This window comes from Sceloporus occidentalis, unplaced genomic scaffold (assembly GCF_023333645.1).
Source record: "Sceloporus occidentalis isolate IW3139 unplaced genomic scaffold, rSceOcc1.0.p SCAF_4, whole genome shotgun sequence".
Lineage (NCBI taxonomy): Eukaryota > Metazoa > Chordata > Lepidosauria > Squamata > Phrynosomatidae > Sceloporus > Sceloporus occidentalis.
The window spans coordinates 146930358-147052253 of NW_028316984.1; the positions used below are offsets into that span (position 1 = coordinate 146930358).

At 42.2% G+C, this 121896-nt stretch overlaps 2 protein-coding genes and 2 pseudogenes across 7 annotated transcripts; 2 read left to right on the forward strand and 2 right to left on the reverse strand.

Moving 5' to 3' along the window:
• Nucleotides 1-16897: 16897 nt before the first annotated feature.
• Nucleotides 16898-101803, reverse strand: IVD (isovaleryl-CoA dehydrogenase). 3 transcript variants are annotated; one of them, XR_016280974.1, is made up of 13 exons: nt 101653-101803; nt 92571-92660; nt 85994-86045; nt 82865-83034; nt 80120-80213; nt 78356-78492; nt 75911-76007; nt 73122-73215; nt 69172-69253; nt 67042-67146; nt 66380-66452; nt 56566-56799; nt 49443-49527 (listed from the first exon to the last, which is right to left on the reverse strand). XR_016280974.1 is itself a non-coding variant. In XM_089521952.1 (12 exons), exons 1-12 carry the CDS (start codon nt 101794-101796, stop codon nt 16969-16971), a joined length of 1200 nt encoding a protein of 399 aa, XP_089378078.1. In that variant the 5' UTR covers nt 101797-101803; the 3' UTR covers nt 16898-16968. The 3 variants fall into 3 exon arrangements, 2 of the variants coding, with proteins under 2 accessions (XP_089378078.1, XP_089378076.1); XM_089521952.1 differs by lacking the exons at nt 49443-49527; nt 56566-56799 and adding an exon at nt 16898-17030; XM_089521950.1 differs by lacking the exon at nt 56566-56799 and having other exon boundaries at nt 48473-49527.
• On the forward strand, nt 28629-29428 carry LOC149314824 (GTP-binding nuclear protein Ran pseudogene; annotated as a pseudogene).
• Nucleotides 42045-44785, forward strand: LOC149314825 (uncharacterized; annotated as a pseudogene).
• Nucleotides 101804-105723: 3920 nt separating the features above from the next.
• KNSTRN (kinetochore localized astrin (SPAG5) binding protein) lies at nt 105724-118773 on the reverse strand. 4 transcript variants are annotated; one of them, XM_089523531.1, is made up of 9 exons: nt 118638-118773; nt 117390-117471; nt 114779-114911; nt 113585-113653; nt 112315-112414; nt 108972-109086; nt 107815-107870; nt 107307-107381; nt 105724-106541 (listed from the first exon to the last, which is right to left on the reverse strand). In XM_089523531.1, the coding sequence occupies exons 2-9, from the start codon at nt 117457-117459 to the stop codon at nt 106407-106409; spliced, it is 753 nt and encodes a 250-aa protein (XP_089379657.1). In that variant the 5' UTR covers nt 117460-117471; nt 118638-118773; the 3' UTR covers nt 105724-106406. The 4 variants fall into 4 exon arrangements, with proteins under 4 accessions (XP_089379657.1, XP_089379658.1, XP_089379656.1 ...); XM_089523532.1 differs by lacking the exon at nt 118638-118773 and adding an exon at nt 117740-117799 and having other exon boundaries at nt 117402-117471; XM_089523530.1 differs by lacking the exon at nt 118638-118773 and adding an exon at nt 117740-117799.
• Nucleotides 118774-121896: the final 3123 nt, after the last annotated feature.

A 121896-nucleotide genomic window follows, 5' to 3' on the forward strand; every position in this document is an offset into this window, starting at 1 on the left:
TTCTTACAATACCATTGGGCTTACACAAGGAACACAGGAAGCAAATAATAGAGCCATAGTTATTGCTACTTATTTCCTCTCCCAAGGAAAACAGACTTATTATCTTCTGGTGAATGACCTCAAAGGCAAATGACTGGCTGCAGCAGGGCTGGGTCTGATCCAGCAAATGATAGGTTTAATCCAGTAAAGTACTTCTTTAATTCTTTTCATCACTTATCTTTATGTTTTGGCTCTTTGTGAATATCTTGCATGTTATTTGTCACCTGGGCTCTCTGACTTTATGTCAGCTTTCTAAGCTTCTAGCAAGTTATACCATTTAAAAACAAGGAGAGTTGGTAGGAGCAAATAATGAATTTTGCATGAAGTGTTCTTACTAAAATAAAATAAACAAAGTATGGGTTGATGTAAAACACTTGAATTTTAATGGTGAGAATTTGTTTAGTGGTTCACATTTGCCCTGCTCAGTTTTAATAGGCTGAAGTAAGAAAAGGCACCAACTGTTAATATTCTTCTTTGTTTTTTATTTTTTACCTAAAACGTTATGCTGGGGGCAGGCGTGTATAGCTTTCTCTCCCTCCCTGGAGCCCTAGTGGCACAGTGGTTAAATGCCTGTAGTGCTGCCATTCACTCACAAACCACAAGGTTGTGAGTTCAATACCAGCCAGGGGCTCAGCCTTACAGCCTTCTGAGGTTACTAAAATGAGTATCCAGCTTACACATTGTAAACTGCTTAGGGAGTGCTTCAGTGCACTGATAAGCGGTATAGAAATGTACTTGCTATTGCTATTCCCCATCTTGAAGCCCCTTCACACTGCACACTTATAGCACTTTGATTCCTCTCTAGCTATCATGTCTGCATCCTGGAACTGGTAGCTTGCCTTTTAGTGAAGCACCAGAGCTCTGACTGAAGATTCTGAATACAGCTCCCTAAACGTCATATCCCAGGATGGAACCATGGCAGTTAAAGTGGGATTCTAGCATTATAACTCTGTGGTGTGAAAGAGACCTTAGCTATATACATCCATGCACACACATGCCCCATTAAGCCAGAGATGGGCCATTACAAAGGACACAAAGGGTCTATGCAATCCATAGGTTCCATGTCTGTTCCTGCAGCAATCAGAAGTGACTTGATATCACTCCAGTTCTGGGAATCAACAAAAATATAATGATTTCTCTAGCATTAGGGAAGAAGATTAGTCAACCTGAAAAGTAAAGCTGGTACATTTTGTGGTGGATTCAGTGTGTTTGTATTGTTTTCAGTGCTTTTAAAAATTTCTAATAAATTGGTGTTTGGGTCACATGTGGCTGTACTTTCCCAATGTCCACACTAACCACTACCTGCCCTACAATAAAGGAGCATTATAACAAATGGGGAAGGAAGAAGAACTATGCACCTCCCTCACAAAAAAAATTGAACCAGTTGTACTCTCTTCTTACTCCCACCTATTAAAAGTAAACAGATAAAAAATGGGAGCCTTTAAACAAAAGCATAGCATTAACATTTGGACATTTTTATACACGCACGCACGCAGGGCTACAATCCTGCATGGATCAGCATAGCAAACTAGTTTTGCATGCTGAATTACATTTATCACGCCCCCAGATCTACAACAGATCTGCCGAAACTCTCCACCTGTAGAGCTTGGAGAAGAACAGGAGGGCAGATAGCACTATGTGGACCTTTATGATGTTGGTTCTGTAGGGTGAAAACAGCTTAATGCTTGCAGTGGTACAGCAAAACAAAATAAACAAAGCAGGTTCGAACAAAAAGGGAACATAGGTGGGTCTGAAGACAGAGGTAGACAGACAGGAACCAAAGTGAGGAGATCACAGACGATTTTATTTACAAGAATAGGGAGTGAAAGAGCTAGAGCTGTCAACTTTTAAAAATCAGATTGTGATCCTATGCCTTGAAAAGTGGCTTGTTCTGCTGGCAATGTTAGTATTGTTGCTACTAAATGTTGGTCACTAAAGGAACAGGAGCAACCCATGTTGTTTCCACCTTAATTTTTGGCAGGCTTATCATAATCAAATGGGTTGTTGTTAATTGCCTTCAAGTCAACTTCAATGTATGTGAATGAAGGACCTTCACATGTCCCTGTTCTCAACAGTCCTGCTAACGAGACCTTGAAAACTCATGTTTACAAAGCAGAGAACTAGAAAATCAAGTGTATCAGAAAGAAAGAAAGAAAGAGAGGGAGGGAGGGAGGGAGGGAGGGAGGGGAAGTAGTAGGAGAAGAGGGAAGCCAAAGTGGGTTGCTTCTACTGTTACTGCTAGGTGCCAACATGGCTCTAACCTTACTTTCTGGAAAGATTCTTATTTAAGGGAAGGTGCTCCCAGATGAAGATGATCCTTTCATGTGCCAGTAAGGAAGAAGCAGCAGAAACCTGAATAGGAGAGACTATGAGACTTTTCTGGTGAGCATTTATAGGGTGCGACCCAGAGCAGCTTCCAGAGCTTGAATCTCTGATTCCGCCATCATTAGAAGGTGCCATTTGCAAGGACTGTACTGATTCAAGGGATACTGCACATTTTCCTACATTTCCAAAGATCAAAACATTGATATTGTTTCTCCTCTTGAGACAAACCTGTTTCAGGGAGTGAATATATTAGATAAAAATAATTGGTTTGAAATTTTATTTTTAAAAATCCAATATGCTGTTCACCACCTATAAACAGATGGCAACAATGCTTATAATAATAGCACATTCTAAACATTATTGTTATTCTGCAAGAACTGGTGGGTGTAGCAAGAAATTGGAAGAACTATGTTCCCTTATTTTAAGAGAAAGTAATTATCTGTGCATTGTGTCATGCCTGTTCCCTCTACAGTTAGTCAGGGATTTTCAAAGCCAACAATTTACATGTTTGCAGAGCAACATGCCCCCATTGGTGTGGCCTGTGTCTTTAGTATGCAGGAATCTTGACAGCCAGCTGGTAGATTTGTGCCTGGTGAAAAATTGTACAAATTGCCGAGAGCTTTCAGGTCTCCTGAGTACAGAGCAAACTGTAATTAATTGATTTATTAAATGCTGATAAGGTGTACACAGTAGAAACTGACATCCCTGACCCAACATTTTTTTTAAAGAAGGCTTCAGGAGCTCTCCAACCTGTCATCTGGAGATTCCAGCAGACAGAAACAAAAGGATGGGATTTTAACTAGAAGCCCAGAGAAAAAAATTAAAAGAATCTTAATATTAGTCCTGTCATCCTGCCAGTCTGTTAATCTCAATCTGAAAACCACTTCCAGTCAAGTTACAAGTTTGACATCATGGCAGATAGTAAATTGAGTAAACTATGACTCTTAGGAATGGGACAATGACCGTGGAGTATTTGTTTACTTATTATCACAACTATTCATATTTTGCTTCCCTGCCTTTGCTGTCAGTTCAGAGACTGGTGCAGTTAGTTCAAAATCTGAAGTCAATGGAGTTAGTTCAAAGACTGGTGATATATACTGTCAGCCTACACCAAACAACATTGCAGCTGCTGTATTTTATTTTAGTTTCAAGGATCGACTTAGGGGAGATGCTCCCAAATTCTTTATAAAGAAAAGCCTTGGCACGTTTGTATTGAGAACTGGGCCCAGATGGGGAGGCAACATTGTAAAACTCAGTCCAAGAGTACTAGCCAGGAGGAGATACAAACAGCTGATTCTTCAGGAAAGCAAGGGCTACATCCTGCTAGTAACATATGTAAACATAAATCCAACATATAACTGGATATGTCTTGTGGTGGTGGTAGACTTCTCTTCCTCCTTGTGCAATTCCCCAAACCTACTTTTGTGTGCTGCATGCCCCCTCCCCAACATGGCCATTTACTGGCTGTTGGAGAGGTGGAAGGGGGCAGTCACAATGAAGCATCAAATTCTGTGCATGTACCTGGAGGCAGAGCAATGAGGGATCCTAGAGGATGACATTGTTGCAGTGTGCAGAAACATAGCTGGATATTTCTCCTTCACTGCTGCTACCCTCAGTAAATGGCCAGGTTGGGGATTGTAGCATGTAAAAAGTAGACTTTTGCTGCAGTGGACTATTGCAGTATCTCAGCCAAGGAGTGTTAATGGAAAGGTAAAAGCTGAAAGACAGCACAAGGATTGTAACAATTGAATCATAGAATCATAGAGTTAGAAGAGACAATAAGCACCATCCAATCCAACCCCTTGCCATACATGAACTCACAATCAAAGCCCCCTGAATGCTGGCCAGCTTCTGTTTAAAAGCCTCCAAAGAAGGAGACTCCACCACACTCCAAGGCAGCATATTCCATACTCGAACAGCTCTTACTGTCAGGAAGTTCCTCCTAATGTTGAGGTGGAATCTCTTTTCCTGGAGCTTGCATCCATTGTTCTGAGTCCTATTCTCTAAAGCAGCAGAAAGCAAGCTTGCTCCCTCCTCAATATGATACGCTTCAAATACTTTAACAGAGCTATCATACCACCTCTTAACCGTCTCTTCTCTAGGGTAAACATCCCCAGATCCTTGTGTTTCTCCTCATAAGGCATGATTTCCAGACCCTTCACCATTTTGGTCACTCTCCTTTGGACATGTTCCAGCTTGTCAACATCCTTTTTGAATTGTGGTGCTCTTAGACAAACTCTTCAACTGTCAACAAACAGCTTCTTCCTTTCAGCTTCATATAGGAGTTGCTGGAGGATGAGGCCAGTGAAGCCAGCCAACTCAACTTAATTGTTGGAATAATTCATTCCCACTGGTGTGCAGGGGCTGGGGGGAAGTTGGAGTAGGAGCCCTGAAAGTGATATTCCTGAAGCTCGCACATATTGTTACAATCCTTTTATTCCACATAAATCCCTAGCATTCAAGGGGCCCATCTCTAACGCACCATAGTCTCTCCAAATGAGCATAAGCAACCCTTCCCACTCGGGCCCTCCACTCTGGTAGTCAAGGTCTGCTGTCCCAGCCCAGGATTTCCTCTGCCCCATCTCGGATTCGCCCCTTTTCACTCGCTGCCCCTCACTCCTGGAACCTTCTTCCCCTGCGAGCAAGAGCCATCACTTCTTTAACTAGCTTCAAAACAGAGTTGAAGACCATCCTGTTCAGAGAAGCGTTCTCAGGCACTGCATAATTGTTACTTGCTATTTGATGCTCTTTTGTCGTCTGTTTTATTGAATCATTTCCTGTATTGCTATGTATTTTATATGTATTATCCTACTAGAGAGGCCCCTTCCCCACCACCATTCCCTTTGTGTCGTGTCTTTTTAGATTGTAACCGTCCAATTAAAATGATTGTATGTACAGTGCTGTGTAAATTTACAGCGCTTTATAAATAAAGGTTAATAATAATAATAATAATAATAATAATAATAATAATAATAGAACTAAGAAACATTACTTTTTGAATTGTTGTTATGTGCCATCAAGTCTATTTTGACTTCTGGGGACATTATTAATAACAGACTTTCTCAGGTCTTGCAAACTCAGAAACATGGCTTGCTTCATTTTGGATTGTCTCTTCATAAGGTTTTTAAGCAGCGAAGTGGGTTTTTCAGAAAAAGTAGAACTGGAACAATTTTTCAGTGCTCTAAGTAATGTTACCTGTTTTAGGATATTTGGTTGAAATACTCTATTAGAAATACATTTCAAAGTATGGAAATTATGTTATTGGAATAGTTGTAATAATGTAAAGAGAATAGCGCATGTTTTCATTACATTTAATAACAAAAATAATAAAACTGAAAGAACATAATTATTTTTAAGGTCACATACCTGGAGAAACTATACCTGATATATTTTATACTAACAGTTTGCCTTTCTTTTGCTAAGGTGAAACTGTATTACCTTCAGGTTCTCTCACTCACCCTCTGTACTACTTATCAGTTCCACTTCAAACTGAGAAAAAAAACTAAATCAGTACAAATAGTTGAACATTTATTTCACAGATGGATGTATATGGTGGGTCTTGACTACTTGTGAATGATTATGAAGCTAGAGATGATGCAAAACAGATACAAGTTTAGCACTAGGTTTATCAGTGTTTGACCCCTTAGAACAATAAGTAGAACTTCATATTCTACATTTAATATATCTAGTATGATTGATGACAGTACAACAGCCCAGACAGCTATAGATGAATGGGGTGTGGGGGATTCTATAGATAATTATAGTATTAGAAAATTTACACCCTGTATCTCAGGGTATAAAACATTCAGAAATGGTTAGCAGCACCTTCTGCTGCTCATTACTAGCAAGTGTTAGCTAAAGTATCACTGATGTTATTTATAAAAGGATGCTTCACAAGTGTCAACTCTGTCTACTGCTGGTCCCCAATTGCTTCCCTTCAAGACTTTCTTCGGTCAGCATAGTGGCTATGCTGGCTGGTGGTTCTGGAAGTTCTAGTCCAAATAGTTTTGAAGCTCCTAGGTCCCAGCTACTCCACTTGTCTTCTCTTGGACATTATACCTCTCTGAGATAAGCTGTTCTGATGTGCAGACTCACTTCCTTAGTCTGCAGCTGGGGAGCCACAACAAAACAAATCCAAACCTGCAGTGCCCATCCCAAAACCAAAAACGCTTCAGGGTAAGGAAAAATATTATAATACGAACTCCACTTCTGTTGTGTCTGTTCCAGTGCTTTGAGATGACATAGGCATAGGGAGATTGTGGTTATATCCCTTTCTTTTCATATGTATTCATTTGGGGAAAGATGTATGGGATTCAAAGAGAGAGAGAGAGAGAGAGAGAGAGAGAGAGTACTTGTAGGGTATTTCCTGACTTACTAGGGCTACTTTGTGCAAAAAGGAAATATTTTACACTGCCCTTTTGAAAAGAATAACCTGTTCATCTTATTTAGTGTTGCCACTGTTAAATATTATCACTTGCTTATACTGTATAATATAGCCTGTTGTATTCCTTCAAGTCCTTTTCAACTTATGGTGACCCATAAACAAATCTATAATGAAGTTTAATTGGCAAGATTTATTCAGAGGATTGTCATTGTCTTGCAGAGAGAGTGTGATTTGCTCAATGTCACCCAGTGAGTTTCCATGGTTCAGTGAGGATGTAAACCCTTGTTATTTGGAATCCTAGCCCAACACTCAAATCACTGCACCACACGGCTCCTACATGTGCCTTGTCAAGGGCAGGTGTTCTTGTTGTTATGTGGCTTCAAGTCCATTCCAACTTGTGGTGAACCTATCATGGGGGTTTCTTGGCAGGATTTATTCAGAGGAGGGTTGCCATTGTTTTCCTTAATGAAAGAGAGTGTTAAATGGCCAAAGTCCTTATACAAAGAAATTACTCACATTCCAAGGCCTGTTCCGCACGGGCGTAAAGTACGTCCTCAGGACGTACTAGGGTTTGGAAAAGGTGTCCTTTACGCATGCCCCTAACCCTAGTATGACCTGGGGACGTACAAAATGGCAGCGCCCATTGTACATGGGTGCCACCATTTTGACGACGCGGACGCATAGCGTCTGCATATCCCGCAACAGAAGTGACGTTGCGAGTGCGCCATTGGCCACTTGCAGCGCCACTTCCAGAGTGCAAAAAGAAGCCACTTTTTGCAGCTTCTTTTTGTTGCATCCGGGAACTGTGCGGTTTGACCACTGTGGTTCCTTGATGCAGCAACCGGCAGCACCAGCAGAGCGCCGTTTTCAGGCAGTCTGTAACACGCCCAAGTTAGGCATACGGTTTTCATTTTGATACTGAGACCAAGACAAGATGTTCTGTCTGAATAAGTGCATGTCAGGAACTATTCACACTGCAGAAATTATTCAGTTTAAGACTGCTTTAATGGCCGTGGTTCAGTGCTAGGCAATCCTGGGAATTGTAGTTTATTGTGGCACCAGAGCTCACTGACAAAGGCTAAATACCTTACAAAACTACAGTTCCCAGAATTCCCTATCATTGAGCCCAGGCTGTCAAACTGGATTATTTCTGCAGTGTGTTTTGGACCTTCATCATGATAATCATGTTTCCAGAAAGAAAAAGGCTCACATATACAAGGCCCTGAAAATCAGCCATTTTAAGAAACCATTTGAAAAACCTAGTTTTCTATTTATATCCTGTCTGGAAAATTATTAAAGAATTATTTATCATTCAGTTGTCTTGCTTGTAATGATAATTGATTAATAAAGGTGAATGAATTAACCCCAATTAACTGTATTCATTAGTGGACTGGTGCTTTTGGACCCATTTTGTGCCACAGTTAATCTACTATTGGCAGACTGAAGGTACCTAAGGGAAAGGAACTTGTTCTCCATCTGTTCTTGTTGCGATAGGTTAACCTTCTTACAAGAGTGTGGGGAAAATTATTCGGCTAGGCTGGGCTTTGACAGTGTGTTGATGATGCAATATTTATTTAGATTGGTAGTTCAAGAAGAGGACTATAGTAGAGACATTTAACATTAGGTATGGTCTGGAGAAAACAGGAGGAGGAGGAGGAGGAGGAGGAGGAAGGGGGGGCAATATGACTCTTAATATTAGAGAGAGCTACTGTGGCATAAGTGGTTTGAGTGTTGGACTAGGAGACCAAGATTTGAATATGCAGTCAGCCATGGAAACCCTTTGAGGTGACTTTGGGCAAGCCACAGTCTCAGAAGAAGGCAATGGCAAATCCTCTCCGAATGAGTCTTATCAAGAAAACTCTGCAATAGGTTCACTTTAGTGTCACCATAAGTCAGAAATGACTTGAAGGCACAGAGCAACAACAAGAGCAAAATAATATTAGAATCCAGAGTCATTTAATGAAGCTGTGCAGTGAGAGATTCAGGAGAGATGATGGGAAATATTTTAGCACATAGTTAAACTACAGAATTTGCTACCACAAGATGCAATGATGTCCACCAACTTAGAGAACTTTATAAGAGGGTGTGACAGATCCATGGAGTATAAGGTTATAAATGGCTGCTTGTCACAATGTCTATATATTACGTTTAGTATCAGAGCCATTGTGCCTCCCAACATCAGTTGCTGAGGGAGACATGCAGAAAGATGTTATTGTATTTATGTCCTGCTTATGGGCTTCTTGACATTGTCTCTGAGCCAGCAGGAACTCTCCCATGTTCCACAACTACTTTGGGAGAGTTGCAGAAGTATAAATTTTGTTTTTAAAAAGTAATTTTCCAGGCGGGTTCATTCTAAGATGATGCACCTAGACATCATGCTTTGATTTTTTAGAATGCTGTGCCTTTCTCTCCCCCTGGTAGAACTTATAACTGGTAGAAGACAGGCATTTATATTCAAACCTATCTTCCCTTCCATCTGTGAAGCAATAAGGAGAAATAACACAGCCCAGGAAGAATCTAATTTATACCACCGCCACACAAACAAAATCCAAAGCCACAGAAGTTTAAAGGGATGGGCCTAGCAACAGCGACCGCTCCTCTCCATCTCAGCACAGATCTTGAGCCTAGGCAAACATTGACCTGATGCTGAAAACCACAGTGTTCTCTTTGTATAGAGAAAGGGAAGAAACAGTAGCAATTGATTAGTGGAAAGAAAGAAGAAGCATTATAAAATGAGAGGTCTGGGTGCTTATATCCCTGAGAAAGAAAATATGGTAAAGACATTGTTTGCAAAAATATAACACAGTTCTTAGAAAGTCAAGCCATTTAAGAGCTGAAACAGGCATAAGATAACCATGGTATCATTTATTGTGCGCTTTATTTTAAAAATGTATGTTGCAGATGCCAGGAATGGAATTGGGGTGGAACCTGTATTGAAACCATGACAAAGAGGAAGAATGTTGGTTTTTAAACTATATTTATGTATTTATTTATTTTTGTTCTATCCCTGATCTGAATTGAGCCCTCCTGTGGCAGCAATTTGTATTGGGAAGGATCACTTAAGGCCATTTGGACATTGGACACCAAATATCCAGTATAAAAAAGACTTATTATGAAATGATATTGTGGAAAGAGAGGTCATAAACCTTACGCTGTGCAAGCAAAGATTTAGCAGGAAGTTTCCCGTTGTGGCGGATGAAGTAGCAAGAGATATTTCTTTTGTCAACTCTATTTCTGCTAGTCAAATACCTGCTAAAGGGTCTGATCAAATATTAACCCTGTAGCCATGCCATTTTACAGACAAAGGGCTCTATAGGTTGGTCTAAATATTTGTCAGTACTTGCAATATAGCTCCATGGTTTTTGCTGATTGTTATCATTTCCATGTGCACTAATTCTATTCTTTTTGTGGGCTGACTGGTAGCTGTTTCTTAAGTCTGTGCTAGGGCTCTTCCAAAGAGATTTTTTTTTAAAAAAATAAACACAGAATTATCTGTTCTACTGTGGGTTGAAATGCAGATTTTCTTCTTTTTGAATTTATTTATTTTGGGATTAAAGAGTTATAGTCAAAAGTATCATTTCACTGATGCAAATGGTTGCCAGTTTGAAAACTGGAGATGGTTCCTGTACCTTTAATACTGTACATTTGTAGAAGTCAGGTTTTCAGCTGGTGTTGCTTGTTATGCAACCAGGTAACAAGCAATAATTTCTGAAGTTCCCTCTTCTAAACAACCTTTAAAGGTACAGCTTTAACTCTGGCAATTCTATTATAACTAAAAAAAAATGAAGGGAAGGAAAGGAGAAGAAAACATATTGTTCTGATAGATCTCAGGAATTAAAAAGAAACAAACCCACTTGGAAGGTGGGAATAAAAGGTTGTAGCTGTGCCAAAAAATAGCCCAGAACAGGAGAAATGTTGTTCAGATTAAAAACCTCTGAGAACTACAGCAATAAGTACCACAGCATCCCAACAGATTTGTTCCATCTGGTGAAGCTCAGAACTACCTTACACTACCCAACCATTCTGTTGTTGCTTAGATGCCTGTTATGTGGTTCTCTAATGACTCAGATCCTGCTCATTTTGCAGCTCCCATCATCCTCTTTGATGATATGTTGATACACAGAGAAAAAAGACTACCAGGACCTGGAGGATACAGGGTCAGTCAGTATTGGCACCTTTTGGGTACCTGCAGCCACTTGCAAGGAGTTAAGCCCATTTCATGCCGCTGCATTTACTCTCCATTCTTGCTTGGAATGTCTCACCTAGGAGTTAGGATATATGCCATTTATTTATACTACAGACTTGCTTTCAGAGGGCAGGCACAAAAGGAGTGTCTGTCTGTAGCTTATGATGGTCAATAAATCTTTTACAGTCTGATATTTTGGCCAGCCCTGATTTAGGGCTCTACCAGACACTGCTTTTAAACCACCATAAAAGCTCAATAGAACCTTTGGCCACACCTGTCACACAATGCCATCTCCTTCTTGTTGCTGCCTTGTCTTTGAAGCATGGCTAGCCTGCACCTTTTCATTGACAGAGAAACCTGTCAGTAGATTCCCAATAGCACTTATAGCATTAGTCCACAGGTGTAGTAAGTTACTCCTTTGGACAATCATGTGGTATCAGTGTCTCCTCCTCTCCCTCATCCCCCCCAATCCAATACGTATGTATTTGCCTTCATTAACACTGACATGATGGACCTTATCACATGGGGGGGAGGTTGCAGCTCAGTTCCGCAGTCACTCCTGTTCTAGAAATGCAAAGCGTGATGTTTTTTCACACCAGATCCAGAGTCACTCCTGTCTAGCAATGCGAATTAAGGTTAAAACGTGATGTTTTACCACACCTGGTTGTCTTTCTGCTGGCCTTCTGAACTGAGGGGGAAGCGGAGTCAGTTCTATTCCAAGCAAGTCACGTGATGCGGATTCAAGCAAAGCAGAGTGAGTGCACATTGTATTACCACACCGGAGGGTTCAACGATTCGAATCGGCACCCTTGCACATGCTCAGTTGGGCTCTGGATGCTGTCCTCCTTCCCTGCCCCCTCCTTAGCTGTCATTGTTCATCGGGGTGAAGAAGCAGTCAGGGGATGATGGGATAGATGGCAGTTTGGCAGAGAGGGTGAGATGGGGATGCAGGAGCAATCGGGGGATGATGGGATGGATGGCAGGGGGTCACTGGGGCCAGGATTGGGATGCAGGAGAAGGCAGGGGACGATGGGATAAGTTGCTGGGGGTCACTGGAGCCAGGATTGGGATGCAGGAGAAGACAGAGGATGATAGGATAGCTCGCTGGGGGTCCCTGGGGCCAGGATCAGGATGCAGGAGAAGGCAGGGGATGATGGGAATGATGGGATGGGTTGCAGGGTGGCAGGGGGGCGAGATGGCATGAAGGAGGAGGAGGGGGATGACGGACCAGGACGCAGGGGGCCAAGAGGGGTGACATCGGAGTGGTTTTCCACACCAGATCAATACGAAGTATAATCGAAGTGAGCCTGGAAGTGAATTCTGTGAACTCACTTTTTTTCGGTTTTACCAAAATGAGGGGTCACTTTGGAATCACTGCGGAAGCACCTTGCAAGGAGCTCCCATAGAAAGGAATGGCGTCTGATAACACATTCACATTCTGACGTGAATGTGCATCGTTGGAAGCACAGTCACATCGGAACAGACTTGCAAAAGCTCTAAAAAATCTCCGTGTGATAAACCTCGATAGGAAAGGAGGTGATGTGATGTCCTTAGCCTATTTTGTCTGCTTTGACCAACAGTGACTCCTAGCCCCCCCTCCTCCCCATTTGCACACAAGTTTTTGAAATGAATTGAATCTGGGACTTGCTGGATGCTCTGTCACTGACCTTATCAGCCTCATAAAGTTGCCCTTAATACAAGATCATTGTGAATCTTTTGTCTACACATCACATTTATGATCAATATACAAAGACAGGCCGCTGGGCAAACTATTGGCAAGTAGGTCCTATTAAAACTGCTGAGATTTCCTTCCAAACATATTTAGGATCAGGGCATCTGTTTCACTGATTCAGATAGAATTTAATCAGGTTAAATCCTAGCACAGCCATTTTTCAGTACTTTAGAGCAGTCTGTGTCTAAAGACAATGAGGACTCAGATGCAGGAAAATCTTATCATGAGATACTTATAATGATATAGTTTGATGGGGAAAGAAGAGTGGCAAAGGGCCATTTTGCAAAGAAATTGGTATTGTTCACCAACCCCATGTATACACAGATGGCCCATGGTCTGAGCAGAGTGTATGCATGGCTGAATCTGAGTTGCCCTCTTCTTGTTGGGACCTCGAGCCACTTGTGCATGAATGATAGTCTCTAAATGAATGAGCAGCAAGTCACACTAGTTCTTTAGGTTATAAAGTTGCTTGAATGCCTAGAATCAAATTCTAGACACCCATATCCTACTCTACACTTTTCAAAGTATTTTAATACTAGGACTAGGAGAAGTATGTTGCCACTAGCATGTTCTTCGTTTTGGTCTTGGAAGCTACCTGTTGAGTTCAAAATCTGAAAATCATGTAAAGTGCAACATCAGTGAGACAGGCAGAAAAACATGCAGACTCAAAGTGGTGTTTGTGAAGTGGTATATATGTATAGACAGGCAGGTAGGTAGACAGATACATATAGATGGATGGATGGATGGATGGATGGATGGATGGATGGGTGGAGACAGACAGACAGACAGACAGACAGAGACATGGCATGATTTCTTATGTTTATAGCATATTACAGACACACAGAGAAGTGCAGTGTTTAATAGGAAGATGTATCCTCAGCTGAAATAAATGTGGATGCATTAGCCTAGTCCTACTCTCTCTGCTATCTTTCCCAAAGGGCAACTTGTTATTTAAGATGGCAGCAAATGCAATGAGGGAATAGCATTGTAGAGGCAGCATTAATTGTGTAGTGTCAGCTTGGCCTTTTCTTTCCTAAATATGTGGGTTACAGAGTGAGCAACAGAGGTGTGGCATAAGAAAAACTCTGCTGCCTTATGATTGCCAGTAAAACGTTTTAAAAAAATACAATCCATATATTAGAATCTTTGCCTAGTTTCCTTCCTGCAGCATTGAAAATACAGGTTTGAAAGATGAAGTGGTGTTTCCAGAGTTTACATTTTAAGAGTTGATTTCAAAACTGGAAGAGCAAGGATCTGTAATGAAGAAAACTAAACAGAGAGCAGGAGACACTGCTTTTAGGACCTGAGGCAACTGTGCCCCCTCCCAATTTTTTTCCTTATTTCTGCTTCCTCACTGCTTCTGTCCCTCCCTTCCCTTCCCTTCTCTTTTTTCTTTCCTCCTTCTCTTTATTTATATCTCCCTTTCCCCCCAAAATTGGGACTCAAAGCAGCTTACACTTTAAAAGAACAATACAATTTAAAACAGAAAGTGAATAAAAACATACAGAAGCATACAAAGTTGAATATTGAAATAGAATTAAACCATTACAGTATTTAAACACATTACTCATTAAATGAATATAATGCAGTTTTTTAAAAAAAGATGTAAGTGCTTAAAAACAGTACAGTTAATACAGTACAGCACCCCCAGCCAGTTCATTAAAGACTTTCTGTTTTAAAAGCCAGTCTGGATAAAAATGCCTTAGCTTTTTAGCTAAGGAGACCTCCCTGAGTTCCAGAGTCTGGGGAGCAGTCACCTCGAAGTCCCTCTCTTGTGAGCTCACACAACCATGCTTGCAATGAGACTGAGAGAAGGGCCTCTCCTGGTGATCTCAGAGCCAGGGTCGGCTTATAAAGGGAGACACAGTGTGCCAGTTAGCCTGGATCTTATCCCCACCTCTGACTCAGGTTTTATTTGTGCTGCAGAAATAATGCTGTTTGACAGTGAAATTGCCATGGCTCAATGTGATAGAATTTTGGGATTTGCAGTTTTGTGAGATATTTAGGCTTATCTGTCAGAGAGCTCTGGTGCCACAACAAACTACAAATCCCAGAATTCCATAGCATTGAGCCATGGCAGTTGAAGCAGTGTCAAACTGTATTGCGCAGATTAGACCTCAGTGGCTCCTTCAAAAGTGATGCATTTTAGAATCCATGCAGGAGAAATTTGTTTCCAACACATAGAGTCAATAGCACAATGAGTGCCATGACACCAGAGCACGGAGAAGTGCATAGACAGATCTTGTAACACTTTTGAGACTAAGGCCTGGGACAGACGGTCCCAAAGCACCGTGCCACCGCCGATTCTAGGGTTAGGAACCACACACCAACCGCACAGTCCCTAACCCTAGCAAGTGATGGTGGTGGCCTAATGGCAGCATCCCATCTACATGGCACCGCCATCTTGGCGCAAGCGACGCACAGCATATACACGTTGCTGGCGCAGTTGTGACGTCCGCCCAGCAACCCAAAAAGAACCCAGTTTTTCCGGGTTCTTCTTGGGGCGGAGAGACGCTGGGCAGTTTGGTTGCTGCAGTATCCCTCTGCGGGAAAACAGGCTGCCACCAGCTCGGACATTCCCAGAGGGCCCAACTGAAAGAAAGAAATTGGCAGCATAAGCTTTTGTAGACTTCAGTCTACTTCCTCAGATGCATTTGTAGAAGTTACTTTTGTGGACAACAACAGCCATTGACCATGCAAGCTGGGGGAGTGGTTCTAGGGAGTTACAGTCCAGAAAAAAAAACATATCCAAACTCTGGAGAACAAACAACTTTAAAGTGCATATTAAGCCAGCCTGCTTCACAAATTCATGACAAATCTCTCAGAAGATTGCAGCTGGCAGGGCAAATGCACATCTGCAAATGGGACACAGAGCCTTGCTATGTGAGATGAAAACCTTGAGCTGCAGCTCTGTATCTCTGAACACAGACATGACATTTTCTTTGTTGCCAGAGAAGAAAGCTAACTCATTCATTAGAATATTTGTGCATCAGGGGAAGCAGACAGAGGAGGAGCTGACAGAGAGAAGATATCTTCATCAAAGATTTAACTAGCAGAAATGGACAGAGGCCACCAGTGTGGTGCATTTACAGCAGCAGAAAAAAAGTCAGCAAAATAGCCCAGATTTGCTAACATCAGGGCTTTATTATATTAGAGGCAACAAATCAAGGGGATGCCAAGAGAAGCTGAGGATAAGGAAGCAGCCTTTTACTTCCATCAGCTAGTCTACTATTTGGCATTTCCTTAGCATGGGCCCAGTTGGCAGCACCCAACAGGGGCAGAGCACTGCATTTATCAGGTGACATCCACTGGAGCAAAGATTTATATTAGCTCCACCACTACACAGCCACAGAGGAAATGCTTTGTTGAATGAGCAATGAGATATGACAGGCAGCAAATTTCCCAGAGAGCATGGCAGGCCTCGGGCAGTTTAATTGCATTCACAATGAAGCTCTAGGCTAGATGACCTTAACCACCTGGGAAGGGCTCTATGGTTAAAGAGCTTTCTTTCTGTTTTGTATACCCTACAGGCATCAGCTCCTGTCTGATCTTGGAAGTTAAGCAGGGTCAGCCCTGGTCAGTACTGGGATGGGAGACTGCCACCAATTTCCAGGTGCTGTAGGCTATATTTCGGAGGGAGGAACTGGCAAAACCATCTCTAAGGATTCCTTGCCTATGAAAACACTATGAAATTCATGGGGTCACCATAAATCAACAGGAGACAACACACTGGAATTTATAGCATACAGGGCAGGGCATGTTCTGGGCATCAGCAATGGGATTGTCATGTCAGTACTTGCCAGCTTCCATCCTGAGCCAAATTTTATCTTGTATCTAATAAAATAGAGAAGCTCTTCCTAGGCAAATCTGCTCAAAATTCCAGTTTTGTACTGAAGTTCAAAATGCAGTCACTTTTAAGGGGGGGAAAGTACAGACTTAGAAAATATTCCCAACCTACTGCTAGCTCCAGAGTCAAATAAATTCCTGCTTAAAACTATCTTGTAGATACATTATTTGTATGCATTCTTTATATTGTACAATAACATCCCTAATCCACAAAACACTTATACCTTTATTCAGCCTGCCAAAATGCACAAAATACATTATGCCAGCTTTTGAAGATCCACTGGCTTCTGCATCATGCAAAGGTGTTTAAACTCATACAAGAAAATAAATAAATAAATAAATAAATAAACAAACAAACAAATAAATAAATAAAATATGACAATGTTAGTCATAAGCCTGTATTTTGTCAAAATGTTGCTGTGCTGTTGTTCTTGTTGATATGGTGTGGAGGGATATCTATGCAGGCAGACCCATCTTCCTTCTGGCCATGTGACACTGGGAACAATGCATTCCAGAGTCTAGGAGAAAAAATTTGAATTCTGTTAGCAATACTAAAATGTACTTCCTCTGTGATCCAGGATGTCTCCATTTATATTGCAGTTTTCTTTTTGTGGCTCATTCACTCCCCAAAAAATATTGTAAAGACAAGTCCCTTTAATGTTCTTTTTAAAGCAGGCCCGTCAGAAATTTATCAGGGAATAACATAGTGGTTTAGCCACCATTGCACAGGGTGAGGGCAGTGCCGTTGCGTGCCACCAGCCTTTTCCCATCTTGCCCCTATCTTCCCATGCCTTCTCAAATCATTGCTCACTGTGTGTTTTCAAGTCATTTGTGACTTATGGAAACCCTAAAGTGAACCTATCAAAGGGATTCCTTGGCAAGATTTGTTCAGGGTGGTGGTGGTGGTTGCCATTGTCTTCCTCTAGGGGTGAGAGAGTGCGACTTGCCCAAGGCCACCCAATGGGTTTCCATGGCTGAGTGGGGATTCAAAACCTGGTCTCCCAGTGTCCTAGTCAAACATTCAAACCACTACACCATACTGGCACTCAGTCATGCCAACTCACAAAGTGGGTGGATATCTCCTCCTTTGTTTTCAACAAGATCTGAGAAATCAAAGGGAAATTTAAACCAAGAGTGGAGATGATCTATGACCAGCAAGGGAACATACCACATGACTAAGAAGAAATAAAAATGCGATGGAACCAATACCACATTGAGTACCCATATTTGGAGAAAGGTGAGATACAAGTAATATAATAATAATAATAATAATAATAATAATACACAGATGATATAGGGTTGCCATAGGTCAAAGCTGACTTTAAGCAGTTGACATCAGTAACAATAATAACAACAAACCTCCTTTTCATCCACTGGCTCTTGTGGAGATGGCCACCTCTGCCCACTGCAGCTTCATGATCAGCCTACATCTAGACACAAACACAGAGAGGTGCCAGCACTTCCATGCTCTGTGAGATGGCAGCAGGCTAAAAGGTATGTTTTTCTGGAGACAGAAAAACTGTGGGGGGTCTGAGCAAAGCTTGAAATAAATGAGGTTTGGAGCGGGAGAGATGGAAGGAAAGAAAGCCAGCAGGGCAGAAAACAAAAGGTATGGTGGTGAAGGGGAAATAGTTGACAGGTTGGAAGGAAAGCAAGGAGAAGAGAGATTAGTTTGATGATGGAGGCAAAGGGATGTGATAAAAACAGCAAAAGGAGAAAAGCAGAACCAAGCAAAGAGAAGAAGCCCTGCAAGCCAATGGGGGCTACCTGGCGCCACCTACTGCTGGTACAACTCTGGAATAGCATCAATAGAAATCAGTGAAACCCCCATAAAATGTAATAAAATGTTCAGGCTGCAATCCTGTTTCTGCTATAGAATTAGACACTAACCATACTGAGACAGTCTCGGTAAACAACAGTACAAAACAAACCAGTTCCCTTTAAAATCATATCAGTTTGTTCATAAGTTTATTTGATTATTTACTTGCAATGCAAAACTATGTGACACACAGAAGGCTCAACCAGGAAGACTATATAACTGGAGCGTAAAGGTGAGGTCAATAGGCTCTACCAAGAAGACTATATAACTGGAGCGTAAAGGTGAGGTTCAGAAAGTTGTTCAGGTTCTGGTAAGAAACTTTTAATTGTTGTTTGAAGCTGTTGTTGTTGCCTTCAAGTCATTTCTAATTTACTGCAATCCTAAGGTGAACCTATCATGGGGGTTTCCTGGAAAGATTTATTTGGAGGGGGTTTGCTTCTAAGGCTGAGAGAGTGTGATTTGCTCAAAGTAATTCAGTGGGTTTCCAAGGCTGAGCAGAGATTTGAACTGTGGTCTCCAGAGTGCTAATCCAAAGCTAAAAGCACTACACCATGCTGGCTTTCCTTTTTTTTAAAATTGAACTGCAGTAAATCAGCAGGGATTTTTTCTCTCTCTGTCTCATAATAAAATGACTTTTTTCATAAACATTCAAGTGCTGAAATCACTGAGGAAATCAGCCTTGGAATTTGGATCAGTTTCTGGAGACCCTGACAAGCAGAATCTTGGATTGATGAGAACATTCATAGTTCAGAACTTATTCTGCATAAAATTCAGAAGTGGTATTTTTGTGCAGAAAACAGAATTTTCTGAGCAGAAAATATTTATGAGCAGAAAATGTTGTTTCCTGTGGGGGGAAAATGTTTTTTTCCCCTTTGTAAACAAACTCCCACATGCAATTTTGTGCCATTTCCCCACACTACAGCATTTTCTGTACAGGAAACAGAATTTTTCTGCAAATAAAATACTGTATTTTTTGCAAAAATACATTGTGTGAATTTTACACAGAGCATATCCCAAACAGTGAATAGTTAGTAAGAAGATGGTGCTGCCAGGAATGGCTCCTTGGATCATAGTGTGCAGTTTTGTGAAAATAGACATCTGGCAGGGGATGGGTTGCACCTCGCAGCAGTTGGCAGGGCCTCCCTCCCCCCCTTTTTTTGCCAAGAGTCTGAAAAACTTGATCAGAAGGGATGACAGTACCATATTTTCCAGCGTATAAGATGACTATTTAACCCTTTTAAATCTTGTCAAAAGTCGGGGGTCATTTTATATGCCGGGTTAAGCCCTGCTTGCTCAGGCTGCAACAGAGCCCCACAGCCCGGCATGTGCGGCCTGTTCTGCGGCCTGGCGCGTTCACCACCGGCCTCCTCCTGCCTTCCAGGCCTCCTGAGGCCCACTGAAGCTGGTGTGTGCCCGGCCTGCTGCCGCCTTCCCAGGCCTCCAAGGAGACCCAGGCTTCCACAGAGGCCGCAAGGGAGCCCCGCGGCCCAGTGTGTTTGCCGCCAGCCTCCTCCCACCTTCCAGGCCTTCACAGAGGCCCCCTGAAGCTGGCGTGCGCCTGGCCTGCTCCCAGATTCCCAGGCCTCCATATTGGAAGAGGGGTAGTCTTATATGGCGAGTATATCCCAAACTCTATATTTTAAATGGAAAAGTTGGGGGTCGTCTTATACGCTCAGTTGTCTTATACGCCGGAAAATACGATATTCTTGAAAGCAGGAGTTCATCAAGTGCTAGAGATAATAGCCTGATTATTATGCAGAGAACAAGGCAAATAGTACAAGAACCCAACAGCAGGAGGAGAAAAACCTTAAATAGGCAGCTAGAGGGAATGGCACATGGTCATAGATATCTCTATACTATGGCACAAAGTATGGGAAATAAACATGATGAACCCAAACTCTTTACACAGCCAAGCAAATATGATACAATAGGCATCACTGAAACCTTGTGGGATAAGCCTCATGATTGGAATGTAGTAACAGAGGGGTATAACCTATTTCAGAGAAATAGACCAAACAGGAAGGGAGGAAGAGTAGCATTATATGTCAGGGATATTTATACCTGTGAAGAGATCCAGGTTGAAAACTTTGGGGTAAAAATTAAGGTGAAGAGAAACAACAATGATGCCATTGTGGGGTCTATTATAGACTCCCAAGGCAGACTAGGGACTTGGATGATGCCTTCCTGAAACAGATGATCGCTCATTCAGAAAGGAGAGCTGCAGTAGTAAGGAAAGATTTCAACTATCCTGATATTTGTATCCTGATACACTGCCAGAAACTGAAGGTCTAAAAAATTGGCTTGCAGACATTTTCATTGTCCAGAAGGCAGAAGAGGCTACAAAGGGAACAGCTATTTTAGATCTGATCTTAACCAACAGTGATGACCTGGTTAATGCGGTGGGTGTGGCAGGAACCTTAGGTATATGTTCTCCTGGAATTTGTTATACAGAAGAAAGGGGAAACCAAGGTTAGTCAAACACACATGCTAGACTTTAAGAAAGCTGATTTCAGTAAATGTAGGAAAATAATGGGGGTGATTTCATGGTCAGGAATACTAAAAGAGAAGAGAGTATGGATGTGAATTTCCTAAAAGTGCTCTGATGGTTGAACTAGAATACTGGAGCCAGGGTTCGATTCCATCCCAGCTCAGCCATGAAACCCACTGGCTGCCCTTGGGGGTGTCACACTCTCTCACTAGTTTATCACATGGGAAGCAAAGTGCCCAAATCCTCTGGATAAATGGAGTTTAAATCCTGGGAATATTCTGCAAGAGCAGGATTGTTTTCAGACATGCCGGGCAATTTTGATATTAACCTGTGCAGAAAGCGGCAAAATTGTCCCACTTTTTAGTTTCGAGGTTTTCCCGAAGTGAAAAAGCAGCGTGATTTTGCAGCTTTATGCACGGGTTAATGTCGCATTAATGCTCAAATCACACGACATCATCTGAAAACAATCCTGCTCTTGCGGGATATTCCCGGGTTTAAACCCTGTTTAGCAATGGGATTTGGGCACTTCCCTCCTGTGTTATAAACTCCTTAGCCTCAGGGGAAGGCCATGGCAAACCTCCTCTGAACAAATCTTACCAAGAAAACTTCATTAAAGGTTCCCCTTACAGTTGACATAGGTTGGAAAAGACCTGAAGGAACATGACAAGAACAAGAAGATGAACCCCAAGAAATCTGTCCTCTGTAGAATCATAGAATCATGGAAAGAGAGACTTCAAGAGCCATCTAGATCAAACATTCTGCCATGCAGGAACTCACAATCAAAGCACTTCTAGCAGATGGCCATCCAGGCTCTGTTTAAACACCTTCAAAGAAAGAATCTCCACCATACTCTCCTCCTTCGGAGGTTTGTAGAAAGAGAAAAAAGAGCTTCTCCTCTTTTAAGTGTTAATTAGTTAGAATTATTTTTTTTTAAATCCCGTGAAATACTTGTATTTGCTGTGAAAAAATTAAGAACCTGCTTTTTGATTAATTGGGGGGCAAACGGCAGTCAATTAGAAGTCCTTTCAATCGATTAACCTTACTAATCACTCTGTTAAACACGGCAGTCCTGGGATCAATATATCATGTTGACAGGAGCACTCTATCAGTGCTTGTGACTAACACTCATGGGCCTGTTGAATATGTTTCTAGAAAAAGGCTTTATTCCCCACGTACATATATAATTTTGTTGTGTTGTTTCTGTTGTTGTCGTTGTGTGCCTTCAAGTCTTTTCTGACTTATGGCGACCCTAAGATGACCCTATCATGGGGTTTTCTTGACCAGATTTGTTCAGAGGATGTTTGCTCTTGCCTCTCCTGAGGCTGAGAGAGTGTGACTTGCCCATGGTCACCCAGGGATTCAAACGTTGGTCTCCAGAGCAATAGCCCCCCCCCCCCCCCGGCATGCTGGCTTTGAACCTAGAATTATGCACAATAACAGGGTGACCAGACTAAAAGCTGAAAAACACCCAGACAAATATAAATCCATGCTGCTTAGTCCTGCTCAAAATGGAGGGCCTTCTGAAATTCCTTCTGGACAGAAGGCTGAAATGGAAGACGTAACCAAAGAAATACCAGAAACACTCAAAGAATTATTAAATTCATGCTTTAGTCCTGCTCAGAATGGAGGTCATTTAGGAATTCCTCCTGGAAAGAAGGCTGAAATGTAAGACATTACAAAATAAAAGCCCAAAACACTCATAGAAATATTAAATTTATGCTTTAGTACTGCTCAAAATGGAGGTCATTTGGGAATTCCTCCTGGACAGAAGGCTGAAATGGGGGACATGCCCAAAGAAAAACCAGAAACACTCGTAGAAATATTAAATTCATGCTTTAGCCCAGCTCAAAGTGGAGGACACTTTGGAATTCCTCCTGGACAGAAGGCTGAAATGGAGGACATGACTACAGAAAAACGAGAAACATTCACAGAAATACTAAAATTTATGCTTTAGTCCTGCTCAAAATGGAAGACATTTGGTAATTCCTCCTGGACAGAAGGCTAAAATGGAGGACACAACCAAACCTCCCCCAGAAACACTCATAGAAATGTACATTCATGCTTCTTAGTCATGCTCAAAATGGAGGACATTTTGGAATTCCTCCTGGACAGAAGGCTGAAATGGAGGACGTGAACAAAGAAAAACCAGAAACACTTACAGAAATATTAAATTCATGCTTCTTAGTCTTGCTCAAAATGGAGGACATTTTGGAAATCCTCCTGGGCAGAAGGTTGAAATGGAGGACATTACAAAATTAAAACTCAAAATACTCATGGAGATATTAAATTCATGCTTTAGTCCAACTCAAAATGGAGGTCATTTGGGAATTCCTCCTGGACAGAAGGATGAAATGTGGGGGGGCGGGTGGCATGACAAATAAAAGCTAAAAACACTCATAGAAATACAAATTCATGCTTTAGTCCTGCTCAAAATGGAGGTCATTTGGGAATTCTTCCTGGACAGAAGGATGAAATGTGGGGGGGGGGGGGGGCATGACAAATAAAAGCTAAAAACACTCAGAAATACAAATTCATGCTTTAGTCCTGCTCCAAATGGAGGTCATTTGGGAACTCCTCCTGGACAGAAGACTTTAAATGGAAAAACGTCCAGGGAAAAGGAGGACCGAGGCTGCCCAAATATACGGGGAAGGAGGAAAGACAGCGAGCCCTCTGCCTTCATTACAAGGCTTGAGTCGGCCAACCTGAAGGAGATGCCCCCTTCCTGGTTTGGTGGCAGCAAATTATGGCAACCCTATTCAGAAGGGGGTTTGCTATTGCCTTCCCCTGAGATTGAGAGAAGGTGACGCCCAGTGGGATTACATGGCTGAGCTGGGATTTGAACTCTGGTCTCCAGAGTCGTAGTCCAACACACAAACTATTTCACCAGGGCAGGTTATTTATATGGTTTAGCTCTTCAGCCTTAGAGGTGAAATTGAGAACTTCCTATGTAGGTGACATTTTATCCAGTAATTCTCAATTCCTAGTGTGTGTGTGTGTGTTAGAGCTTGGAAGGACCAGAGGAACACTTCCCATGACAGCCAGCGAGGCATTGGGGTTTGAGCATTGGATTACATCTCTGGAGACCAGGATTCTATTCCCAGCACAGCCATGGAAACCCACTGGGTGACGTGGACAAGTCATACACTCTCAGCCTCAGGGGAGGGCAATGGCAAACCTCCTCTGAACAAATCTTGCCAAAAAAACCCCAGGATAGGGTCACCATAAATCAGAGACAAGTCAAAGGCACACAACAACAAACAACTGCTTCCCAACCATCCTAGCCTGAGAGACTCCAGTTCACTGGCAAGGCACATGGTTAGGGTTTTTTTTGTTTTTTTTTGGATACCAAAGTTCCTAGGTTCAGCCCGTTATGTCCAGGCAGGGCTGGGAAGGACTCCTACCTGAAAGCCCGAAGAACCTCTCCCAGCTGGTGGTATCACCAGGGTTGGCGTCACCTGGTGCGGTAACTCATGGTGTCATACATAACCCACTGATCTCCTTCTGTGTACCTTCAATTCGTTTCTGACATAGGGTGACCCAAATGTAAACCTGTCACGGGGTGTTCTATACAACACCATACAGAACCCTTAGTAATGGTTTTCATACATTTTTGTTACTCATAAACTGGAATTCCTGTATATCATACTGAACGTAGTGGCAGTAGCTGTGACATGCAGCTAGCAAAATTATAAATAAACTTTAAATTACAATATCATACACACAACCTAAATGTATTTATGAAAAGCCAGCATAGTGTGGTGGTTTGAGCATTGGACTGTGACATTGGAGACCGGGATTCAATTCCCTGCTCTGTCCTGAAACCCACTGGGTGCCCTTGGGCACGTCACACTGTCTAAGCCTCAGGGAAGGCAATGGCAAATCCCCTCTGAAGAAACCTGCCAAGAAAACCCTACTTGAAGACTTGAAGGCACACAACAACAAACAAATCTATTTTTATGCACATAGTTTCATGTGGTTAAAGTGAAAATGTGTTAAGAGGTGATATTTTTAAAGAAAATTTTAAATTATTTTTTAAAAATTAAATTTTAAATTAAAAAAAAACCACCTGGGGCCTCTTTTCTCCCACTGAGTCTCTATCCATTCGCACCATCTCTTTCACTGAGCTACAGTGTTTTAATAGGACACAGGCGAACACCAAAGCCCATTTCTGCCAAAAGACAGTGGCGTCACTCTCCTTAGGGTGTCATCTAGGGTGGCCTGCACATCCCCTGCAACCTCCTATTGATGCTGCTGCTCCCAGCTACTGTAGCCCAGTTTTACCTAGCTTGGTGCTTTCCAGAGGCATTGCACTGCAAGCCCTAGCACTCCATGTATGTGAATATGCTAATCATGGATGATAGGAGCTATAGTAAAGGGCTGCTCCAATGCTTGATGAAGACAATGTCAAGCTGGACTGGGAACATTTGAGGCTGCAAACAGAAACAGACTTACCGAAGAGTAAATCTCACTGAACCAGTGGGACATGCTCCGGAGGCAGCATATGTCAGGATTGCTCAGCATGGTGCGCCAATCACATTTGAGGAAAAGAAGCTGCCAAATCATCTGCCTCAGAGGAGGGGTGTGATCACATTGTTGTTGTCTTCAACTTTATGACCTCAGGCAATCCAATCACAAGATTTTTTGGGCAAGTTTTGTTCAGGGAGGGGTTGCATGTGCCTTCCTCTGAGGCTGAGAGTATGTGACTTGCCCAAGGTCACCCAGTGGGTTTCCATGGCTGAGCGTGGATTCAAACAACTATATCATGCTAGCATTCTGATTTTGTCACTGCTTCCCAGCTGCCTGTGTCTTGCTGAAACACAGATACAATGGATTCCTCAAAGGATGGGTCTTACCCTCATGCAGTGTAAGGAAGCAAACAATTGGGGCTATAAAAATGAATACTGCATTCATTATTAATTAAAGGGAAATATGTGGCTCTGCTATAAGACTTGTTAACAAGCATATAATTATAATGTTATGTGAGAGAATATATATATACATCCCCACATAACATTGTGTGTGTGTGTGTGTGTTTTCATGGCCAGAAAGTATTGCCTTCTGTCTAAATGGTACAGAAGTTTAAATATGTGACATACCTTCCAAAACAAATAAGTTAAAAATGCATATTTATAGTAGGGGTAGGAAATGTCCCAGGTGATTGTGTCAATTGCCTTTTTATTCCACTTGTAAGACAGATGACCTTACTTGGTAAACAGTTGCCTATATGCATACTATATATACTATATGTATTTCCCTACCTCTAAACATTTAGGTTCAGGAAAATCATGCAATCATAGAGTTGGAAGAGACCACAAGGGCTATCCAGTCCAAACCCCTGCCATGCAGGAACTCACAATCAAAGCATCTCTGACAGATGGCCATTCACCCTCTGTTTAAAGACCTGCAAAGAAGGAGACTCCACCACATTCCGAGGGAATGCGTTCCACTGTTGAACAGCTCTTACTGTAAAGAAGTTCCTCCTAATATTGAGTGGAATCTCTTTTCCTGTAGCTTGGATCCATTATTCCGTGTTCTAGTCTTCCGAGCAGCAGAAAACAAGCTGGCTCCGTCCTCAATGTGACACCCCTTCAAATACTTAAATAGGGCTATGATATCACCCCTTAGTCTTCTCTTCTTCATGCTACACATACCCAGCTCCCTAAGTCTCTCCTCATAGGGCATGGTTTCCAGACCCTTCATCATTTTGGTTGCCCTCCTTTGAACACGCTCCAGTTTCTCAACATCCTTTTTCAATTGTGGTGCCCAGAACTGGACACAGTATTCTAGGAGAGGCCTGACCAAGGCAGAATAGAGTGGCACTATTACTTTCCTTGATCTAGACCAGGCCTGCACAACATATAGCCCACCAAAGGATTTTGGGTGGCCCACTGGGATATGGAATGACTTCAAGGCTCCTCCGCCTCTTGGCCTCCTCCTGAGGAGATGGCCATAAGAGGAGGAGGGAGAAGGGTGAATGCTCACTCTGCAAGGCTCCAACACCACCAGGCTTTCTCCTGAGGAGGAGGCCAGGTGGTGGAGGAAGAGGAGGACAGGGAAACACTCACCCTGTAAGGTTTCTCCACTGCCTGGCTTTCTCCCAAGGAGAATGCCAGGTGGCAGCGGAGGAGGACTGGCAAATGGTTGCCGTGAAAGCCTCCTTGACTGCCTTGCTTTGTCCCGAGGAGAAGGCCAGGTGGTGGCAGTGGAGGAGGAGGGGTGAATACCTGAACAACAAGGCTCCTCTGCTGCTCAGCTTTCTCCTAAGAAGGACAGGTGGAAGAAGACGAGCAGACACTCACCGTGCAAGGCTCCTCCTTTGCCCAGCTTTTTCCTGAGTGGAGGAGGAGCCTTGCAGGGCAAGCATTTGCCTATCCTCCTCCTTCGCCACCTGGCCTTCTCCTTGGGAGAGAGCTAGGCAGTGAAGACCTCTGCCTCCTCCTCCACTGGCTTTCTCCTCGGGAGAAAACCAAGCAGTGGAGGAGCCTGAGGAAGAGGAGAATGACAGGAAAGGCTCTCCTGCTGCTCAGCTTTCTCCTGAGGAGAGAGCCAGGCAGAGGAGGAAGAGAAGGCAATTCATATGAATTAATTGTACTTAATATTATTAATAAATATTAATTAGTATTAATTAATCTCTCCTAATATTATTCATTATTCATGTTTTATTAAAACCTATCTGCGGCCTGAAGACGTGTAATCTATTTTAATTTTGGTCCCTACCTACTGCCAAGTTATGCAGGCCTGATCTAGACATTATACTTCTATTGATGCAGCCTAAAATCGCATTGGCCTTTTTAGCTTCTGTATCACACTGTTGAGGCATGTTCAACTTGTGGTCTACTAGGACTCTTAGATCCCTTTCACACATACTTGTTAAGCCAGGTGTCCCCCATCATATATCTATGCATTTCATTTTTCCACCATAAGCGGAAAATTTCTCCCTGTTGAAATTCATTTTGTTAGCTTTGGCCCAGCTTTCTAATCTATTAAGGTCTTCTTGGATTTTGATCCTGTCCTCGGAGGTATTAGCTACTCCTCCTAATTTGGTGTCATCTGCAGATAAGCATGCCTTCTGTTGCTTCATTCAAGTCACTGATAAAGATGTTGAATAGCACTGGCCCCAGGACAGAACCCCGTGAGACCCCACTGGTCACCTCTCTCCTGAATGAAGAGGAACCATTGCTGAACACCCTTTGGGCTCAGCCAGTCAACCAATTGCAAATCCATGTAACATTTGCCTTGTCTAGCCCACATTTTACAAGCTTTTTGCAAGGATATCATGGGGGACCTTGTCAAAGGCCTTACTGAAATTGAGATTTGCTATATTCACTGCATTCCCTTTGTCTACCAAGCTGGTAATTTTATCAAAAAAAGGCGATCAGATTAGTCTGGCATGACTTGTTTCTCAGATACCTATGTTGATTTTTTTTTTGTGATGATGGCTTTGCTTTCTATATGTTAATAGACTCTCTGTTTAATGATCTGCTGTAGAATCTTTCCTGGTATTGATGTCATTGTCTAATCTGTGCGCCGCTTTGATCATTGGAAAAGCGGGATAAAAATAAATTATTATTATTATTATTATTATCTGGATGATAATGGTTGGGATCCTTCCCCCACCACACTTTTTGAAGAAAAGTTCTGTGAAACGCACATACTTGCCATTTTAAAACTGGTAGTCCTTTTCCCTCCCTCCCTCTCTCCTCTCCTTCCCCTTCTTTTTGGGCTATTTGAACTGTTGCGCTTCTGTCATCTTCTTCAGCCACCCACCCAGTTCGCCAGAGAGAGAGAGAGGAAAAACGAGGAGGTGGGAGGAAAATAATAAAGAAAAGGACCGGGAAGACGCAGCATGGCCACCCCACAAGGAGAACCCCAAGTGCAGTTTAAGCTTGTTTTGGTTGGTGATGGTGGTACCAGTAAAACAACATTTGTTAAGCGCCACTTGACGGGTGAATTTGAGAAGAAATATGTAGCTACTCTGGGTGTTGAAGTCCATCCTCTGGTGTTCCACACTAACAGAGATCCAATTAAATTTAATGTATGGGACACAGCTGAGCAAGAAAAGTTTGGAGGTCTGAGAGATGGCTATTACATCCAAGCTCAGTGTGCCATCATAATGTTTGATGTAACATCCAGAGTTGCATACAAGAATGTACCCAACTGGCATAGAGATCTGGTCCGGGTGTGTGAGAACATCCCCATAGTTTTGTGTGGCAACAAAGTGGATATCAAGGACAGGAAAGTCAAGGCAAAATCTATTGTTTTTTTCACCGGAAGAAGAAGCTGCAGTATTATGATATTTCAGCCAAGAGTAACTACAACTTTGAGAAGCCTTTTCTGTGGCTGGCAAGAAAGCTAACTGGAGATCCCAACTTGGAATTTGTTGCCATGCCTGCTCTTGCACCACCAGAAGTTGTTATGGATCCAGCACTGGCAGCACAATATGAGCAAGATTTACAGATTGCTCAGACCACTGCACTGCCTGATGAAGATGATGACTTGTGAGAGAGTAAAGCTGGAGCCCAGCGTCAGAGGTCTAGTTTTATAGGCAACTGTCCTGTCATCTCAGTGGTGCAGTGTGTTTGCCACTTTATTATTATAGCTGAGCAGAACATGTGGTAAATTTTGTTTGTTACTGCCATTCCCATTCCTTTTTGTTTAGATCATAATAAAGTTGTATTTCAAATAAAATAAAATAAAACAAAACCTGGTGGTCCAAGTAACATATCTTCTCATTGCCTGAATATATTTTTGGTTGCAGCAAACACAGTTTTACAAAACTCTATTTTTGAGCCCACAGCACTGTGATTCATATGCTGTTTTCTCTGTCTGCATTTAGATGGGAACATGTGGCATTTTTAGTAGCGTGCCAAGTGTAGTCATGCTGGATGGAGACCAAATTTAGAAATTTCCCAACAACTAGGAACAAGGAAATAGCCTCTGACCTCAGATGCCCACTATTCCTAACCAAACCTCTCTAATAACCCTCTTTCTACAGCATATTAGATGCAGAACAGGTGATGAAGTTGCTGTAATTTCATTGCCCTGCATGGAAAAAACAAAGCACCAGCTACTAAGGCACAGAAGCCTTATCATAAAAAGTTGTCTATCCTGTTTAGTAAAGAAATTAAATCTAATCAATTATTTCCTAGTTTCTTACAAATTAATTTATAATTATATTATTCAACATTGATTTTTAACAGGTATCGATCTTATTTGCAAAGCTGGGATGTGCATCACTGGGGTGTATCATTACCATCCAATCAAATTAGACAAAATCAATTATTGAGATTTGTTATTTACTGTAGTTACTTTTCTGCTTTAGATTTATCTGAATATCTTTTATTATGATCCTGTTATAATCACTGTTACAGTTTTACATATTTGAAACTCTTAATGGTAAATTCTGTTTACGGTTGATGTATCTGATTAAACCCATTGATTAATTGATATGCTGGCAGGGTGGGGATAAGAATTCTGGGAGTTCGAATGTTTAAAAAGTAATAGTTGGCCTAAATACTCTAAAGACATCTGATCCTATCTGATATTGGAAGTTAAGGATGGTCAGTTCTGGGTTAGAACATGGATGGAAGACCGCCAACAAATGCCAGGTGCTGTAGGCTATATTTCAGAGGAAGGAACTGGCAAAACTACCTCTGAGTCTTCGTTGCCTAAGAAAACCCTATGAAATTCATGGAGTCTCCATAGCTCAGTTGGTGAAGGCACACACGTTCCCAAGCACTGTGTGGGGCACAACAGATGCTTAATGATGCTAACTCTTTAATGCTAGCTGGCTACTCCAGCCCTGGTCATCAGTACCATTTTACTGCAATACTTTGGATTATATATGGATCTTCTGTGTGATGTAAAAAGATTCTGGAGCAAAATGAGTGAGACACTAAGTGACTTCATGCTTTGGAAAAACCATTTTGTTTGCTGCACTTCTATTAGCATTACACAGTTGTGTTTCCTGTAGTTAACACAAACAGGGGAGGACAACTGACTTTTGGTTGCAGTCTGCACCGGATGACACATCAGAAGTGGGGTGACACCCAGTCAGCTCTCTTCCCACTGTGCCCTTCCTGGCTTTCCCATGGTGGCAGAGGCCTCTTCACAAGGAGACCTCTGCCTCAACAGCAAGTGAGAGGACCAAGCACACTCTTTTGGTTGCTGCTGCTGCTGCTGCACCCCCATGGGATGACACCAGGAGTGGGGATGCCACTGGGTAGCCTCAGGGAGTTGTGGTCCAAAAAGTAACTTTTCTAAGCTCTGCAAAGACACACTTGAAGATAGAAATGAGCTGTGTCATCAGTTTCACAAGCAACTAAAGACTAAGAAATATTACTGGCTTAGCTGGCCAGACAACTTTTATTTTAAAAAGCCAAACCCTCATTCGGGTCTTCACAAGCCTTGTGAGCACAATATGTTTTGTCAGCTGCTTGCAACAAATCAGGGTGTAACTCCACTATAATCAGTGGGTCATCTTGGCTATGTGTGGGCTTTCAGGAATATCTTCTTTATTGATCTGCCAAAGAGACTATGTTCCCCTAAGATTGTTTTTGGAGATACTGCATGGTGCACAATACCTATTCCAATTTTCAGTGGGATGGGTAGCCAGCTTGGACTGCAGCAGCAAAGGCATTAAAGACTCTTGTGGCACCTTAAAGACTAACAAGATTCTTTGGGGATAAGCTCTTGTGTTGACGCTAGCACACAACATTTAATGAAGTATGCTGGAGTCCACAAATCTTTATGCAAAATCTTAAGTTCCACAAGGCTCTGAATGGATGGTGCACTTACTGCGTTCAAGATAGCATTTAGAATGGGTCCATTATTTTAGCAACATTGATGTATCTAAGGTCCTTTTAGGAAGAGTCCACCTTGTAAACAAAACAAAAACAAAAAACCTCCCATTATTGCTTCTGACACTGCAGTTAATGCAAACCCCTTCTGAAGAAACTTGCTAAGAAAACCCTATGATAGGGTTGCCTGAGGGTTACCATAAGGTCAAAATGAACATGCCACTGAAAATGGCATATGTTCCTCTCTAAATGTCGACAGAGAAAACAGCATATGAATCACAGTAAATAGTGTTTATAATATGCATCCCACATTGGTTGACACTACATGTCCTACAAGTCCTGCTGAAGGAAAGGTCACCAAGAACTGTAACCAGGCAGGATGTGGCACTTGGCACACAACAACAAATAGCCATTAGATGTATCAGCATTTCCATGGGAGGCACAAAGAAATATCACTTTTTACATATAATAAGGACAATTGGAAGGACGGGTTGGAATAGAATATGCTGGGGGAGGGCATTGCTGGACATGAGCTTGGAAAAGTTAATTTCTGGATTACAAAAAGAGGTTCAGCAAGTTGTAGTCCCAAAAAGTAATTTGTCCAATCTTTGCCATGAACACGATGATGCCTCCTGGGAGGTGAGGATATAATTGTGACCTCTTAGTTCAGGTCTCAACTGTCAGTTAAAAATGCAGAAATGTCAGTAGGGTAATAACTATTTAAAATTATCCTCTGGTATTGCAATAATTCCAGATCAACAACTCACTAATGATCATAAATGACCTGTTAAAAGCTGTGTTAGGCATTCAATCCTTCACAGGTATAGCCCAGTAGAAATTAGACTGCAATATACCATCCTTTTGAAGTGTGTTATGTAAGTGAGTTGACAAACACACTAACACCACACACACACACACACAGACACACACACACACGACTGAGGTTAATTTCAATTTATCTTGTCCATGTTTTTCACAGTGCTATAGAAAATGCATTGTCCTGTTAAAGATGTTAATAGTTTTCTCACTAAAGAGGATTAATGGGAGACAAATGGGAATTTGTAGAAACAGACAATATGTTTGACCTAAATGTATTATGAGTGAAAGGAAATGCACTTTATTAATAGTAAACCTTGAAATGTGGGTTTTCATGGGCATGAACTATTGTGAAATTATTATGAAAGAAGTCAATGAGTTTGCTTCTACATTATTTATAAGCTAGTACAAGTATACGGTGACACAGGATATAAATATATAAATAAAAGAGAATGTTTGTGCTTCTCAGACCTCATTATCTCAGAAAGATACTGCATCACTGATACAGTGAGCTTCTGTCTAGTCTTGAGTTCTGCCTGCTGAACTGATTTTGGTGTAGTGGTTTGAGTGTTGGACTATAACTCTGGAGAATAGGGTTTGACTCCCCGCTCAGCCATGAAATCCACTGGGTGACCCTAGGCAAGTCACACTTTCTCAGCCTCAGAGGATGGCAATTGCAAACTCCCTCTGAAGAAACTTGCCAAGAAAATCCCATGATAGGTTTGCCTTAGGATTGCCATAAGTAGGAAACAACTTGAAGGCATACAACAACAAATATATGTTATGGTTTTTGGAAAATCTTCCCTTTTTCAATAATGCATGCAACCCTAAGCAAAACAGAATTTAAGATGCAAAGCAAATTGTATGCATAAAAAGTCAGAATGTTTGCTTGCATGATATGAATCCCTGGGACTCACTCTTGTGGAGCTGTGGGAAATCATCTCGTTTATTTTCCAGTCAACAATGGTAACATCGTATGCCTCAACGATGGGGTGGCATCACTAAATAATTTTCCTCCTAAGCTTGTTCATAGTGTTTGTATTGAAAGACGTCTGATACATTATCTTGTGTATCTTACCAGAACTTGTAAAAGTAACTTTTTTTGTGTGTACAGCAGATTCTCAGAGATGTAGCGGAAAAAGTAGCTGTCTGAAGCTCTGATCCTTTCAACATCCTTCTCAGCTAGTTTTGTATTATTCATATATCGCAAAAGATGTGAGAGTAAAGGTGACAAATCAGCTTACTACTTTTGTGACCCTTTAGTTAAGCCTAACAATGGTATTTATCCTATTGGGATACAGTATTTGAGAACTCCATGCCCGCCTCACAGCCATGGACAAACATGATTCCATACCAATTTTCTTGTGAGTCGGTGGCAGCTATGAGATTTTAAGTGGAGAACATTGTGATTTATAGTCAGTCTGCTAGCCACTCTTACATCTGTTGTCAGAATACATGTTTTGTTTTTCTACCATTAAGTTCACAAAAGGAGCTCACTTGAGACAAGCTTGCTTAGAAATTTAGTTTAATCTTCCACCTCTCCATCAGTCTTGTGTTACACCAATAAATTTTGCAGCAAGGGCTTCACCCACTGGCTGCCACCTGATGTTTAAGAATCCAGTGTTTGAAGCAATCAGGCACCTCACCCAGCAGACCTTTTGGCTCCGCATGTTGCACTGACCTCCCCTCCCCACTGCTTTATGCCCAGCATGTGTGGACGGCAGGATGCCTGCTGCTTGCTTTGGCTCCAGTGCTGATCAGAGGCTCCCCCCGCCCCATTCAGGCTGACAACTGGGCCTCAGCGTTAGCCTTTCAGCAAACAGCAGGTGCAGGCAAAGAGAGCCTAGCTCTGCTAACAGTAATCCTCTCCCCTTTCCACCCCCACAATGTTGTCTGCTTTGCTGAAGGATGTTTTTGTTTTCTCTTTACACTTGTTAATTCCTTTATACTGGAGTGAAACCTCTTCCTAATCTTTCCGTGCAGCAATTCCCCAGAAAGGGCAGTGCCTGCCCCTTTCGTCAAACTGCAAGACGCTGCAGGCACACTGCCGTACATGAGAAAAAGCCTCCTTCTGCACAGAAGATGGGAGGTGGGTGGGTGGACAAGGAGAACTGTTTAGTTGCACACCAGCCATCTTACCAGACTGGTATTGAAGTAGTCATCGGGCACTGCTCCCACAAACATAATGCAGAGTGGCACACCTAAGTTCAAATGGTTACCATAGGCCTGCCACTTGGGAAACAACAATTAGATACTTTAGAAAACACCATTCATCATGACCTATGAACAATAACTTAGGAAATGTTTAGCCTGGAGAGGAGGTTAAGATGTGATATGATGGCCCTGTTTAAATATTTGAAGGGGTATCACATTGAGGATGGATTTTCTGCTGCTCCAGAGACTAGAACACAGAGCAATAGATTCAAATTGCAGGAAAATATATCCACCTCAACATTAGGAGGAACTTCTTGACAGTAAGAGCAATCAGACAGAATGGTGAAGTGAGTCTCCATCTCTGGAAGTTTTTAAATAGGCTAGATGGCCATCTGTCTAGAATGTTTCGATTGTGTATTCCTGCATGGCAGAATGGGGTTGGACTGGGTGGCCCTTGGGATATCTTCCAACTCTATGAATCATTTAAAGTTTGTCAGGCAAGATGTTGGAATTACACAGCATTTGGGAATATTTCACTGATTTTATTCCTTTAAGGCATTTATATCTCATTTTTCTGTGATAAGGGAGAATTTACAGTACAAGGAAGAACATCCTGGTAAGTCTGAACTGCTTACCAATAAATATAAATAACTGTAAAAGGGCCTCATGAAAACAAAATAAAAAACAATAATCTCTCTCATACATATAGTCTAGCTATATGTGTAAGTCTTTAGCATCTGTTTAAAAACAGGGAGAAGCACCCAGAAAGTAAATCTCTTTTGAAGGGTTATTCTATTGTTTCTAAAGATATCTTAGTTGGGGAAATGGTAGGGCTATAGCTACAGGAGTGCTGGCAAGGACATTGCTCCCTAAATAAGACTTCTGACCTTCCTGTGAAATTTTCTTTCCATGTGCAACTTTCTAGCAATGCAGAGTGAAACACTGAAAATTATTCATACCTGGAACTCACATATTTGCCGTGTTACTGCCTTTTTGCCTTACCACTGCCCTTGTCTTTGTATGCCTACTGTATTTCTGAATGCTCATTTCAAGTTTTGAATTACTGCAATGCTAGAAGTTGGAAACTGAAGGAAAATTTCATGTGGGGTGTAGAATTCTTACTTTGATGGGCAATGCTCCCCTGTTGTTATTTCCCAGGGACCGGCGGCAGCAGCCCCCTCCCCCCCATGCCCATATGCCAGGGACCAGTATTGCAGTTTTGCCCATTGACATGACTATTTCCTCTTTACTATTTGTGGCAACTATACTACAAAACAGCCCAGTTCTACCTAAAAGTGGAACAGGAGTCCTGTCCTTTCTAAATGGGAGGCACAATCCTCAGAGATAGAGCAAAAAAGTGAATGCCGAATGGGACATAACATCTAAATGTTAGAATGAAGCATACATCTTCAAGATATACACAAAATGGAGAAATATCTGAATGCTGTTCCATATTAAGCTTCCGGATAGACAGAAACATTGCCACCGTCTTTTGAGTGCATTTTCTCCTTAAAGGGACTGAAAGTTGTTGTGTTGCATGCCTTCAAGTTATTTCCGACATATGGTGACCACAAGTGCCATCCCTTTCTTCTCATCTGTACCAGGCCATAAATACCCAGAAAGCCACAAAACCTGATGGAGAAGTCCTTTCTGTTCTCAGGCTAGAGCCTGGAGATGGACCAAGGGCAGCTCTGGGACATGTGGCCTTGCTGCTGTTGTGTGCCTTCAAGTCATTTCCCATTTAGGGTGACCCTAAGGCAAACCTATAATGGGGTTTTCTTGGCAAGTTTCTTCAGAGGGGGGTTTCCATTGCCATCTTCTGAGGCTGAGAGAGTCCAACTATCCCAAGGTAACCCAGTGAATTTTCATGGCTAAAATGGGATTTGAATCCTGGTCTCCAAAGTCATAGTTCAGTGCTCAAAAACACTACAAGGGGAGTAATTCCTGCTCATAAATTGTCCTGCAAAGCTCTCCTCACCTCATCCTGCTGCAGGTGTAGATTTACCAGGTTGCAAGCTTCTATACATGCTTGTGTGTGTTATCAGGAACCCAATAATCTTCACTGCTAGGAATATACTGTAGAATCAGTATAATAACATAGCAGATTTGTATGACTTGGGCATAATGCTCAGAAGTCTGCATACCAGACTCCTAGTTATTATAACTGTCTGTGGGTATGTTCATTGTCTGCCACTTTTAAAATTCAACTCTATAGTTCAGGATATTTTGGTGAAAAAAATGCAGGAAAATCTGAGCTTGAGTTTGTATTCTACTTCAAATTTCAGAATTGCACATTTAATGTTAGTGCTTATAAAATTAATGAAATGATTTTTAGAAGTAGCACTTCAAAATAAAAAAGGTAAAATACTTGGAAGCTTAATAATTCAAAACATTCAGCTAATGTCCAGATTTTTGCAATGTTTGTCTCCCCTTTTTTGTTTATTCAAGTAGGTTTGCTCGTAAAATGGCCAATGGAGTGCACTAGGGAATTCCAAAAGAAAATTAGCATGTGCTTTATAGACTATAGCAAAGCCTTTGACTGCATAGATCATGAAAAGGTAAGGAATGCTCTTAAAGACATGGGAGTTCCAACACATCTGATAGTCCTGATGAGGAATCTGTACTCAGGACAAGAGGCTACTATCAAAACAGAAAAGCAGGCTTGGACAAAGAAGAAGGAGTGAAAATAGGAGGAAGAAATATCAACAATCTAAGATACACAGATGACACCATATTACTAGCAGAAAACTTCACAGACCTGCAACACCTACTGAAGAAGATCAAAAAAGAAAGTGTAAAGGCAAGCTTATTGCTGAACATAAAGAAAACAAAAATAATAACCACTGAGGATTTTCACAAGTTCAACCCTGACAATGAAGAAGTAGAAATAGTAAAAGAATTCCCATACCTGGGATCAAACATTGATAGAAATGGGGACTGCAGTCAGGAAATCAGAACAAGATTAAAAATGGGGAGGGTGGCTATGAAAGAACTAGAAAAGATTCTAAAATGCAAAGATGCACAACTCAGCACAAAAGTTAGAATCATACAGGCCATTGTATTCCCTATTACCATGTATGGATGTGAGAGCTGGATAGTTAGAAAGATAGAAGAAAATCCGTTCATTTGAGATGTGGTGCTGGAAAAGAGTGCTGAGGATCCCATGGACAACCAAAAGGACAAACAAATGGATCCTAGAGCAGATCAAGCTGGAAACCTCTTTGGAAGCCAAGATGACCAAACTGAGGCTGTTGTACTTCAGACACATCAAAAGGAAGGACTCATTGGAAAAGGCAATGATGCTGGGAAAGGTGAAGGGAAGTAGAAGACCACATGCCAGATGGATGGACTCTATTACAGGTCATGGTATGGGGCTGCAGGAATTAAGCAGAGCAATGGAGGACAGAGGGTCTTGGAGATGTCTCACCCATAGGGTCACCATGAGTCGAGATCGACCTGAGGGCAGTTAACAACAACAGGCTTGCTCCAATAATAATAATAATAATAATAATCTGCCAGCACAAACAAGCAAATAGCCCAAGGATAGAACAAAACAGAATGTAACATCTAAAAACAAACCAGCATAAACTAACACATACTTGCAGGGAGTGAGACAGATATTCTTTCAAATTCTACTTCATGGTTCCTTCAAATAATACCATTGCTACTTGATGCTCTTTTGAGTGGTAAGCAACACAACATCTGAAGAGACCCCCTCAGAATGGGACAGAATACCATTTATGGGAAGGATGGAAACAACAACAACAACAACAACAACAACAACAATAACATTTATTTGCATCCCGCCTCTCCTTGTATTGGATAGAGGCGGGTAACAATATAAGAACAATAAAAATAAAACACAACAAACCACAAGTAAAAACATAGCAAAACATATAAAATCCAATTCTCTATCTCCCTCCCACCTTAAAATACCATTAAAAACGACAATTCCCAACTGGAGAGTGAACATTCTGAGGAGATCAATTTGGAAAGTGTTTGAATCAAAGCAGTAAGGCTTCAGATCAAACAAATTTGCTACCCATGCATCAGTCCCAACTAGCAGTCATGACGGATGATGGAAGGTGCTGTTCAAATACATCTAGAGGGTCATACATTCACGACCCCTATTTTGAGGGATATTTTCAGCCAATGGGTTTGCATACAGTTCTTGAAATAGTCTCCTTACATACAAGAAGCTTCTAGTGTTATCATCGGTGGTGCCACACTGCTGTTTACAAAGAAGAGGGATGAATAATAGTTTATGATGGCGGTACATCTGGCTCCTTGCATGAGTAGTTCACAATCCTTGTATGGGGTTATAATTTAATCCTAGGTGGCAACTAAGGAATCTTTTTATGAGGTAGACTATTAATATTCTTTCTACAGAGAATGTTTTGAGAGGTAGCAACTTATCCATCTCATTTCTATGAGAGTGTGTGCACACTGGAATCCAAGCTCAACAACCTGCTATAGGTTCTTGTACTTTAAAAACACTAAATAAAATGGGACATGTTCTGTCTGCCTCGTGTCTCTGTGCTTCTTAAATACAGTAATTATAAAGGATCACCATGTGAACTGTATTCCTGGATAACCACAGTATGTATGTATGGCTATGAATTATTACTTGTTCTGAAGCTCTCTGGCAGATGTACAATAAAAATATAAAATCCATATAGGTCAAATAAAATCAAATACATCAATTACTGTAGGAACAGCAACCAACTAAAGGTAGAATGAGCAAAATGCTCATTATCCACGAAGAAAAGAATACTGTAGAGGATTGTGGCTTTACATGATTTCCATCAGTTGTGATTTTTCAGTGACCAAATGTTTCAACACTTTGCCCATACACTGTGAACATTTTAACAAAAGGAAGGCAGGGCTGAAGAAAGGAGTAAGGTTGCTGGAAAAGCATCAGCTTATGCTACCAGTTTCACCCACACAGGATGTGCTGGTTAGGAGGCGTCAGGCATCTGGCTCTTGAACTGTGGTGATGTAATGTTTAGACGTATATGAAGTTTCTACCTGCCTCCTGCTGGGCAAAACAGAACATGCTAACAGCTGACATGTAAGTAAAGAAGAGGTATTTTTATTTGTATAGCAATCACCAGTTAGCCAGTAACATCTCCATGTTTTGCTACTGTAATAACCCCTTAAAAGCCTGAAAATAACTCTTTGAATAAATCATTCTGTGATTAAATATATTTATCACAATGACTTATGAAGCATCCAGTTTGGTTGACAATCTTCTTCAGGAATTATGGATTCCTTAGCAAATTCATCACTTTACTAGAGCTCTGTATTAAGGTTGAGTCATTCCACTGCATTTCATGATTTTGAAGGAAAATTGCCACTCTCACACTTCTCTCAATTGTGTGTGTGTGCATATGAAATCTATCTAAAAGATGGTTCTTCCATTTGAAAAATACCTTCCCATTTCTGAATCTCTGAGCAATGACTTTCTTACTAGAGTCCTCCCCCCACACTCCAAGGAGAACTTCCCTTTGACTGATACTTTATAAAAATGAGGCAGAAGTCTGCTGTCTCCTGTATATTCTTGAGATACCAAGATTTCATCATCTGTAGTAGCAGATGTATTCCCAAATGATAAATTTGGGGTTGAATGGTGGTAATAAAATATTTAAGTGAATCCTATGTTGCTGCTGGGGGCGGGGGGAAGGGGGGCTAGATGGAATCTTGATCTGAAAAGACTGAAGAATTTCCCCTATTAGACAGATTGTCTTGCCATGACGTGTTTGTATTGTTTACTTGAGGTACCACAGGGGCAGTTCTGGCACAGCACACAATGTCTGATGCTCTTCCCTGTGTTTGACACCCTAAAACTTGTGTAACTCATTTCAAAATCATTCAGTGACATATAAATCTGCTAAATAAAACAAACTGAACCAGGATGATATGCAAGATTTTTGCTTCTCGGGGCCCATTGGCCCAGCAAGAAGGTTTTGATGGCCTCTCATTGGCGAGACCAGTATGTTCAAATAAAACGGTGTGCTTTTGCGGGCCGTTAGACAGGGAGGGGGAGGGGCTAAGCCTATTTAAGGCTCTCCCGCCCTGGCCTCTCTGTCAGTTTTGAAGAGCTGGAGCAGAGAGGTGTTGCTCTCCCTCCGGCTCCCTTGCACACAAGACAGTGCGGCCTTCGGGGAGCTCCGGGCTGACCTGGTTGCTGCTCGGCCGGGGTTTGGCCAGTGAGGCGCGCTCCCGCTGCGTGCCCTGTCCTCCTAGCGTGGAGGATGGATTTAGAGGGCACGAGTTTTCACTGCTGCCCTCGGCCTCTTTGGGAACTTCTGTGGCCGGGCCGTTGCCTGGTGAGTGCACTCCTGCTTCTTCCCTGACTGCGGTTTGGCTTGGGAGGTGCGGTCCCACGGCGGGCGCCCTCTGACTTGGGCACGGGCCTCTTGGGGGCTGACCTTGCCTTGGTTCGGCCAGAGTCTGGCCTGTTGGGCGCGCTCCCACGTCTGGCCCCGTCCTCCTGTGGCTCAGCTCGGGGATAGGTTAGGCCGAGTGCGGAGCTAAGAAGGAGCGCGCATTGTTGCTGCCTCCCTCGGCCTCTTTGGGCCTTCTGTGGACTGGCTGCGGCCTTGTTGGGTGCACTCCTGCTGCAGGCCCCATCCTTCCACGGCTGCCCTCGGCCTCTTTGGGCCTTTGGTGGCTTGGCTGTCAGCCCAGCAGGGCGCGTTCCTGCTTCCTCCTTGGGCAAAGGGGCTGAGATGGCACACAGTTTGTTGGCGTACTCTGGGGCCTGCGCTGATGAGACTGCCTTGGAGCGCCAGGTGCTGTGGGCCCACTGAGTGACTGGGGACGGGTCACACTCTCTCAGCCTCAGAAGTTGGCTGTTGTGGGCCCACTGAGTGACTTGGTCACACTCTCTCGGCCTCAGAAATTGGCTGTTGTGGGCCCACTGAGTGACTTGGTCACACTTTCTCAGCCTCAGAAGTTGGCTGTTTTCATATATATATATATATATATATATATATAAAACTGATTACATCACCTGAGCTTAAGGCCCATACAATACACACACACACACACTTATATTGTGAGACTTATACATTGTCTAGTGTGTTAAAGGGGTTGTGGCCATACATTGTTAATTGTCCTAATTACAGGTCAGGGTTATTAGCTTCAATTTCGGTCAGTTCACTACAATGGCTCCAAAAAGAAAAGGGATTGGGAACAAAAAGGGTAAAGGCCCAGCACAAAAGGCACCGCCAAAGAAGATACATTCAGATGACAGTGAAGATGATACACCATGGGATGAGGCATTTAAGAGAATTCAACATTAGAATAAACAAAGTCAGGATATGTGCATCTGACACCTTTGGCACGCAAAGCGTCTAAGATCTCTGATAAACGTTTGATGTATAACGAATTATGTTCTCGTATCTCTGCTCTAGAGCATTTAAATTCACAAGCTGATGGAGCTTACCAATCGATGAGTCACAACGTTCCTGTACAAGAGTCTTCTGATGTTCAGCATATCAATCCAGTTGAACAAGTGCCTGTTGGTATTTCAGGTGAGGCTTCTGACACTGTTTTCTGTACCTCACATTACTTGGCCATAGGTTTCAAATCAGCCCCAAGCAGCCCCTCAATCTACTCCTTCTCAACCTGCTCTCCCATTAGGGGTCCCTACGGCGGTGACGAACCTGTTTCCCCTTGGGATCAGGTATGGGGCTGGCCTTCACCTCAGGTGGGATCTTTGGTAGCACAGTCTACCCCCTCTGGCCAGTCTGCCCCTTTGGCCAAATGTGGGGATGGCCATCTTATCAAACAGGGCCTCCCTTTGGGACACCTCATCAAGCTTTTCAGGGTCAAGCATTAGGTAGTCATCAGCTGACATACCCTATGGGTTATGAATTAGCATCTCTGGCTTCAATCCTGACTGGTGATATTACTTTACCACTGGGAGATCATTTATCACAAGCTACAAAGGATAAGATTTTAAAAGGTGAATACACTGACGTTTTTACGCTAATGTTCAGAGAGCTAACCAAAGCTGAAAAAGATGAGCTTGATGATAAAGAAAAAGAAAAATTGAAAAAGAGGCGGGATGACAGGAATTGGTCTAATTGGTATTCATGCTTTCTAATTTACGCTGGTTTCATTTCAAGAAATCAGCCTTGGCGTGCAGCTGCATTGTTCCAATACATCAACATCATTCATAGGGCATACATTGATTATTCAGGCCTGGCATGGTTACTCTATGACGAAGCATTCTGGATGTGAGCTGCCATCTATCCTTCCTTGAGATGGGATATGATGAACTCACAGCTGTGGATGCAACTCATGACTCCAGCACGTCCTACTCAGGGAGAGCGTTCCCATAGTGGACAGTTGATTCAGAAGACAGCTGCTTCACCTTCCTTTCGTGGCTCCGAGCCTCAAGGACAACAGTGTAAATTCTTGAGCTGGGACTTTGGGTCCCAGGGCTTCTGCAATAGAAAGGCATGTAAATTTAAACACAAATGTTCTGTGTGTGGGGCAAACCACTCCTTCAAAAATTGCAACCAGGGACGGGGCCAATCCTCCCAGAAAGATCAGGATTCAAAGAAGGGGCCTGCCACTGGCAACCCTCCTGCAAAAGGGACCTAGTCCCATAAACTTAGAGACCCTCCCTGCTTGGTTAAGCAGTTATCCGCTAAAAGAGTCAGCCTTGTTTTTGTTGGAAGGTTTTACGGTGGGTTTTAAAATTCCATTTTGCGGTGTTCGACGCCCCTTCAGGTCACCCAACCTAAAACTGGTTCTAGGTATGGAGGACATAGTTAGACAGAAGATATCAAAAGAGGTTTCTGAAGGCAGGATGATTGGCCCCTTCAGTGAACCTCCTGTTCCAAATTTAAGGGTCTCACCTTTAGGGATTGTATCTAAAAAGACATCTGGTGAATTTAGACTGATACATCATTTGTCCTATCCTAAAGGTGACTCTGTCAACGATTCGATTCCACATGAATTGGCCACTGTCCGATATACTTCTTTTGATTCAGCCATGAAGGAAGTAAGAAAGCATGGAATAGGGGCCAAACTGGCAAAATGTGATATTAAATCTGCCTTTACTTTTGCCTGTTCATCCCGAGGATTCTGAATTGTTGGGTTTTTGTTTCGATGGTGAGTTCTATATGGATAGGGCTCTTCCTATGGGATGTTCCATATCTTGTTCTATATTTGAAACTTTCAGTACATTCTTAGAATGGGCGTTTAAGGCTGTCAGGTTTGTCAGTGTGGTCCATTACTTAGATGACTTTCTCTTTGTTGGACAATATTGTTCTGATCATTGCCTTAAATTACTACAATGTTTTCAACTGCTAGCTGATGAGCTAGGTGTTCCTTTAGTGCCTGAAAAAACTGAGAGTCCATCTACCCAGCTTACGTTTTTAGGTATAATGACTGACATGGTCAATCAATGTTGTAGGCTCCCTGACGATAAGCTGTTTGATCTCAGACATAGGGTTCATACATTTTCCTCTCTTAGAAAGGCGACACTAAGAGAGTTTCAGGAGCTTATAGGTCATCTAAATTTTGCTTGTAAGGTGATAGCACCTGGCAGAGCCTTCGTGAGGCGCTTATGCCATGCTATTGAGGGGGGTTTATCAGGCCCACCATAGGATTAGATTGACTTGTGGCATCCGCCAGGATTTACAAGTCTGGTCAACTTTTTTAGACAATTTCAATGGTGTGTCGTTTTGGAGGGAGGAAAAGAAGTTAGAGGCTGCATTACAAATTTCTTCTGATGCAGCGGGATCAATTGGCTTTGGAATGTATTTCCGTGGGCGTTGGTGTGCTCAGAGGTGGCCAGTTGAGTGGAGCAAGTCAGGAATCACCTCTGATTTAACGTTTTTAGAGTTATTTCCCATTTTGGTGGCAGTACGGTTGTGGACAGATGAATTGGCTAACTCCACTGTTCGTTTTTGGTGCGATAATATGTCAGTTGTTCAGGTGGTTAATTCACTGACTTCTAAGTCATCTAGGGTGATGAGGTTGGTGCGTACTTTCACATTACATTGCCTGTCTCACAACATTTTGTTCACAGCGTCCCATGTACCCGGAATTGTTAATGAGATTCTGGATTCTCTCTCCCGTATGCAGATGGAACAATTCAGACAACTAGCTCCAGAAGCAGAAGATTCCCTGGACCCGATGCCAATGGACCTTTGGAACCTTGGCAAAGAGAAGTAGTCTGGGCTTTGGGGTTATCATTGGCGTCTTCAACCAAAAGGAGCTATGTCTGGGCAGTTAATGAGTTTCTCAAGTTCTGGCATAGTTCTGGGTTGGCTGTTGTTTATCTGGTGCCTATTTCACATTTCCTTCAGTTCTGTGTGTTTTTATATAACAAAGGCTTAAAGGTTTCTTCTATTAGGGGCAGGCTTTCCACTACAGTGTTTTGGCTGAAAGCCCAAGGCATACAGGACGCTACTAGAGACTTTACTATACATAAGGTCCTCGAAGGGTGGTCCAGTGAGATAGCTAAAACCAGAGACCCCCGTGAGCCTCTCTCACCATATATTTTAAAATAAAGGGGCTTAATTCATCCTGGTCTTCCCTATTTCATTCTCCATATGAATCTATGCTAGTCCATGCTGCAGCCTTAACGACCTTCTCTGGAGCTTTAAGAATAAGTGAGCTTGTTCTAGCTTCTAAAACCGATCAGACCAATAAGGCTCTATTATATCGAGATGTTAAGCTCCATGATAATTTGGTCCTTCTTTGTATACGATCTTCTAAGACCGATCAATTGGCCAAGGGCAGACAACTCAGGTTATTGACATGCACTGATAAATTACCTTGCCCTGTTAGTGCAATGCGGTCGTTTCTGATCATGAGGGGTCCTTCGCCAGGTCCTTTATTCTGCCATTCAGATGGCTCTCCTCTTACCAATTTTGGTCTGTTACATCCAAAGCTTTGAACGTTTTAGGACTTCAGGGAGTCAAGTTCGCCACCCACTCTTTCTGCATAGGTGCGGAATCCACGGCAGCTGCCTTGGGCATGTCTTCCAATGACTTTTGAATAAGATTGGTCGATGGAGGTCCAAAGCCTATCAATCATATGTGAGACCTCCGACTCATTAAATCTGTTGTTTTATTTCAGATGCAGTTTGCTCCGTGATGAGACACCGTGTGTTGATCTGAGGACACAGTATGGTGTTCTGGGCAGCCCGCCAAACCAGGAGGAGCCATTTTGGAAGCCAGCTGGGGCTGTCACATAAGGCCATCGTTGAGTGGAGAGGTAAACGTGGCTTGCGGTGGCACGGGCTCCTGCAGCTGTTGTTTGGCGAAGGCCAGTGTCTGCCCCCTCATGTTCTGGTTATAGATCTGGGCAGCAATGATTTGGGTTTTGTTAAAGGCAAAGCCCTGGTTCTTCAGGCCATATGCGACATGCGTCTCATTCGAGAGAGATGGCCTTTTGTTACGTTAATATGGTTGGCAATGTTGCCACGCCAAGTTTGGAGATGTGTTTGTGATCCACACATCCTTAATAGGGCCTGCAGACGGGTCAACGAGATTCGCAAGGTGATGAACGGAGGACTGGGTTTTTATTTGGCACACAACGGTATCGTGTTGCTGAGGCCAGAGCTCTACTGAGATGATGGCATTCACGTTCCGAGGTGGGGAACCAGATATTTCTTGGAGATCTGCAAGCTGGGGTGGCGGCCTACTTGGCAAGCCTTGTGGGGTATAGGGGCTAAGTTATACTTGCCCCTTATCTGTGGCATAGGCGGGGGGAGATAGTCGGTTCGGTGAGCACCTCGGCACCCTCCTAAAGGGTGAAAGTGGGTCTTTGGAATGGAGGTTTACATCTTGAGACTAAACACGAAGGGAAAGAGACTTGCCTTGGGGCTGGCTTGAGATTTAAACCCTCACTTAAGTCTTGAGAGTTAAGTGGGGGAGTCTTGGGTTGGCCTTCCGGATGAGGGCCGGCAAGGGAGCAACCCAAATTATGGATTGCCCTTGGGGCTCAGGTGTTTTCGCTCTTTGGAAGATGGGGAATTGGTCTTGGAGCAGACCATCCGCCAGCTGTTCCTACACAAGGTTCTCCCCCCTGGGCTTGCAGTTCTCAAGAAATAAAGTTAAATACGTTGAATTTTAATAAAGCTGCCCATTTTATAACTCAGTTCTCTGTGTCTGGTCTCATTATTTAATGAGTTGGTCAGCAAGGTTTGGTTTGTACAACCCTTCTGGATGTTTTTTTCAATAGATTCTACAAAGATGACCACAACTTCAGGTAACCCAAATGTAACAATTCTGACATAAACCTTATGTCTTCCAACCTACTGCTTCTTCTAGATGTTTGGGTCTACACCAGGGGTAGGCAACCTTTTTGAGCCGGGGGCCAGGTTGCTGTCCCTCAGACAACTGGGGGGCCGAAGCCCGGGGGTAGAGCTTCCACCCTCCGGGGGCGGGGCCACGTGCTGGGGTGGAGCCACATGCCGGGGGCGGAGCTTCCACCCTCTGGGGGCCAGGCCTCCTCCTCTTTGCCAGCCCCTGACAGGGCCCCAGGCCCTGTCAGAGGCCAGGAAAGAGCCGGCGGGGGCTGCCAGCGCTGAAGGCCTCCCCCTCTTTGCCGGCCCCTGATGGGGCCCCAGGCCCCGTCAGAGGCTGGCAAAAAAGCCGGCAGGGGCCACCAGTGCTGGAGGCCTCATCTGGCAAAAAAGCTGGTGGGGGGCCGCCAGCGCTGGAGGCCTCTTCCTCTTTGCCGGCTCCTTTGCCGTCGCTGGGTGGCCCCAGCGACATCGCATGGAAGGCCCCAGCGATGGCATCGGGCCTCCAGGAGGCCAGCTGCCGTCGCCGGAGCCCTCTTCAAAGGCCCCAGCAACGGCAACAGGCCTCCCAGAGGCTTGCTGCGGCTGCCGGAGCCCTGTTTGAGGGCCCTGGCGGCCGCAGCGGGCCTCCTAGAGGCTGCCGCCAATGGCTGCGAAGTCACGCGAGACTTTGCCTCTAAGCCGCCGCCGCCATTTTGTTTTGCAATATGGCGGCGAAGTCTCGCGCGACCACATCAAAGGTCACACGAGACTTCGCCGCCATTTTGAGAAATAAAATGGTGGCGCCCGGGGCAGCAAAATGCCACAATCGGCGGCGGCGGCAGGAGTGAGCAAGGGCCAGCCGAAAGGCCTCCGCGGGCCGGAGGTTGCTGACCCCTGGTCTACACTGATCCCTTCTACAGGTGATTCATAAAATGTCCTTAAACCATAAAACTTCTGTGCTATAAATTACAGGTTTCTGTGCCAACCACCTCCCTTCCTACCCTCTAGAGAGCCAGCATGGGAACAGCCTAGAACAGTGATGGAGAACCTCTTACAGACCGAGTGCCCAAACTGCAACCCAGACCCCACTTATTTATTGCAAAGTGCCACGTCCCTCTGGCTTTCTAGTAAGAAACTCTGGCAAACTCTGTGCTAGGGCAACAGCATGTGTGCCCACAGAGAGGGCTCTGAGTGCTACCTCTGGCACGCGTGCCATAGGTTCGCCATCACTGGCCTAGAACAGCAGCAGGAAATATGCAATGCACAGGCTGTTTTGAAGTCTCTGAAACCTTCTAGCATTGCCCTACCCCATTGAGAATAAAAATTCAGGCAAATTTTCAGGAGAAAAAAAACCCCACCACAACAAAAATATGGCATTTGGGGTCCCTGTACCACTCACAGCTCTAACAAAAAGCTCAGAAACCAGCCACATTTTACCCCAGTAGTGGAATGAGAACTGGTATCATTTCCTGGCACATATGAAGCAATGGAGCAGCCAGTGTAGTGCTGTGTGACCTCCATATCATAGCTAGTTGGGCACTCTGGGTAGAAGTGCAAGGCAACTTTTGTGTACTTCACTCTCCAGTATAGGACACTGAAAGTAATCATCAAGTCATTGCTAACTATTTACAATGTAGTGAATTTAAACATTTTTATAATACTTCACATACAAATAAATCATACAAATAAGTTCTGTTAATAGCATACAAATAAATCAACACCCTCAATCTTCACATGATGGTATAAGGTAGTTTGAAGTTCTCTTCACCTACTGTGCTCTATTTTCTTCTTGCTAAGTAAGGCATGGTGGACATGCCTCTATATTCGGTAATGGAAAGCTTTATAAAAAGATCCTCTATTCCCCAATCAAGTTGCCACTTCCTCCTCCCCGATTTGACTCTTGGCTGGCACAGAGTAGCATTTTGACATTTTAACTGCTTCCAGAATGATAGATGGTGACACCAACACATGAATCAAGCACAAGGTGGCAGTCCATCAATTGAATGAAGGCTTCACATGGCACAAATACATCTCTGTAAGCAGCAGGAGAGAACAGGAATGCACAGAAATATGATACTTTTGACTAATCTTTTAGCAGCATTAACATCGCTTGTGTAGCTAAGATCTCATCATATCCAATAATGAAGAAAGATTCCTCTGAAGTCAGCTTGCATTTTGGAGATGTGGCACAAAAGTATGTCACACTGAGAATCCAGTCCACTAAAAATAGTACGCTGGAGATGGGAATCCACAATGATTCTGAAGACAAATTATTTTTTTGAAGAGTGGACAAAATTTCAATTCTCTAGAATTAGACTGGACCAATATGCACGCATTTCATCTGAATGGCCTTTTCTGTTCCACTGTAACACAATCACATGTTCTTGAACAAATCTAGTAGCATTCATACCAAGAACAAAAGCTCAAAAACCAAACAGAGGCATGATCATCTTGATATCAAGTGCAGAAAAATACATGTATACTTTACAGTCTTGGAAATCAAAGGCCTCTGTGGTTAAAGTATGATTCTTCTTTAATGGCAAGTGTTACTTAAAGGCAGCATTAAATGCCCGTCCAATAATTATTCTCCGTACTTCACTGGTTCCTGCCCCAATTTCATACAATTTGGCATCACGCAGAAAGCGACCCATAGGGTAGTCATTGATATAGCCATTTCCACCTGCAAGATAAAGAGAAGATATGGAAGGCTAAGAAGAGACAAATGTACTGGACGAAGAATAATCATGTGGGAGAGAGGTCTGCAGGATGATGAATATTCAAGCATGAATAGATGTAATGAGAATCGTGCATAAGGACAGGTTGCATACCTGTAACTGTAGTTCTTTGAGTGGTCATCCACCCAAATGGGTTATTCTGTGCCTGCGCAGCATTTCTGGATCCTATTGGAATTGCTAGGGAAGACTTTTTGGCAGTAGCTCTGCCCATCCTCTATATAGGCAGGATGTCTTCCCATCCTTTTTCAGTTCCAAAAAGGTCTGCCGTAAGAGCAGACAAGGAAGAGAGAAGGACACAACAGAGGGGAGGATGGCCGGGATTTGTGTGGATTTGCAGATGACCACTTGAAAAACTACAGTTACAGGTAAGCAACCTATCCTTCTTCGTGGTCTCTGCGAAGAACATAAATGGGTTAGACTGGCAAGCTTGTTTCTCTATGGAGGAGGGAGTGTCCTGGCAATAAATAAATTATTAAACCAAAAAAAAAAAAAAAAAAAAAAAAAAAAAAAAAAAAAACAAAAAACCCAACAATGTGAGTGTCAGTTATTTGACATGTGCCAACTAACCTTAGTGCATTCTGGAAGGGAGAACAGCTCTGCCAAAGGCTGCTTCACGTCGGTGTCTGGTATCAAGTCTGTAGTGCTTGATAAAGGTCAGTGGTTGTGACCATACCACAGCCTTGCAAGGGAATTCCAGTGAGGGAGGCTGAAGATGCAGCTATTGCCCTGGTGGAATGGGCTCAAATTCGAGCAGGCGGAGTCTTCCCAAAAATCTCATAAGAGAGGAAGATTGTGGAAGTCATGCATTTGGAGAAACCTTGAGGTGTGACTGGAAGCCCCACTTTGGGGTTGGAGCAGCAGACGAAAAGTCTGGGAGAATGACGAGAGGACGTAGTCCTGTCGAGGTAGAAGGCTAGCGCCCACCTGACATCAAGACATTGGAGCCTGCACTCGGTGTTGGTGGTCAGGTTCGGGGCTAGCATTGGGAGAATGATGTCTTGACTGAGATGAAAGGTGGACACAACCTTTGGTAGAAAGGAAATGCCCGGACGGAGGGCAACCTTGTCCTTAAAATTTTTCAGGTACGAGGGCACAGAGTTCACTGGTCTGGCGTGCTGAGGTGATGGCTACCAAGAAGGCTGTCTTCCAAGTGAGGAGCCTGAGGTCACAGGAAGCCAGAGATTCAAAGGGTGAGGTAGCGAGTGCAGCCAAGACAAGCTAGAGGTCCCAAGCGGGGGTTGGGATCACTACTGGTGGTCTTAGGTTGGCTAGGCCCTTACAAAAATTCATCATGAGCGGGTTGGTGAAGAAGGATGGGTGGCCGGAAAATTGGAAGTGGGCACAGATGGCCGTGAGGTAGCATTTTAAGGATGAAATGGAGAGACTGGATGCTGAGAGGTGGTGGAGAAAGTTCAAAACAACAGACAGTGACCTCGGAAGAGGTGAGTCCCGCCGAGGACAAAAAAGCCAAAAATTTAGCCCATTTGAGGGCGTAGGAGCGCTGAGTGGTAGGCTTTTGGGGAAGCCAGGATGATTTTTCGGACCGGTACCGAGAGTCGGGTCAGGGCCAAATTCTCCACACCACGAGACGGAGAGTGTCCACGTCGGGTGGCAAACCCAACCATCGTGAAGGGTCAGGAGGTCAGGATGGAGTGGCAGAGGCCGGAATTGGTTGTTGGAGAGATGGAGGAGAGGGGCAAGCCACGGCTGCCTCGGCCTCCAAGGGATGATCAGTATTGCGTTTGATCTTTCTGTGCGTAACTTTGCTACCACTCTGGCGATCAGAGGAAATGGGGGGAAGGCATAGAACTTTTTGCTGGACCATTGGAAGAAGAAGGCATCCCCTCGGGACCGACATGAAGGGATCTTGGAACAGAAGTGGTCACAGTGAGTGTTTAGATGAGAGTCAAAAAGGTCGACGTCCTGCGTTCCCCACAGAGAAAAATGGTGGACGGCAACCTGAGTGGTCAGTTGCCACTCGTGACAGGAGTTCGGAGCTCTGCTCAGTTTGTCTGCAAGTTCATTCTCCTCTCCAGGGAGATGTATGGCTTGCAAGGTGAAACGTCTCCGGATGCACCAGTTCCAAATTTGAAGGGTGGCTGACCTAGTACTGCCCTGCTTGTTGATGTAATACATCACAGTCATGTTGTCTGTGAGGAGGAGGATGACCTGGTTTCGCAGGGAGGGTTTGAAGGCCTTCAGTGCCTTCTTTACCGCTAGCATCTCGAGCGCGTTCATGTGGAGTTGGTGCTTTTTGGGAGACCATTTCCTGTGGACAGAGAGGTCGTTGAAATAGGCTCCCCAGCCAGTGTTTGAGGCATCGGTGGTCAGTGAAGTCTGAGGCTGTGGTGGCAGAAAGGGAATGCCCACCAACACATTGAGTGAGTTGAGCCACCAACAGAGAGAGTGGGTGACAGGCCTTGGAACAGTGAGCCACTTGCGTGGATTGTCGAAGGTAGAGTTAAAGACCGAGAGGAGCCATTACTGGAAGGGATGCATATGGAGACGGGCCCACAGTGTGACATATGTAGTGGATGCTATATGGCTGAGGGTGACCTGAGCTGCTTGCACAGTGATGAGCCGGAAGGCAAGGCAGTGACGAATTGCAGGCCCAAGGTTGAGAAACCTGTCATGAAGAAGGTATGCTCTGCAGGGTGTGGAGTCCAAGGTGGCTCTGCACCCGCTGGTTTGGGCAGAGGATGGACTTTTCCTTGTTGATCATGAATCCCAAGTGGTGAAGGAGAGAGAGTGCCGACTCGAGATGGGAAAGGAGCATCTGCCTGGACGGGGCCATGAACAACCAGTCGTCGAGGTAAGGAAAGACGATGATGTTTTGTTGGCGGAGGTATGCAGCTATGACTGCCATTCACTTTGTGACCACTCTTGGTGCAGTGGAAAGTCCAAAGGGCATTACTCTGTACTGAAAGCAAATGGGGCCAACAGAGAAGGCGAGAAGGTCCCGGTGGTCCTCTTGGATGCTAATGTGGAAATAGGCATCTTGAAGATCCAAGATGGCAAACCAGTCTGACTCCTGCAGGAGAGGCAAGATGGAAGCCAAGGTTACCATACGGAAATGCTTGTAAACAATGAAAGAGTTCAGGAAGCGCAAGTCCAGTATGGGACAGAGGTTGCCTGTGGCTTTGGAGACGATGCAGTACCAAGAGAAGAGGCAATGTCAAGTCCGGGACGGGGAGACGGGCTCAATGGCCCCTTTTTGAAGCAAGGAGCTCACTTCATCGAGAAGGGTGTCTGGAGGGGGAGTGGTGAGAATGATACTCCTTGGGGGAGAGGATTGCAGCTCCAGGGCATATCTCCTACAGACGATGGAAAGCATCCAGGAGTCAGATGTTATGGAGGCCCAAGAGTGGTGGAAGTGGGTCAGGCGATCCTCAAAGGGAGTTGATAGAACGGAGTGTGCTGGGGAGCTTCAGAAGTGGCGCTTACCTTGTTCTGCATCCTTCTTATGGAAGGGTTGCTTGTATTTCTGTTTTTGTTGACGTTTCCCTTGCTGTTGGAGAGGGTAGTGCTGTTGCTGGTAGTCTGAAGACTGGTTGGATCTACCCTGGTTTGGGGGGGGGGGATAGGGGGGTCTTTGCCATCCCGAACAATGTTGAGAAAAAGGAGGGTGAGAAGTGGATGAAGAGGACACACCGTATTTACGGGCTGTATTCTTCATTTTGTTTTTGAAGTCCAGCTTCTCATTAATTTACTTATGGAAGAGTCCCATGGCGTCGAAGGGGAGCTCTTTGATGGCCTGTTTGGCTTGAGGCGTAAGATCCGAAGACCTTAGCCAGGTGTGGCATCGGAGGGCCAGGGCACCCGAGAGTTGTCGGGAAGCGTGGTCAGCCGAGTGTCGGGCCACCAATATATGGTGCAAGGCCAGTGCATGAGCTTCTGCATGGATGGCCATGGCCATCCGTCTCTTATCCTCAGGGAGGTCTTCATACAAGGGAAGAGCTTTCTCCCAAAGCTGCTGTTGATAGGCAGCTTTACAAGCTGTGTAATTTTGTATCTTAAGGTACAATACTGCAGAGGCATAGGATTTCCGTGCCATGGTGTCAAGCTTACGGCCCTCTTTGTCACTGGGGGTCAAAGCTGTCTTAGGTGTCAAGTGAATCTGTGAGGCTTCCACAATTGCCGAATTCAGGCGAGAGTGCTCAAAGGGCCAAGTCTCTTCTGAGGCTGTGATATGGTAGAGATTTTCAAGTTTCTTGGTGGAAGGTTGTGCCCCTCTCATCAATGGGACCCAGAGCTTGAGAGTCTGTATGGAGGACTTCAATATTTAGGGCCTTGCCCATCCGGATCAATTGTTCAGAAAAGGAAAAAAATGTCATCTGAAGGAGAGGAGGCCTCGAGAAAGGCAAAGACCTGAGACTGTTGAGCTGGAGCACAGTTGGAGATGGAGTGGTCCGCGGATTCAACGGAAGCTGATCTGGTCCTGGTGTGGGCCTGAGTGGTTACCGGTACCAGGAACGAGGGGTGCATTTGCAGGGAGACGGCAGAAGCCGACTGTATGGGTTGGACTGGTTCAACTTGGGAAGCCAAGGAGAGACGAGACCGAAGTGGAATGGACGCGACGATGACCTTGGAGGAGGCAAGACAGGTTCAACAGGTTGGAAGGTTGAAACAAAACAGCCTCCAGCTACTGAAGGTGCCTGGGGCTAGGTTAGCCTCCACTTCTCGGAGGACGTTTTCCATAGCTGCCCCAGCCCTTTGGAATGTGCTGCCCACAGAGCTCCGCTCGGCTACTACCCTGGCCCAATTCAGGAAGGACCTTAAAACCTTCCTATTCCAACAGGCATTCCCCGAATAGTTATCCTGTGGGCCTCCCTCCTCTTTCGTGGCCAAGAGGTTGGGCTATGGGGCTTTTTACTGTTGGTTTTGTTTTGCTGTTTGTTGTACTGTATGTATTTTAATCTGTTTATATTTTATCTGTTGTAAGCCGCCCTGATCGAAGGAAGGGCGGCATATAAATAAAAATTTTATTTATTATTTATTATTATGGACTTCAGAAGGATCAAGAGGCAAAAAATAAATGCCTGTGGCTTGATAAAAACAACATCCCGTCTGGAGGGTTCAAGCAAGGACAGAGGATGCATCATAGTCCTGTTTGTTTTCGAAACCAACGACCTCCGAAGTCTGGGAGAGTCGGTCCTGTATCACCACTTGGGTGAAAGGAGAGGCTTCCTCTTCACCCTCCGAGAGTTGGTAGGGTTCAGACAAGGAATGCAGAAAGGTGTCCGGTCAAGCCCGGGAGTCGGGATGAGATGACAACTGAGGTTGAGGTGCTGGTTGGGCGCATGGTACCGAGCCCAGTTCGGTGTCAGCGGGCTGGGCAGGCGTGTCGGTATGGAGCCAGCGGTCGGAGTTGGAGTCTGGACAGGGACAGGACTTCTTTCCCGAGTGATGGGATGAGTCCTTGGACTTGTCCTGAGATTTTTGCTTTCTTTTCTCTGGTTTGGAGTCTGAGGACTTCTTCCTTTTTGGTGAGGATGGGTGGCCAGCCACATCCTGGTCTGAAGACCTCCGTTTGTCTGGGGTTGACCCCGAGACTTCCAAAGAGGGTTTGCCCTCGGCAGCAGTAGCCTTGGCAGGGACCCCTGAGGCCAGAGATGGGAGCTTGCCCTTGGTGGCCGTAGCCTTGGCAGAGGCTCTAGAGATGTAGGGAGGCTTCAAAATTTGTGCATAGAGAATGGATCTCAGGCGCATCTCCCTACTCTTCCTGGCCTGCGGAGTGAAGGCCATGCAGTGAGGGCAGGAAGCAGGGACGTGGCCCTCACCCAGGCAGAGGAGGCACAAAGAGTGTCTGTCGAGTGCCAGGATGTTTGTTTCACATTCAGTGGATTTTTTAAAAGAGTGTGCAGACATCTTTAGACCAAAGCCGAGGGACGAAGATAAAGAACTGTCAAGGAGTCTGAGTGTTACCGTCAATCAGAGACCAAAAGCAAGTCCAAATCACAATCCAAAGAGTAGTCAGAGTCAAACGAAGTCAGAGCAAACACAGTAAACAAAAGCAAAAGCTAACGAAGGAGCGATTCTAAGCGACGTTCCTAAGCTGCTCATGTGGCGGACAAAAGGAACTGAGAAAGGGCAGGAAGACATCCTGCCTATATAGAGGGTGGGTGGAGCTACCGCCAAAAAGTCTTCCCTAGTGATTCCAGTAGGATCCGGAAATGTTGAGCATGCGCAGAATAACCTATTTATGTGCTTCACAGAGATCACAAAGAAGAATTTACTGATCAGTGACTAAGACAGGACAGAACATAGAATCATAGAGTTAGAAGAGACCACAAGGGCCATCCAGTCCAACCCCTTGCCATGTGGGAACTCTCAATCAAAGTATACCAGACAGATGGCCATCCAGCTTCTGTTTAAAGACCTCTAAGGAAGGAGACGCCACCACACTCTGAGGGAGTGTCTTCCACTGTCTGACAGCTCTTACTGTCAGAAAATTCCTCCTAATGTTAAGGTGGAATCTCTTTTCCTATAGCTTGCATCCATTGTTCTGGGTCCTATTCTTTGGAGCAGAAGAAAATAAGCTTGTACCATCCTAAATATAACATCATTTCAAATATTTAAGCAAGGCTATCACACCACCTCTTAACCATCGCTGCTCAAGGCTAATCATACCCAGTTCCCTAAGTCCCTTCACCATTTTGGTTGCCCTCCTTTGGACACACTCGAGTTTCTCAACATCCTTTTTGAATTGCAGTGCCCAGAACTGGACACAGTATTCCAGGTGAAGCCTGACCAAGGCAGAATAGAGTGGCACTATTACTTCGCTTGATCTAGACACTATAATTCTATTGATGCAGCCTTGACTCACATTGGCCCTTTTAGCTGCCGCATCGCACTGTTGACTCATATTCAATTTGTGGTATACTAAAACTCAAGATTCCTTTCACACGTAGTCTCGTTCAGCCAGGTGTCCCCCATTCTGTATCTATGCATTTCATTTTTTTGTCCTAAGTGCAGTACTTTACATTTCTTTGTGTTGAATTCATTTCGTCTCAGGACAGAACCCTGTGGCATCATACTGGTCATTTCTCTCCAGGATAAAGAGGAGCCATTGCTGTTTGGGTTCAGCAGGTCAACCAATTACAAATCCATTTAACACCTGTCTAATCCACATTTTACGAGCTTGTTTGCAAAAATGTCATCGGGAACCTTGTCAAAGGTCTTACTGAACGCAAGATATGCAACATCCACAGCATTTTCTTCAATTTACCCAATTTTGATAATTTTATCAAAAAAAAAAAAAAAGAAAGAAAAAGAAATTAGGTTAGTCTGGCATGACTTGTTTTTCAGAAATCCATGTTGACTTTTTGTGATTATTGCATTCCCTTCTAAACGTTCACAGACTCTCTATTTAATGATCTAGAATCTTTCCTGGTACAGATGTCAGACTAACTGGACAATTGCTGGGATCCTCTTTTTTCCCCCTATTGAAGATGGAGACAACGTTTGCCCTCTTCCAGTCTGCTGGGACTTCGCCTGTTCTCCAGTTCTCAAAGATTATTGCCAGTGGCTCTGAGATTATATTTGCCAGTCCTTTTAATACCCTTGGATGTAGTTCATCTGGTACTGGAGACTTAAATTCATTTAGATTAACCAGGTATTCCTGTCAGGGATGATGGGAGTTGTGGCTCTTCACCTCTGGCCTGGAACTCACCACCTGGTTGTGCACCACGCTGACCAGTTTTGGCCAGTTGTTAAAGCTTTGCAAGAGTTGCAGAGAATAGGCTGAAGACCCTGACAAACTCTCCAAGCCTTCTCACTCTTGCTTCCACAGAAGTCTTCACCCTTCTTCACCAGGGTCCTGCTGGTTCTTGTAGCTTCACCCAAGACACCAGACAACTCAGTAGTCTTATATAAAAGATCTACTTTATTCTACTATATACACAGCTCCAAACTATCCAACAATACTCAACTCCTCACTCTCCAATCCACTACTACTACCCACTGCTACTACCCACAAAACATACTGGGATTCATAGTCATTATTATAGTCAAACCAAGGCACCACCTACTGTGGTCTGTTTCCACCCAGTAGGCGTGTACGTCATTCCCATTGGTTCTCTTGTTTCTATCCAGATTAGATGATTTCATCATCTCATCCTTGACCACTTTACAATTGTCAGGTGTGTCCAATTATTCACTATGCATTTCTTGTCCTTGGCACTCAGGACTTGTTAATTCTATTACCATGTACACCTGTGTGGTTCTCCATTGGCTTCTGCTGAGTCACTCTGACTCTCACATACATGTTTTATTTCAATCACTGTATGTCCCATGTTGCTTTTTCCTTAACAATCCCCTCCGAAATAAAATATTGTATGTGACTTAAAATGTCATTCCAACCATTTGTGTTAACCTTTCATGTTTTTCCACTGTCAGTGCTTTTGTAAACAAATCTGCAATGTTATATTGTGTTTCAATGTACCTTAACTCTATTTCTCCTTTTTGAACCATGTCTCTTACATTTTGGTATCTTACACCCACATATTTGGTTCTGTTTTTCAAACTTTCTGTTTCAGCCATTGCTATGCATGATTGTGAATCTTCTTGAATTTCCACTGGTACTCTGAAATTTTCATTCAGGTCAATTAACAATTGTTCAATCCACTGTACCTCGTTCACTATTTCGTTCAGTGCTGCAAATTCTGCCTCAGTTGTACTTAACGCTACGTTTGTTTGTTTTCTACTTCTCCAAACTATGGGACTTTCACTATACTTGATTATCATTCCTGTGACTGACTTCTTGTCTCCTGATTCTGATGCAAACGAACTGTCAACAAAACAATCTAGATCAGCGTTGCTGCTTCTTATGATCAACTTCTTGTCTAAAGTCCCTTTCAAGTATCTCAACAAATGTTTCACGGCTGTCCAATCCTCAATTTTAGGATTAGAAACTCTTCTAGATAACACGTTCACAGAATATGCAATGTCCGGTCTAGTGTGGCATGAAATAAACTGAAGTGATCCTATTACGCTCCTGAAAAATGTCTTGTCCTCAAAATCTCTGGTTGTTGGTTCTGAAATGAAACCAGTTGTCATTGGAGCTTTAACTATTTTAGCACTCTGTAGTCCACACTTTTCAATCAAATTCTCAATCTTTTTCTTCTGACTCAATAAACAATGTCCATCTTGTGTCCACTCAACATTAATTCCTAAATATGACTTCAACAAACCTAGGTCCTTCAAAACAAACTTTTCAGACAATTCTCTCTTCACTGACTCTATTTCCTGTTTTGACTTTGCTGCCACGCACAAGTCATCAACATAAATCACAAGCACTATGTCTCCTTTTGTGTAAACACAAGCATCTGCCACGCTTCTCTTGTATCCTAGCTTAACTAACTCATCATTAATACACAAATTCCAAGCTCTGGCACTTTGTTTTAAACCATACAATGCCTTCTTCAATCTATAAACTTTCTGACTTCCATTCTCCTCAAAACCTTGTGGCTGTTCCATAAAAATCTCTTCATCCAAATTTGCATTTAAATAAGCTGTTTCAAAATCAAAATGTTCCACAACCAAATTCCTTCTTGCTGCTACAGCTAACACCATTCTCAAACTTTCTGGCTTTGCTGTTGGAGAATAAGTCTTATCAAAATTCTCATGCTGTTGTTGTGCAAAACCCTTAGCTACTAATCTTGCCTTGTACTTAATGCTTCCATCAGGCATTTCCTTTCTCTTATATACCCATTTGCAACCTATCACTGGTTTTTCCTTAGGTCTATCCACAATCTCAAACACATCTTTGTTCACTAAACAACTAAACTCACTTTCCATTGCATCACACCACCTTTCTTGTTCTTCCCTGGAAAAGGTTTCTAACTCTTCAAAACTCTCAGGCTCTTCTACTACTGTACAAGCTCTAGCCTGTGTCACAACAAACCTATCTGGTGACTTCCTAATTCTGTGACTTCGCCTGGGTACGAATTCTGTCGTTCTGCCTCTTTCCTCATCACTGTCTGCACTAGTAGATGTTGTCTTTTTGCTAAACCTCTTGTCTTCTGTCATCCTAGTGGTAACTGGTCTTGTTTGTGTCTCCTCGTCTGAGGTACTACCACTACTGCTGGTTGAGGCTTCTTGTTTGACTGATACCCCTCCGTTTCCTGAAGTTGGTTCAGTCTGTGCTTGCTGCTCACTTGAGCTACCTAATCTCAAAAACACTTCCTTATTGGCATGCAGCTTGTCCCAGCCAGCATGTCTCTCAAAATTTGCAGACCTGGAGTACTGTATCTCTTTTGCTCTCATTAGAAACTTGTAGCTGTTTCCTGAATACCCTAGGAACATTAGCCTTTTGCTTTTGGGTTCTCCTTTCCTCCTGAAACAGGCAGGTATGTACACATGTGCAAATTGACCAAAAACTCTTAAATACTTGAAATTTGGCACTCTCCCATACAAAACTCTGTAGGGAATGTCATCAATTTCTGAATGGTACAATCTATTACTTATATGTATTGCAGTTAGCGTAGCTTCTCCCCAGAAGCTATCTCCAACGCCTGCATCTGCCATCATGCAAGCAGAAATCCTTTTTATGTCTTGGATTTTTCTCTCTGCTAAACCATCCTCACTTGGACAAGCAGGGTTAGTGGTTTCATGTCTTATCCCCACTTTCTGAAACCAATTGTACAGTTGGTTATTTAAAAATTCGCCACCTCTATCTGTGACAATAGTCCCAACTTGACTATCAAACCTTCTTTCTATCATCCTGACCCATGCTTTTAAACTTTGTCCAGCTTCTGACTTATTTTTCAGTATTCTTACATATGCAAATCTTGAAAATCTATCAACAATTACCAGAAAATATTTGCTTCCCCCTAGTGACAAACAATTGGCTTGGGCTACATCCGCATGTACATATTGAAATGGTCTCTGAGCAATCCTTTTAGACTTCTTAGCAACTGGATATGCTCTGACCTTCACTTGGTTACATACAGTACAGTCTAAATGATTTTTACATTCTGCCACTTTCAAATCTGGACACATGCTTATTAAACTCTTCAAACACTTAAATCTTGCATGGCCAAATTTTCTGTGCAGTTCATGTATGCAGTCTTTGTGCAATGGAACATTATCTATAGTATTAGCATTCTCTATCTTATAACTATCAACATTCTCTTCCAGAAAATAAAGCTTATCTTTCTTTAAGCCTATGCCACGCAGTTCCCCATTCAAAGTTATTTTACACAGGTTCTTCTCAAAAGTTACTATATAGTCTCTGTCTGTTAATCTGCTCACTGATAACAAGTTGTTTTCTAATTCCTTAACATGCAAAACATCATTAAAGTTTTCTTTCAACCCTGGAATGTAAACTGTTCCCATTTGATTTACAGTGCTAAACTCATTCCCATCTGCCAAAACTACGGCATTTACATTTGCTGGCTTTCTCTCACTAATTAAGTTAATGTTATTACACATAGAGGACGAAGCTCCTGAATCTACTAGCCATTTGGAATTTGCTTTTTGTTTTTCCTTTATCATGGTGGCAAACACCTTATTATTATTCTTATTGTCCTTCAAAAATGGCGGCTTGGACTGCTTCTGCCTCTGGTCATGTCGAGGTTGCCACCTGCTCTGTTGCTTGCTTCTATCAGCAGCCAAAAGATTACAGTGCCTCTGCAGGTGTCCTATCTTTTTGCAGTAGAAACATCTCCGTTGCTCCCTTGAAGAAGCTGCCTGGACCATCCCACGCACATCAGGCTTGGCTTGCTCCCTTGGCACAGTCCTGGAAGTTGCTGCGTCATCTCTCTCAGACAGTCTCCTCTGGTTTTCTTCCAGAATTCTGGCCACAACTAAGTCTCTCGTTAATTCTTCTGTTGGTAAGTTTTGCAGAGCATTTGTGATGTTGCCCCAAGTAGAGTCTAGGGACTCAATCAAGATGTAACACTGTTGTTCTCTGCCAATTTCCACGCCTCTTAGCTCAGCTTGCACAAACAAATCTTGCATCTTTTTCAAATGCTCCACGACACACTGGCCCTTCTCCATCTTTTGTCTATAAATTCTTTTAGACCATAGCATTTTTGCAAAGGCAGTAGAAGGAGTGTGTAATCTCTTCAGAGTGTCCCACACATCTTTGGCGGTTTCCTTATCTCTAACGTCGTTAATCAAGTCTTCTTCCAGCATTAGGAAAAGACAAGCCTTTGCTTTACTATTTTTCTCTTTCGTAGCTGCGTTTGCAGCGGCAGGCAGCCCGGCTTCAACAGTGGCCCATAAACTTTCTTTTACTAGCAGAGACTGGGCATAAATCTTCCAGGTGGAGTAGTTGCTTCTATTCAATTTGCTAAACTTCAAAATCTCCATTTTAATTTGTGCAGTGACTCAATTGACACAGTCCTTCTGAGTATGCACAGCTGACCCCTTTTGGGCTTAATCAAAATACAGGAGGAGTTACTCACGGAGCTTATCAGTGCAGCGTAAAAAGCTTGCTCTGATCTGTCTTCCACTCTCTGGAACTTTCAGCTTCTGTGGATGCTGGGTGCTGCAGTGACTGGGCCCATAACCCTTGTCAGGGATGATGGGAGTTGTGGCTCTTCACCTCTAGCCTGGAACTCACCACCTGGTTGTGCACCACGCTGACCAGTTTTGGCCAGTTGTTAAAGCTTTGCAAGAGTTGCAGAGAATAGGCTGAAGACCCTGACAAACTCTCCAAGCCTTCTCACTCTTGCTTCCACAGAAGTCTTCACCAGGGTCCTGCTGGTTCTTGTAGCTTCACCCAAGACACCAGACAACTCAGTAGTCTTATATAAAAGATCTACTTTATTCTACTATATACACAGCTCCAAACTATCCAACAATACTCAACTCCTCACTCTCCAATCCACTACTACTACCCACTGCTACTACCCACAAAACATACTGGGATTCATAGTCATTATTATAGTCAAACCAAGGCACCACCTACTGTGGTCTGTTTCCACCCAGTAGGCGTGTACGTCATTCCCATTGGTTCTCTTGTTTCTATCCAGATTAGATGATTTCATCATCTCATCCTTGACCACTTTACAATTGTCAGGTGTGTCCAATTATTCACTATGCATTTCTTGTCCTTGGCACTCAGGACTTGTTAATTCTATTACCATGTACACCTGTGTGGTTCTCCATTGGCTTCTGCTGAGTCACTCTGACTCTCACATACATGTTTTATTTCAATCACTGTATGTCCCATGTTGCTTTTTCCTTAACAATTCCTGTACTACCTCTTTATTTATTCTGTGCTACATTTCCCTTATTGTGTCCTCTGCTCCACTATCCTCAGGTTGAGCACCTTTTCCCTTTTGTGAGAAGACTGGAGCATAGATGTTGAGTAATTCTGTTTTTTCTCTGTCCCGTTAGCATTTCACCATCTTCTCCACACAGTGGCCCTACCATTTCCTTCTTCTTTTTGCTGCAATCATACCCCAAAAAGCCCTTTTTATTGTTCTTAATCTCTCTAGCAAGCCTGAGCTCATTCTGTGCTTTAGCTTTTCTGACTTTATCCCCACACGTGCTCACTATTTGTTTGTTATTATTTTTCTTTGATGATTTACCCCTTTTTCCATTTCTTATACATGTTCCTTTTAAAATTTAGCTCAGCTGAAATTTCTTTAGTCATCCATCCTGGTTTCTTGAGACACCTCCCATTTTAATTCCTCATTGGAACAGTTTGAAATTTTGCCTTCAGTATCACCCTTTTGAGAAACTCCCATCTGTCTTGAACTCCCTTCTCTTTTAGTATTCCTGACCATGGGATGACCCCCTATGTCTACTGAAATCAGCTTTCCTAAAGTTTAGAATATGTGTCTATGCCTGGCTTATCCTTTCCACTGTATACTTGTAATAAATTTTAGAGGAACATGATCACTCCCACCTAAGGATCCCACCACTTGCACCCCATTAACCAGGCCATCCCTCTGGTTAAGATCAGATCTAAAATAGATAATAATAATAATAATAATAATAATAATAATAATTTTTATTTATATACCGCTATTCCTTTTTTAGATCATAGCGGTGTACATACACGTTAAAAACAATATAAAAACAACAAGAGCAATATAAAAACAGCAACAACCCTCCAACCCCCAGATTACCATAAGAACAGTTAAAAACATCAATATTAGCATCTTAAAACATCAAAACCAACATAAAATCCCAATATACAACCCCGATACCCAAAATGACAATACAATAAACCATAACAAGCTCAAACTCATGGGGGGAAAGCCTGGTGGAAAAGGAAAGTTTTAAGAGTCCTTTTAAATACATCAAGGGAGGTGGCTGCGCGGAGCTCATCGGGCAGGGTGTTCCAGAGTCGAGGGGCTGAGGTGGAAAATGCCCTCTGAGTTGCACTGTAACGTGCATCTGGAATAGTTAAGAGATGTTTCCCGCCCGACCTGAGAGTGCGGGGCGGATTGTATGGGGAGAGGCGGTCCTCCAAGTACCCTGGGCCCAAGCCATTTAGGGCTTTATAGGTAATAACCAACACCTTGTATTGGGCTCGGAAGCGAATGGGCAGCCAATGGAGATCTTTCAAAACAGGTGTTATGTGACTGGCCCTGGAACATCCAGTGACCAGTCTGGCAGCCATATTTTGCACCAATTGTAGCTTCCGAGTTTGGTACAAGGGTTGCCCCATGTACAGCGCATTACAGAAATCCAAACGAGAGGTTACCAGAGCGTGTACCACGGTTTCAAGGTCTGCCCGGCCCAGGTAGGGTCACAGCTGGCGTATCAGCCGAAGCTGATGACAAGTGCTCCTGACCGTCGCATCCACCTGAGAAGTAAGGTGGAGTGACGAGTCCAGAAGCACCCCCAGACTGCGAACAGAGTCCTTCACAGGGAGCGTAACCCCATTCAGGACAGGTGGAACAATTTCCTTCCCCGGGCCAGGAGAACCTATCACCAGTACTTCCGTTTTCTCTGGATTCAAACTGAGTCTGTTTTCCCTCATCCAGCCCATTACTGACTCCAAGCAGGCATTTAGAGGAGAGATGCCATCCTTAGTCACTGCATCAGTCGGAGACACAGAGAAGACTATTTGGGTGTCGTCAGCGTACTGATAAGACCGCGCCCCGTGTCTCCGGATGATATCTCCCAGTGGCTTCATGTAAATGTTAAATAGCATGGGGGACAAAATCGCTCCCTGAGGGACACCAGATGTAAGGGCCCTCTTATCGGAGCGACAGTCCCCCAGCTCCACCATCTGGAACCTACCCGAGAGGTAGGAATGGAACCCCTGCAGAGCAGTGCCCCCAATTCCCAGCTCCCCCAGGCGCCCCAGAAGGATACCATGGTCGATGGTATCGAAGGCCGCTGAGATGTCCAAGAGCACTAACAGGGACACGCTACCCCTGTCCATGCCCAGACGGAGATCGTCGACTAAGGCGACCATGGCAGTCTCAACTCCATAGCCCGCCCGGAAGCCAGTTTGAAATGGGTCCAGAAAATCAGCCTCATCCAAGATCCCCTGGAGCTGAAAGGCAACTGCCCTCTCGATCACCTTCCCTAAAAATGGTAACAGCGAGACAGGCCGATAATTGTTCCGAATTAGGGGGTCAAGGGAGGGCTTTTTCAACAATGGTTTTACAATGGCCGTCTTCAAAGTAGATGGAAACTGCCCTTCCCTGAGAGATGAATTAATGATGCGGTGTAACATCTCTGTAACAACCGCTCCCCCTTGAGCTGTCAACCATGAAGGGCAGGGATCAAGAGAACAAGTCGTCTTCCTAACGCTCCGAAGAATCTTGTCCACATCCTCAGTACTAACAGACTCAAATTGATCCAGTGTAACCAAGTCCACGGAAGCTCTGGATACCTCTACTCTAGGATCTGAACTAACACTGGTGTCAAGATCAGCTCTTATCCGAGAGATTTTATCCGCGAAGAAGTTATTAAACTCGTCACAGCAGGCCTTGGATGGTTCCAAAATAGGGTTCAGGGCAGGGGGCAGTTGAGTGAGCTCCCTCACTACCCTGAACAGCTCTGCCGGGCGCGACTCTGCAGACGCAATACGTGCAGCAAAGAAAGAGTTCTTCGCTGCACTTATTGCCACTCCATAGGCTTTCAAATGAGACTTTAGGAGTGCCTTATCGGCTAAGAGATGATGTCTTCGCCAGTCGTGCTCTAGTCGTTGCACAGCCCGCTTCCTTTCCCTGAGATCTTCCGTATACCAGGGCTTTTTATTGGAAGCAGGCCGGAAAGGACGCTTGGGAGTGATGATGTGTATAGCCCTGGAGAGATCAATATCCCAGATGTTAGTCAGGGCATCAACAGAGTCGCTGTCAGTTCCAACCATATACCCCTCTAGGGCTTCTTGGAACCTTTTGGGTTCCATCAGCCTTCGAGGGTGGACCATTCTAATAGGTCCGCCACCCCCGGGAGGGATTCGGGTAGAAGCCTTGATATTAGCCTCAACCAGGAAATGGTCCGTCCATGACAAGGCGGAGATATTAGTAACCTCCGCCCACGGAGAATCCATATCCGAACAGAAAAGGACATCAAGTGTATTACCAGCTGAATGCGTGGGTCCCGAGACCAAATGGGACAGGCCCATGGCTGTCATGGTAGCCATGAACTCCCGAGCTGCACCTGTTGATGATCCCCTTGTTGCCTCTTCCACTTTTTGGACAATGAAATTGTCTTCCAGGCAAGTAAGGAATTTGTTAAACCTTGAAGTTTTGGCTGAGTTTGACTTCCAGCAAATGTCAGGATAGGTGAAGTCACCCATCACAAGGAGACTGTATGCTTTATACAATTAGAGTCTGCTCGCCTCTTTGTGACAACTACACATGTATATGATCTTACCCAGACACTGGATTCCATCCAAAGCAACTTGAGTAGCACATTCTGCAGAGTAGAGAATTACTCCAGCACAATCCTGATGGAAGAAACAAGATCATGTGCACCAAAGGAAAATTTCAAGGTAAGAAGAACAACTCTTTCAGCCTCTCAAATAATTGGTGGAAACACTTAGGTTTGTTTCCTGTCCAGCTACCAAAAAATTTAAATTCATATAATGCTCCCAGAGAAATTGAAAATATTCCCTGTATGACATTTTTTCGCTAAGCTCTGCAACTCTCTCCTAGCCACCTCCAACCATGAAAAAAATGGACTGCAATTTAGGAAAAGACAGCTGTCCTATGTGGCTGCCATCTTTAGAATACATGTACTCACGGTATGTATACTGTAAGTAAGAACAACAACTACTTCTAACAACATGGTAATTATAATGGCAATTTCATATGCTGCATCTCAAATAAATAAATAAATAAATAAATAAATAAACCCAACAATTCACTGGTATAGGTGTGGGGAGAAGGAAAAGATTACTCAGGACATCGTGTATTTTCTGCCTCTGGTTATAACTATTAATCTTTTAATCCCTCTCTCACATCAAATACACAAAGAACAGTACAGGGGCCAAAAAAAGAACACCCAGTACTACAAACAACCACCTCTGGACCCACCTTTGCATTGAAATGTCCTCGATCACAAGCCCTTGCCACATTGTACACATACTGCCGGCATGCCATCAGTCTTGTGTAGATGTCAGCCATTTTACCCTGCATGAGCTAAACACAGCAGTATCAGGGGAGGGGAGAAGTAAAGAAAGGAAAACATATTAATCTATTTTAAACATTGTAATCTTTCCTTTCTGTAGACATTTTCAGAAAAGAAATAACTCCCGCCAAGTCGACTTTGACTTATGGTGACCCTATGAATGAGGGACTTCCAAGTCACCCTGTTATCAACAGCCCTGCTCAGGTCTTGCAAATGCAGGGCCATGGTTTCAACTGAGTCTCCATATCTGGAATGAGGTCTCTCTCTTTTCCTACTATCTTCTACCTAGCCAAACAGTATTGTCTTTTCTAATTAGTCATGCTGTCTCATAATAAAATAAATAAAGTAAGTGTACAGGAAAAATCCAAATGGCCATGTTAAAACTACTTAATATAACATAAAACCGCACACTATTTTAAATTGAGACTGTAGCCGTTAGGGGCTTTCATAACAACCACCTCCATACCTTAGTGGCTGAAAGAAATGAGAAATGACAACAGAGCCAGCCCCTTTTTTCTTTGGTGAGCCTTTTGACCATTTTAGTGTCACCACAGGAATAGACCTCTCTCTTTTGCTTACTGGCAACATTTCAGGCAGCAGGGAGGCCCTGGAAGATCTCAAATGAATAAGAGATTCATATGGAAGCAGAGTCTAAAGAAACTCTGGTCTCATACCAATCAAAACCAGCACTCTGAGTTGCAGCCAGAAAGAAACTGCTTAGCCATGTACAGTAGTTGATAACAAGTATCAACATGATGTGTTCATGCATACTCAAGTTTAACACTGTGGCAGCCACATTCTAGACCAAACTTACTTTCCAAATTGTCTTTAAAAGGCAGTCTCCTTGTGTAATCTAATCTGGAAATGATTAGGACATCAATGACTGGGGCCATATCTGGTTTCTTAAAAAAACAAAATAAATAAAGACTAATCCTACTTAACAGCAAACTTGAGGAAGTGGGATGACTGAACTGAGAAATTGAACTTTTTTGTAGCTGTTAGGATTTTTATTTGATCTGGTATGAACTGACAAGATGTGTATAGAAAAAAATAGGCATCTAATGTCTCTCATCATATATAACCCAAAAGGGTAATTTCTACACAGGGATATTATATGTTGTGGTAACAAACACTTTAAAGAAATGGCTGTTCTGTATCCACTTTACTGGTGTGTGTTGCCGGAAGCACTATGTGCACACACATATATAAACTTTTTGGACTTGTATATCAAACCATAAAATAGGTTTACTCTGAGATTAGGATTTTTTTTTAAATTACAACTCCCAGAATCCCACAGTCAGCATGACCATAGGTCATCCTGGCTGAGGGATTCTGAGAGTTTTAATCCAAAAATCGTTCTCAAATGTTGCTCTTTAGTCGACACTTTAGGCTAGTCAACAATTCCCTTACCCTGAAATGGTCCTCAGTTTATACCAGCAGTAAGGAAAGTAACTGTATGTGTGTGTGTCTTGTTCTCACAATCTGCTTGGGAAACACAAAACTAATTAATTTCTTGTTGTCTACAAAGCAAGGTGAAACAGAAGCCACAATAACTGGTGCTGGATAGGATTTAATTGGTGCTGGAAAAAGGGATGCAACAATGGTACCAAATACTGCTGTTCTAACTGAAAAGCAGAAAACTTCTAACACAAAATCAATTCCAAATGTGTCTTAGAATAAAACAGCTATAATCTCATCAAGGAGCATAATGAAGAACTCTAACCCAAACTCTGGGTTTCAACAGCACTGAATTCTTGAACGAGGAGTATCTTGGTCTTAACACTATACAGTAATGCCTTTTCCTGTCACTGTATTATCAGACGGCAATTAAGATGATGGGGATGGGGTTTGATAGCTTTAGATATGCATTTTGGTTATGTGAAACAAACATCATATCTGTGAAAGATACCTTGCCTGGTAAAAACAGATTAATCCAAAATACTTGCTAGATAGTATAATAACTAGAAAGTAAATAAACTATAGCCATATGAAGGGATGCACTAAACGTTCCTTGACAACCATCTAATTACTCTCACCTGGAAATGGCCAATTTTCTGTCCAAAAGCTTCTCTCACGTGCAAATATGGAACGACATTGTCTAGTACAGCCTGCATGATCCTAAAAGAAAAGCACTCTTTATATTTATTTTAAAGCCTTGTATTCTACTTTTGAAAAGGAAGTTTAAAGAGTTCAATTACAAGAAAAAAACCTAAATGATGACCATAAAAATACAAACAATAAAACCAAGAAACCAAAAAAGCAGTAAAAAACATTAAAAGCATCTTCCAAATAGATAGTACCAGCTGTATGCAGCCCCCAGGCTATTTCTGCGGCCCCTAGCTGCCCTACATTTACTTTTTTAAAATTTCCTCACCATATAATTCAGCCCCATTTTGGCCTTCCCGAGTCATTTTCGCATAAAAAAACTTTTTTTAAAACAGGAAGTGAACTCAGTTATCTAGTTCATTTGATCTTTTTAAAAACAGGCCTCTCCTAGGCCTGAAAACATGGTGAAATTACTTTCCACATCTCCTAGTGAGCACTGGGGGTCCTCTGGAGAAATAAAAAACAAAACAAAGTTGGGAAGCTCAGGAGTGTCATACTGGCCTTCTGTACAAAGTCTAGTGGCTCCTTTAATAACCTTTCCAGAGCCTTTCTATTCTGTTACACTTTTCTTAGATGATTTTGCAGATAACTGCTGCATTTCCTCTTCCATTTTTTCTGTTTATTTGTTTTAATTTTATTGTATCTTAGTTTTAAAAATTGTTTCATCATATTTTTACATGTTTTATAATTTGACTGTCAGTAGTTGCATTACACATTGCTTTGATATTTAATATACTGCTAAGTGTGACAAAATGTCTCATACCAATTAAAACAGGGGCAAGAGGTCATTTTACGCAAAAGAGTATTACAACAACTTTATTTATATAACAAATTGATCTGGGAAGGTTAGAAATAAAATACCACTAGAAAAAGGGAAAGATTCTAATTACAGAATCTGTATGCCATATAAAGTTGGCTAATAAGGGACAAACTAACCTAAGGCATTAGCCTTCTAAAGCAAAATTGAATTGGAAAACTCTTGAATTACAGCTTATTTATTAGATGTCAACTACTGCACAAAGTACTTCATCACTTCTAAGTCTGATCAAGTTCTCTGAAGAGAAGACTAAAAGTATAGTGTTATATGTCTCCTTGGATGTAAGTACCATTAAACTGATTTGAATCCCAAGTAAATGGAAACAGGACTATAGATTAACTTTATTTTGTATCTTATCCATTGTTGAATTGCAGTGCTTTACACGGCAAAGGATCTGAACTCCAACACAGAACTCTTTGAACACCACGAGGGAAGCCCAAGTTGTAAGAAAGGCTAATACAGTGGGCCCTTGGTATCCGCTGGGGTTTGGTTCTAGGAACCCCCATGGAAATTGCTGTTCTGCTGATTTCATAGAATGAGGATGGCATTTTAAAAGATAGTTTCAAAGATACTGCAGCATTAAAATACTGGAAGATGTTTTCCCCCTCTTGTTGCTGAAGTGCTAAGTTGCACTGTGCTGCAGTGAACTGCTTGTAAAAATATGATAGCCAGAAACATCAAAATACTAGCAGCAGTGTACTGCTAAGATAACTGATTAGCCGCCTTGGGATAAACAATGGTTTATCATCATGAGGACAAGCCACAGTGAGCCTTAGGTTCCACGTGCTCTTCCTAGCCTTCTATAGTATCCAGGAGGAGAGCAGAAGCATTAATGCCTGCTTTAATTACAGTTAAACATTTTGTTTCTACCTGGACTAATATCAAACCATAGTTTATACATCCAGTTTGTTTTAACAAATAGTTAAGATTAACTAAGGGCCAGTGAAATACAGTGTTTTACATGCTTTTTGAATCGCCACTCAGCCATGGAACCCCAGTGGCTAAACTTGGGCAAGTCACATTTTCTCAGCTTCAGAGGATAGCAAGGGCAAACCAACACTAAAGAAATCTTGCCAAGAAAACCTTAAGATATAATCTCCATAAGTCAGAATCAACCTGAAGGCACACAAGAGCAATAATAAGATTAAACACAGTTTGGGGTTCATAAATAAAACTTCACTGCAGTTAAATATAAAACACAAGTGAAAGTTGTGAGGGAGCAGGGAAACAATAAAGCGCTGTTTACGATTATGCCTGAAACAAGCCACTGTTTGCATTTAAGAACATTGTGCATACCTAGGGTTGCCATAAGTCTGGACCTCCAAACCAGGACAAAAGTAGGACAACATTTTCAAATGTAGGGCACATTTTTTTAAAATGGAGGACATGCGAAAAAAATTGATGTTTTTTTAAAAATGTTACTATAAATGCATGTTTCTTAGGCGTGATCAAAATGGAGGACATTTGGGCATTATTCCTAGACAGATGACAGAAATGTACTTTCCTTTTTGGCCAACCTCCCCTCCCCCCATTCCAAACAGCACATTTGGGCATTGAACATGGCTTTACTTAACATGGCCTCTTGCATATTTCAGAGGCTTATTCGATAACCAAACTCTTTGGGTTTCACACTGAACATGCTATGCATTCATACTGAATATGTCAAGGTGGTTTAACAAGAAGTGGGTTTGCCCTCGGATTCAACTGTACTTCTCAGAAGTGTGTACTTGGTCAAGGGACTTTGGGTTTTTTTCACTGCACATGAGTTTGTAAAAATCAGAGCAACTTACATTGGCCATGCCTCAGAGGCTTGCTGATATCAGTATCATCATTAAAGAACCAAAAACACACAGAAAAGGCACTTTGGAAAGTCACACTCTCTCGGCTTCTGAAACAGTGCTTGCATGCCTCTGAAGGTGACTCATATCATCATCATCATCATCATCATCATCATCATCATCATCATCACCACCACCACACTATCATTGTCAAAATAAGGGAGACTTGTTAGCATTAAAAGACTCCCCCCCCAAAAAAAACCACCTTGAGGCCTCTGGCCACTCACTCATCACCTCCTCCTCCTCCCCCTCCTCCTTTTCCTCCTCCTCCTTTTCCCCCCTCCTTCATTCACTGCGTGGCCTGGAAGGAACGGAGGAGGAGGAGGTGGGTGGCGCGGCCGCGCGCAAGGCGGCGAGGGGGGCGCGGGCGCGCACAGGAGGGGCACCACCTCCTCCTTTGCCTTCTCCACACGGCTGCGCGGCCTGGAACGGAGGAGGAGAAGGAGGTGCGCCTCCTGCGTGCGGCCGCACCCCCCTCACCACCTCCCTGCCACCTTCCCCCGGGCGGCCGCACCACCCACCTCCTCCTCCTCCATTCCAGGCCACGTGGTCGCGCGCAGGAAGCACACCACCTCCTCCTTCGCTTCCTCCACGCGGCCGCACGGCCTGGAATGGAGGAGGAGGTGGGTGGCGTGGCCGCGTGCAAGGCAGGGAGGGGGGCGTGGGTGCGTGCAGGAGGGGCACCACCTTCTCCTTTGATTCCTCCATGCGGCCGCACGGCCTGGAACGGAGGAGGAGGTGGGTGGCGCGGCCGCGTGGGGAGGAAGGTTGGCGCCGCGCGGGCCCCAGACCAGGACCAATACATGGCTGGGGGCCAAACCAGACTGGGACCGGGTCCCCAAAAGGGGGTTTGTCCCGGCGGCCACCGGGACATGGCATCCCTATGTATACCCAGTACCCACCTCCTTTTACCTCTTTAAATAGTAAGTCTGTATGTAAGCAGTAAGTCTGTAAGTATCAACTCCTACACCAATGTAGGGACTATCCACCCAACTGCTGACATGAACATATTGAATGCACTCATTTTCAAACCATCTTGATAGCAAAAAGTGTGTGTCAATATTCCAAGTGACAATAATAGGAGTAAAAAAGATCAATCCCAGTCAGAATAATTTCTCTTTGAGATCAACACAGGCATTGTAAAAGAATTACCACCATAAACTGATACAATAGATGAAAACATGAAATAATATGTCAGTAGAGTAATAAAGTAATGTACACTTACCCCAGAGGTCCACCAGACAATATAAGTCTCTCCAGATCTAAGCCACTCATCAACACATAGACACCTTTACTCAGTTGTCCCAAGACATTCTCAGCTGCAAGAATCAAATGAAGGTTGGTTACTTGCATACCCACACAAGTATCCTAGATGACAGGTATACCTGACATATGTTATGGATGTGTATACACCCACACATGTAGATATACGTGTAAATATACAGCTGCGCTTTCTAGTAACTGCCATAATTTCAAGCAACACACAAGAGAAAGCAAAACCATGATTCTGAGTATTACGTACCTTGCTCAAAAAAGGAGAGTGTGTTATGGCCCAAGTTTTGACCCCACTATGAGGCAACATATTATGAATAAATTAGCAGTGATGTTATACTAATTGTGTTGTAAGGGGTACTTAATGAAGTGTATTGACAATACAACTGGAATATGAGTCTAACACATAAATAAACACACACACACACACACTTTCAACCAATATGTGCAAAGAATTTAAAAATCCATATGAATCCTACATCTCAAATTTTATGCCTTGCCTAATCTAAGACATCTGATTATGCTTGTTTATTCAGCATGAATTATCCTGCTTTTGCTAGTAACAGGGAGGAGTTAACAGCTAAGTCTGGCACAGAAACATTTCCCCTTGACTTGTGGAAATCCTGATAAGCAGAATCCTTGACTTCAAGCCTTCTCTAGGTACTGACAGAAGACTTTGAAATCTGCTTTTCATATTAAAAACTACCAGGAATTTTGCTTTAAAATAAATGAGAGTGTCAAGAAGGTGAATTCTGTACACATAATATCTTGTTCTGAACTCTAACATGGCGTACAGAAAACATAGCCCACCCAGACAAGGGGAATAAGTGTTACACATTTGCTGAAATTGGAAGTGGAAAGAATACTCTTAACTCTTACTCATTCACTCACATGCCCCAGGGCCTGAGGAAGGAAATATAGGGGCCCCTAAAAAACAGTAGCATAAGTTGAAAACAGTGGGCAAATAGCTAGTGGGTAATGCAGTTTAGCAGAAAAACTTCATAAAGCATTAACTTGTGAAATGCAAAAAGAGAGCAGCATCTGATTTCTCTGAAAGTACCTTAGAGAACAACCTTGAACAATTATGCCTCAGGCAAAATACAAGATGAGCCTTCTGAATCTGCTTCTGCCCACTGCTACATGACCCAAGACTGTGACTCCATGGGTACTGCTCATTGTCAAAGGAACCTACGCTACACTCAGTGGAGCACAAGCAACACTAGACCATACACTAATATAGCTGTCAGGGTTGTAACACTAAAGTATACTTTGATCTAAGTGAAAGATTTATTCTTTTTTTTGAAGATGCAAGAAACTACTGAAGCAGCTCAATATTGAGCAACCACTGAAGTGGCCCAGGGAGATCAGGGACAGATAAAAAAGAACATGAGTATTTGGCACTGTTGCTGATCTCTTCCACTGCACTGAGGACAGGGAGTCTGTTCCCACAAAAGGGCATGCATAGATGAAAAATACATTCTGAGAAATCCATTTCATTGCCAGTTGTGATGAGACTGCAAATCTGCAAAGAAAAGGTTGTGGAGAAAGAGCATGCAAACAATGAGCCCTGGACTCCTTAACAACATCACACACACACACACACAGAGAGAGAGAGAGAGAGAGGAGGTCAATGTATTGGACTGGGACTTGGGAGACACAGGTTCAAGTCCCTGATGAGCCAAAAAACTCAGTTCAACAGTAAGTCATTATTTTGCTCAGCCTATCTTACTTTACAGGATTGTTGTGAGAAGAAAGGCTGAGGGAGAAGTGTACACACTGTCTTGAACTCATTTGAGGCTATGAATTTAACTAATAAATAATAAACAATAAACACCAGCAAATGATCAAAAATACATCATTACAGAGATAACATAAAGCAACAGATCTTTTCCATTAAGTACAAAACAGCAATACAGAATCTGACCAAAGGCCCATCTAATGCAACATTTCCACTGTGGATCATGAGGTGCCTATCTCATGTGCACCAGCAACTGATATGCAGCTGCAGAGTGCCTCTGATATAACAGGTGACACACAGCTATGCTGACTAGAAGCCACTGATGGTGCTAACCTCCATTAATTTATCAGTCCTCCTCTAAAGCCATCCAAGTTGGCAGCCATAACTGCATCCTGTAGCAGTGAATTCCACAGTTTAACTATGTGTCTGGTTTTCTGGGTAGTGGCCAAAGCCTTTTAATGGGTGATCCTAAGACATAATCATCCTCAGTGTTAGCCCACTCTTGGGCCCAGCTTTCCAGAAGAGGAGGCAGTTTCGTATCAGTGAAAATTTGCCCAAGTCTGCTGAATTCTTTCAGCACTTAAGAGAATACTGACTTCATTTCTTAATATTTCTTTCTACAGTGATTTGAATATTTTGATAACAATTATAATTATAAATACATTTATTTACAGGTGAATGTATTTATAAATAAAGAGAAAGTAACAGAGCTACTGTATATAGCCCTGGTGGCGCAGTGGTTAAATGCTTGTACTGCAGCCATTCACTCAAAACCACAAGGTTGCGAGTTCAAGACCAGCAAAAGGGCCCAAGCTCGACTCAAGCTTGCATCCTTCCGAGGTCGCTAAAATGAGTACCCAGACTGTTGGGGGCAAATTAGCTTACTTGCTAATTAGCTTACTTGCTGTTCACAGCTATGATCTTTGGAATAGCGGTATATAAATAAAACAAATTATTATTATTATTATTATTATTATTATTATTATTGCTTCAGCATCACTCACCAGGAATCTTGCAGTCCTCAAAGATTAATTCACAGGTATTTGACCCTCTCATCCCCAGTTTATCAAGCTTTTGAGCAGTACTGAAACCAGGCATACCCTGAAGAACAACAAAGGGGAGAAGGGAAGGGAACTACATGAAACTCCTGCTTCATTAGAAGCCAGAACAGATCACAATAGTTAAGACATCCAAGTTAGCAAGTTTGCACTGAGTGGGGGGTCAGCAGCTAATCACATAGGATTGATCTGTGTGGGAGAGAACAAATATATCATGTGAGCACCACAGTAAGGGAAGCAAATGCACATTAACATGGCAGAGCTACAAAATAAACTGAAGAGTGTAATCAGAGTTATAATGTGCAGTTTTTAAAAATTAGTAATTACATGTAAAAATAACCTTCGTTAATACTCCATGTCCTCATCCTATATTTCAGTGATTTTTACTTTTCACTTATGGCATACTTTTTTATACCTAAACCAAAGTACAGGTTAACACAAGCATGCAAAAAGTTGTGTATTTCTGTTATTTTAGGGAAAGGCTTTAATTTTGCCATTATTAGGCAGATAGCTTATCTTTCCTAAGTTTTAATTCTTAAAAAGAGTAAAATCTAATGTTGTGTAAGTGGAAGATAGCTTGTGCAACTGATTTTTTTCTTTCCTTTCCCCTTGCAGCTTTGCTACATCCCCAAAACCTGCTCCAGACATTGTGGGCTGTGCCCTGTGGGACTACAGAGGAGGAGAGGAAAGAACAGTCCAAAATAGAGAGGAAGACTCTTCCGTCACTTGAACGAGATTCACGTTAACAACTGATTTGCCACTGCAACAGGAATTCCCAAATCACAAGAAGGAGCATTTGGTGTTCAAATTCAAGGGTAGTGGTTTTGGAGCTGGACTCAAGAATAAATAATTTGATTATGGATAAGAAAGCATAGGTTGCTTGTATCTTGATGTACGTTTTAGCTAGCTGCCTGACCATTACAAAAGCAATGCATCTAGGACTGAATGGGATAAAGGTATACTGAATGAAGAACCAGCATAGTGCAGTGATTTAAGTCTTGGACTGACTAGGACTCTAAAAGACCAGTGCTAAACCCTATTCAGCCATGGAAATACATTTGGTGACCTTGGACAAGCCACACTCTCTCATTTAAGAGGAAGGCAATGGTAAATCTACTCAGAATAAATTTTGCCAAGAAAATCCTAGGATAGTGTTGTCATAAGTAGGAGTCAACCTGAAAGCACATAACAATATCATCTAATACTGAACCAAATGCCTAAGAAAGGGGGACCAGCTGATGTTTTAAACAGATTATCTATTTAGATGGGAATGATCCGTGGTTTCCTATGAAGGTTATGTACTGACCAATTTTAAGGCATCCTTGTAGACTGTCACACTTAGTTGTGACTGGATAGGCAGGAAGGTGTTAGCATATATTTGGAATCCCACAAAAGCATCTCTTTGATAAAAGCAATAGCAGGCACATAGATAATGGAATACTAGGATTTATACCTCCCTATGACCATTCAGGCCTCTCTCTTATTCCTGGTAGCTTCCAAGCCTCTTGCCTCCCTTCTCAAACTAAACTGATTCTTTAGGCCAGATGCCAGAGTGATCTCAATCAATCTAAAGCACAAAGCACACATTAAGAACATCAAGGTTCAATGTGAATCTGGTCTGACCTAGCACATTACATATTACACAGCAATTCAGTGGACAAGCAGGCAGAGAATTAAAACTAAAATCATTTGAAATAATAATATATTGAAGTGTCCCCAAACTGGTTCCACTGCATTCCCATTAGTTATGTAAATATGTAAAATGAGTCCCCACACTTGAGATGGGGAAGAATTTCCAGGTCATAGTACAACTCCCATCATTTCTAGTTGGACTTGAGCTTCTGGTTCTCTTTTTCTAGAAATTAAAAATGGGAAGTTTTAAAATAATGGGGGACCTAACCAGAGTTTGGAAAAGTTATTTTGGGGACTACAACTCCCAAAATCTGGCCAGGGGGTTCTGGGAGTTGTAGTTCAAAAGGTCATTTCCCCAAAGTTTGGTCCTGGCAAACACCCACACTTTCCATTTCTGGAGATGTCCACGGGGAGTCCTCTCTTCAAAGACAGACCTAAATCTGCTCTTATCCAAGACAAGCCTTTAGTTTAGAACACACAGGGAAGGTCATCATAGTCCCTCGTTCTTTTCTGTTTAATGTACAAGTTATACAAGTCAACAGCATGCAAGTCATTGGCATAACAAAACTTATCCTCTGTGCCTATCCTTTCTTTTGGCAATATTCCTAGTTTTACTCAGCTAGACAGAAGCCTAACTTCACACTTCAAATAAAGGCAAGATGTGCCTTTTCTCCCCTACAACAATAAGCTCTCTCTCATCCAAATGTCAAAATACCATCTGGAAAAGATTCACAAGAAAGACAGGGTCCATAAACCTACCTTTTCCACAATGAATGCTGTTATACCCTGAGAAGCTGGAACAACACTTGGATCAGTTTTAGCATACACAATGAGCACATCAGCATCTGGACCATTAGTAATCCAAAACTTGTTCCCATTCAAAACAAAAAAATCCCCTAGGAAAAAAGAAAGGGTTAATTCTCAGCTAGATAAAAACACCTAGGAGTAACCACCTCCCCAGGCAACTGAGAGCCAATGTGAAGCTAAAGGTACTCAGGACAATTCCTCCAGGTTCTTCAGCACCAAAACCTACCAGCTTTCTTCAGTATCAAAACCTACAAGCTCTTTTCCTTGGGTTCAGAAAGATAACTAATGGTGTAGCAATTATTAGTGTGTGTGTGTGGGGGGGGAGGGTTATTGGTGTAATGTAGCATGCTGGATTGAGATTTGGGAAATCCAAGTTTTAGCTCCTACTGAACCATAAATTCACTGGGTGACCTCGGGCCAACTATTCTCTCTAACTCTATGACCTACTTCACAGGGTTGTTCAGATGATAAAGTGGGGAAAAACAATAATTTTATGTATGTCACCTTGAATTCACTGAAAGAAAGGCACAGTATGCTCATAACTAATAACTGTAAGAAACCTTGCCAGTTTCATCTGTTTCAAGATCCAGCAATAGTCGAAACAGATCTGCCTATTTCCACCACTAGAAATGCAGACAAGTCACAGTTCAGCCTTTTAGCTCTTTCCACAAAAGGGTGGTTCTCACAAAACAAAAAGGTAAAATTGTCCACAGTTAATTCTTAGAAGTAGTCATAAAATAGAATGACTGATTCACTGGACAATGTTTTTCAAATAATATGAGGTTCTTTCTTTCTCGCTCTCACATATATACCCTATATAGCCAACTATAAGTCGACCTCATGTATAAGTTGAGGGCAGGGTTTTGGAGCTAAAATTATGGATTTTGATATGACCCATATATAAGTCAAGGGTAAAATTTAAGGGTATGTGACAAAGGATCTATTCTATAGGGTGAAGCAAAGGAAAATGATGCCAAAGAACTTAACAAAATTCCAGCAGGCATAACTGTTTGTGCTCCCACTAAATGCTGGATGGATGAGAGGGCAGAGGGAGGGCAGTGCTTTCAGGGCAATTACATTTTTGCCTTTCACCAAGGGATGGGTCCCTTTTTATAAGAGTTAAAGTACAATACTTACACTGACCCATTGATATGTTGACTCATGTTTTTGGGTCAATTTTATGGCTAAAATTTATAGACTTATACATGAGTATATATAGTACCTTCTAAAATTTAATTTCCTCCACACGATTTCTCAGAGTTTGAACTGCAACTCCTAGAATTGCCCACCCAGCACAGAATTCTGAGAGCTGTAGTCCAACCCCATCCCCCCCAAAAGCAAAACAAAAGAAACCCCACAACTCTTGCTTTAGACAGAGATGGAGCCTCAATATCTGAAGCAGCCAACCAGGTCTTTCTGCTCTCACACATATTGCAGTTATATCATCTGTTTTATTACTTGCTATTTTATTTGGGAAATGCACAGATATGTTTCAGTAGTTGAACTGGTAATGACTGGACATGATGGTAATGATACAACCAGAGCTTGGAAATTTTACTTTTTTTGGCCATGGCCATGCTAGCTAGGGAATTCTGGGAGTGATAGTTAAAAACAACAAAATGCACAGAAAAAATTAACATTTCAAAAAGCCACATCAAAAAAACATTTTGGTTCTTTTATAAGAAACATACCAAAAATGGATATATCCCCTTTTACCTTTTCTGTCTGCTCTCAGCTTCATGGAGACAACATCAGAACCAGCATTGGCTTCACTCATTGCCAGTGCTCCAATATGTTCTCCATTGATTAGCTGGAATGACAAGAAAGAAACAAAGAAATAGGCTGTAGCCATCACCACACTCACCTTAAAAATATCATAATAAATCTGATATGCTACAGTGATTTCCACCCTCGCTTCTTCCAAAAAGAAAAAAAGGAAAAGGAAAAGAAAAAAACTGAAAGCCTCCCATGCTGTGGAAGAACTCCAAATGGGGATGTTACTCATGGCAAATTCTCCAAAGAGGTTTACTGGTGCCCTAGTGAGAAATGGCACAAGATCAAACCATTTCAGTTCGCTGAAGACATGGGCAAATGAGCAATGCAGCTATTGCTCTGGTTGGCTTTTTTAGACAGGAGACAGTGCCAAGAGAACCATACTAATGGCCATATATATCCCTCTCACTCCCTGTCCTGCCCTGGCCTTTGAAAACAGATGACCAGAAGGGGCAGACAACCCGGTAAAAAGCCATCTTACTGAAAACAAGATTTTCTGCAATGACGTGGAATGATTCAGGGGAATGAAATATGATGCCAAAATGTTAGGCAATAAACTATTGCTTCAACACCCCTCAACCCTTGTAATGGATGAACAGATGGTCATCCTCCTTCTGTGTTCCCTTATGCCACTCTTTGGCACAGCAGCCTCTCACTCCCCTCCCACCTCTCTGCAATTTCATTCTATCCATCTTTCTTTGTCTCCTCTGCCATTTAGCCTATTCTGTTTCTGAACTTATTGGCTACACCCACTGCAGGGACAACTTTCATATGCAATCACCTATGAGATAATGGCCAACTCAACTACCACCCTACTACAATCTTGCTTTCAGATTTCAAGTTATTGATATTGTAGCACCTTTGAGACTACAGAAGGAGTTGGCAGCATGAGCTTTCATGGACTTATGTCTACTTGCTCACATGTATTTGGAGAAGTGGAAAGCGAGGGATAGACTTATAATGACTGTTATTGTTGTTGTTTTAAGCAAAGGAGGGGAATCTTTGGGTCAACAGAGACAACCGCTCACCACTGGCTATGCTGGCTGGAGCCCCTAGATACTGAAGTCCAAAACACATGAAAGACCAAAGATCTTCCTCTTGTGCATGAAAGACAGTCTTGGCTTTGGGGTCTTTTGGAGCCGGGCTGTACTGGCTTTCTTTTTCCCTAAACATGCCATAGATAACCCATGGCAGCAAACAAACTATGAGGCAAGGTTTGTAAATATACCTTGTATGGAGTGTATTTCAGGCAACTCTGAAGTGTTTAATTTAAAATACAGCAAATTAGGGCCTATTACAGGTGAATTAACTGCAGCTCCTGATTTGTAACAGATATAATATCAACTTCTGTTCCTGGTGAAACACATAAGGCAGTCTTGCATTGCATGGTCACTGCTGATCGTTATCTGATATTTGATTTGATATTTAATGTTTTTAATTTGTTGCCTGCTTTTTAAACTAATTCTATCTTCTTGTATTATTATCTATTGTTTTATATATATATATATATTGTTATTATCCTCTAGAATGTATGCCATTGGCAGGTTTCATTTTTATCGATTTTATTGATTGTATGTACAGCACTGTGTAAATCTACAGTGCTATATAAATAATAATAATAATAATAATAATAATAATAATAATAATAATTGATGTTGCATGTGCGAACTGGAAAATATTGTATTTCACTGTAAAATATTGTATTTGAGGGGAATGAGAGGGAGAAATAAAATGAAACACCATCTCTATAAATACAGTCCACCCTTGGCTTACGCAGGGGATCCGTTCCGCCCCCCCAAGTAAGCCAAATACCGCGCATGCTCAAGTCCCATTCAAGTGAATGGGGCTTGTGCATGTGGCGGTGCACATACGCCACGGGTGCACGCCCCATTCATCTGAATGGGACGTGCTGCCCCTTGCGCCCCACATGGCTTTCAAGTATGCTGAAAGCCGCGTATGACGTGGGTGCACTGTACTGAGCAAGCAGCAGAAAGGAAAGTATACTGCACAAAATACTTCTTAATGCAAGGAACCCAGACTGTTCCAACTTGCACCTCCCTGGGAGGGCTTTGAGTTACATATTAAACAAATTAATATGATCTACTGAAGCCATCCACCATTCAAAGGTAGGACGAAGCACTAGGTTCCAAAGAATCATCCTTCCAACTGCTCAGTTATGGACAGTTTCAACAGGTCATTATAATCTGAAAGGCAACCTTTCCTAGCTCTGCTCTAAGGCATATGATGAAAAGAAGGTGCTACAATTTATCTCTCCAATAAATAGTATAACTAGGGACATGTATACTCTAAAGTAAATATTGCTTAATTCAGTGGGTCTAAGAATGTAATCCTAAACACATTTACAAAGCACTGCCCAAGGAACTCAGAAGGACTTCTGGGCTGATACACTTAGATCTGTACTGCATATAAGTCTTTTCTCCTGGGGAACTGCATTTATGTTATTTGTAGCAACACATCATGACAGGATTTTTTAAAAAAAACTTCTAAAATCCAGAATGTTTTCAAAAAATCCTGTATTTTCCTTCATTTAGAAAACAGAATCCAGTTCAGAAAGTTTCAACAGAATGTCTGAAATAGGGTATTCAGTTTTTGATTATTGTTAAAAGTCGTGTCAAAGGTACTTCATCCTTCTTGTCCCCTTTTATGAGATTCCACAATTCTACATACCTTAGGCAGGTATTTCTGTTTCTGTGCTTCATTGCCATTCCTCACTAACTGATTAACACAGAGATTAGAGTGGGCACCATAACTTAATCCAACAGCTGCTGAAACTCGAGAAATTTCTTCCATCACCAGTATATGGTCCAGATAACCCATTGCAGATCCACCGTATTCAGCTGGTAAGAGTAAGGAAGATTTAAACTATTATAATTAAACTACATTTAGACATTACTGAATTATAAATTTCTACTGTTACCAATTTCCATTAAGAAACTTTTGGGGCATCAACACATGCAGCAAACATACAAGGGGTGTTTGCACATTAATCTGTACGTGTGTTCACTCTGTATGTTCACATGTTCAAATTTTTGTAAGAATCTTTGTTCATGCCTGATTTGGACCTAGGTAGAATCTTCCTAAATTAGAGCACAGATCAAGTGCACAGCTATACCTAGGCAGAATGGACACATGTATGTATGATGTGGACTGGTATTGGAAAATGATGTTTGATTTATTGATTGCATATTAGAGTATAAAGTAAGGTAGTGTTGGGATGGAATGTTGAGGTGAATGCTGATTGGTGAAATACTTAAGCTGATTTAGATAAGCCTGGTTAATTGTTGTTGGGAGTTCAGTTAGACAAGGGTTTTTTGGAGTTAAAACTAGGCTTGAAGTGATTGAAGAGAGTTTTGGTTGAGGGTCTTGTGTGGTTGGTCGGAGTTAGCTTGAAGGGAGTATGAGAGAGGGCGTTTTAAATGTAATAAAATAATTTATATGCTGTTTTATGTTTAACCTTTGTAAATAATTTTTTTTTACACTTTTGGTCTCTGGAGCATGGATTCAGGTGTGGTAGCAGCACTGAAGTTGCATAAATCCTCATAGGTCCCTTGAGAACATTTAGATGATCCCCACAATTGGCGTCACACAGGTGGGACAGGAAGAAGTCCTTACATTGTGGCAGGAGTGGAGATCAGGGAAAGCCCTCTTTTGGTAACTGTAGTGAGCACCATGGAAGTCTTCATATTTGGTGGTTAAAGGATAGAAAATCCACATTTGTCCACAGTGGTGGGATTGCCTGAGAGGAACTCCCACAGTTGGTGGCACTGATGGGAGCTTTGAAAGCTTGTTTAATGGGCATTTTGGTTGGCTCAATAAAGATATCACTGTTTTGTGGATTTTGGATGATATTGTACTTCGATGAACACATGTTCATTTTAGGTAAACCATAAATGTCACTCCCTACAGACTGCATAGTGTACAACTCTTTTTTCTCTCTCAATCAGCAACCATAGGAAATCCCAAGGAATACATTTTGTGTGAGGGAGAAAATTCTGAAGAGAAAAGAAGACTGGAGAGGGAGGGGGACACTGAGGAGAGCTTAGGGAGAGTGACTTACACTGGTGAATTAAAAGTATCAACTAGAGAAGACAATGGATGACAGAAGTGCTGCTGATGCCCTCAATACAACCTTCATCCTGCAGTCTGATGGACTCGATGAATTAGAGACCTCTAAGAGACCTGGTCATCAATTGTCCTGCTCAGGTCTTGCAAACTAAGGGGCAATACAGACCACCCCCTGGAGCTTCCCCTTTACTGCCCATATCAAGGCCATGGCAACCTCATGCTGCAGCCCCAATCCAGCCTTCGGAGAGTGCAAAATGGAGCCACAGAAAGTGGCTCCTTTTTGTGCCCCCCAAGGGGCAACACAGCCATGGCGGCATGGCTTTATGAAGCCACTTCGATGCTGCATCATGTGGATGCAGCACCAGGGGGTGTAATCATGGTGCGGGTTGCGTGGACTGGTGGCAGGGTTAGGGCACGCAGCATGCAGACGCTGCACCTTAACTCCGCCCACAGGCCGGAACAAAGTGCGGGTCAGTATTGGCTCTAAGGGTCATGGCTTTCTTGATTGAATCAATCCATCTGTCATTACCAGCTTAAGTCCCATTTATCACAATGGGTCTTCACATAGATCCAAGCAAGGTGGTCAAGTCAAAGCATATGTAAAGCAACCTTTTATATTCTGACAATTAGTCAAAAGCTATGGCTATCAAAGAGCTTATCATGCTAGCTCTCCCCTTCATACCAATTCCATTGTCTTAAATAAATGTATATTATTTATCTAGAACAATATGTAAATGCTGAATTTTTATCACACATAAAGCTATTTCATACCCATAGGAATAACCAGTATAATAAAATCTAATCACAAAGGCCACCCTCAGAATATAAAAGTTCCTCTGTCCATATTACAAAGTATATATAGTGTGGTATGCTATGGAAGGTGGGAAAGGACAAGGTAAAAAAAATCACAGATATTTCACTTAACTTAGTGGGAGAGATGGAGCCCCCCACCCCATCCCCCCCCACACAGGTCAAAGACAGGGATGCAAGTAGCAATACAGTGAGGAAGTTAGTAGTGGGATAATCAAGAGGCTAAGAGAAGAAAGATGAATTAATTCAAGGATAGAAACCATGCATTAAGATTTCAGTCACAGATTTGCCTAAACAGTGAATGATTTGTAGAACCTTGAACTATGAAAGGAAGGTTCTAAACCTGTGGTACAGATCTCTGGTTCCTGGAACCTGGTCCACAGAGACCTGCTCCCCAAGCTCCATCTCTGTAGATTTGGTTGGCACTTGCAAGTACCACTAGAGTCCCAAAACTGAGGCTTAGTGGGTACCTGCACACACCAACTGGGCTTTGCTCTTCCTCCCCCTTTCCCTGAGCAGACAAGAGAAAGGAGGTGGCATTTGTAGGGGCTAGCTGAACTTCACCTTCAAGATTCAGTACTTTCAAGGACTGACTGGAAGTTCCTCTCTTTGCTTTCCTGGTTCCTTCTCAAGGAAGGGGGAGGAGGAAAAACCCATACCTTCATCCAAACTGCCAGTTGAAACTGTACCCAGCACATCACCTGGGGCTCTACTGATACCTGATTTCTTCTAGTCTGCAAGATGTTGAGGGGGCATTCTTCCCTACAAGTAATTGTTTGTAACAGTTATGCTACTGCCCTGTTTATTTTGGCTGGCTTGTTACAAGAACACATTTGCACCACATCACGAGTGATATTTACATCTTGCTGTCCTCTAGATCAGGAAGAACGTAATTTCTGAATAGAATGGATAAATACTTACCTGGAGCAGTTATTCCGAGAACTCCTAATTCCCCCAGCTTCTTCCAAAACTCCTAGAAATATCAGAGCAAAGTTATTATCACAACTGTAGTCTAGAAGGACACCAGGCAAACAGTTTTTAACTTTCACTTTAGCATATCTGTTCAGTCACCTCACACAAACAAAGGGTAATATTGCCACTGCCTTGCAATATAGTGAACCAGAATTCCATAACTAGTTACACAACCATTTTGCCTTTTTAAAAAAAAACACCTTATTTTATACTTATTTTTCCATGCTGCTCCCCAGCTGGAGTTTTCACCATCATGCACACTATATAATCCTAAGTAATTTAACACATGAATGACCAGAGTTATACTGTAAGCACATGAATTTAGTAGCTGTGTGGCTCTCCTGTAGTCCTATTTGGTTGGATTTCTAAGTCTAAAGCCAGCACTTTGTCAGCTTACAGTCATCTGAAAAAGATTTATGCAGTCATCTTCTCCAGGAAGTGGTTCCATCCAGTCAAATATTAACCTACATCTCACATTAGTTACAGCACAGGTGAGGTCTCTGCACTGGATGGTTTACAAATCAATCTATCTATCTATCATCTATCTATCTATCTATCTATCTATCTATCTATATAATCCGTAAACCATCCAGTGCAGAGATCTCACCTGTGCTGTAACTGATGTGAGGTGTAAGTTAATACTTCACCCTTTCTCATAAAGACACTAGAGTTTATGCTGGTAGGTTTCATAAAGTTGGGTTTACTTTCTCCTTTTTAGGCCATAAATAGCCAATATGCAAACAGATGGACTACTAAGACTTGCATGGGCTAGCATCTATTGTCAACCTGTCTGTCCAAGGCTGGCTCACACTTCTAAAACCTCAGCTTAGAGAGGTTCAGTTTTAAGCCAGTAAACTTATGCAACATTTGACTTTATAGGAAATAGCATTTCTGTTGAAAAGAATTTGCTTTCAGCATACATTTAGAATAAAGGATTTCCTTCCTAAAACCCTGCATTTTTCATATTCAGTTTGGGGCTGCTGGTTTGGTTACTTGGGTTCAGCTAGGATAATATTTGTTCACTGGTGGCAGGTTACCTTTTAAGCTATAGCTTCCAGAATCCACCAGCCAGCATAGCACTGGTGCGGTGCCCAAAGGGGCTGCACCAAAAGAGAGGGGCAATTTACTGTGCATTATTTGTCAGGGAATAAAGCAATTCCTACTCTGACATAAAAATGAATGGTATATTGAATCTCCTTCACCAGCTCACATTCTTTGCCTAGCTAGAAATAACATTGTGGCACTACTCAGTGCTTTCGTGGCTGTCTCCAGCAGATATAGCTAACAGCACTTCTTTGCTCTTTTCCTTGGCTGCAATGGACAGATTGGTCAGGCAGTTCCAGTTTTTTAAGGTGAAGGAAAGTACTTGGATCAGAACCATAGTCCACAGTGGAAAGCAGATTAATGTGTTAAAAGTAAATAAAACAACAGATGAAATGGCATTGCTAGTAATGTGCTAATTCTGGGGTAAAGATGTTCTTTTTACTTTCAACATTATTGCTAAACACCTCTCACCCCCTCTCTTTGTGTGAGTGTGTAACAAGTAACATTTGGTCATTCTTGGTACTTCTTATATTTTTACATCCTTTTAAGCAGTATTTGGCCATTTTGTATTTTTCAAGGGTTACTTAAGAAGCAACTTTAAAATAATTAATTTGTAATGAATAAGTAATATGTAATATAACATGTCACTCTTTGCTCAGTGAGCAATAAGCATGAATAACTTTTAAAAAGAAAAGCACTAATGCATTAGTTTTTTAAAATAATGTTCCAAGCTAGATGTTGGTAGCATGAAGGGGAAGGCAGCTAGTCCATAATTATTTGCAAGGCAATGGTTCTCACCCTGTGGGATGGTCCAATGGGGGGAGGGGAGTTGAAATCCCAAGAAGGGTGAGGATGCCACAACAAAGATAGCCAGACACCTCAGGAGCAAACACTGAAATACTGTTGCCACTAACACTGCTCTGTTACCTTTGGATGTTGGAAAGATTAAGCAAATGCACAGCAGTTTCCTTTCCTGACTCCTCCTTTGACTTGCTGGTGTCAAGAAGCTGTCCAAGATGCCCTTTTCTAGTCTTCTTCTAATGTCAGTGTTGGATTGCTCCATGTATCCTTACTCATTCAACAACCATATGCAGAAAGGAGACTGTACACAAGGATTCTGAGCCTTCGACTGCTGAAGAGATACTGTCAAGGGGCTTGGTGTATAAAATAAATTTATGAGTGGGGTAGAGTTGAAAAAGTTGGGAGAGGTCCCACTTTAAGCCCAAGGCAATGTGCCCAAAGTCCAGTAAAACATCACAACACAGCTTTCCTGACTTCAAGTAAGAATGTTTCCTAGACTTCATATCATCATTTAGCTCAAATTCTACTTATGAGTCACCATTCTGACATGGGCAGAAACAATTAAATCACAGTGTTCTGCATCTCCCAGATCTGACATAGTGTCTGCCAATACCCCATCTCCCTCTCAGTGATGCTTCATCTTCTTGAGATATTCCTGACACAAGGGAAAATGTGACATACTGTATTTCTGCTCACTAGCAGATTCCTGTTACTGACAGATTGACAAGAAGCCTCCAAGTACTGTTAACCCCATCTGTTCCACATTAGGGACCAGCCACTTCTAATCAGCAATAAGCATAAAAACTAAAATACTTGTAAAATATTCTGTTTTTTCAGCAAGGGTTTGATGTTACTAGAAAGGAGGCAACTGCTATCTTAGCCTGCATTAATAAATCATAGTTTCCAAGCTGGGGGAAGTAATAGTCCCATTTGGTCAGGCCTCATCCAGAGTACTTCGTTAAATTCTGGACACCTCATTTTAAGAAAGATATAGGGTGAACCTATACTATAGAAATAATGCAGTAGATATTGACACCCAACACTCAATTTCTGCTGCACGCACCACTTGCTCCCACATAGGTTTGGGCCTGGGGTTCAATTCAAACATGGGTGCAAATTATCTTAAAAATCTAACAATTCCTAAATATGGGATGGCGTTCAGCAAAGCCAGATTCAATGTGATTCCATCAGCTGTATTAGTGGAATATTTCCAGCGAATAGCGTACAAGGACCGCATATGTCCTTGTGGGGAGGGACGAGTAGAATCTTCATACCATATACACTTGTTTCTCCCCATTCATGGCCTTGGCACTCACAGTTTCAATCATTCGCGAGGCCAATGCCACGTCTCCCTCCCTCCCTGGTATCTTCCTTCCGACACCAAGACCTATAATCAGCCCCAGCAGCCATTGGGACTCACTTTCCCAGCAGTGCTTGGGGCCCGGTGGCACATGCCCTGCTGCCTCCACCACAGTCAATGGGCACTTGATATGTCAATTGGCTGCAACAGAGGGGAGCAAGGTGTGAGCATGCCTGGCCCTGAGCGCTGCTGGGAAAGCAAGTCCTGATGGCTGCGGCCCTGGCAGCCTGGGCTCTGATTATGGGCCCCAGTGCTGGGGGAAAGATGCCAGCGAGGGAGGGAGGGAGGGAATTTCATTAACAGTCAAGTTCCATTGTCCCCAAAGGCTCCATTGGGGACAATGGGACTTGAATATTTGCAAAATTTCATATCCAGGGGAATGTATCCCCCATGAATCTGAAAGGACAAGTGTACTCCTTTTCTGTACATTTTAAAAAGATGACAGATTAAGACTAGTTACACCTCTTATAAGTAAGTTCCCAGGTAGAGCTTCAGAATAGTATCTTATATATTTGCTAGAAGATACTGGGGGTAAAAAGTAATAGAAGAGTTTGCAAAGTTCTTTTTTTCTGCAGCCAAAACCCAAAGGACCATGTCCCATAAACATTAATAATTTAAGGATGGCCCTCTGGCCCAAACTATATGAGGTGCTAAATGGGAGTCATAGCCCCAGGAGTTAGAGGGACATCTAAGGTTTTCTTACTTTGGTTGCACGGTTTTAAAACATATTTTAACATCATACACACACACGTATATGTACACACACGCACACATAAAATATTTTTATATATATATATATATATATATATATATATATATATTAAATATTTTATATATTTTAATTATATGTTTTGTCACAAATTTTAAACATATTTCACTAAGATGTTTTTAAAATGCGTTTATTTGCACTTAATTGTACCCCACTATTCTATTTTAATATAGCTTGTTCTTATTCTCCAATACTGAGTGCCTATATTTTTGTGTATAGAATTTAAGATGTATATAACTGATGGGACGTTTGGGTTGATTTTGTTGTAGTTCTGTTGTTTTTGTTTTGCCTTATGGTTTGTTAACTGTAATAAAGGCTTTGACTGATTGAAATAATGCAGTTTGACACCACTTTAAGTATTGTGGCTCCATGCTATGATATCCTGGGATTTGTAGTTTTACAAAGTTTTTAGCCCTCTCTGCCAAAGAATGCTGGTACCTCACAAAACTACTGATTCCAGGATTTTGTAGGATGGAGCCATGGTAATTAAAGTTGTGTCAAACTACATTATTTCTACAGTGTAGATGTACCCATAGATGTTGGAGTGAGTTCAGACAATGGCAATGAAGACTGTAAGAGGTATGGAGAACAAAACCTCTGAGGAGAGGTTGAAAGAGTTGGGCATGGTCAGCTTGGTGAAGAGAAGACTGAGGGGTGACATGACCATACTCTTTAAGTACCTCAAGGGTTGCCAGAAAGGAGGGTGCAGGCCTGCTTTCTGCTGCCTCAGGGGTAGAACTATGTCTAAGGGTTTTAAGTTACATGAGGGTAGATTTCAACTGAACATTAGAAGGAACTTCTTGACAGTGAGGATGGTTTGGCAATGGAACAAGAGCCTAGAGAAGCGGTGGGGTTGCCTTCTCTCGATGTCTTCAAAAAGAGGCTGGACAGCTACCTGCTAGGGATGCTTTAGCTGGAGATCCTGCACTGAACAAGAGTTGGACTTGGTGGCCCATAGGGTCCCTTCCAACTCCATGATTCTATTCAAACTCATGGCTGGAAATGACATCACAGGTGCTATCTAAATTGCCTGCTCAGATCCTTCTGAACCAGAAGAAAACGGATAATTCTGAATGGCTCCTTAACTGCTGAGTAAGCAATGAGAGGAGGAAGGAAGTACAAATTGAATTTTCTTCCAAAACTCTTTCAAGAACCTCACTGACAGGCCTGACTCAAGCCTGCTTGATGTCTGAGGAGAAAGTCAGAATTAAGGATGTAAAATGCTACCAGTTTCATTTTTTTTTTTTTTGGTGTGCTTCCCAGAATGCCAGCTCAATTCTGTTATAAGGCTATTCTTCCTCTTTGTTCTTCCTGCCAAGAAATTAATGTGTACTTTGGTTCTAATTTTTTCCTAAGGTGCCTTTTCCCCCTAACATATACAATTTTTGTATTTGTTCTTTTTCAAATATACAGGTTGAGTTGTGAGCAAAAATTGTCCATCATGGGAAGTACAGTATACAAACTTTTGTGACATGTACAGATGCTTTTATCCATATATTCCTTGGAAGAAAATATAGTAGGCTTATAAAACATGGAGATTTGCAAGACAAGATCGGTTTTGTCTCTGGAAGTGCAAAATTAATATTTTTGTATGGATATACAAACCTAATCAATTTCTTTTTCATCTCTAGAAATAATCTCTCTTTCATTCTGCATACAGAAGCTGGCTGGACTGACAACTGAATCTTGTTTCAAAACAGCACAGTTTTTCCACTGCATTTGACAGCATCTAGCCTACATGAGTACAGTTATCTGTATTAGAAACCAATGAGATTTACAGAGAGCTGAAAATTGGCTAATATTCCAAGCCAATGAACAATGCTGTATAATTCAACAACATACTCCTACCATGCCCCAAACTGATTTCATAAAAGGCCACTGTAAACATTTTAAATCAGTTCTTACAGAAACAAAGCAAGTGCTCAAAGTTCTAGCAGATATAAGCTTTCCTAGGACTCCAAGGCTGATAAAAGGCAGCAGTGAAAAGTAGCATGTCCCATAAAATATACCTTTTGCTCATCAAATTTATAGGGGCCATTAAAGTACTCTAGTAAATCACCATTCCAACAGAAAACTCTTCACAACTGGTGGTGGGTTCCAAGAAAACATCTGTGTGTCAAGGAGAAATCATATGCCATTTCACATATCGTAGCTTCTTTTTCACTACTTCTTTTTTCACTATTTCAAGCACTGAATTTACTCATCCAGAATCAAACAAAACCCAAGACATACATTACTGAGGTTCTGATCAAACATATCAGGGAGTTCATTATCAGGAATATAGTTTAGTTTCTTCCAGCTTCCCCCAACCTGGGGAAACAATGACCACACTAGTTGAAGAAGATGGCAGTTGCAATCCAATGTATCTAGAGAGCACCAGGCTGGAGAAAAAATTACTTTCTAATGTGCAACTATTTCATAACTTTCTCATATCCTCTTTCCTTGAAACTTTAAATTCTGTATATTTATCTCTCAGTCATAGTACATAGTAAACTATGCAAAAATACTAGCTAAGCTTCTAAGGCAAGATGTATGCTATTGAAAACACTTACCCTCATCTCTTTGAATTCATTCTTCTGATCAATTTCTTGAGCTTTTGGGGCCAAGTGCTCCTGACAGAATTTGGTCATGGTTCGCCTAAGCTGTTAGAAACAAAATAGAAATAAGAATCATAAATATAACTCCTAATTTCCTTCCTTTGTATGTTATCAAAAAGCTTCCTTAAATAAATCTTCTCTGAAGTCCATGAAATCTCTGTTTACTGTCCATAAAGTCACTTGGTGCCAATTATGGGAACTGTGGACAATTATTAAATAACTGACAAATACTTTATGCCTAGTACAACAAAAAGTGTATATCTACTGATACAGTGGACCCTTGTTATACACTGGGGTTTGGTTCCAAGATCCCCCATGTATAACAAAATCCGTGTATGCTCAAGTCCCATTAAATATAATGACATAGCAAAATGGTGTCCCTTATAAAAAATGGAAAATCAAGGTTTAATATTTGAAATGTATACTTTTTTTGAACATTTTCAAACTGTGTATGCTTGAATCCGTGTATAAAAAATCTGTGTATAAGAAGGGCCGACTGTATTTTAAAATGGTTTTAACATGTTTTCAACTATTTATCTCCTATCTAGTAGAATGAAATATAATTATTACTTTACTGGCTGTAATTGCTCATTTATTTTAGACCAATATTATTTTACACATGAGTAAACCAAAAACTTAAATGGAAAAAACCCACAATAATTCCTAACTACCTTTGGGCCTATCAGCACGACATGTCAACTGTGAATGTGATGACACATAACAAATCAAACAATTCAAATAAATCAAGTAAAAGTCATTCAAAAACATTTCCCAGCATAGATGCAAACACTTGGGGAAAAACCTGGGGAAAACTGGGGGGAAACTTCCATTCCCCCTTTTAAAAAGCCCTTTTCCCACAAAAAACTTCACTGGGGTGGGTGGGTTATAGAACATTTTCTTTTACAATGATAAATAAGATGCTTAACACAAGGTTTTCATGCATTTAGTCCTCCAATAGTATTTCTAAATATTTGGTAACAGTAAGAGTATAAAAAAGTATCTTGGTTTCCTTTTCTCCATTCTTTTTATGGGAATAGGTGCTTCTTGGTTGCTTGACACTATAGGACTAGAGGAAAGAAATTAATTTTCTTCGAATTTGTAATGCTAATAGTGTAGTGGCTTGAACACTGGATTATGACTCTGAAGCCCAAGGTGAATGCCTCCTCAGCCATGGAAGCCCACTGGGTGACCTTGAGAAAGTCACATTCTCTCACCCTCAGAGAAAGGCAAAGACAACCCCCCCTTGAACAAATCTTGCCAAGAAAACACTGTGATAGTATTGCCATAAGTCAGAAATGATTTGAAGGCACACAACAAGAATGCTGATAGTTTCTTCTGTTTTATTGGTTTTGCATGCTCCTCATGAATTGTCAAAACCAAGGAGGGTTCTTACAGTTCAGGTGTTTCTTATAGAACCTTGTAGTTCCATTTGTAAATAAATAAATAAGGCTAATAAGTAGATTCCATTACTTGTGGACTGTACTTTTAGTATTTCAAACATGGTAATTTTACACCAAACCAAATTAGACATAATATAATCCCTGAAAACAATTAAGTGTGCATCTACACTGTAGAAATAATCCATTCGATACCACTTCAAAATCCATTTGATATCACATCTACACTGTAGAAACAATCCATTTGATACTATTTTCATGGACCCATCCTACAGAATTCTGGTATCTGTAGTTTTGTGAAACACTAGCACATGTTGGCAGCAAAGACCTTGTCAAACTGCAAATTCCAGGTTGCCATAGGACAGAAAAATAAAAATCCAAAAATTCCCACCCACCCAAAAAACTTTTTACCATTGCTTTAACATTTCTGGAAATTTTCCATTTTCCTCTTTCATACCAGGCAAAAGTTAGGAGGCCACTTCAGAGCACAGAGACTCAAGACAATTGAACAGCTGCAGTCTGGATCGCAAACAGATGAGATTGTATTTTGGAGGAGTCACCTGTGGAGGTGAATTCCTATGTGCTCTAAAAATGAGGTTTCCATTCCAAAAAGCTGCAGTGGGCTTCTGCTTGCCAGTTTTCCTTGCTTAATGAGATATACGTTATTTGCATATTCGAAGTCAAGGTTCACAATTTTAACTACATGTTTTTTGTACCATATCAACTTCTTAGAATGTTTCTCGAACATAGATCCCATTTTAATCCAGGAATGGACAATTTCCAAGGGTTAAGGGGCAACACTAATCTCCCCTGGGGCCTTGTAGGGCTAGCACTTGTCTCAAACCCACCATTTTCAGTCACTGAGCCTTCAGGGGTTTGTTTATTTATTTTTGCCTCAAATTGGTCTACTGCACCCACCAAAGACTCCTGTTAGGTGACAGGACATTTCAGGTCATTTTTAGGGGCTCTTGAAGCTGTTTTAGGAATGGGAGGCCTTTAAAAAGAAATGGGAAGATTTCTGGAGTATGGAAAAAATGGTCATATGCATATAGTCAATAGTAAAGAATGTTCATTTTAAATGTGATGCTGGAGTAGAATTCTACATGGACCAGGGAAAAAAAAGACCAATAGAAGCCAAAATGAATAAAGAAAGGCTAGAAGGAGACTAAGAATGTGGAGGGCAGCTATGAAAGAATTAGAAAAAAATCATAAAGTGTAAAGATATACAACTGAGTACAAAAGTTAGCATTGTACAAGCCACTGTATTCCCTATTACCATGTATGGATGTGAGAGCTGGACAGTTAAGAAAATGGATAGGAAGAAAATCAATTAATTTGAGATGTGCTAGAGAAGAGTGCTAAAGATACCACTGACAGCCAAAAAGACAAACAAATGGGCCCTAGAACAGATCAAGCTGGAAATCTCCTTGGATGCCAAGATGATTAAACTGAGGCTGTCATACTTTGGTCACATCATGAGAAGGAAGGACTCACTGGAAAAGACAATAATGCTGAGAATGGTGGAGGAAAGTAGGAAGAGAGGAAGGCCATATGCCAGATGGATGAACTTTATTAAGCAGGTCACAGGTATGAATTTGCAAGAACTAAGAGCAATGGAGGATAGAGTCTGGGAGATGTCTCATTCACAGGGTTGCCATGGGTTGAGATTGACTTGAGGGCAGTTAAGAAAAACAACAATATCAAACCTTAGACATATCAAGAAACAAGATGGCTCACTGTAAAAGACAATATGCTTCATAAAGTTGAATGCATTAGGAAAAGAGGAAGACCACATTACAGGTGAACTGATTTAATCAAGGAACCCTCAGTTCTGAGTTTGCACTGCCTCAGCTGTGATACTGATGACCATGGCTCTTCACTATAGGTCAAAGCCAATTTGACGGCAAATAACAACAAAGAATGTTGTCATCTGATGAAATGGTTGAAGAAAAATAGGATGCTTAATAAGCTATGAAAGGTGCTGGTACATTGGCCATTTGTTCAGTTAGACCAGCTTTCCACCAAGCTCAAATCTTTCTATCTGAACTTGAAGTAGCTGCTCAGGACCAGGGACATAGCCAGAATTTTAGGAAGGGGGGGGGGGGGTCCAGACTAAGTGCCACCATTATAATGGGGCTTGGGTGCAGCGGCGCAGCAGCACACACCATTCATTTTTCTAATGGAAGGGGGGGTCCGGACCCCAAGGAACCCCCCCCCCCCGGCTACGTCCCTGTCAGGACTCCATCAGAGATAATCACAACACTGACATTTAAAATCTGGCACCTGAAAAATATAAAACTGTCTCCTGTCAGATAAGGAAACAAGGCACTCCCACCTGCTAGGAAGACAGACAGAGGTTTCCCCTCCTTGAGCCTCCTTCACTTTTGCTCCCTGAATATGCTCCAGAGGTTTAGAGAGCCCTCTAAAAAACCTGAATGGCATACAAGGCTGTAGTGGGGCAGAGAGAAAAGAGAAGAACCATTGTTTCAAAAAATAAATGTCATGTGAGGATGTCAGATGGCAGTCCAACATTTCTACTGCTGAGCAATCGACCCAGGACATAAGTGAGAAACCCACTGATCTTATACAAATCAGTGGAATTACTTCTCCAGAAAATCCCATACTCTCTTTTCATGTCTGGTCTTGAAAAACAGCCCTCTTCATCCCACCAAGTCTATTATTGTTTTATTGCTATATCAGGAGTGGATAGCTGACAGGTATTGGGGGGAGTTACATTAACCCTTTGGAGGGCTTTAGAGGACTGTACTCCCTTTGGTTTTTTTATTCTTTTATTTTACTCCCCACACCCGGAGGGGGGACAATCTGGCCAAGATGAAGAGGCTGAGCTGTTTCAGGCCTAGGAGAGACCTTAATTAAGAAATAAACAGGAAGTTGCTTTCCAGTTCAGTTTCTAGTTAAATAGGAACTGAACTATTTACCTGCACCTAAAATAACCCTGAAACTTCCACAGCATAGAAAAAAAGGCCACTCCACTCCACGTTTAGTAAACAATATTGATCCCTCTCCAAATATAGGGCATTTCCCCCAACCCTTAACCTTAACCTTTACTGATTTTGATTTACAGTATTGTCTGTATTTAGTTGAACTTAAAACATATCTACCTAATTGTAAACAGCTGTGTGACTGCTTGCGCTAAAGACAGATCACAAATAGTTTTATTAAAAAAGAACATGTTTACTTAGAACACTTATCAATTTCAGTAGAACTTGACTTTCCAAGTTAGAACGCACAGTACAATGGGGCCTTGGTATCCACTGGAGTTTGATTCCAGGAACCCCCATGGATACTACAATGGTGTAGTAAAAATGGTGCCCCTTACATAAAATAGTGGTTTGCTCTTTGAAATGTATGTATTTTTTAATATGTTCAAGCCATGGATGGTTGAATCTGTAGATAAAGAATCCGTGGATATGGATGACTGACTTTATTGCCTCCAAAATATAAACAGAGTGATGCCACCCTAGAATCTAATTGAAATTGAGATTTTCTCCTTCGACTTCCTTTTAAATCCTTCAATAGAATTGCAACCACCAAAAATATCAACTGAGATTTTACCATATTTTCCTTCCAAAATTAGCTGCCTACTCTTTCAAGGAACAAACGAATGCCATGAAAACTGATCTTTTCCTTTCCTTAAAGGCATCTGATTCATGCTAAAGTGCTTCTAGAAGGAGAAAAGGCAGTGGAAATATCTTCCCTTTATGTTCAGAAAATGGTCACTTCTTGCAAGGCTGGTCAGCTCTAAATCATCTAATTTCCAGAGTGAAAAACGAGTTCAGCATGCTATTTTACTGAGAGTACTATCTTGCAAGAATAGGAAGAATTACTTGAGCCGCTTTGGATTGTAATAGCTTAATAAATCAGAGTAGAGCAAGTGAATGAATGAATGGAAGATTTCTAACATTTCCAAACATTTGGAGCTGAACATCATGTGATTCTGAATTATCTGTACTTTGTACCAAAAAGACATGCTATGCGTAAAATACAGCCCTTTATACTGTCATAAAATGGTGAAAGGTCTGGAAACCATGCCCTATGAGGAATGACAGGGAGCTGAGGATGTTTAGCCTGAAGAAGAGAAGGTTAAGAGGTGATATGATAGCCCTGTTTAAATATTTGAAGGGATGTCATATTGAGGAGAGAGCAAGCTTGTTTTCTGCTGCTTCAGAGACTAGGACCCGGAGCAATGAATGCAAGCTCCAGGAAAAGAGATTCCACTTCAATATTAGGAGGAACTTCCTGACAGTAAGGGCTGTTCGACAGTGGAACAAACTCCCTCGAAGTGTAGTGGAGTCTCCTTCCTTAGAGGTCTTCAAACAGAGGCTGGATGGCCATCTGTCAGGGATGCTTTGATTGTGATGTCCTGAATGGCAGGGGGTTGGACTGGATGGTCCTTGCGGTCTCTTCCAACTCTACGATTCTATGATTCTATTTAAACAAGAGAATGGCGAAAGGAGCAGAAAAGGGTTTATGTAGACCTGAGATTATTGTTGCTGGGTGCCTTCAAGTTGTTTCCAATTTATGGTGATCCTAAGACAAACCTATCACAGTTTTTTGGGGGGAGCAAGTTTCTTCAGAGAGGGTTTGCCATTGCCATCCTGAATCTTTGACAGTGTGACTTGCCTAGGGTCACCCAGTAGGTTGCATGAGTGAGTGGGGATTTGAACCCTGTTCCCAGAGTCATAGTTGAATGCTTTACGTGGGCTCATAATATCCAGTACCTCCCTGAGCAAGGCCTTACCCCAGCAATGATTCTCAAACATTTTAGACACTGCCCATCAGTGGCCCCTGGGAGGCAGAGCTGTTCGCTGGTGCCATTTGATTACCATTGTACAGCCAAAAAATGGACTGCCTCAGTGGCTGGTGGACTCTCCTTTCTTGGAGGACTTTGATAAGAGGTTGAGGGCCATTGTTCAGCAGTGTATATCCCTTCATGGCAGGGGGTTCGGTTAGATGGCCCTTGTGGTCCCTTTCCAAATATGATTCCAGGGAAGAAGGCTGAATAGGATCTTGACTACATTCTTTCCTGTCTGATGAGTTGCTCGTTGTTAGTTACAAAAGTCATTTCTCAAAGCAGGGCTGGGTGAGAGTGAGATTGAGAGTTAACAAATAAAACACCAAAGAAAAAAGGTTCCCAACCTCCATAACTTATATTTTGTAAAAGGACCTCAACTCATACCCACAAAGCCACACTATGGTTTAGTTTGGCCATTATTGGTTAAAAAGAGGGATAAAAGAATGAAATTCTAGTACTCTGGATGAAGTTGAAATGTTAGCTTGCACTGGGAGTTGCTAAAAAAAATTAGCAAACCATTCTGAATTAGCAGAATGTAAAAGTGCCTGTGTCAAAACACAATAAAATAAACTCTTAAAAGAATTGGCCTCACACAAGCACCACCACATTTATTCCTAAATAAAGGGTGCTCAGTCCATTTCACGTCTATGAAACTATAAGTGGCAATCTTTTAAAAGTAAGTGATAACAGCTGAGGGTCTACCTTCAAGTGCTATTCAGTCTCAGAAGTCTTGTCCTATCACTATATCAAAAATATGGGAGCTGCTGGTGGTTAATTCAATGGCAAAGAGAAAGGAAGAAACTCAAACTGCCCAAAAGCACTGTTGTTGGAAACTGGCAGCAGCATCATGCCAGGGTAAAAACAGTTGGGCAAATGGCAACAGTTTCTCAGAAGTTGTGTGAGATCCCAAGTGCATCCAAACTTCTTATGTGTTTTATATCACACACCTTTCTCCTATGACAGGCTCCCAAGTGGCTTACGCTCCCAACTTCTAAAGTTTAATTATGCAATATCTGAAGCATTTCCTTTTTAATCTGTCAGGAATCTCTCCCAATTTAAGCTACACTCAAACCACTATTGCTCCAGATACATCCTCCTAAGTAGGGTTCAATTGCCAGCTTGGCCATGAAACCCACTGGGTGACCTTGGGCAAGTTACACTCTCTAAGCCAATGAGGTCAGCAATGGCAAATCCCATCTGAACAAACCTTGCCAAGAAAACCCCATGATATTCGCCTTAGGCTGGAAAGAAGTTGAAGGCACACAACAACAACAACAAGGAACAGCTCCAGGTCCCACATGAGAAGAGCCTTGAAAGCCACATGAGCATTCAAAGGGAAGATTTTGAGAATCATAGAATCGTAGAGTAGGAAGAGACCCCAAGGGCCATCTAGTCCAACCCCCTGCCATGCAGGAACTCACAATCGAAGCAACCACGACAAATATCCAGCCTCTGCTCAAAGACCTCCAAAGAAGGAGACTCCACCACTCTCTGAGGAATGAGTTCCACTGTCACACAGCTCTTACGGTTAGGAAGTTCGTCCTAATGTTGAGGTGAAATTTCCTTTCGTATATTTATTGTATGTACAGCGCTGTGTAAATCTACAGTGCTATATAAATAATGTATAATAATAATAATAATAGTAATTTATTTATTTATGGTATTTATACCCCGCCCTTCATAGATTGCATCCATTGTTCTGGGTCCCAAGCTTGCACCATTCTCAATATGACATCCCTTGAAATATTTAAACAGGGCTATCATATCACCTCTTAACCTTCTCTTTTCCAGGCTAAACATCCCCAGCTCCCTGAGTCGTTCCTCATAGGGCAAGGTTTCCAGACCTTTCACCATTTTAGTCGCCCTCCTCTGGACACGCTCCAGTTTCTCAATGTCCTTTTTGAATTGTGGCGCCCAGAACTGGACACAATATTCCAGGTGGGGCCTGACCAGAGCAGAATACAGTGGCACTATTACTTCCCTTGATCTAGACACTATACTTTTATTGATGCAGCCTAAAATCGCATTGGCCTTGTTAGCTGCTGCATCGCACTGTTGACTCACGTTCAACTTGTGGTCTTAGAAGACTCCTAGATCCCTCTCGCATGTACTGTGGTCAAGCCAAGTGTCCCCCATCCCATATTTACACATTTCATTTTTTTCTGCCTAAATGCTGTACCTTTTACATTTCTCCCTGTTGAAATTCATGTTCCTACTTTTGGCCCAGCATGGCTTCCAGGCCCTTCACCATTTCGGCCGCCTTTGCCTTTGCCCCATCGACAGAGGCAGCGAAGAGGGATTTTCCCTGCTAAAGGTTGGGACTGTTACTTTTCTGGACTACAATTCCCAGAATCCCCCAGTCAGCTGAGCAAGTAGTTGGTCATTTTGCACCCCTCTCCACTCAGAGAAGAATTTTAATTTATTTTAAAAGCCATTTTTTGCAATTTGCAGGCAGCATGTCTAGTGTGAAGATGCTCTCTAGAGAGACCTTCCGAGTTTCAGTCACAAATAAATACATAAAAGTAACTTTTACCCAATGGCCTTTTGGCTGAAATTAAAGCATAGACAGCTGGTTGGTCTAAGCTAAAAAAAAAGGAACTCGTCCAAGCGAAACGCCACGCCATCAGGCAGTGCTGCCCAAACTGTGTGGCCCTTTAAGAGATTTTGGACTTCAGCTCCCATAAGCCTCTGCCATGTTGGCCAACAGCACGGGATTCTGGGAATTGAAGTCCAAAACCCTTAAAGGGCACACACCTGAAACCTGAAGCGAAGCCCGGCAAAGCTTGCACTGCGAGAGCAAGCCCTCCTCCGCTCGAGGCATCACCTGCTGCTGCTCCTCGTCCAGCCCGTTCACCGCGTCGTCTAGGGAGACTCCCGCGCAGCCTCGCAGGGGCTGCAGGAGTCCGGCCACGAAGCGACTCCGAGCCCAGCCAGACCCAGCTCTCTTCACCAGCGCCGCGGCCGCCATTTTGTTGTTCCCCTCAGGACGGAGTCAGGCCAGGCCGCCGCTTCCACCAATCAGCGCGGAGGAGGGTGTGCCCGGCTGCCCAATCAGATTCGAGGGAGGGGAGCGAGAGCCAATCAACGCCCAGACACTCTGCCTGAGGCAACCCGAAGAACTTTCCCTCTCTTGGGAACAGAGGATAGATAGAGGAAGGCCCTTTGGCCCTCTGGGATGGCCTCTGCTTTCTCTGTCCCAGCAGCCACACTGCAGAAATAATCCAGTTGGACACCACTTTAACTGCCCTGGTTCAATGCTAGGGAACACTGGGAATTGCAGTTTGTTGTGGCCCCAGAGCTCTCTCTGACAGAGAAGGCTAAATGTCTCACAAAATTACACTTCCCAGAATTCCCTAGCACCGAGCCAGGGCAGTTAAAGCGGTCTCAATGTGGATTATTTCTGCAATGTGTTTTGGACCCTCTTCCAATAGGCAAGGGCAGGGTGACCAGTGCCCTAACCCTAAAAGGAAGATGAGGCAAAATGGAGGGACATTCAAGAAAAATGTAGGACATGACCAAATAAAAGCTAAAAACACTTCTAGTTGTTGCTACTGTGATCTACGTGGCGCTTCAATATAAAATATTAAAATTCAGTAATAAATTGCAATAGTGAAATACAGTAGTAAACTACAATTTAAAAAAAGCTACACACATCTCCGACCTTTCTCCAAGGCTTGAACAGCAAGTTTCGTCTTGCCTCACAGCTGTCTCGCAGTGGATGCGCCATCGGCGTTTGAAACTCAACATGTCCAAGACGGAGCTTCTTGTCTTTCCTCCTAAGCCCACCCTTCAACACTCCTTTTCTGTCTCTGTGGACAACATTTCTATTCAACCAGTCCAGCAAGCCCACAGTCTTGTTTTTATCTTTGATTCTTCTTTGTCATGTATCCCCCAGATCCAGACCACAGCCAAGGCTTGTAGATTCTTTTTATACAATATTGCCAAAATCCGACCATATCTCTCTGCCTCTACTGCCAAGATCCTGGTCCATGCCTTAGTGATCTCACGACTCGATTACTGCAACATCCTCCTGGCTGGGCTTCCTCTCTCTCACCTCCGTCCTTTAATTTCTGTCCAGGATTCAGCTGCACGCATTATCACATCCACCCACCGCTCTGACCATATCTCTCCTGTGTTGGCATCCCTTCACTGGCTCCCACTCCCTTTCCACATTCAGTATAAGCTCCTGCTGTCCACGTTTAAAGCCCTCCATGGGCTGGCCCCTCCCTACTTATCAGACCTTATTTCCCCATACCTTCCCACTAGGGCCCTCTGTTCTGGTAGTCAAGGTCTGCTGTCTCAGCCCAGGATTTCCTCTGCCCCATCTCGGATTCGCCCCTTTTCACTCGCTGCCCCTCACTCCTGGAACCTTCTTCCCCTGCGAGCAAGAGCCATCACTTCCTTAACCAGCTTCAAAACAGAGCTGAAGACCATCCTGTTCAGAGAAGCGTTCCCAGGCATTGCATAATTGTCGCTTGCTATTTGATGTTCTTTTGATGCTTGTTTTATCGAACCATTTCCTGTATTGCTATGTACTTTATATGTATTAGCCTACTAGCCCCACCACCTTTCCCTTCTCCTTTTATGTCATGTCTTTTTAGATTGTAAGCCTGAGAGCAGGGAACCGTCTAATTAAAAAGATTGTATGTACAGCGCTGTGTAAATTTACAGCGCTTTATAAATAAAGGTTAATAACAATAATAATAATACAAACACAAAATACAGAATAAATCAATTATAGTAAAAAATAAAACGCATTAACTGAAAGAGCATTACATTCCTAAAGTTTTAGAAAACCAAACAAAACAAAAGTTTTCAGTTTGGATTTTAAAAGGGCAAGAGAAGACGCAGTCTGCAAGTTTACAGGGAGGCGATCCCAGGAATAGGGGCCGGCAAGAGAAAACATTCATAGAAATGCAAAATCATGCCTCTTAGTAATGCTGAAAATGGAGGAATAAATGGAGGACGTTTTGGAATTCCTGGTGGACAGAAGGTTGAAATGTAGGGCATATCCTGGAAAAGGAGGGTGTCTGGTTACCCGGGGCAAAGGGGGTCAGGCAAGGCTACATTTTTTCAGCCTCTTTGTTCAATTTGTATGTAGACAATATCATAGGAAGACCAGGTTTAAATTTAGAGAAAGGAGTGAAGATAGGAGGAAGAAATGTTAACAATCTTGATATGTGGACGACACCATACTATTGGCAGTAAACATCACAGACTTGGAACAATTACTAAGGAAGGTCAAGGAGGAAAGTGCAAAGGCAGGCTTTCAGCTGAAAGTAAAGAAAACAAAAATAATGGCCTTGGAAGGAATACATCGACAGTGAAGAAATTGAAATAATGAAGAAACCGAAATGCATTTTACGGCATAGATCATTAATAACTATGGATGACTTTTAAGGGCATGGGAGTGCCACTACATCTGATAATTCTGGTGAGAAATCTGTATTTAGGACAAGAGGCCACTGTCAGAACAGAATATGGAGAAACGAGTGGTTTCTAAACCAATACTTGGTGGGATTGTTTTCTTCTACACCATCAGCAACACCACTTTCTGGTAGTCATATACTACTATGACCAGGAGACAGGAATGCTTTTCACAAGATGTCATTTGTAGACCATCTGCCCAGATGCTGCCAAGGGCTAAGACACACAAATATGTACTTTGCATGAATGTCATGACCTTACAATAAGTTTCCAAATCCAATTTAAAATTCTGATGTGACTCATTAAAGCCCAAAGGGCTTGAAGGACTACCTTCACCTAAATAAGGCTGCTGCAGTGTAATTCAGGGGCTTTTCTCAAATGGTTATTAAAATCAAATTGTTTAACATATGCATAGGGCCTTTTCATAGAGGCCCCAAAAGAGAACACCCTTTCTATTGATGTATATGCAAGTTCTGAAGACCTTTAACATAATTAAAAATGATCAACACAAAAGTTTAATTTACCAGTTTGTTGTTGTATGCCTTCCAGTTATTTCTGACAGCCCTAAGGCCTTTGGGGTTTTCTTGGCAAGATTGACTCAGAGTAGGTTGCCTTCATGTGAGACTGAGAGAATGCAACTTGCCCAAAGTTACTCAGTGGGTTTCTATGGCCTAATACATTTGAACCGTGATCTCCTGAATTGTAGTCTAACTCTCAAACCACTAGACCACATGGCTCTAATATAGCAGCTATTGCCCATAATTTCCCATGGCTCATTTAAGGTTTGCTTTATGGAAACATGCCTATCTATCTCTTCCCTCCCCATGTCAAACATTTTAAACAAATGTAACTGCTACCTAGCCAGACAGGCAGTAGTCATTTTTTCATGTTCATATTGGTTTTCATAACACAACAGAGTAGAAGACTGAAATAGTTTGTTCCTTTAACTCAATAATTCCGCCTGTCCTTTATTGTGTTCCTCCAAACATTTCCCCCTGAAGACACAGGTTTGCAGTTTGCATGTATTCCTCAACTCAGCCTTGAGTTTGGATTACAACTCCTAGAATCCCCCAGCTAGCCAAAGTTATTAAGTGGGGGTTTGAGAGTTCGTCTAAAAATAACTTTTCCAAGCTCTGTTTCAGTGTAATTCAGTGTAATGGCAACCTTCAATTTTACTTTCTCTACCTGTTATTGGAGCTTTGTTCCTGGGGAACCTGTTTCAAGGCTGAGTTGAGGAATACATGCAAACTGCAAACCTGTAATCCAAAATGTAACATAATCAAGCTCTGGTTAGAATGTAAGAAAATCTAGTTTTAGGTAAATCTAGTCCCCATAACAACAAAATAATGGAAACTGCAGTCTAAGGTATGTTGCTATGATCTGGTACTGTCAGCATTTTGGTAGTTCTGGCTTTTAGGAAATATATAAAGCTTTATTGATAGCATTTAACGTATTAAATTTACACGTATTGTACTTCCTCCCATCTAGCTATTACTAAAATCTATTTTAAACAATTGGACAAAGGTACACTTGCATTTTGACACCTATTCATGATTACCCCCACCAGTTTCTTTAGAACATGGGCAGGGAGCATCTGACCTTCCAGATATTTTTGCATTACAATTCCAAACATGCCTAACTATTGCTGAGACTGGCTGAGGTTGGTGGAAATTGGAGCATACCAACATCTTATCAACCTTAGTCCTGCTTCTGAAGCTAAATCTGATTACTCCACCAGCCTAAATGTTTTCCCCACTTGTTACTTTTAAGCTGCTAAATGGTCAATTTCAGGATACGTTTGCACAAATGCAATAAAACAAATACAGTTCATAAGAAAACTAAACATTGCAAGTCTGCAGCTCTATTAATGTGAAGGAATTATTTATAACAAAAAACTGTATTAAAAGCATGACGCAAGAGTCAAGTAAAGTGGCAAAAAGGCAAGTCTCCTAACAGACCATGAAGTGCAAGAGAAAGAGGCCCTTGATCCACTCTTGATTTGGAACAGATACAAAATAAGTTCCACTTGTAGTTTGAACAAACATTATCTTTAAGAAAACAAAAATAAGAGCACTGGAAGTAGTCAAAGTACATTGATAAAATGCATGTTTTGCATTAAAATAATGAAAGTCCTTGTTGCTGGAGCCTTTTCTATGATGAATCCAAGGAGTGGTTGTCCTGATTCAAGAGAGCCAAAAGATCTTCAATTTCTTTGTGAGAACGCTGCTGCTGCTCTAGGAAGTGGGCCTCTTCCTCCTCTATTTGCTTCCACTTCATTTGTGTGTTCTAAGCAGAAATAAAAGTCAGAGGAGTTGTTACTTGCCTTTAAGTTGACGCAGATTTATTCAGAGATCTGCTATTCCCTTCCTCTTAGGAAGAGAGAGTGTGATTTGCCCAAGGTCACCCAATGGCTTTCTATGCCTGAGCAGGGATTTGAACACCCCAGAGTCCTGCTTCGACACTCAAAGCACTACACCACACTGATTTGTTAAAAAAATGTGTTTGCAGTTGGGAGAGAGTGGTGAGATTAGCCTCTTGGGCTTTCCAAGATGGGCCATATCTCCTTCCCTACTATTATTGCTTGGTGGTTTCTAAGATTCAGTATGGGTTTTCCCCATCCTAGGTTGACATGCCTCTTCAAACAGAATTACTGGCAAGGAGAGCCTTAAGTCAAAGTATGCTGGTATCTTTGGTCTCACCCATGCCTGGAATCTTACCTACCTACCCAGAAGTGAATTTGGCCCTCTGGGTAAGAAAGATCTTGTAACAGCTATACAATCATTTTCAGAAGAGGACCACCTTATATCCCAAAGACATTAGTTCAGTCCCTCTGCTCCACCCTTGCCAAATGAAATCTGAGGATTATGTACATATATAGCTTTACATCCATAAAACAGGCAAAATAAAAGAAGAAACATGACCTTAAGACAAAGGTAGGTTGTGTAGTGCTATCATGCAGATATATGCTTGAAGACTGAGTAGGGGGTATAATACTTTGAAAATAGTTTTACTTGGCAGTAATGTCAAGAGAAAAAGAAGTTCAAGTTTTACCTGAAAGTTCTCTTTTTGCTCTTTAGCCATTTCGACAAACAGTTGAAGATCAGCATTAAGCTTCTCTGATAAGTCCTGAAAGAATAAAACATGAGCACAATTTTCAAAATGTAAATGAGTTATTTAATACTCTCTTACATTACAAAATAAATTTATGTAGGAACAAACAAGTGAGATTTTGGGGATCAAGGAGGAAAAGCCTTATCATTAGGCAGAATGAGGTAGCTGCATCAGACAGTAGATACTGTGGGCAGAAAGGACCAGCAAGGTGATGGCAGACAGAATAGTGCGTCCCATACAGCTTGCCTTGCACCTGCTGAGCTCAACTGCAGCCTTCTAGAGTAGTGGAGGATGTCATTCAGTTACCACTGCTGAAATAACATGCAACTGCTAGTTCAAGTTGCCTGTTAAATATGGAATGGGAAGCACCATCAGGTAGCAAAATGTCTTGGAATAGTCCTAGGATCAGTTTTTTCCCCTAGGCAAGAGAAATCCAATTCATCTTCACCATTATCTCAGTTTGTGTCTTCTTGTTCTCCTCTTCGTCTTCCAAGATCTTTTCTCCTGTAATTGATGTTCAAATGCTTCATTAGAATCCAAAGACAAAATCATTGTCCACTTTTGGTCCCATGTCAGGAGAAACACAGTATAATGAATAAGCGATCAGTTTCCTATGAATTTACTAGAAGCATGACACCAGCCCCATACTTTTAAAAGCCCCAAAAATCTGTTTAAGGATTTATTTGTTATATATGGACATCCTCCCTGTCCTCAAATACTTTCAAGGCCATCTACATGGATCCCTCTTTCCTCGCCAGTAAGTCACAATGAGAGGGAGAGGGTCAGTGAGGATTAGAACATGGATCTGGCCAGTTCAGCACTCTTAACCACAACCCTGAATTGGTAATTATATAGTACTGAATAGATGAGAGGGGAATCACATGGGGAAGACCTACAGCTCAGTAGCACATACTTTGCACATAGAAGCCTCAGCCTGTGACACCTCCAACTAAAAGAACAGAAGTTGGGATGTGTTTTGTCCTTGGTTTCAAGGAGTTGGTGCCCATATGCAGATAACCTTGGACTAGTAAAGGGTCAACTCAGTGTTAAGGTAGTTTCATATCAGGGATGGAGAACTTGATCCTCCAGAAGCTGTTGGTCTCAACCTGCTATGATTCCCCGCTGTGCTGACTAGATGTATCCCAACATCTGGAAGGCTAAAGACTCCCCCACCACACTTTTTTATACATTTACTTTTAATCTGTATTGAAATCTAACTCATACCTTTCATATGCTTATACCAAGGTACATGGAATGTGTGGACCTACACTCTACTCCCAATACGCCCTGGCTCTGCCCACAAATTCACCACATAGTAGAGTAGGATACCTGAAAATGCAGCATCAACAATTGTACAGGGCTAAAGGTGTGTAGATGCTCCATGTGATCAGGAGCTATGCTCATACAGCTGTACCAGTATTGAGTAGCATATACCTGCTTCTACCCATTCACCTTCCATGCACTCACTTTAAGTCAAGTAAAAAAGGCTCAATGTGACTTAGACGTTTGGGGAAAACAATGTGGAGAAAAACATCAGTGAGGTGGGGGGGGGGAGAAGTTCCATATGCTGGAAAATGCAGAGAACTTTCTATATTTCATGTTTACCTGGATCACAATTCCTTGTTTCCAAGACCAACATGCAGCTTTCCTGAAATCTCTTCAACTTCTGATTTTCTTTTTCCAGACTATCATTATGTTCCTTCATCTCTTTTATCTCTTTCTTCAAACAGAGAGAGCAAACAGTAGGATGTATCTTTTTCTATTAAGTGTTCAATTGTTTCTAAAAGTACAGTGAGCCCTTGTTATCTGCTGGGGTTTGGTTCCAGAAGCACCAGTGGATAACAAAATCCATGGATGTTCGAGTCCCATTAAATATAATTGAAAAGGAAAAGGGTTTCTCTAATATAAAATGGAAAATCAACGATTGCTATTTGGAATTTATACTTTTTTAAATACTTTCAAGCTGTGGCTGCTTGAATCCGTGGATAAAAAAAATCCATGGATAAGGAGGGCTGACTGTATTAGGCTGTCTTGCCTAGTGGAAAGGGAGTAAAGAACTATACAATAAAGGAAAGCAAATTCCCAATTTTGATGTGCAGGGAAAGTATATGAGATTATTCTTTTTTTAACCGGTCAGTTACATGAGAAATTTCTTTCTAAGCACTAAATTTTTTGGTTTGACATTTCAAACCTGTTAAAGCTGGTAACACACATAGCTAACACGTAGATGGAGCTTTGAAAAGGAGCTAGAATACATAGAATGTGCCATTATACATTATCTTTTTAGAACTCTTTACATCACCGGTTCTCAACCTGTGGGTTGCCTAAGACCATCAGAAAACAAATATTTCCAATGGTCTTAGGAACTGAGACACCACAATTTTACGGTTGGGGGTGTGTATATGTCACTACAACATGAGGAACTGTATTAAAGGGTCACAGCATTAGGAAGATTGAGAACCACTGCTTTACAGCCTAATGAGCAGAGCTTGGAAAAGTTATGCTTTCTGACTAAAACTCCTAGAATCCCCTCAACTTTGAAATTTAGTCTTTTATACTAGAACTCCAAGAATTCTCATGGTGTCAGGTGATTTTAGATAAACTGGAATAGATAAAGGAACAAGATGCTGCTTGATTCACAGGACCAAAGCATATACAACATCAAGCATGCAACTGGCATTTTGCATGCTTGCTTTTTGGTTTACCAGACAGCAGCTGCAAGAGATCCAGATTAGTGATGTGAGAGGCGAGATTATCCTTTTGCCCTTCACATGACAGATCTGACCCACCATCATTCTACTGGATTTGCAGCAACGTAAAACTTCAAATAGCAGCCACACTTGGAAAAAAGGGAGCAATGCACACTGGGGACACAGCCGAGGTGAAGGGCTAATGTCACTCCACAAAGTTGTCCCAATTTACAGCATCATCTCCTGTAACTGCTATTGGTGAACTAAAAAGGGCCAGTCGTGTGCTTAATGTTAGCCATGGCATGTCCTTGAGCAAAGAGGCTGCTTGTACTGGCACCAGCTCATTTGACAGTAAGATCTCAATATCACGATATAATTTTCATTAGGATTATAGCAGGGTGTGCTTCAGATAGGAGCCACTGTTGTATAGTGGTTTGAGATTTGTTGGCAGTCCTCCATCCAGCCAGCATGGTGTCATGGTTTCAAGCATTAGACTATGAATCTGGAGACCAGGTTTCAAATCCCAGCATGTCCATGTAAACCCACTGGGCAAGTCCCTGGGCAAGTCACACTCTCTCAGCCTCAAGGATTGCCATGAAAATGACTTGAAGGCACACAACAACAATGCTTCAGATGCTGTTGGACTGCATCTCCCATCATCCCTTACGATTAACTGTGTTGACAATGGTTGATGGGCATGTTGGAACAGACTAAATGGAATACAAAGCATGTACAATAAAAATGTTGTATAGATATTTTGCATATACCGTAGTTTTATGCAGTTAGGGGCAGATTATAGAATGCAGTATGTACCTGTCCCAATTTTTCCAGTTCCTATTCCACTTTGCACCCAGACACCTCTGCTATCATTGCCTGTTGTATAAAATACTTTCCAAATATTGAAGTAACCCTACCCTAATATTGTCCTATGGCTCCTCTGATCCCTTCTCTGCCCCATTAATCTAACTGCATGCAAACACTATATGAATGGACCATGTAGCATATAGGATTATAGAATTTTCCATCCTGTACAACAGCAACAGTGAAGGTACAAGACTGTCAAAATGACATTTGTCTCTGTGGAGTGAAAAGTTTTGCTCTGGCAAACAGATATGACCATAGTTCTCTTTTGAAATAACTGCCTGAAGATATGGTATAAGACCTTCATGAAAGAAGTTCTAATATTTACTTGAACAATTGATAGCTCTTTTATAACACCTTCCAGGGCAAAATCCTCCCAAGGAGACATACAAAAGAGAATTAGCTACATACACATAGCAGGCAAAGTTTATCTTCATGCACATTGCTCCTGAATGATTTAAGACTACAATCCACTTGTAGTGTTTCCAGTCCAATAATCTTTTCACTCATTTGTTTTTGATCCAACCAGTCATGTCTACCTACCAAGGTTGTCCTGAGCCTTTGTTTTCCTACACCATAGATTCACCTGCCCTCTTGGATGGACCAGTGTGACACACTGGGAACCCCTGCACAAATGCGTCTCACACAGATGAGATGTGGATATGACAGTGTACTCTTGATCCATCTATTGCAGGTGTAAGCAGCTATCAGAGGCCAAGGGACTGCACAAGAGACCTTGGAGGGGCACACCTCCTGCTGTGCCCCCTCATAAAAGTGTCCCCCCCAAATGCCCTCTACCCAGGGGTGTCCGGTATTTTTGCCACATTTTCTGCTCCCCAAGTAATTTTAGGCCCAGGAAAGGCTTCTTTTAAAAAACAAATGAAAAGACTACACTACTGGAAGGTTGCATCTACACTGTGGAAATAATCTGGTTTGATACCACCTTAACTGTCATGGCTCAATGCTATAGAATTCTGGGAACTGTAATTTGTTGTTGCACCAGGGGTCCCAGAATTCCATAGTATTGAGCCAAAACAGTTACTGTGGTATTAAATAATTAATGAATTAATCCTGGGGTGTAGATGGAGCTGAAGTGATTTAAAAGTCAGTTTTCTTCATTTTCTGATAAGGGAAGCATTTGGGGGGTAAATTTATTTCAAAAAAACCAAAACTGACTATAGGGGGGCTCTGGGGGTGGCAGAACAGCCCTGCATGGCTACACTTTCCCACTGCTACACATTGCTGCTTGTACACTCAGCACTTCTGTTTAATCAGAGCAGCATCTGGAGAATAAAGACAGGCTTCCCTTTTCAAGGCATCCATCAAAGTTGCAGATCTCTGAAAGCACAGTATGCCACACACAGCAGATATAAAAAGACCCATGTTTTCCTCCCTACCTGGATTCCTGCCAACTTTATGCTCAGTTCACATTTAACAGACTCCAGCAGCTTGTTCTTGTTCCTGAGCTCTGCCTCCCTTCTGTATCTGTTTGTGGGGCTATAAGATTAAACGTATCAGTGAATTATCCTAGATAGCTCTTTTGTCTACCTTTAGCACTGAAACTAAGAACACTCACTGCACCACAGATTGAGAGATGAATGCAAAGACATTGTAGCTTAAGGTGTTCCCCATTCATGGCCCTGATCAAGAAACACAACTATCAAAAATGTATTATTATTATTATTTTACACATCTTTCACAACGTGCTGGATATTGCTATTTCTTGTGCTGGTGTGCACATGTGTTTTCATGATGTATGTTTTAACCTGATTTTATTTTTTTCTGGTTGCTTAATTGTTTTAACTTTTGTATTTTCTGGATTTTTAACAAATGGTTTTTAATCATTATAGGCCACATTAAGTCTCAAACTGGGGAAAAGGCAGGATAGAAATAAATAAATAAATCAGCAAATGAAATTAAACTATTCACAATATTAAAATGATTAAAACCTATGTTTAAAAACGTATAATACAATTAAAGATAAAAGGCAATTAAAACAGTTCAGTTTAAAACAATGCAGCACTTCCAGCCCATTCTTTAAACACTTTGTTTTAAAACTTGTTGGAATAAAAAGGTCTTTGCCTGCTGACTGAAAGACAGCAAAGAGGGCCAATGGCAGCAAACTATCAACTCTCCACGCTATTTTCCTTTAAGAAAGTACCCAAGGAACATGAACCTTGCTTTCAAGTCAACCTCCTAAAGAGCAAATGAGCTTAGGGCACATGTTTAAAGGAAAAATGGGAGGATTTACCATACCATAGCAAATTTGGAAACCTGGAACCATGAGGTGCAGCCCTTGGTAGGCTGGAAGGCTGACAATGCATCCTACCATCACTATAAATTACCTATTTACCTACTTGTAACTCTCAGAGTTACAGTGTTCAATACACTCACAGCAGGAACGTAATCTGAATTAACTCTAGAGAACCAATCTCACATAACCAAAAGTTTAGACAGTACAGCAGTTTAATGTTTGTTTAACATTCAGAAATCATTGCTTAAGTACAGAGAACTATGTTTGCATAATAACTGACTTTTGCAAGACAAGACTGTAATTTCATTACTTGGTTTAAATGAAATTCATATAAAGAATCTTGCTGTAAAGGGCAGTTGATGAGGGAAAGCATAAAAAGAAGAAAGTAAGAAATGTTGCTCAGAGGCACTCACCTGCGCGCAGCTGCTGTCATGGCTTTCTTAGGAGGCTGAGGCACTATGTTCTTACCTAGCTTTGGGGGCCTGAACATTAGTAGAATAGAGAGGTATTTGTACATGTATACACGATAACAACTAAAACCCAAACTGCAATCCATGTATGAACAATAACTTCATTCCACAAGTATATTTATTATTCTGAACAAATTTCTCAGAGAGCAGTATCAAAGCTAATTTGTTGCACCAAAAACACAACAGAGTCTAATGGTGATGATCATCATTTGTGTGTTAATGTGATATCTATGCTAGGATCACTGCCCAAAACCACGATAATGACAATTGTTAAGATCATCCCTATGATGATACCTTTTGCATTTCTGTGCTATCACTTCCACCCCTCCCCACTTTAGATTATGTGCATATGTGTGTCTGTGTGTTTGTATGTATAAATATATATAGCTATTCTCATTGGCACAAACATTTATGCCAAATAAAACGTAAATCTTTAAGGTGCCACAACATTGTTATACTTTTTAAATCCAATTACTAAAGACCATCTGAACAGAACTTTGAAAAACTACTTTTAGAGATGAAAGTAATGCTTCCATGCTCTTTGGATAGAATATTTAATCAAACACAATGGAAAGCAAATTCACTGTTCACACTTAATGTTAAAAAGGTGGATAGTAAAACTTATTAAAATTATTTACTATTAAAAGAAATGGTCAATGCAGTTTACAATTCTGACCCTATTTTGTTGTTCTTATGTGGCTTCAAGTCCACTCTGACTTACAGTGATTTAAGATTAATAAAATGCAAGTTAAATATGAAAAATAAGAGAACATCAAAAATAAAAGCGAGAGGGTACTAGATTAAAAAACCAACAACAACCCTGTAAACATTTTAAGGATGGAAGACTAAAGTCAACTGGTAAACAGGCCAAATATTTTTATTATTAATGGGAGGACCCCAGAGAGGGAGACAAGTTGGCAAGAAGCTCTGAAGTCCACATTGGCATGGAGAAAGCTCTCATCCAGATCACAAACAAGTGCTGCTCCCCTATCTGTAAATGCAGAGCAGAAATGAACAAATATGGCCCTCCAGATGTTTTTGGAATGCAACTACCATAATCCCTCCCCATATCTGAAGGACCTAACCAGTGGGCCACCACAGAGGCTTTTCAATGCTAGAAGTGTACTTTTACTTTACCTTTGGTTTGGGTCTCTGGAGGCAAGAGATACAGGAATGTTTACAGCAAAATTAAAATCAGCATCTTTCAGTGGGTTTAGGTCCACCACTTTGTTGAGACCTTGGTTTTTTGAATGAACCAACATTGGTGGGTCTGCAAATAAGTAATATGTTTAGTTAGTGCTAAAAAAAGAGGTTAAAGAAGAACTAAAACCAACAACTACAGTAACAGAATAGAATAAAAATAAAATCCATCAAAAGCCATTTGTTAAAAGGATAGCTGTCAGCATCAACATTTACAAAAGTTATCAGTCAAATATCTGAGTAAATAGCCAAGTCTTCCATTGACAGTAGAAATACTGTCTCAATACTAATTGAATTAATTAGTAAAAATACTAATCTTAATGGTAAAAGTGTTCCATGACTTCTATAATTTCACATTCTAGGGCACAGGTGAGGAGTGTATTCTTCCCTCTGCCCTGGCTGTTTTGGAAAGGAGTGACTAGATATGTGAAAGCCCTGGGAGGGAATCCAAAAACCCCAGGTTTTTCCCCAAAGCCCCTTTTCCTGTGGAATTTTTTTATGAAATAAAAAAAAAATGGATTTTACAATATATATTTTTCAAATGTCAAATAAAAGAAGATGCTCATATATTTACTACCCCAAAATTATTTCTAAAAATTTATACCAGGAAAACGTCTTTGAAGTAGAATGGACACCAGATCATAGCAATTCCTGGACTCAGTATCCTTTCCTTCACTTTTTTTTAAATTGGGAATGAGTACTGTATGTCTACTCGATACCATGTAAGGCTAGATGAGACAAAATTATTTTCTCTGTTTTGCTAACGTCGATGCTGGATTTTTTGTTTTGTTTTGTGTTTGCTTCTAATAAAGTGGCAAAACCAAAGATGTTGTTTAAGTTCAGGATCTTTCAGTTCCATTTGTAAAATGAATAATTTTAAATATTGAATCCAGTTTGTGAATATTTCTGATTGAACTGTACAGTACTTTTGATATACCATACTTGTTAATTCTGTGCTACAGTGTATTGTATCATATTATGTATAACATCACATTCCTAAAGTTATAACTGTTCCACAAAATTCATTTTCTAAAATAAAAACAGGGTGTTTGTTTTTTGCATAGCTTCAAAATTTCCGGAAATTTTACATCTCTAGGGCCGATATGATTTGCAGTCTAATGACATTCAGAGTACCAGAAGTTCCCCATCATTCTTCCCAAGTATCCCTTGAGGAATTACAGCAGCCTAAAAGGCTAAGTTTGCAGTCCTATATCCACTTGCCTGACTGGGAGTAAGTTCCAATAAACTAGGGCCTGTTACAGACAGGCCAAAATAAAGCTGCTTTGAGTCACTTTGGAGGTATGGTATTTCAATGATGCATGCATCCTAAGAGTCCAAAAGCTGCATCAAAGCCACGCTCCAGTCCTAAGGACTGGAGTGCAGCTTTGGTGTGGCTTTTGGACTCTTAGGACTCATGCATCATTGAAATACCATACCTCCAAAGTGACGCAAAGCAGCTTTATTTTGGCCTGTCTGTAACAGGACTAGATTTACTTTAGGGATTGATATGTATGGCATCATTATTCAGGCTGCTGTGTGTGTGTAAGTCCTTTTTCCTCTGTCTTGTTTCACTTGTGGAAAGCTATAAACAAGGGCTAAAAACCCTCCTCCCATTGTTTCTTCCCTTCTTCAAAAACCCAAACAAGTGAACTAAGACTCTGCCACAGCCTACAGCTAATATTAGAGGCCTCCGAAAACAACTGGATATTTGCTTCAATCAGGGTGAGGCTTGTGGAAAACATCCATTGCCAAGATTTCTCCCACCATCTCTTTTCGAGCCCAGTCCTTCACCCAAGCAAGTGAAGGAGACTCTAGCTCTCCTCCAAGTCCTCTGCATTTATATTGAGGGCTTGGGAAAGATGTAGATCTCTGTCCCTTGGTCTGCAGCAATGGAGGAACAGCAAGAGAAACTCCCGTATGATTATTCTTTTTCTTAAAATGACATAAATGAGAGAAACCCTTGAAACTCCCTTTGGAAGTAGTTTGTTCAAACAGTCTGGAGTACAGAGAGAGAAAAAACACTACAGCTGCACTTGTGCTGCAGAAATAATGCAGTATGACCCCACTTTAACTGCCATGGCTCAATGCTATGGAGTCCTGAGATTCGTAGTTTGTTGTAGCACCAGAGCTCTATGACAGAGAAGGTTTAGTATCTCACAAAACTACAGATCTCAGAATTCCAGAACACTGAGCCATGGTAGTTAAAGCGGTGTCAGACTGCATTATTTCTGCAGTGGAAATGCAGCCCCCAACAGAGGTCTGTGACATATTTGGCATGTGGTTGCATGCCAAAATTATTGCATAAGCTTCCATGAGAACATCCCACTTCATCTGATGCACAAAGAAATAACCTTCAGTTGGCAGATTTCCACACAGATGTGGTAAACAGTGTGATCAGAGGGTAAGAAAATACAGAATGTATGACCAATGGTTGTTACTACAAAAGTGTCCAGTCACAAAAAGCCAGTTGTTGTGTGCTAGCACTGCAAAGATGTCTGAAGTTCATTAAAACATGTACTGTGAACTTAAACTTAAAAGGGTAAGAAACCTTTGAGAATGCCAACTGTCTTCCTTTGCTGAAAATTGTAGAGAGGGATCCTAGACTTCTCACTTTCCATGATATTCAGAACCTAGAAGATAGGAAGGAAATACTGCCAGTGACTACCTGCCACAGAGGTATAGGGAGGGGAAGGAGGGCATGTCCAAGCACAAGGAAGGAAACAAGCCAGAAGAACAACAACAAACTCCAACTCCCAGAATTCCACAGCCTTGAGCCGGAAAAAGAATTAAAGCGGTGCCAAACTGGGTTATCTTTCCAGTGTGGATGCAGCCACAGGTAGAGCCCCCCAAATTGGCCAAAGAAAGTACTGAGGCCATTAGTTTTCCTGACTTTCAAACCTTCAGCAATTCACAGAGAGCTCCTCCTCCTCCTCAGCAGAGGCTTCCCTCTTCCTCTTCTTCCCTGGCTGCCTGGCGCCGCAGTTTGAAACTGGCAAGCCTGGCCCAGAGCAGGTCGGGAAAAGACGCGAACGCGCATGCGCTAAATAATAGTCCCGCCTCGCTGTGGCTTCAAACGCCCTGCTTCCGCCAGGAAAACTGGTCTCGCGCCTGGAATGCCAGGAGGAGGGGGAGGCTTGCTTGTTGGCCTCGCGCACAGTAGAACGTCGAAGGCGCTTCAGCTGCCCTGGCTCAGTGCGAGGGAACCTTGGGAATTGTAGTTTGTTGTGGCCTCAGAGCCCTCGCTCTTTCTCTCTGTGACAGAGAAGGCTCAATGTCTCACAAAACTACAGTTCCCAGGATTCCCTACCATTGAGCCAGGGCAGTTAAAGGGGTCTCAGAGTGGATTATTTCTTCAGCCTCGGAGAGTGTGGCCCAAAACAGACTGCAGAAATAATCCAGTTTGAGACCCCTTTAACTGCCCTGGCTCAATGCTAGGGAATCCTGGGAACTGTAGTTTTGTGAGACATTGAGCCTTCGCTGTCAGAGAGAGAGATCCCTGGTGCCACCATAAACTACAGCTCCCAGGATTCCCTAGCTCTGAGCCTGGGCAGTCAAAGCGGTCTCCCACAGGATGATTTCTGCAGCCTCTGAGTGTGTGTCTACACCGTGGAAACGAATGCGGGGTGACTCCACTTTCAGTGCTGCGGCCGCATCCTGTGGAACTCAGGGATTTGTGCTTTTTGCGAGATGAAAGTGCAAAGGCAGGGTTAATGCTGAATGGAAAGCAAACAAAAAAACAGTGGCCCCAGAGGAGAAATATAGGCCTTTATCGCACCGCCTCCGGTGCCCGACTTACCTCTTCCGAATTTGAGCCAAATTCGGGAGTTAGGCTGATTTTATCACACGGACATTGCCCTCAAAACAGCTTCCCGTTGCCTCCAGGGTTGAATTTGGGCCCCATAAGTCGCTTCAGCGGCCATTTTTTCCAAACTGGAAGCTTCCAATTTGCCTGGGAGCCGTTTTTTTGAGGGAAAACTCAGTGTGATAAAATCAGCCTAAGTTAAATGAGTTTTAATGTTGTTCATTATTGATTTGTTGTCGTTCCCCACCTTGTGGAGGGGCGGATAATAAATAAATAAATATTATTTCACACAATGCAGTTATGTACCAGGTTGAGTCTCCCTCATATACAATGGAATCCAGGTCTAAACACAATCCATTTATGTTTCATATACACCTTTAGCACTATGCTTCCACTTTAACCTCAATGGTTGCACCCTATGGGATCCTTGGTTTTGTAATCTGGGCAGGCACTAGAGGAGTTTTCTATCTGGGAATTGTAAACCTCCTTGCACCACAAATCCCAGGAATCTGTAGGATGTTGACGTAGCAGCTAAAGTGGAATCATAGTGTGATAACTCGGTAGTGTGACAGGGCCCTATTGGAAGCAGCAATTCCCCGTTTGCTACCCCCTTTTCATTTACTCCAGTACTACATCATAAGGCCATAGTAGAATGTAAATGCTCCCAATTCTTAGGAACAGCAAGAGGAGAGAGGTTAACAAACACACCCTGAACTTTTCTGTCTAGACACCATCCCACTACAAGAAACTTGTGTGTTTGTCTACATGTGCATTAGCAGCTGTGTGGGGCCTCTAGCTGCTGGAGTTTTCATTTGCTCCAGTGGTGAGAATCTAGCCTTGGATGAGACAAACAGCTTCTGCTTTTTGAACAGATGCAGAGGCTGCCTTTCCAATGCAGGACTGGCCTGATGGCATAACCAGGCTTTTATAGTCAGTATAACTTCCAGGATCTCATACTCAGTAATGGCAGCTAACTTGTTCCCACCCTTCACCAATTGAACTTTTAGTCAAGCAGCAGCGTTATGCAAAGGTAGGAAAGAAAGAGTGGAGGAAGCCTGACGACTGCCAGATGCAGACCCTCTTGGGTGCCCGTCCTGTACCAGATGAGCACCAGTATCACTTATACAGGATCCCATTGCTCAGTGGCCCACAGGGGGCACATGTGGCATGTGATGGCCTTTTTATTTATCTGGAGGCAAACACTGACAGTTGCTGCAAAAACAAGATTTTCTTTTCTTTCTTTTTTTGCAAGTGTAAGAGGACTCAGTCTGAGCCATTTTCTCTTGGTAGGGAATATTACCATAATTCAAAGGCTAAGCTCTTTCATGCCTTTAGCAACTGGAGGAAAGAGGAGATTTCAGTTGTTTTTTTTAAATTAAACTATATTCTGTCTTTTATTATAAGATCTAAAGGTTGGATACAGAAAAAAATCCCTCAGGGTATCTTTGAGGATTTACATAACTTCTGTTTACAATGGACACCACCCCTCTATATTCAATGCTGCTACCACAAACACCTTGGCTGAATCCAAGCTCTCAGATAGATAGCATTTCCAGAGGCCAAATACAGTCACCCCTCCATTTTTGTGGCGGATCCGTTCCAGACCCCCCCCCCTTGCAAATATGAAAAATCATCAATATTCAAGCCCCACTGGCTTGAATGGCAGCACACACCCCATTTTGTCCCCCCTCCGAGGGACACAGACTCCCAAGTTCACAAAAACAGAGGGTCAGCTCTGTATATATGTATGTATATATATATGTGTGTGTGTATGTTTGTATACACACACACACAGAGTGCACTGCAGCATATGTGGGCGTGCCATATGCAGCTTTCAACTTATGCTGAAAGCCACGTGCCGGAAAAGGTAATGGTGTGCGCACCCATGGCATGCTGCACTGCAGGTACGAGCCCCATTGCAGGGACGTAGCTAGGATTTTAGGAAGGGGGGGGTCCAGACTAAGTGCCACCATTATAATGGGGCTTGGGTGCGGCAGCGCAGCAGCAGCACACACCATTCATTTTTCTAATGGAAGGGGGGGTCCCCCCCTTGGCTACGTCCCTGCCCATTGTGTGTGTGTATATAATCTTTATTTACAGAAGTTAAACATAAACATAAAAATAAACATGAGAGCCAGTGTGGCATAGCTGTTTAAGTGTTGAACTAGCACAGGGTTTTGCTTGGCCATGGGAACCCACTAGGTGACCTTGGGCTAGCCATATCCTCTTAGCCTCAGAAAAAAGCAATGACATGAAGGCACACAACAATACATAACACCACAGATTATTTATTACATTTAAAACACCACACAAACACACACACACTTCTTTTAAGGTGACTCAGACCCTTATCAATTGCTTAATTCAAACTCCCTTCTCTCAGCTCAACCCTAATCTTACTCAAACCATTTTCTAACTTCCCTCTACTCAGACCCTAGATTAACTGAACCACCCTTATACAAATCTCCTCAAATGTTCCACCAATTAGCATTAACTCCAACTTTTCATTCTCTTCCCCCTCTCAATAGCATTTTACCTTATATTCTAATATACAACCAATAAATTAAATAACAATAAATAAAACACAAATCCATGACATCACACAGGTCCGCATTTCATCTTCTGCTGTATGAGGATTATGAGTATATTCTCATAATTTTCACCTTGTTCCACTGATTTTCACTGGGTGAAGTTAATGCTGCAGCCTCAGTCAATCAGTTGGATTTTCCTATCCTTGCTTTCACCCCACCAGATATCCTAAAACAGAGTGGGCAAAATATGGTCTTCCAGATGTTGTTAGATTGCAGCCAATGGAGAAGAATAATTCCAGCTATACCTGGAGGGCCACACGTATTCCTCCCCCAAATTTATTCCTTTCATGAGAAATTTTGTGAGGAGAGAGGCTAACCTCTTAAGTGCAAACCTAAAGGATGACTTTTACCATGAGGATGGTAATGGTGCAAATCCTTCTGCGTGATTGTGCAGTGGGTAAAGCTATCTCATTTTAGGCTTTAGACTGAATTAATTTACTGGGGTGACAACATGTATTAATTTACTTCAAAATTTAGTATGCCAGCTGTGCTGTGTTTGGGACTCTGCTGTTCATTCCACTGAATGGGGCCAACAAATCTTTGCCCTAAGGATCTACCCTAGTGTCACTGTGTGTCTCATTCCAGAACTGGTCATAGCTCCAGGCCTCTTCAAGTGCCATATTGACACACACTACTGCTGTATCATTTGCCAATGGTAAATG

Excerpts from the sequence above, each read along its gene's own strand:
- IVD (XM_089521950.1), bottom strand. The coding sequence starts at position 101,796 with ATGGCGGCCGCGGCGCTGGTGAAGAGAGCTGGGTCTGGCTGGGCTCGG. Across the intron at positions 66,453-67,041 it reads GAGGACATTTCAATGCAAAG|GATTGTGCTGGAGTAATTCT; the intron begins GTGGGTCCAGAG and ends TTCTTCCATCAG. Across the intron at positions 49,528-66,379 it reads GGATGGAATCCAGTGTCTGG|GTGGAAATGGCTATATCAAT; the intron begins GTAAGATCATAT and ends TTTATCTTGCAG.
- KNSTRN (XM_089523531.1), bottom strand. The coding sequence starts at position 117,459 with ATGGAAAGTGAGAAGTCTAGGATCCCTCTCTACAATTTTCAGCAAAGG. Across the intron at positions 114,912-117,389 it reads GACAGTTGGCATTCTCAAAG|ACCCACCAATGTTGGTTCAT; the intron begins GTTTCTTACCCT and ends ACTTATTTGCAG. Across the intron at positions 113,654-114,778 it reads TCCAGAGACCCAAACCAAAG|GCCCCCAAAGCTAGGTAAGA; the intron begins GTAAAGTAAAAG and ends ACTAATGTTCAG.